Source organism: Sus scrofa, chromosome 2 (genome assembly GCF_000003025.6).
Source record: "Sus scrofa isolate TJ Tabasco breed Duroc chromosome 2, Sscrofa11.1, whole genome shotgun sequence".
NCBI lineage: Eukaryota > Metazoa > Chordata > Mammalia > Artiodactyla > Suidae > Sus > Sus scrofa.
Window position 1 is genome coordinate 9,912,191 of NC_010444.4, and position 139,503 is coordinate 10,051,693.

The following is a 139,503-nucleotide window of genomic DNA, read 5'->3' on the forward strand; positions in this document are numbered from 1 at the left end:
GATGTCTCTGAGGAGCAAGTGGTTCCTCCAGAGGAGTCTGGGGACCAGAGGGCAGCACCTCGTGGTCACCTTTGGTCTGGATCGTTGAGGCCAGAGGCCCTGGGGACAGACACCTCACTTTGAGCCCTCCGACTCCCTCCCTCCCAGGTCCCCTCTCTCAGCCCCCCTGACATCCAGCCCTCACCCTGCCCTGAGCCGCCCCGGCTCAGCACAGTTGCATCTGGCAGCTGAGAGTCAGGGAAACTCCGGGGCCACGTTGTCCAGCAACTCCCTCCCTATGCTATTCTTTGGCCAAAAGACAAAATGTTCAAACGGGTTTCCTTGGAGTTCCCATTGTGGCTCAGCAGTAACGAACCCAACCAGTATCCATGAGGACGCAGGTTCAATCCCTGGCCCCGGTCAGTGGGTTAAGGATCCAGGGTTGCCATGAGCTGTGGTGTAGGTCACAGATGCAGCTCAGATACTGCGTTGCTGTGGCTGTGGTGTAGGCCAGTGGCTACGGCTTCAATTGGACCCCTAGCCTGGGAACCTCCATATGCTGCAAGGGCAGCCCTAAAAAGACAAAAACATGCAAACAAACCCAAAACGGGCTTCCTTGACCTGAAGGTGTGAGGTGAGGGGAAGAGAACGTGCACTCTGGAGCCCACAGGCCCGGGGGCCATCTCCAGTCTCACCACCTGCCAGCCGTGTGGCCCATTCTGGCGTCAGTTTCCACATCTGTAAAACGAGAACCTTTAGGGCTCTGCTTCATAGTGTTGCTGTGAGGATTAAATGAGATAGTGCTTCACACAGAGGGTACAGCAAGTCCTCAGTACGTGGGGTTATAATGATGATGATAACGATTTGACAATTATTATCATGACCTTGTTTAAACTGGATCCTCACTATTCTCTCAGTCGGGCAGTCAACAGGCATGTAACCGTGCCACTAAGCACGGGCTCCAAATATCCTATAGTGGCCTAGAGCAATGGAGACATCCACAGATTCCAATTTGGTCCCGAGTCAAAGAAAACCTCAAAACAGCTGCCTAAACATTCCAGGGCCTCCTCTTCTCACCTAACAAGGAATCTAAAGGTAAGCTGCCCAGGGCTGGTCTCATGATGTCTTCCACCACCCCAAGATGTTGGCTTTCAACCTCATGGTGCTACAGTGGCTGCCACACTTCCAGGCATCATGTCTAGGTTCCTTGCAAGAAAAAGGGAGGTTAGAGTCAAAAAGAGCCTTACCAGCCCCTTATTTTATTTATTTATTTATTTTTTTTTTATTTTTTGTCTTTTTGCCTTTTCTAGGGCTGCTCCCGCAGCACATGGAGGTTCCTAGGCTAGGAGTCCAATCAGAGCTGAAGCCGCCGGCCTACACCAGAGCCACAGCAACGCAGGATCGGAGCCACGTCTGTGACCTACACCACAGCTCATGGCAACACCAGATCCTTAACCCACTGAGCAAGGCCAGGAATAGAACCCACAACCTCATGGTTCCTAGTCAGATTCGTTAACCACTGAGCCACAATGGGAACTCCCCACCAGCCCCTTATTTTAAAAAAGGCAAAAACTGAGATTTCCAGTTGTGGCTCAGTGGAAACAAATCTGACCAGTATCCATGAGGATCCCGGCTCAGTGGTCAGGAATCTGGTGTTGCCGTGAGCTGTGGTGTAGGTCACAGACGTGACTTGGATCCCACGTTGCTGTGGCTGTGGTGTAGGCCAGCAACTGCAGCTCTGATTCGACTCCTAGCCTGGGAACCTCCATATGCCTCAGGGGCAGCCCTGAAAAAGCAAAAAAAAAAAAAAAAAAAAAGCAAAAACTCTCCTGAAACCTGCACGGTCATGCCCATGGGGATGGGGGCAAGGCCACTCTGAACAAAACTGGAGTGTGGTTAGCAAGGGGGGAAGAGTTTAAGGTGGCTGTCAGCAGTGCTTGCCCCAAGTCACACGATGGCAGGGGCTTGAAGCTCATCCTCTCTCATTTGTATATTAGGGCATCAGGACTCAGAGAAGGGAAGTGACTTGCTCAAGGTCACACAGCAAAGCAGGGAAGGACTGGAACCCAGGTCTCCTAAGGCCGACAGGCAAACTTTTCCCCTTGTCTCCCTCCCCCTACCCTAACCTGATATGCCTTGATGGACAAGGCCCCTAGGAAACTCAGGAACTGGGGACTCCAAGGCTCCAACAACCAGAATCCTTCTGGAGGAGGGAAGACATTGGCCATAGGGGGAGGTGAAGGAGGCCTTCCCGGCTGTCATCAGCCCTCAGGGGCAGAGCCGGCTGCTCGGGGTGGCTAGCTGGCAGGCAGTTAATTACCCTTGTCACCCACTCTTTTCTCGGGGAGACAGCTATATAATCTGCCTGTCAGCTGGAGAAGGGGATCCCCCTCCTCCACCCTCTGTTGAGACTCGGGGGTTGGGGGGAGACAGGGAGGGAGGGGGTGATGGGGGGCCGGCTGCTAGACAGATGGACAAGGAAAAGAAACAGTGGGACTAGGGGCGGAGTGAGGAAGCTGGGCACCATAGCACTATCTAGATGGGTAAACTGAGGCAAGACTGAGGTTAGACGCCCACCCCAGGGTTAGAGTAAGCTTATGCATAGGATTTCTCTTATGGCTGGGCATCCCAGCTCCCTGGGAAAGGTCTTTAGGAGGCCCTGGTCAGGGGACCTAACCCCAGGTGGGGGCAGAGGGCAGGGCAGGGAATACTTAAGTTCGGAGGAATCAGGGAGCTCCCATGGTGGTTCAGGGTGTTACAAACTCAGCCAATATCCGTGAGGATTCGAATTCAATCCCAGGCCTCACTCATTGGGTTAAGGATGTGGCTTTGCGGCAAGCTTCGGTGTAAGTGGCAGCCTCGGCTCGGTTTGGCATTGCTGTGGCTGTGGTGTAGGCTGGCAGCTGCAGGTCTGATTGGAAACCTAGTCCAGGAACTTCCATATGCTGCAGGTGCAGCCCTAAAAAAAAGCCTTGGAGTAATCAAAGGAGGACATTCCAGGCAGAGGGAACAGCATGAGCAAAGGCGGGGGGACTGCCAGGCACGGGGTGGGGTGGGGACAATTTATGCAGTACCCGCTGTAAGCAGATGCTTTTCACTAGTTCATGAAGCCCTCCGACATCCACGGGGTCCGCTTCCCATTCCCATTTTGCCGGTGAGGGAGCTGTGGCTCAGAAGCCACACCGTTACTACGAGGCACAACGGAGATTCCAGCTCAGGTCTGCCTCCCTTCCCAGTCTGTGCTCTTAGCCTCCATATGGCTCGGCTGCCTGTAGCTCAAAGGGCAGATCAGGGGCTGCCAGCGGAGCCCGGACTTTGAGAAAGGCGAGCCACTGACAGTCTAAGCCGAAGAAGGGTGATATGGTCCCAGCTGTATTTAAGAGCATCCTTAGTTGTCTTTCTATTTTTTTTTTCTAAAGAGAAAGTGATTTTGTTTATTTGTTTGTTTGTTTATTTCCTTTTTCTCTCTTGATTGCCCTGCAGCATATGGAAGTTCCCAGGCCAGGGCTCAGATCCAAGCCACAGTTGCAACCGACACAGTTGTGGCAACACCGGCTCTTTAATTCCCTGTGCTGGGCCAGAATCGAACTGGGGTCCCAATGCTGCAGAGATGCCCCAGATCCTGTTGCACCACACCGGGAACTCCCTTAGTTGTCCTTCTAAATGCCATCTCTCCCCCCCACATACACACACACCTGTATCCTTTGTTTTCCTTCCCACATCCTTCATGCGGACATAGAGCAGAGGTCCAGAGCTAAACTGCCTGGATTCAAATCCTCTCTCTGCAACACACTAACTCTGTGGTCAGGCAAGCTCTCCACCCTTTCTGTCGATCTGTTTCCTCCTCTGTAAAATGGACATTCTAAGAGTACCTCTTGCATAGTTTTGGTGTGGCGATGAAAAGAGTTGCATAAAAAGTCTTGGAAGAGGGCCAGGCCTGCAGGGGTGCCAGGGAGCGAACACGCAGCAAAGATCAGTGGCTGTTACCAGAGCGGCAGGTCTGATGACACCCTGTTTGTTAGAGGGTCCCGTCTCCCTTCGCTCCACGGTGAGCCCTGGCGGCCTAGGACCGCGTCACTCCTTGTATTCATTTCCTAGCGCTGCTGTAACAAAATACCACAAACTGGGTGCCTTACAACCACAACAAGGCACTGTCTCACAGTGCTGGAGGCCAGAAGTCTGAAGCCAAGGTGTCGGCAGGGCCCTGGTGCCACCAAAACTTGTAGGGGGAAATCCCTTCCCGCCTCTCCCCAGCTTCTGGTAGCCACGGCAAACCCCCGTGTTCTGAGCATCTCCAGCCTTTGCCTCTGACGTCACACAGTGTCCTCTTCTCGTATCTGTGGCTTCCCATAGCTGTCTTCCCTGTCTCTCTCTCTTTTTTTTTTTTCTTTTTGGCTTTTAGGGCCACACCCGAGGCACATGGATGTTCCCAGGCTAGGGTTGAATCAGAGCTATAGCTGCCGGCCTACACCACAGCCACAGCAACGCCAGATCCAGGCTGCATCTGTGACCTACCCCACAGCTCATGGCAACGCCAGATCCTTAACGCACTGAGCGAGGCCAGGGATCGAACCCGCATCCTCATGGATACTAGGCAGGTTTGTTGCCACAGATCGACAACGGGAACTCTGCCGTCTTCTCTCTTCTTATAAGGACACCACGAGGCACACTGGATTAATGGCCACCTTACTTCAGGATGACCTCCTCTTTTTTTTTTTTCTTGTCTCTTTAGGGCAGTACCCGAAGCATATGGAGATTCCCAGGTTAGGGGTCCATTCAGAATTGCAGCTGCCGGCCTATCCCACAGCCACCGAAACGTGAGTTCCGAGCCACGTTTGTGACCTACACCACAGCTCATGGCCATGCCGGATCCTTAACCCACTGAGCAAGGCCAGGGTTCGAACCTGCATCCTCATGGATGCTAGTCAGATTCGTTTTGGCTGAGCCATGACGGGAACTCCAGTATGCCCTCCTCTTGATCACGTCTGCAATGACCCTATTTCCAAATAGGCTCATATTCTGAGGTCTTAGGGGTACACAGTTCAACCCACAACACTCGTCAAAGCATCCCCAGCACGTGGCTCTAGAGAGGTCTGTGGGACAGACAATAAAAATGAATAGATGGGGGAGTTCCCACTGCAGCGCTGCAGTAATGAACCCGACTAATATCCATGAGGATGTGGGTTCAATCACGGGACCTGCTCTGTGGATTAAGTGTCCGGCATTGACATGAGCTTCGGTGTATGTCACAGATGAGGCTCGGATCTGGTGTTGCTGTGGCTGTGGTGTAGGCCGGCAGCTGGAGCTCCAAATCAACCCCCAGCCTGGGAACTTCCATATGCCTTGGGTGCAACCCTAAAAAGAAAAACAAAAAAAAAGAATAAATGTGGTTTTCTAATTGTGAGCCCCCAGGGGCGGGACTCGTCCCCATATTTGTGTTCCTGGGACTCAGGGCAAAGCCTGCTTTCCTGAAGGACCTTAGATGGATTTTAATTTATATGTATCTTGGGAATTTTCCCAGACAACTGGTTGACCAAGTCACCCGTGACAAGAGTCCTCTGGGGATGGAGAGGGGTTTCTGCCCCTTAGAGGGGCAAGCCTGACTGCTGAACCCAGAAAAGCTGACAGTGTGCTCAGCATTGCTGTCACTCAGCACAGCAGGGGCAATCCCCAGGGACTCGACAGCCGGGGGGGCGACGGATGCCTTGGTGACATTGCTCAGGCAGTGACTGGCTGGGGGAGGGGGGCAGCTGATGCTGAGTCAAGGGACATGGGCTCTCTCTGCCTGTAAAGAGGCAAGGCCCACCTCCCAGGCCCCCTGCCCAGTAGCCCCTGGCCCCCTGCCCCTCCCACATCCTACAAGACTCCAGGCTCTGAGGGACGGCCAGCCAGTTTGAGCCCAGAGGCTTGGAAGAGGAAGGAGGACGGAAGCAGCAGCTGTAAAGGTCAGCGGCCCCCGGGGCCAGGAACATCCACGATGCAAATGTGGAATTTACACTCCTGAATGCCCGCTGGCCAGCCTGCCTGCCTGTGTGTATGCCAGCCAGCAGCCTGGGCAGCGAGGGCACAGCAGATGTCCTGGGCCATGCCGGAACTGGGGAGCTCTGGGATTCCCCAGTGCTGCGGGCATCTCCCCAAGGAGGCCTCAGGGAGTGGTGGGGCGGGGGGGGGGGCCACGGGGCCGCGACAGAGCTGCTCTGGCTGGCAGGGTGTGGCCCATCCTGCTGGACCCTGGCTGACCCGCCTGGAATTTCCACCACCAGCTCACCAGCTTTCCTGGCTCCACAGCTAAAAGATCCTAGGGACCAGATGAAAACAGTTGGACACCAACCAATTTTTTTTTTTTTTTTGCTTTTTAAGGCTGCACCCTCCACATAGGGAAGTTCCCAGGCTAGGGGTCGAATCAGAGCTGTAGCTGCCGGCCACATCTACAGCCACAGCCATGCAGGATCTGAGCCACGTCTGTGATCCAGGCTGCCGCTTGTAGCAATGCTGGATCCTTAACCTACTGAGAGAGGCCAGGGATCGAACCTGCATCCTCATGAATACTAGTCCGGTTCTTAACCCCCTGAGCCACCACGGAAACTCCCCAGTCCTCCTTTCTGTCTATCTGGCTTCCCCCAGCCTCTGTCCAGGGCCAATTCCATTCAATGAGACTTTACTGACCTTCCCAAACAGAATCACAGAGCCCTGCTACCGGCCAAGGGTTTTCCTGTCAACCTCCTAACATCTTGTTATTATCACCCTGCTGTCCCAGGAGAGGAAATTGAGGTTCGGAGAAGAAGTCCCCCTGACAAGATGGCACAGCCGCGGAATCCAGGGACTGAGACTCAAACCCCTGCCTCCCTCATCTCCGACGTGAGGGGAGCAGGATTCTATGCTTACTCAGTCCCCCCATTCCTGGTGCCCTTCCCTCGATCTGCTTAGACCTGAAAAGATGTCCCCCCACCAGGCACTGAGAGTCCGTGCATGTGTCCTACTCGGCTGTGCTTTGCCGTGGGCTCTGGGCCAGGAGTCCTGCGCTCAGGACCCGATCTGCACTTGGTTTGCTGAGTGACCTTGAAACCTTTGCCTGGCCTCTCTGGGTCTTGTTCTCAGCAGTGACCCAAGGGCGATTGTCAGGGATCTTTCTAAGTCAGCCCCTGGCCCCCTCCTCTGCCAGTCGGGACCCCCCCCCCGCAGGGAGGAAGCGACCTTCTTCTCTCTTTGCCATTCCAGCCTCCACCTGCCCCCAGCAACCAACACAGAGCCTGGCATCCCTGTGGGTGCCTGATACAGCACATCCCTGCCTGAGTGACAAACACCTGCCACTCTGAGTCCCTTGGGGACGCTGTCCACAGCCTCCTCCGAAGGCTTCCAGGCAGAACGCCTCTCAGGGCTCAATCTTCGTTTGCAAACTTACTCATTCTTTTTCACTTTCCCCATCCTCCTACACACACACACACACACACACACACCCTGGGGAGCCCTTCCCCACCCTCCACTGTGTCACATCACATCATTCTCGGCCACTGACCATCAGAGCCTTTAATCCTATTGACATTCACTTAACATGTTTCTGCGGCTGTTGACAGAACCCCCTGCCCCACTGCTGGAGAGACCGGCCCAGAGTTCAGAGTTGTTGTTGTTGGGCCATCAGGACCTGGGGCGGAGGGGAGCAGGGGGGAAAGGCCTTGGTAGTAGAGGCCTCACAGTCTCCTAGTGGGTGTTACAAAGGGCACCGTCTGGCCTGGGCACCTGGAATCGCCTCGGCCTTCTTTGGAGAGAAGCCAACCTGGAAGAGGGGGCAGTTGATGTTGGCAGGAGGTGTGGGGGAGGTGAAGCCAGGGAGGCAGAGGGACCAGCGGGGGCGGGGGGGGGCACACGGTGAGGTGGACTCATTGCTCTTGGCCCTGGGCCTTCCTTCCCCCGCCTCTGGGCCCCTGGGGCGGGGGGGCGGGAGTAAGAATCCAGAAACACTCTGCAGTTGACTGTTGCTTTCGCCAGAGAGATCCAGTGCCTGGACTCAAAGAACAGAGGGGCCAGGCCCAAGGGACCCAGCACTAAATGTGGATGGGCTGTGGGGGCTGTGGGTTGCCTGGGGAGGGCCAGCAGGGAGGGCTCCGGAAGGGGAGAGGCCTGGGGCAGCCACCTGCGGAAGTTGCTGCTGGGAAACGGACCTCGTGGGTGTCAAGGGAGCTGGCGTTGGCTCTGCCCTCGGGGAACCTGCCTGGAGCTTAGGACCCTGGGAGGGCAGAGCGGGGGCTCTGAGAGTCCTTCTCAGGGAGGCCTCACCCCCAGGCAGGGCTGGAGGGACCAGGTCTTGTCCATCACCCACTCCTGGGGGACAACATCCTCAGAGCCCCGATGGGGTTGGGGAGAGCAAGGATCAGGGCAGGGCTGGGGGGCCTCAGCCTTCAGAATCTGCAGCAGCCCAGTGCTGGACGGCAGCCAGAAAGGAAGAAGGAGCTTGGGCTCCAAGCAGACAATCTGAGTTCAAACCTCCTCTCTGCTCTCCAAGGCTGTGGGATCTCAGGGACTCACCCAACCTCTCTGGGCTTCAGGTTTCTCCCACGTAACATGGGACAACTGCTCTCTGCTGCCAATGGTTCTTTGTGAGAAATGAGCATAACGCCACACGCAGCACGTGCTTGGCCCGGTGCCTTCCGACTCAGTAAACAGCCACCGATATAATTGCTGTTTTAAAATTTCTAACCACAGTGACAAACCATTATTCAACTATCAGATTGGCAGAGCACACGGAGTTTGATAAAACGCCGTGCTGGCAAAACTATGGGAGAACAGGCAAGTGTGGACATGGCTGGTGGCAGGTGGCACGTGTCAGCCTCGGAGGGGAACTTGACCCTCTCTGTTCATTTACGGCTGCACGCAGCCACATTCCACCCAGCCGTTCCACGCGTGGAAATTTCTCTACAGGTCCGCTAGCACGCATGCAAAGTGGCATACACACGTGGGTTTTTTTCTGGGGTTTTTTTTTTTTCGTTGTTTGTCTTTTTGTCTTTTCTGGGGCCGCACCCGTGGCCATGGTATATGGAGGTTCCCAGGCTAGGGGTCGAATCGGAGCTCTAGCCACCGGCCTACACTACAGCCACAGCAACGCCAGCTCTGAGTCAAGTCTTCGACCTACACCACAGCTCGCAGCAACACCAGATCCTTAACCCACTGAGCAAGGCCAGGGATCAAACCCGTGACTTCATGGTTCCTAATGGGATTTGTTAACCACTGAGCCACGACGGGAACTCCCACACATGGTTACTTATTACAATGCTTAATGTAATTGTCTGAGACTGGAAACAAGCTAAACATGCATCCATAGGAGATCAGTTAAATAATTGGTGGTCCTTCCATGCAGTGAAGTAATATGCAGCCATGAAATAAGAATAGGGAACTGTTTTTCAACTGATATACAACAATTACCAAAATATGTTTTTAAGGGAGGAAAGCCACATGTTTTGGTAATAAGAACAGGTCTGAAGGTGACGGTTGATCCATGAACTATTTCTGGAAGAGCACATGAGAGCTAGTACAGAGCTCCTTTCAGGAGAGGGGAACCGGGTAGCCAGGCCACAGTGGAGGAAGGACCTTCCATTCTATGTCCCTTTTGCATTTTGAATCGTGTGAATGCATTACCCATTCAAAATATAAAGGTAAATTATTTTTTGTAAATTTTTTTCTTGGCAGTTCCTGGGCCAAAGATCAAACCCGTATCACAGCAGTGACTCAGGCCACAGCAGTGACGATGCCGGATCCTTAACCACTAGGCCACCAGGGAACACCCACACTTTGTAAATGTTTTTTTCTTTTTTGACCGCCCCACAGCATATGGAGTTCCCAGGCCAGGGATCAGATCTGAGTCACAGTTTTGTTTTGTTTTTTTGTCTTTTTTTTTTTTTTTGCTATTTCTTGGGCCGCTCCTGCTGCATATGGAGGTTCCCAGGCTAGGGGTTGAATTGGAGCTGCAGCCACTGGCCTATGCCAGAGCCACAGCAACGCTGGATCCAAGCCGCGTCTGCAACCTACACCACAGCTCATGGCAACGCCGGATTGTTAACCCACTGAGCAAGGGCAGGGACCGAACCCGCAACCTCATGGTTCCTAGTCGGATTCGTTAACCACTGTGCCACGACGGGAACTCCTGTGTCACCGTTTTGACCTAAGCTGCAGTTGCGGCAACACCAGATTCTTTAATCCACTGTGCCGGGCCAGGAATCACACCCGTGTCCTGGTACCGGAGAGATGCTGCTGATCCCGTTGTGCTATATAGACAGTCCTGTAAATTATTTTTCTAATATCTGTTTTTAAAATTAGGCTCCTGTTTGGAGTTCCCATGATGGCACAGTGGAAGCAAATCTGACTGGGAACCATGAGGTTTCAGGTTCGATCCCTGGCCTCCCTCAGTGGGTTAAGGATCCGGCGTTGCCGTGAGCTGTGGTGTAAGTCACAGACGTAGCTTGGATCCCGTGTTGCTGGGGCTGTGGTGTAGGCCGGCAACTATAGCTCTGATATGACCCCTAGCCTGGGAACCTCCATATGCAGTGGGCGTGGCCCTAAAAAACAAGAAAATAAAAATACAAAATTAGACTCCTGTTTGCGATCGAGCTTCAGATGTGCTTTTCATTCTATGTTTCCAGGGGTGGGAATGGTGACCAGGGAACCTCAGGAGCTGGGCCCAGGGGTCTGGGCAGTGTGGGGGGACCCCAGGAACTGTGTGAGCCAGGTCTGGGACCCCCAATCCAATCCAAAGGTGTGAAAATGTTGGGACCCAGGAGCTGTGTCGGCGGCACCTGCCCAGCCATAGACCCAAAGCCACTGTAAAGTCCTAGAGGCCAGGTTGGCCCTCATTACCTTCTGCCCACGTCCAGCTGAGGCTGGCACAGAACAGGCACACCTAGGGAATATGTGGGTGTGATTGGGTGCAGAAGGATCCTGGGATTAAGCTCACCACTGCCCCTCCTGTGAGGAAGCATTGAACATACTATATCTTCGCAACAGCCATTGTCAATCCCCTCCCCTGGGGATTCTGGTCCCAAAGACACTCAAAGTGTTTAGAATCCCATCGGGGGAAGGTTCTCCCCACTCACAAAGCACCTGCTCTGTACTTGGGCTGGGTACTTTCCCTCGCAATGGAACAGGCCCAGGGCAGCCAAGACTGCCACCTCACCTGCCCTGGCTCCCTGGGAGGGGAGGGTGTGCCCTGCCATCCCCTGCCCCCTGGCAAGTGGGCACCTGGGGCTGGCCCTCTCTCCAGCCTCCCTGGCCCCACACCCAGGGTCTCTCGTCAGCCCTGATGCCGGAGCGCCTGCGGCCCCCGGGACGTGACAGCATCACAGACACCGATGCAGGGCGAGCGGCAGAAGCTGTGCTGCCAGGAGACCGTCTCCCTGGATTCTGACTCTTTGAGGCGGCAGTGCTGCGGAGGAGGGAGGGTGCCGCCCACCCCTCCCAGCGAGGGGGAGGGTTGGTGTTGGGCTCCCAGAGATGGGGGAGGGCCCTCTGCCAGGACTGGTCACTGGGAGCTGCTTGGCATACAGATCGCCCTCCCCAGCCCTGCTGTTAGTGGTGGGACCAGAGCAGAAGGATGGAGGGTAGATGGCTCCCTAGGGACAAGGGCCCCAGTGATGACTCTTCCTGCCTTGCCGACACCGGAGGGTCTTCGCTGGACTCCACCAATGGAAGAGGGATCACTCTGCACCTGTCACAACAGTAGGTTATGGATCTACTGTGTCGGGACCTTTCTGAACATCTTCCTTCAACTTCATGAGATGCTGGGATGAATATTCCCATTTTGCAGAAACTGAAGCTCAGAGAGATGGCGACTCACCCTGAAGTCACATACCTGTCCCCAAAGCTCCTGATCTCTTTTCTGCCCCCCTGCCCCTCACTGCCTCCTCTCATCATGCCTCTGGCGGGGCTCGTAGGTCCTGAGTCAGCTGAGATACACAGGCCAGGGGCGTTGGAGCCTGGATAAAACTCCCAGAATGAGCATCTTAGGGGAGTTCTCATTTTGACTCAGCAGGTTACAAACCCCACTAGCATTCATGAGTCTGTGGGTTCAATCCCTGGCCTCACTCAGTGGGTTAAGGATATGGTGTTGCATGGTACAGGTCACAGCCAAGGCTCAGATCCCACTTTGCTGTGGCTGTGGCTGTGGCGTAGGCTGGTGGCTACAGTTCTGATTTGCCCCCTAGCCTGGGAACTTCCATAAGCCACAACGCAGCCTTAAAAAGCAGAAAGAAAGAAAGAGAAAAGAAAGAAAAAGAAAAGAAAGTAAAAAGAATGAGCATCCTGGGAAGAGGGCACAGCCCACCCCAAATCATGTAGCGGTGGGACCATTCAGAAGGGGACAAAATGTGAGATGTGAGCTTGGTCTCAACTGCGTGCTCATCATGGGGGATGGAGGATGAGCTGGGAGGCTCGTCAGGAAGGATGGGGTTCGCCTGCCAGCATCATTGGGGCACCACCAGAGGTTTCTAACTGGGGGACAGGCATGATGAGAAGTATCTTTCTAGAAGATGATTCCTAGGGAGATGACCTGGGCAGCAGTGGGGACACCAACTCGGGAAGGGAGGCCTTGGGACGGCACAGTGACAAGCACAACATGGCAGTTGAAAGAGAGGCTTCTGGAGTAAGGATGCTGGGACTGAAGCCCAGCGCTGCTGCTCACCAGCTGTGTGACCTTGGACCAGTGACTTAACCCCTCTGGGCCTAAGTCAGCCCATCCGTAAAATGGAGATGATGAGAATCCACCTCGTCAGGATGCTGCGAAGATAGAGTGATTAAAACCTGTCCCGTACTCAGAGCAGAGCCTGTTAGAACCTAGTAGGCCCTCGGTCTCAGCAGGTATTTTTTACCGCTGTCACCCTAGCACTCAGTCCTAAGCTACGTGACATGTTGGTTCTATGTTCCTGCTCTGGGGGGAAGCAGATAGCAGGACAAGAAGCCCAGTGGGAAAGGAGGAGCTGCCCTCACTGCAGGCCATGGTGTCCCCAACCCAGATCTAGTGGCCCCCACGCTTTGCAGATGCATCGTCAAGACGACCAGACAGACAAGGACTGGCCCTGGTGGCCACATCCTGTCCTCTTCCCAGTTCCAAATGGATGGAGAGACTTGATCCCAGATTCCCTGGACAGGGACTCTTGTGTCCACTTGCCAGGGCTCCAGGGCAGGCTCCAGTGTCCCGCTTGCCAAGCCTGGGAAAGGGGAGGGGGGAAGGGTCATGTCTGGGCATTGGGCCGGCGGGCACACCCAGGAGGCTCTAATGAGGCATGCCAAGGCCACAGAGGCTGCCTCGGAGTCGCAGGCAGTGGGAGGGCAGGACGAGGCGGGCCTGGTGTGACGGCAGTGGCAGCCACAGTGATCAGCCTTGCGCTGGCGGTTGCTGGGGTGAGCAAGCACGCTCCGAGTCATCCGGCTATAATAACTCTAATCTGCTCATTACCCCTCGCGGGCTGCCAAGGGTCCCTGCCTCCCTCACCCCCATTCCATCCTCCCTCCACCCCTCACATCTGTGCAACAGCTGGGCTCCGGGACAGCGGGTTCTCAGCAGGCCCGGCACCATCTGCTTCCCCTGGGGGCGTAGGCTCTGCGGAGGGTGTGGCCAGGGAGGAGGTACTGCTGGCAGGTGGGGAGGATCTCAGGGCCCCCGGCCTGGTGTTAGGGCCTCTGAGCCTCACTCTGCGCCCCACAGATGGGCCGAGGGTCTGGGTTGGGGACTCAGGTGGTTGGGGTCTTTCTCTGACCCCGAGGGACGATCCAGGACCTGTTTCCCTAACCCTTCAACCTCGGACTCTCCATCTGCACAATGGAACAGCTGTCCAGCTTCGTCTCAGCTTCTCCAGCCACCTGGACCCAGTGTGTGAAGGTGTTTTTCCTGGGGCACCTGTGTGTGTTGGGGTCCAGCAGAGGACACTGTATTGCTGACTTCACTGGGATGTAGATGGGGTGCAGTGGAGAGGGATGGGGGGCAGAGGCACCCTTTAGCTCCACACAACCCCAGGCTGCTCATAAACTTTGGGGTCCCCAAGCCCCTCTGTCCCTCCCCCGCCTGGATCATGAGGCTTGTTCTGCACAGCAGCCTTGTCCCAGAACCGGTAGGAGCCATCAGAACCCTCAGAAATAATAATAGCAACTGCGGCTTATAGAGCACCAACCCTGCACCCTTTGAAGAAGGCTTTACGCCACGTGATCTCACAGGTGGGGTGTTCTCCTCATCCACAGGTGAGCAGCCTGAGGCGCCAAGGGCCCCAGAAGGTCACGTGGCTAGCAAGTGGCAGCCCTGGGATGTGACCCATGGTTGATATGACTCTGGAAACTCCTCACTGAGCCCTAGGGCCACTCGTGGCCCCCCTGTAGGCTCTGGGAGTGGGGGCTCCCCTTCTCAAGCAGGAACTCAGAGAGGCTTGAGACTTGACGCCTACCTGCCAAGGGAGGGGGGGCACTGCCGTACCCATTCGGCGCAGGCAGGAATCCTCAGGCAAAGGGCTGAAAGCAGAACTGCTCTGGCCAAAGCAAAGACGGGCGTCTTGTTGGAAAGTTGCCACTCTCAATTTCAGAGAGAAAACTGAAGTTGGGAGAGAGGGAAGGGACTGAGCAGGGGCGACCCATCAAACTGGTGGCAGAGGAATCCCCTCTGTGGTGCAGGGGGAAAAATCCGACTAGGAACCATGAGGTTGCGGGTTCGATCCCTGGCCTCGCTCAGTGGGTTAACGATCCAGCGATGCCATGAGCTGTGGTGTAGGTCACAGACACGGCTCTGATCTGGTATTGCTGTGGCTGTGGCATAGGCTGGCTGCTGTAGCTCTGATTCCACTCCTAGCCTGGGAATCTCCATATGCCTCAGGCGTGGCCCTAAAAAAAGAAGAAAAAAAAAATTGGTGGCAGAGTCAATACTAGACCTGGGTGCTGAGACTTCCCCAGCAGAGTGAGGCGTGGACTCAGAGCACTCTCAGTGCCCAGAGGGGGATGGCCTCACTCCCAGGCCCTGCCTTCCTCTGGCTGAGCCAGAGCCCGGAAAGAGGACTGGGCCGTGTTCTCAGAGCCCCTCCATTAGCAGGTGTATCAGGTTCTTTCAACCCACGCCCTGCGTGGTGCCTTCCATGACTCGCTCCAGGGACAGCCCTGGACAGGGACAGTGTGTGTGTATGCAGTGCAGGGCCACCGCATTCCCCACTGTTGACACACCCGACTCCCTTATTCCATCAGCAAACACTAGGCCTGGAGAGACCGTCTAATTGGCTGGCAGTGTCCTACTCTGAGCTCCCCTCCTTGCCCAAACACACAGCCCTGTTTGTCCTGTCTACCCAGCCACTAGGACCTCACTGTCGCCCAGATCCCTGCCCCATCCTAGAAATCACACCCTCTCGCTCCACAGAATCCTCGCCAGAGCAGACAAGACCCACAGAAAACTCCTGGGACAACCTCAAACTGCCGCCCCAAGAAACATCACCTCCACTTTTACAGATGAAACAACCCGAGAGGGAAGGGAGTGGCCTGAGGTCACCGGGCAGGAAGGCAGGGCCAGCTTCCCACCGCTCCCTGTCGTTTGAGCACTGCCTCTGTGTCTTTGCAAGCGCTGTTCCTTTTCCCAGGGAAGCCCTTCCTGCATGTGGCCTCCGCCCACTGAATGAACGACAGTCTCACCGGCGCCCCCATATCACCCCACAGCAGCACCATCACAGTCAGTAATACCCATGGCCTTTTATATCACCCAGCAGGCTCCCGAAGCCCAGAGAGGGGTGATTCATCTCAGGACCCCCCGTCCCAGCCCGGGGCGCCAGAGGGAAGCCCTGATAAAGGATTAGCTGTGAGAGAATCCATGGGCTTGAGCCAGAACAGATTCTTACTCCTGCTCCAGTCAGGCCCATCCTTGGCCCCCACACGCCTGTGCCTGCTCGCCCCCCCCGCCGGGGCTATGCCAGGGCTATTTGAACCCTTGTTCCAGGATCCCGTGGGCTTTTCAGACCCCGTCTCCCTGGCTTCCCCAAGCCTGGGCCCAGCCTGGGCAGAGCCTTCTCTGGGCTGTTGTGGGTGAGTCACGGGCAGACTGTAAACAACTCCACCGAGCACTGGCTGTACCACCAAGGCCCTGGCACCCGTCCTAGCCGTGCCGGGGGGATCTAAAAGAAGACATGGCCGGCTCCCACGCACCCACTATGGAAAGGAGAAGGTGGAACAGAAACAGGGGGGAATTTCAGATTTGCACCTCAACCCGTGCACCTCAGTCGGCAAAGCAGCCCCACCCAGGAGGGGGCTGAACAGAACCTGGGAATGGGAGGGGAGGAAAGGACCTGTCTGCTGGGAGTTTGAGTGTTCTGAGCACCCGTGGTGTGACAGGTACAGCTGCAGAGCTGGGGATACCGTAGCCCACAAAACAAGACCCCGTGCTTTGGAGAACAGAAAAAGCAGAGCAGGGGAAGAGGAGGGATGGGCTGGTTGCCTTACTCATCATTTGAAAGGTATTGTAGCAAAATGAGACTTTGGAGTGCTTTCCAGCCATTTGATGGATGGGGAAACGGAGCCCCAGGAGGGCTAAGAATTGCCTAAGGCTGCCCAGGAAGATAGGGAAGAGGCAGGCGCCTTGGACACGCTGTGGGGCTCAGAGGTGAGGTTGACTCCAATGCGGTCCGTGTGGAGCCTCATTTTTTTCTTTCTCTTTTTTTCTCAGGGCCACACCTGCCGCATATGGAAGTTCCCAGGCTAGGGGTCCAATCAGAGCTATAGCCACTAGCCTACACCACAGCCCCAGCAATACCAGATCCAAGCCATGTCTTTGACCTACACTGACCGCAGCCCATGGCAATGCTGGATCCTTAACCCACTGAGTGGGGCCGGGATGGAACCCCTGTCCTCATGGACACTAGTCAGGTTCATTACCACTGAGCCACAACAGGAATTCCATGGCCTTATTTCTATGGTCCTGGGGCAAAGGGGGGTGAGTGAGCCCAGGAGCCCTCTCTCCTGCCCCTTGGTGAGGACCTTCAGGGCACTCAGCAGCAGCAGAGGCTCATGGGTAAAACCACCCCTGAAGTCACTCAGTGGTGGCTTCCCATGGCCAGCCTCCATTTCCCCATCTGTAAATGGGCAGCTCTGACTCCGTGCTCATGAATGGCCCTTTCCTGGACCAAAAAAGATACTTCTTGACTCCCAGGGCACAGTTGGCTAAGGCTGCCAGGATGGTTTGGCGTCTGAAAACTCTCCCACCTACGCCGCAACCCGGGCATGGAGCTCTAGGAACCTGAGTGACTCCGCTTCCTGGGCTTCAACAGCCTTGGCTGCTGCAGGGTCAGACCGCGAGCACTGACATTTCGGAGGCTCACGCTCTGCTAAGTGAACATTAGACACAGATTACTTAGCCGCTGAAATCTGTGGCTGCCTCCTACATGCTGTTTGATAAGCTTTTATTGTCACTTCCCTCTGGGGCTGCATCCCTGGGGCCTGGGGCAGCTTGTTTGCCCAGAGCCAGGAGGCTGCCACGTGGGGGGGGGTGGGGGGGAGGGGGCAAGGCCATGGATGGTGCGGAGCCCAGGCTGGGAGCTGCTGCCCAGCTGTGTTACGTGGAGCACAATGCTTGCCCTTTCTGGTCTTATTTGGAAATGGCTCACTGCAATGTGACCCGGCTTCTCTGTCTAGCAGCTCTTTCACCTGTCCACTCCGGGGCCCACCCATCCAAACTTGGGACAAAACCCCCTATTCTTGGGTGACTAAACCAGCCCCCCACCCCCCAGCCTTAACCCCTGACCCAGACTCTTTGTCATTCCAGGGCCCTGGCCTCTCTTCCAGGGGGAGCCCCCAGGACCCCTTCTCCAAGGCAGCCCCTCCCTTCTCTGAGCTCCCAGCACGCCCTGCCCAGGCTCACTCTGGACAGTGTCCTTCACCACCATGCATGTGGGTGCTCCCGGGGTGGGGGGCTGTGTCTTATTAACCCCTGGACCCCCTGCACGGTTGATCAACACACTTGATCTCTGTAGGTGTCCATTCAGCCATTCAACAAACGGCTCTCAGGGCAAACTGTGTACCCTACCCCATGCTGGGTAGCGGAATACAAACATTCGAGACTAATAAGGCACCGTCTTACCCTCCAAAAACTTCCAGTCTGCCGAGGAGAAACACCAACTACCTAGCAGGTGACTCATGCCCCAGTGGGGGAGGCTCAGGGAGCAGTGGGAGACATACCTCAGGGCTACTTGTCCCCAGGAAAACCACGGAAGGCTCCCTGGAGGAGGCAGCATCTAAACTATGGCTTGAAGGATCTGTAGAGTTAGCCGGGTGGAGGGAAGAGTTCCGGGAAGAGGGAATAGCCCAGACAGAGGCTGGAGTGTAGAGGAAGCAGGGTGCATTCTGGGAACTCCCCGTAGATGGGCTAACCTCTTAATTCTCCGCATCGTCTGGCTCTCTCCCACCCCTCTAACAAAGAAAGGGAGACCACTCTCATCCATTGGGTGAGCCTCCCAAAGTCCTATCCCTGCCCAAACAGACCAGAGGACTCCCGGAGGCTGGCCATTTGCCCCAGGCCCCCTGATCTGCCCATCGTATCTTCACGCTGAGCCTCAGCCGCCTCCTCTGTTAAATGGGGCGAGGCACCCAGGCCCATGTGGTTCACATAACAAGAGACCCAAAGGAGAGAGAGCAATCTCAGTCCTGCCCCAGCCTGGCCCAGGGGTACCGCCTGAATTGGGGGCAGACGTGGGGGAGGGGTGTCCACCAGTCTGAGCCCAGGCTGGGGACCGGTGTCTCAGGAGCCTCTCTTCCTGGGCCCCCCTCCCTTCCAGCCCCTTTGGATGGGGCTAAAAAAAGCAAAGAAAGAATTGGTCCTCCCACCACCTGGCAGGCATGCCCACGATGCAAAATGCCTTTCTGTGGAGCCCTCGCTACCACCCAGCCCTACCTGTCGTGATCTGCGGCTGCCCGCCCCCTGACTGCCTGGGGGAGGAGGTGGAAAAGACATCCCTCAAGGCAGCAGCGGGCTGGGGACTCAGCGCCTCAGTGTGGGGGCAAGGAGGACAGAGGGGTGAGAGGGGAGCCTTGGACCCGGCTGACACAGGTCATTCTTCCCTTCGTGGTTCATAGGGAGGCCGTGGGGAGGGAGTACTGCCCATGAGCAGCAGGCACCCTGGGCCTGGCTTAATTCCCGGAAAGCCTGCATCCCCACCACGGGCTTAACAAGCTTATGGCATCAGACTGGCCGAGCTGGAGTTCCCGCTGTGGCTCAGCAGGTTAAGAACCCAACATAGTCTCTGTGAGGATGCAGGTTTGATCCCTGGCCTCACGCAGTGGGTGAAGGATCCAGTGTTGCCAAAAGCTGTGGCATAGGTTGCAGAGGCAGCTTGAGTCCAGTGTGGCTGTGGCTGTAGCGTCGGCTGGCAGCCGTAGCTCTGATTTGACCCCCAGCTCAGGAACTTCCATATGAAGCAGGTGCAGCCCTAAACGTTTAAAAAAAAAAAAGAAGGAAAAACGTTTGGCAGAGTCAGGGTGGGGGTGCTTCAGAAACAGTCTCATCCAATAAATGGGAGAACTGAGGCCCAGAGAGGGGCCTGGGCTTCTCCAAGGTAACACAGCAAGTTAAAGGAAGCAGGTTCAGGACTGGAACTCGGGCTTTCTGAGTCCAGTGCCAGAGCTGGGACGAAGGGCAGGGACAGAAATCAGGGTCACCATGAGGAGTGTGGCAAAGCCAGGCCAGGCTACCTGTGGGGTTAGGATCCTATGGGATCCAAGCCTGGCCATGGTTTCCTGACTCCTCTATGCTGAAAAGTTTTGTCCACAGGCGGGCTGGCTTCCTGTCCCACCAAGTGGGGTGCCATGGCATGGAGAAAAAGAATTCCTGCATGGTTCTCCTGGAAGCCAGACTTGCAGATTTCTTTGATAGTCCAGAATCACAGAAATGCTGGAAGGAACCTTCTGGATCATCTATGGATGAGGGAAGTGAGACCCAGGGAGGGGAAGACAGTCCCGAAGCCCAGACCCCAATGAATGACCACTGCATGTGTTCTGACTCCCAGTCCAGCCTCTCCCGGTATATGAGTGGTTAAAGGCTGGGCTGTGGATGGCATCTGACAGATTGGGCTCGAACGCCTGCTCTGCTACACACCAGCTACGGGACCTCACCCCACTCCTAGTCTGGCTGAGCCTCAGTCTCTCCATCTATAAACAGGGGGTGGCAAAACTGACCACATGGGATGTTACGAGAATTTAATACCAGAGTTCCCGTCGTGGCGCAGTGGTTAACGAATCCGACTAGAAACCATGAGGATTGGGTTCGATCTCTGGCCTTGCTCAATGGGTTAAGGATCCAGCGTTGCCGTGAGCTGTGGTGTAGGTTGCAGACGCGGCTTGGATCCTGTATTGCTGTGGCTCTGGTGTAGGCGGGCGGCTGCAGCTCCAATTCAACCCCTAGCCTGGGAACCTCCATATGCCGCGAGAGCGGCCCTAGAAAAGGCAAAAGAAAAAAAAAAAGAATTTCATACCATCACACGAGCCCCACAGGGGTAGACTCGGCTTCCTTCACACTGTATTTCCACCACTCAGAGCAATGCCTGACACACAGCAGGCCCTCAAGAAAAGGGGCCCGTTGCCATCCCTCTATGCCATGCCGCTCCTGGCTTGACGTCGCTAGTGGAAGAAGAAAGGGGAAATGTCCTCAACTGCCAAGGGCCCCCAAGGGAATTGGAGGAGAGGGAAGCAGCCAGTATCCTGGAAAGAAATGCTGTGCATCCTTAGGAAGTCCTGTGCCCTTTATGTTTGGTTTCTCCCCACAGGACAGGGAGGGCATTGCTAAGGGATGACTGAAGCCCTCCAGCTCCGGGAACTGTTCCTGGACCCTGGGATATGGCCTTGCCTGTGGGCACGACTTTACCCTCTGAGGTACCCAGAGGGGGTGCCAAGGGGAAGATCTGGACACTAGGGATGGGGACAGGACCACAGCCATGCTGTGAGGCTCCCGGCAGCCTGGGTTCTGTTAGGCGGTCTGCTCCCTGGACACATGAGTGATCAGAGCAGCCAGGCGCCAGCCAGGCCTGAGAACCAAGCTGATGGTGGATACTTCCTTGGTTCGTGAGGGCAGTGAGGGGCAGGGCTGGGACCTTGCCGGGCACTTCATCCTCACCAGCACCTGGCACTTAGCAGCTCCCTCCCCACTGGACATGTGGGAACATTAAGAAACGCTATGGATCTCATAACAGCCTACAGAGCCCATTCTGGCCATTAGCTTTCCATCCTGTGTCTACCTCCAGGTTATGGGGGAGGGGTGCTTGGGGAGGGTTGGGAGGGGGAGGAGGTGGGGGGGGAGTGAAATTCCAGGAGCAAGAGGCCCCAGCTGGCAGGGCAGAGCGAGTCCCCATGCCAGGGCTGTGAGCCCCCTCCTAGTGATGCAGCGCCCAGCCCAAGGTCTTTCCATGCTGTGCGCCCCGTGAATCCTGCTGTCCCCTTCCTACACACACACACACACACACCACACTCTCACAGGACATACCCTCAGCAGAGCCCCCTGCATCCCAGCTTCAGAGGAGGGGCTAGCCGGTGGCCTATTTTCTAGGGGGTCCCAAAGGCCCAGATCTAGAAGTCAGCACGTCTAGAAAGCTCTAGGCTCTGGGGAGAGAAAGCAACTTTCTGTTCTGACACCTTGGCGGAAATGGCCTCCAGGGCCGGGGAGGGAAAACGGGAAGGGCTGGGCGGGGCAGGAAGTCGAGGGTGGGGCCAGGCCAGAGGAAGACGCCAGCTCCAGCCCCCCCCCCCTTAAACAGTGGGCTCTGCCCAGGGAGGGCTGAGTTGGGGACTGTTCTGGCTTGTGCTGGGCAGTCTGTCCCCAGTTGGGCGCTGCCCACCTGAGAGCTATGCCAGGGCCCCCAGCTCACATGGTGGGAGCTGGGCATAGACGTGGGGGACAGTGTCCTCTTCAGGGGCCCGATCTGACCCCAGCCCTCTTCTCCCAGGGGCCCAGACCACACCCCCCTCCCCTCACTCACGCCTTCACTCTTCAGCTACTGAGACCCTTTCTGTACCAGCAACAACCCTTACTATTGCCCCTAATTCGCAGATGAGAAAACTGAGGCAGGGGGACTTTAAAATACGTGTCCAAGGCTACACAGCAAGGGAGTCGTGGAAAAGAATTCAAAGCCTGGCTGCCAGACTGCACAGCCCTTGCTGGTAACTGGAAAGCTAAGGAAGAGACCCTCTCCTGGAGGAAACAGAGCAACAAGCACCTAAACTTCAGCAGAGCCCTGGGAGCAGGGAGGTGGGGAACCCAGGCCCTGGGGCAGGAAGACTTGCTGCTGCAGATTCCTTCAGACCTGCCGCCCCTGCTCAGGGGGGGGGGGGGCTGTATTTCTCACCATCGCCTCTTCTCACCCCCCACCCCCGCCTCCCCCACCTTCGCTCTCGCTGTGACCCTGCTTCCCACTCCCTGAAGATAATCCAGCCTCTCAGAAGTGCTTCCAGATTCGCAGGGGCACAGTCGCCCCCTTCAGCCTCGGGGCCCACTCGATCCGCCTGCCTCCTCCTAGAGACACGACTACCCACGCTCCCACTAACACGGGCACCAGAGCCCAGCCTCTGCGCCGCTCAAGGACATGGTTCCAGCAAGACTCCCCACCTCAAAAGCTTACCCTCCCTCGCACATCATCCATTCTGCCCTCTCCACCAGATCCTCGCCATGCGTGAACAAACTCGCTGTTCTTCCTCCCACCCTAAATAAACCCGTCTCCATCCCACGTCCTCGCCAGCTACCGCCATGCCCCTGCTCCCCTCTGCGGGGGAACGCCTCAGTGGTCTGCACCTGCGAACCCTGGTACCTTTCTTCCTGTTTCTCTCAAAGCCACCCCAATCTGTCCTCCCACCCCACCCCACGCCATCAGAAGCGCTCCTGTCCGGATCTCCAGTGGCCTCCGCATGGCTTAACCCAGCGGTCAGTATAGCTGGCTGCACCTGCCCTCCCCGCAGCATCTAAGAGCTGCTCCCCACTGTTGTGCTTCCTTGGTTTCCTCCATCTTCTCTAGATGGTCGCTCTTCTCTGCTGGTTCTTGCTCTTCTCCCAGACCTTGGGGTGCCCCAAGCCCACTCTCCCATCCTGGTCTCTCTCTATACTCACTCCCCTGGGCCATCTCCTCATTCTCGCTGCTTTAAGCGGAAACCCTCTGTACGCTGATGGCTCCTGAATGGCTCCTCCAGCCTGGACCTCACATGCCCGCCTGTCTCTTGGGCTGCCCTCCCCTGCACCGACTTGGACAGCTCAGGTCCATCAGGTGTCAGTCCTGTTCTCACCCACTTGCTCTAACACATGCATTTTCCACTGGGGGCGCCATCTCCCCCAAGAGAGTGAAAACTGGACAAAAACTCGTGCAATGGTTTGTGACCTTCCAAAGAGCCAAAGTATGTACATACACATCCGTACATTTCAGCTGTGAAATTACAGCCTCATGGGGAGGGGGCGATGAGAGGAAAAAGTCTAAAAAGGCTCTTGGGTGTGTGTGTGTGTGTGTGTGTGTGTGTGTGTGTGACAGTTTTTAAAAAGGCGGAGACACAGCGTTGTTCCAACGCGGTTTCCCCATTCCCTGTCCTGATGGATGACGAGCCCATCCTTCCACGGCCACCCACAGACACTTCCCACCACCCAGAGTTCTCACCATGCCCTCCCTCCCCACTCCCCCTTCCTCTTCTGGCCCCATCTGCTGCTCCTCTCTCTCATTCACGTTGCTCCAGCCCCCGAAAGCCTCCTGGCTGTTCCTTGAACCCTCCAGGTACAGTCCCACCTCAGGGCCTTTGCACTGGCTGGTCCCTATCCCTGGTATGCTGTTACCCAGACAGTCACAGGGCTGAATCCCTCAATCCCTCAAATCTTTGCTCAGATGTTACTTTGCCAACGAGGCCTGCCCTGACCACCCCGTCTTTTTCTTTTCTTTTCTTTTTTAGGGCCGTACCCACGGCATAAGGAGGTTCCCAGCCTAGGGGTCGAATCAGAGCTGTAGCTACCGATCTACGCCACAGTCACAGCAATGCCGGATCTGAGCCGCATCTGTGACCTACACCACAACTCATGGTAATGCTGGAGCCTTTAACCCACTGAGTGAGGCCAGGGATTGAACCTGCATCCTCATGGATACCAGTCAGGTTCGTTACCACTGAGCCACGATGCGAACTCCATTTTTTTTTTCTGATCCCCCTGTCTTAACGTTGCAATCTGTCCCCAGCATTCCAGATCACCCTTACATCTCTGCACCCTGCATTCTTCCACAACCCACATCACCTTATACTAGGACATTGACTTACTCTGCTTATTGCCAGAGCAGTAAGCATCTCCTCCTGCTAGATGCCAGCACCCCAAGGGGCTCTCTGTTTGGTGGCTGCTGTCCCCTCAGCATGAGGAGGGTGCTGGCACACAGTAGGAGTGTCCGCTCCCCCTGCCACCCGCACTGGACACCCACTCCAGGCAGGTTGCAGACTTTTCCCCCAGCAGGCTCCATCACACCTCCCACCTCTGCACTTGTCATACGCCCTTCCCCTCCCCCCCCACACACCCAGACACCATCCATCACTCAAACCCTCTCAAAGAACACGTCCCCTTTCTCGTTAGGTAGGGAGGCCCACGAGCAATAGGAATTGGTGGAAGGGATCTGAGCTGGAGAGCAACATGGGATCCATTTGTGCTTTGATGCCCATGGTTAGTGGGGGGAGGAGAGGACCCAGGGAGGAAGCTGGTGAGGGGTGAGAGGACCAGGGCTAGGGCAGTAGATGAGGGGCAGGGGGAGGAAGGCTGAGGAGGGTAGCCAGGAGGGGCAAAAGGCCAGGCCCTGCCACCAACTCAGTGTGGCAGGTAAGGAAAACAGGGGAGGGTGGAACACGGCCCAGGTGTCTGATTTACAGGGTTGGATGGATGAAGAGTTAGCCAAGCACAGGGAATGGGAGGGCTCGCACTGCGGAGGGGAAAGGCAGTTTCTAGAACAAGCTGGTCTCTCCCCCAGCTACAGCCTCCATCCTTTTTCACCGGGGCATCTTGTACCCCAGCACTTCTGGCCATCAAGGGGGCAATGCATGTGGATTTGGAAAAGGATGAGGTTTCCCCAGAGAAAAAGAGACGTTGGGTCTGGGATGGTGGGGGCGGGGGCGGGGGTGGGTGGGTCACAGAGGAGGCATTTTCAGGACTCAGGTCAAAAGCCTGTGCCCCCAAATTTACAGAACTTCCGGCAGGAAAGTCCACAGTGCCTTCCTTTCTGCTCCACTTTGTTTGACCAGCAAGACAAACAGGACAGGGAGTGGCCTTTGTGATGTCACGGGGACGTCTGAGCTCAACCCAGGGGTGAGCAGGAAAGGACAGAGGGCATCCTGGTCAGACACGGCTGTCCCACAGAGCATCTTCTTGGAGGAGGCCACCACCCTGGACCATCTTCTTCCACGTGCAAATCCATCACGTTGCAGATGGGGCAACTGAGCCCTCAGAGAGAGGCGCGTGGTCCCTGGGTTTTCCTAGGGGGAAACAGAGGCTTCTTGGCTAGAAGCACTTACTGCTCTGACGAGGATAGACTAATAATATCCTGTACATAACACGTTTCTTCCCGGGAGTTGCTGGCTGCCCAGGATCTCATTCGTCCACAAGCCATCCCACTGGGATGCGTGGCAGGACCACTTCATGCAGATGTTGTAAAAATGCTCAGTCATTGCTTTCCCCTCCCTAACCTTCCTTTTCTTTTTCAGTCTCTATCATTTCCCCTTTCTTCTCCCATCCAACTTAATTCAGCAAAGGTTCAGGAGGCCCCCACTTGGCACAAGGACTGGGCATTTGGGAAGCTCCCAGATTTCCCCAGGGCCAAAGTCACTGTTCTGTCATCTGTGGTCTCAAAGCACTTTGTTCATACCCACAACTGTGCACCTGTCCTCTTCTTTCTACAGATCTACAGTCCTGGAGGAAGGACCTGGTCTTATTCATGCTTGTCTTCTCCCACAGTGCCTAGGCCAGGGCCTGGCAATCAGGCGCCCAGAGCCGCGCTTGCCCAGGGCATCCATGAATGTCCTTGTCCCACGATAGGCCAATGACCCCGAGGGGTGAGCCCAGATGGGGGCTGTGTATGTGCAGTGCCAAGCACAGAGGGGCACAATGTCTGCAGAACAGATCAATTAAAAAATGAAGGAAGGGGAGTTCCCTTGTGGTACAGCAGGCTAAGGATCCAACGTTGTCACTGCAGCAGCTCAGGTCACTACCGTGGTGTGGGCTCCGGCCCTGGCCCGGGAATTTCTACGTGCCTCTGGCGCGACAAAATAAAAATAAAAATGAGGATGAGGATAGATAGGAATGAGCTATTCTTGCCTTTAAAGAGCTCCCAATCCATTGCATGGGTGGGGGGAAGTGGGCAGAGAGAGGATGGAGAGGTGTGCAAAGAGTATTTTTTTTTTTCTTGTCTTTTGTCTTTTTAGGGCCGTACCCGCGGCACATGGAGGTTCCCAGGCCAGGGGTCTAATTGGAGCTGTTGCCGCCAGCCTGTGCCAGAGCCACAGCAGCGTGGGATCCAAGCGGCATCTGCAACCTACACCACAGCTCACGGCAACGCCGGATCCTTAACCCACTGAGGCAACCTCAGAGTTCTCGTTGGACTCTTTTCCGCTGCGCCAAGATGGGAACTCCAAACCACTCTTTTCTTTAATTTTTAGAAATTAAAGTAATATGTATAACGTTGTGCCATCCAAACACTATTAAAGTAGGCAATTTCATCACAGTAGTGCTGAGGAAGTCCCAGGGGCCAACAGGTGGATTCTCTTGAAAGAATCAGGGAAGGCTCCCTGGAGGAAGTGGGATTTGAGACTGGCTTTGAAGAATAGAACACAGAGCAGAAACTCAGGAACGGTTCTTCTTCGAAGCAGGTAAGGCATTGGGCAAGACAGGAGGGCAAAGTCCTCAGACTGCGGGCGCGGGGGGGTGGAGGGGATGTTTGTGTCAGGCAAAGTTGCTCATACCTGACTCCACAGGCAGTGGGGAGCCATCAAGGGTGTGGGTGGCCTGAGAGCTGGGTTTGATCAGATTACTAGAAAAACCTGAGAGGAGGATCTTGGACTGGAATGGGGGAGGCAGGCAGCTGCTCAGGAGCCACTGCTGAGATGGGGGAGTGGGGGCAGGGGACGAGGGTCTGACTTAGGGAGGCAGCAGCCAAGTTGGCAATGAGGGTGTGAGAGGTTCCGCCCAGAAAGGTCTGAAGGGACTGGAAACCCCATTAGATGTGCGAGCGGAGCAGCGGAGGCTCTGGGGAACCGATCTGGCATTTGGGAGAGGGATGGGGCCTTAATGGGCATGGTGTGGTCCTGGGGAGGGGCTGCTTCCCAAGTCAGGTAATGAGTTCACTCCACCTGGGTGGAGACACGTCTTGGGAGGAAGGGCCTGAGAGACAGAGTTGGGAGTTGGGCTGAAGCAAGAGCTGAGGCCCTGGGAGTGGATGAGCTCATGCAGGAGGGAGTGTGGGATGAGGAAGAAAATGGGAGTGAAGTCAGAGCCGTGGGGGATGACAACAGTTGTGAGGGGACAGGGCCAGGAAGAGAGGGGATCCAGGAGGAAATGGAACAGTCAGAGAGGCGGGGCTGGTTCCTCCACCTCCCTCTTTTCCAGTAAGGCCCCAGTTCTGCTCCCCCCTCACCTCTCAAGAGCAGAGCCAGGGAGTTCCCATTGTGGTTCGGCGAAAACGAATCCCACTAGGAACCATGAGGTTGTGGGTTCGATCCCTGGCCTCGCTCAGTGGGTTAAGCATCCAGCATTGCAGTGAGCTGTGGTGTAGGTCAAAGATGCGACTCGGATCTGGTGTGGCTGTGGCTGTGGCTGTGGCGGTGACTGTAGCTCCAATTCAACCCCTGGCCTGGGAACCTACATATGCCATGGGTGCGGCCCTACAAAAAGAAAGAAAGAAAAAGAAAAAGCCTAGCCAGAGGGAGCCTGGAGCCACCCCCACCCCCACTCCCCATCCCCCCCCACCTCCCAGACTCTGGAAGGCTCCAAGATGAAAGGTAGCAAAGCTAGGGGTCGGATTGCCCCGGGTCTAAAACCAGTCGAGGCCAAGGAAGGGGGTGGGGATTGACTGACCTCAACCTTCCTGGTTGACAGATCTCAGACGTGCCACACCCCCTCTGATACTCAGCCTCGCCACACCCCCCTCTGATCCTCAGCCTCTTCGCCTTCCCAAGGGTACCACAACAGAACTTCTTCATCGGGCTGCTGTGACTATTAAGCGGGATAATGTGTGTTATGCACTTGGCACTTGGGCCTGGCAAGCCCTCAGAGCGCAATAAATGGTGGCTGCTGCTATTATGATTATTGCAGGGCCGGGACCGGATTCCGGCTCTCGGTCTGGTCGGGCCAAGGAGCCCAGCAGCCCCCAAGAGCCCTTAGAGAGGAAGGGGGCCTCGTAACCTGAACTTGCCCTTCCTGCTACCCTCCCAAGCGCAGAGCCAGACATTGTGGAACTGGGGCAATCACAGCTCTCTGGGCGCGGACAACCCTTTCACCTGCTGAGAAGGGGGACTCCACCCTCCACCTCCACTGCAGTCTTCAACTCCAGATGGGGCGCGGGGATGGGGTCTCAGTCCCCGGGCCTGTCACGTCCCCAGGCACCCGCCCCTCCTCCTCTGGGGCAGACCGTTCCTCTCCCGTACTCGGTAATTCACCAGCTCACGCGGGCTCCGCGGCGCCCCCTCCGCGCACGCGCATCCCCGCCTCGGCCCCTGCCCGGCTGGAGACTCCGCTGCCAGTGCAAGGGTGGGTCCGTCCAAGTTGGCGAGAAGGACAGCCGCGCTGGGGGCGCCCGTCGTGGGGGCTGGCGGCCCAGGTCCTGATGTCTCGTCCCCCATCCCCCAGGGTCTCTGCAGCAGGGACCCACCCCAGGCGCGCCTTCTGCGCAGCCCCGGAGGAGGAACGAGAGCGCGGAGGGGCGAGCGGCGCTGGCTGTGCCGAGGGCTTGCGGAACCCGCCAAGGTCTCGAGTCAGTGGGTGTCGGCTCCTGCCCCCTCACATACCGAGACCTCTCCTTGAGACTTTTCAAAGCCTCATTTTACCTTCTCAGCCTCAGGCTAAGGGATCTTGCCCTGGACTTGGAAACAGATTAATGGGTCCCTTGCCCCTCTATGCGGCCCTCAGTTGGGCAGGAAGAAGAGGCGTGTTCCCCCGGAGTCTGGGGGATACTTACTCCGACCCCATCCTTACCTGGACCGGCCGGGGGCTCCCTGGGAGGAGCCGGGCTTCACTGAAGCGGCCCTTCTACCAGCTGGGCTCGGGTCTGGGGTCCCGCCACTGCAGGAGAAAGCCTGTAGCTCTGGGAGGCCCCCATTAACGAGGCCACCGCTGGGGGAGCTGAACGGAGCTCGGGTCTCTGGGGGAGGTAGCCGCAAGGGCCAGGGCTTTGAACAAACCACAGAAGGTTTCTGCAATATCAAAAGAGCTCTTAGTCACTAATATATGGGGGGAGGGGGGCCGTTGGTGAAAGAGCCTCTGCTTGGTTCCCATCAGCGGGAGGATCAAAAAGCATTTGGTCAAAGAACCTTTAAATACCTTGAAAGGCAGGTGAAGCCTGTTCAATAGGCTCCAAGAAGTATTGAAATGCTAGTCTGAGCTGCTGGGAAGCTGGATGCAGCCACAGCGAGTGCTGGGGGAAGGGGCCACTGAGGCAGGAGGGAGAAATGGGACCGCTACTCACCCCCACCATCACCCAAGAACCACTGTGGGGAGGGTGAGTAACACAGAGAACTGGATTCAGACTGTCCAAAGCTAGAAGGGACCTTGAAAATCTCTGGGCCGGGGAATTTTTTTTTATTTTATTTTTTATTTTTTGTCTTTTTAGGGCCGCACCTGTGGCATATGAATGTTCCCAGGCTAGGGGTCGAATGCGAGCTGTAGCTGTCGGCCTGCACCACAGCCACAGCAACATCAGATCCGAGCCTACACCACATCTGCAACCTACACCACAGTTCACGGCAACACTGGAGCCTTTAACCCTCTGAGCGAGGCCAGGGAGCAGCACCCACATCCTCCCAGCAACTAGTCAAGGTTGTTACCACTGAGCCATGACGGGAACTCCTGGGTCAGGGAATTTTATTTAGAACCTGTAGGACCCTCACCCACCCAGTTCTGGACAGAGTGTTGTGTCGGTATTTGAATATGCAAATACAGAACAATGAATATGCATTTTTCTAGGGAAGAGCGGTCCATGGGGTTCATTAGATTCCCAAAGAAGTCAAAGGCCAGGTCAAGATGAAAAACCAACATCCTCGTGCTACAGACTGGTAAACGGAGGACAGAATCACTTGCTTCAGGTCACTCAGCTTGTAATCGGCAAGCCGAGGTGCTTCCACACGCAAAAGGGCATCTCAGAATGTCTCGGGGGCCCAGAGCTGCCCGAGACTGAGGGAGGGGCTGTCTCAAAACAGGGACCTAAGACCAAGATTCTCCCTGAGGCTGGGGCTGTGGCAAGCCGGGCCTGGCAAGGAGAAAGGGCACTAGATTTTACCTTCTGGGATGATGAGGGGTTTGGAGAGCTGAGCCAAGCACACGAGGGTCTCAAGGTGACCGTGGAGAGAGAGAGAGGGGCTCAGGGTCAGAATTTAGATAGAGAGGAGTTCCCGTCGTGGCACAGTGGTTAACGAATCCGACTAAGAACCATGAGGCTGCGGGTTCGGTCCCTGCCCTTGCTCAGTAGGTTAACGATCCGGCGTTGCCGTGAGCTGTGGTGTAGGTTGCAGACGTGGCTCGGATCCCGCGTTGGATGGCTCTGGCGTAGGCCAGTGGCTACAGCTCCGATTCCACCCCTAGCCTGGGTACCTCCATATGCCGCAGCGGCCCAAAGAAATAGCAAAAAGACAAAAAAAAAAAAAAAAAAAAAGAGAATTTAGATGGAGAGAAGGTTACAGGGAGAAAGGATGTGTGTGTGGGGGGTGGCAGTGGGCTAGGGGGTCGAATTGGAGCTACCGCTGTTGGCCACAGCCACAACCACAGCCACAGCAAGCCAGATCCGAGCCACATCTGCGACCTACACCACAGCTCACAGCAATGCTGGATCCTTAACCCACTGAGTGAGGCCAGGGATCGAACCCGCATGGTTCCTGGTTGGATTCGTTTCTGCTGTGCCACGACAGGAACTCCGGCCCTATTTCTGATGAGAAACCTGAGGCCCAGAGATGTCAAGTAAGTGGCCAAGGCCAAACAGCTGGATCGTGGCAGAGGCAGGACCGGTATTCAGGATTCTTCCCTGGATGCTGTGGACCAGCCCCTGCCTCTTTTGTATCAAGCCTCCAAAGCAGGGTCCAGCAGACGTGCGGCAAAGTGGGGCCCAGGTAAGCCTCTGAGATTCAGGGGTGACTGGATCTGTATTGTGATGACGTGAACATAGCAAAGGCTGCCCCTGCCTTCTCGGAGTTTGCTGTTGCATCTTTCTGGGGAGACGACGTCTCTGAACGTTATGCTTTTACCTTCTCCAGACCCTTAATCCTCTGTCAAGGAGGAAGGGGAGCCTGGAGGGGGCGGCTGCGGGGCCGGGGTGGCAGAACAGGTCGCTCCTGGGCTGGCACATGGCAGGCTCTGCGGTTGCCTGCACAGCTGCCTTCCGGCTGGTCTCCGAGGCTGCCTTGCCTGGATCAGAAGGATTATGAGCCAGAGTCTCTTGCTCCCTGGATGGTGGTGAGGAGGGAGGTGTGTTTGTTCTGTCACGTGAGCTGCACAAACAGCTCCCTCAGCATTTTATTAATAATTCAGCCCATGGCCGAGAGGGCGGGGCTGGGGGGACGGGAGCTGTGGGGAGAGAGCAGCGTTGGAGACCATGCCAGGTGGAGGCCAGAGGGGGACCCAGGAGCCGTGGCCTAGCAACAGAGCCAGGCAGCCTCAGGGGCCCTGTTTAGGAGAATACAGGCCTGGCATCTGCTCCTGAGGGGCAGAATGTCCCCCACCCCCACCCCCGCCTCACCTCCCTCCCAAAGCCGGCCCAGGACACCTGGACCCTGAAGACAGCACCAGGTCACAGACGGACCCGAGGGGGCCACAGCCCGCCCTGTGACAGTCCTTGGAGAACCAGATGCCACCAGCATTTCCTGCCACGTCATGGAACCCAGGACACAGGGCCAGCAGCGTCAGAGAATGAGAGTGGGGTGGAAGGGGAGAGGCGGAGCAGCAAATCCCCAGGCCCTTGCCTGCGAGGGGACTGGGCAGAGCAGACGTGATGCCTAGGCTCTGACTTCCTTTCTCAGAGGAACCGCTCCCTCCCCCAGGCTTCATTTCCTGCTTGGGCTCTGCCCCCCACCCCAGACGTTCAGAAGCTCTGGGCTCAGAAGACAGGAACTCCCACTTGGCTTGGCTCTCAACGATGCTCCAGCAGGAGAGAGTAGCCTTCAAATGCAGGCGAGTGGTTCAAGGTTAGACATTTGGAAGAACTTCCCCAACAGGCAAAAACATGGGCATGGGGAATACATGATGTCCTTGCTAAGGATAAACGAGTGATGATAACGACATTCACAAAGCTATCAAGAGGGAGTTCCCATTGTGGCTCAGCAGGTTAAGAACGCTACTAACGTCCCTGGAGATGTGGGTTCGATACCTGGCCTCTCTCAGTGGGTTAAGAATCAGGCCTTGCCACAAGCTGCCACCTAGGTGACCGATGTGGCTCTGATCCCGAGTTGCTGTGGCTGCGCTGTAGGCCTACAGCTGCAGCTCCAATGCAGCCCCTAGCCTGGGACCTTCCAGATGTGCAGATGTGGCCCTAAAAAAAAAGAAAAACAAACAAAACCCAAAATCTATCGAGCAGCAGTTCTGTGCTCCACACATCATATGAAGTGCTTTCATTCTATTATCTCATTTAATCCTTATAGGAGACCTTATTGTTATCTCCATTGTAGGAATGAGGAAACTGAGGCCCAGAGGTGTCAAGAAGTCTGCTCAAGGCCACACACTATGAAAGGCAGAGCTACATAAAACTGTAGTCTTTCTGGGAGTTCCCTTCATGGCTCAGCGGTTAACGAACACGACTAGGATCCATGAGGATGTGGGTTTGATCCCTGGCTTCACTCAGTGGGTTAAGGATCTGGTGTTGCTGGGAGCTATGAGGTAGGTCACAGACGTGGCTCAGGTCCCATGTTACTGCGGCTGTGGCCTAGGCCAGCAGCTATAGCTCTGATTCAACCCCTAGCCTGAGAACTTCTATATTCCATGGGTGTGGCCCTTAAAAAAAAAAAGCTGTACTCTTTCCTCTTTCCAAGGACTCTGTACATCCTAGACAGAGTAACTGTCAGTAACTGAGGCCAGGGAAAGGGTGTCTGCAGAGCTTTTCCTGTGCCAGTGATGCAGGCAGGAAATAAAAACCCACCCGGAATTCCCAGTGCGCCAGAGCCTCAGATTCCACAACTGTTATCTCCTGGGGTTTAGCTAGTGTGTCTGAGGGTCTCTTTGGCTCTAACATTCTGGCACAATGGTTGTCTAATGCCTGCTGGCAATGAATGAGATAGGAGCTTTTATTTCTATAAGCGACAGTCCATAAGCTCTCAGAGGGGTCTTCTTGCGAATCTCGTGGTGCTGGGCAAAAGGCCAGGCGTCAGGACCAAGGATTCTACCCGTGGTTCTCTCACCAGCTCCCTGGGCTGTTAGCTCTGGGCTATTAACTTCCCCTCTAGAGGCCTCATCTTCACCATCTGTCACCTGAGGTGTGGCCTGGGTCATCTCTCAGAGGTCCTCTCTCCACCAACTCTGGAAAAACGCCACCATCCTAGATGCTTAAAAAGGTCTGTTGCGTTGCAGTGACAAAGTCTGCATTCCTCCTTCTGGATTCTCAGGTTGATGGGTAGGGAGACTCCTGAACCGGGAGCCTTTCTAAGTGGTACCCATTGATGACAGGGGTGGGGGCAAGGGGGTGGAAGGGGTGGGGTGGGAAGGGGCGAGCTATTTGCTCTTTACTAGGATGGTGAGAGAGGCAGCCGGGGGATGACAGCCAGAGCAAGCCAAGCCTGGAGATGCTGGAGTCCCAGCCTGTTGGCTTTCTGGGGTCTGCCAAAAAAGGGTGTGTGGATAGTGCCTGAATTCTTGGCCGCAGGTGAGTGAGGATGGCCGCAGAGTGTGTGAAATATAATGGCCCCTGACCGGGGGATGAGGAGCTGAGTTTTCTGGCCACTGAGGAATTATGGGCTGAAACCTACAGATGCCTTTTTTCCTTCCATTTTTAATTAGAACATTCACTCCAAGGAAATCTGTTCTCCACCGGAACAGTCTTCATGGAGGTTTGCTTGGGGGAATTTCCTTGTCTATTTCTCAACCAGAAAAGCTGTGGGTGGAGGTGAATGTGTGTGTGTGTGTGTGTGTGTGTGTGTGTAACAGGCTTCGTGTGAGTTCAAGGGGATGGGGGGGGTGTCAACGTTGAGGAAGGCTTGAGATGGAGGCTTGTCCCTGTGGGTGCTGGCTGCCTGCTGTGCTGTGGGAAGGTGGAGGTGTGGCTGGGCGTGCGCCATGTAGTATAAAGTCCATTTCTGGGGTGAGAATAGGAATCTTTGGTTCACCTGCGAACGGCATTCTCAGCAGAGGGGGGTAGGGGCAGGATGCTGCAGCAGCCCTGGGATTTTGCCCTCCTGTGTATCCCCTTCAGTTCAGGGTAGGAGCAGGCCCTGGATTGTGTGACGCTTCAGTGTCTGTATCTCATTGTGTAGGAGGTGTATTTGCGTGTGTGTGTGTGTGTGTGTGTGTGTGTGTGTGTGTGTGTGTGTTGGGGGGTGCTGTGGAGGAGGTGAAGTAGGTGATTAGGTGTGTAGGTGTGTGTGGGGAGGTCTCTGTACCTGACACCATCAATGGTTCAGTTCCAGGCTTTTAAAAGCCTTGGGAGATGGGCCCCTTCTCCTCCCTGCCCCAGAATCAAACATTCTGCAGAGAAAGGAGAATTAGGGTTCACCTGATTTGGACTGTGCTGAACTGACAGCGGGGCGGAGGAGGCCAAGGGAGCCCACGGATGGAAGGGGAAGGAGGCCTTTCTTACCCACTGAAGTGCTGGGGTCAAGGGAATTGGGGGGGGGGGTGCAGGGGAGGAGAGGTGCAAGAGAAGGATGAGCAGAGGCTGAAAGGGCTCTTTTCTTCTATTGAGCGGCTGGGTTAAGTGGAGAGGGTCACTAAGCCTAGTCCCTCACAGAAGGTGGCGATGCTAGACCTTGGTTCCAGCTGTGGGCAAGATCTGGGGATGGCCAGAGCTTCGGACCAGGCTCAGCGCTGGCAAAAAATCCACTCCTGGTTTTCACACACGCCAGCTCCCCTTCCTGAAACCGCCGCGCTGTCGAGTCCCGAGCTGACGCCCTCCAGCCGCCACCGAGCGAAAAACCCGGAGTGGATCTCCACGCCTTTTGGAATGGAGTCAAAGGGCGCCTCGGAGGAGGTGGCCCGCTCCGCCGCCCTGCCGGGTTCGAAGCCGCGGCCATCAGCGCGGGGCATCCGCCGGGCGGGTCGCGCGGTGCTCCGGGACTCGCAGGCTCGAAGAGCCCAGCCGGCGGGCTCCGTGCCCTCCCCCCAGGGGCTGCGGGCGGGCGGGGCGTGGGGCGGTGGCGGTGCCCTCGGGGCGGCTCCTGGCGGCGGTGGGCGCGGGCTGCAGTGCAGCGCGCGGCCGGCAGCGGGCAGCAGCGGGCACAGGCGGTGGCGGTGGCGGTGGCGGCGGCAGTGGCAGCGGCGCTCGGCAGCGGGCGGGCGGCGCCGGCGGTGCCCCGGGCGCGCTCACACACGCGCTCACACACACACATACACACGGCCTCGTACACACTCACACACGCTCCGGCGCGCACACGCGGCGCGCAGGCCAGAGGGAGGAGGCTCGGCGCGGCTCGGCGGCGGCGGCAGCGTGCTCGGCGGGCGGGCGGGAGGGCTGGCGGGCGGCCCCCGCTCCCCGGCTCCGCGGCTCGGTGCAGCCAGTGCGGCCCCCGCCCTCGGACCCGCCCCCGGGGTCGCCCAGCCCCATGCCCTGCAGCGGCGGCGGAGCAACGCGCGGCCGCGGGCGGCTCTGAAGAGCCCGGAGGGAGCCGGAGACGAGGGGACCATGTACCGGGACCCGGAGGCGGCCAGCCCAGGTAAGCGCGGCCCCGCGCGGGCTGGGGCGCCCCGCACCGGCGGGCAGGACGGCGGCAGCGCCGGGCGCCGTCTCGGAGCCCCAGCCCGGGGCTGCTGTCCACGGAACCGCCGGACTGCCCCCACTCAGGGTCACCCCAGCCCCGGGAGCACGGGCTTGAGCAGCAGCAGCCCGGACCCCGGCCCCCCGCAGTCCGGGCACTGCCAAGCTTGATGCCGGGGCGCCGGCTTCGCAGTGTCCCCACAAGGACCTCCCCCCCCACCCCCAGCAGCCCAAGGACAACGTGTGTGGCGGAGCGAGGAGCCGCTGCCCCCGCAGTGCCCTCAGAGGCACCCCCGGGTCCCCAGCACCCGTACCCCTGGGGTGCCAGTGCTAGGGGGCCACAGGGCAAGGATCCCGAGCAGCTTTCGGCCAAGGTTGTGGGCACCGGGAAGCGGAGTGACACCGGCAGTGCCAACTGTGAATTGAGAGGGTGCCAGGGGGCGAGTGAGAATCTGGTGCAGCAGCAGGAGACGGGGGCTCTGGGGGGAGGGGGTAGCGAGGCGCAGGAGCGTGGAGGAGGGAGGCAGGGGTACCTGAAGGGAAAGAGAGCAGAGACTGGTGAGAATAAGGGTGAATGGGGGGAATGTTCTCCTGGGCTTGGGGAAGGGGTAAGCAAAGAACCCCAAACTCACTCCCGTCCGGGTCGGAGAAGGAGGGGGAGGGGCCGTGCTCCTTTGCATTTCTCCGGAGCCCAAGCCCGGGGAGTGGCCTGGGAGCCCACGGCTGCCTGGCCTCCTGGAAGCCAAGCCGAGGAATCTTTCCACCTTCCTCGGGAAATTGCTCTGCCATTTCCTCCTTGGCTCCTGACGCCTCCTCACACAGTGCCCACCTGTAGGCAGGTCCCCTGCAGCTCCTGCCCAGGCTCAGTCTCGGCTCCCACCTGGGGTGCCCCACCCCAGACCCAGCACCCCCTGCCTGCCAGCTCTGGCAGCAGGGTCTCATGCCTCTGGGTTTCTCTCTGATGCCAAAAGCACGACACGGCAGCCTGAGGACTTGCACCCAGATGAAGAGCCTCCAGGCTTACTGCTGCTGACCTGGGGCGGGGGACCACTAAGGCCCTTTACAGAAGGGGCCTAGAGCCCCAAGGCTTTTGAGGGCAGTCCAGGGGGAGCCGGCTTTGCCTGCTCTTGCCCCGGCCCGCATCTGCTCTTTCCCTCTAGGGGCAGCCTCAGCCTGTCCCTGCCTCCGTTCTCACCCCTATCAAGTCATTGCAGCCCAAGCCCACTGAGGAGGACCTCCTGGGTGCCAGGCGTGGCACACACTCAGCACTTGCGTACATGGGGCAGAACCTCATGCCCATCCACGAATGTCCTCTAGGTGATGGCCGAAGGGACATTGCCTTTGGAGACCCCTCCCCTCATCTCTCTGCACCCGGGTCACCTACCCTGCCATCTTCCCCCAAGAGGCCACCAGCCACCAGCACTTGGACCAAGGACAGAAGCGTTCTCTGGCTTGGATCACCCCCTCCGAAGCCAATGGCTTAGTTCAGAGACCAGCTCTGGGGTCTGCAGATGGGAGGGGGAGATGCAGTGAGGACATTCCCCTCCCCCACCCTGCCAGGCTGGCAGCCTCTCCTTTCCTATCAGGCCAGTGGCCTGGGGCTCTGACCTGGTCCCCTCTCCCTCCCTCCTCTTTCCTCCCACGCCTGGGCACCATGACATCACCACTCCTCCAAGCACCTCTGCCCTCTCCACAGAGGCCAACTTGATGTGCTTGGCATCTTCTGGGCAAAGGGCCTGGAACCCAGTCCCGCCCCTGGCACACTGGCAGCCCCCAGGCTTTGCCCTCTCCCCTTCCAGTGGGCCTCCGTGCCTGGGCTGGAGACCCATCTTGCCCACTGCGGCTGCAGGACAGTGGCAGTCCAGCAGGACAGGGACCGCTCGGACTGGGAAACAGGCTGGCCTGGGGTTTACTTCCTTTTCTCTGATGTGGACGCTTGGCTGGGGGGGGTCAGAAGCTGCCGTCGATCCCAGGCCCCTGGGGAACTGTCAATCTGGCCTCTGAGCCCTTACCCGCCCCTCCACCACCATCTCCGTGCTCCCTACCTACCTCCTGTAATCCGTACAGCTCCAGGTCGGACTTCCCCTCCCCCGCTCACCCTGGGCTCTCCAGGCTCTCCTCCCCCAGGCAGGTGTGTGTCCCCCGAGGCTGGCACGATATGCAAATAAACTCCCACGTGATTCAGGTCCACCCCTCTGGTTCCGCAAAGGCCGGTACCTTGTACATCCCCAACCCTCGTCCCACTGCCCAGAACACCTGCGGCCCAGTCCTTTAGAAAAATCCTAATCACCTGTCCTCTCCTGCGCCCCCACGTCCCAGGCTGGTTTCAGAAGGTCCCTGTGGTACCCACTCCTTCCTCCCAGGCCCTCTGCAAGTCCCCACAGGGCTCAGCCTTCTGCTAAGACCCTTACCCTGACAGGAGACAGGCGCTGTTCCCTCCCGCTGCAGACCCCTGGCCCCCAGGCCGTTCTCTCCCTGATCTATGGTGGCTGAAGCAAAGGACTGTGGGAAAAAGCCAGAGCCCAGTGAAGACTGCCCCCCCCACACACACACCCCCATCGCTTCTGTTCCCGACCTTGCCCCGCCTGCCCCGGCCATGCCTGCCACCTCCTTTGTGCCCCCTGCCATAGGTGTACACCCCTCTCCCTGCCCTCAGTCTCCATCCTCTGTTCCTCCCAAAGCTGGCCTGGCCAGGCAGCTCTGTGTCCCTTTCCCCGGGTAGGGCAGGGCCTCGGCAGGCCCGCAGGGGTCAGCGTTGCAGTGGGCAGGCAGGACGGTAGCAGGGGAGAAAGGGAGGGAGAGGTGACCTTGCAATGAGCGAGTGAGCAAGGCCAGGGAGGGAAAGTCTGGGCCAGTGCAGCAGCGCTGGGGGAGAGTTCAGGTCCTGAGGGCCCCGGGCCCTGCCCCCAGCCCCCTGTGAACTTGTCCTTGGGAGTCGCAGTGCTTGAAGTCTTCCCTGTCTGTCCCACCTGTTCGTCGGCTCTGCCCCCTACAGCAACTCTGCCGGGCATGTCATTCCTAGGGAGTATGGGGGACACTCTGCGTGGGACGGGGTGGGGGGGTGGGCTTGGCACAGTGGGTCTTCTCTCTCAATCAACGAGATTGTCCGGGCCAACCCTCCACCCACTGGGCACAAGTTAGGGGCAGAGGCTGTTGGGAGATGTGGGGGCAGGAATCACAGATCAGCAGTGTGCTATGAGAGCCATCAAGGTTAGGGACAGGGGATGGAGTTGGGACAGTCCAAGGAGGCCTGACTGTCTGACCTCTTGACTGACAAAGTCTCCCCACCCCCCAAATGCCCCATCTGCACAGGCCCAGACCCCCCTGGCCTACCTCCTGGGCTTGGGTCAGAGTCTGGGACCTCCCAAAGGGCCATGGCTGGGAGGGGGACTTGGGGCAGAGCAGGTCTGAAATGCAGGGCTGGAAGTATGACTTTGGTGGGGCTTGGGTCAGGGGAGCCAGTGCCCCCAAGCTGTAGTGCTTCAAGGAAGACAGCACCCCCCGCCTTGGCCTTGGGTCCTGCTGTTCAATGGCCTCGTGGGGACAGCTTGACCGGCAGGCTGGGTGCTCAGGACTGGGGGTTGGAGGGGTGCGAGAGAGCCTCCTTCTGGTTGGGGAAGAGGGGCTAGAGCAGGCTGGATTGGTCTGGGGACACACAGGTCAGCAGGTGACAGGTGAGGGACAGCTGGAAGGCAGAGGAGCAGGTGGGTGTCAGGTGAACAAAGACAGGCCCTAGGCAGCTGGCCTACCCCAGCTGACCCCAAGCTCAGGCCCAAGGGCCACTAAAGGCAGCACTGAGTGGCAGTGGAGGACTGTCCCCTTCTCACCCCCTCCACCCCTGCTGGTGCAGCAAGTCCTTGGGGAACCGGCAGAGGAGGAGTGGGTGGTTCCCCTCTTCCCGCTCCCCCCCCCCGCCCACCACCCCTATTCTCTCTGGGACTTTGAATCCTTATGGAATCTGATGGACCGTTTTCAATAATTGCTTCCTCCGGGGGAGCGAGGCTGGGAACAGCGAGGAGAGGCGTTGGGGGGCGGGGGGCTCGAGGTGTGTGTGTGTGAGATGGGGAGGTGGGAGGCCCAGTTCTGAGCAGAGGACTCTTGGCTGGAAGAGGAGTTGACTGCACAGGCTCCTCCAAGGCGCCGAGGCATCCCAGGTGGGCCCTGCCTGATGCCAATGCCCTGTTCCCTGGGCAGTGCCCTGCAGGTGGCACATGCCGCCGGTGAGGTCAGCACTCTCTGTTGGGGCGGTCACTGGTCTGGCCAGGTGCCGGAGCCAGCCTGTGCCAAGCCCAGCCCGGGTGCCCGCCTGCCTTGCCAGGGAACCCGAGCCAGTGGTACCAGGTAGATCGTGCCAGTTCCGTGGACATGGATGTCCCTGACCTTCCAGGCATCAGGGGCAGCCTTGCTGGGCCCTGTCCAACTTGTGTCAGAAGGGCAGGCCTTCAGTCTCACCCAGCAGAATTCCCCAAGGGTTGGAAGGGAGTTGGCAGACAGCATGGGACCTGTGGAAGGGGCTGGATGGCGCCCAGAGCCTGGGCCTGGAACTCTGGACCCAGTTGGTTGGAAGGTGGGCTGGCACGTTGAGCCTCGAGGGGCAGGGGGGCGCTCTGCAGCTTCTGCCTGGAGGGGCCCCTTGGAAAAAGTGTCGCCTGTGAGGCTGGGCTGGGAGCTGATTGGTGTGGTGAACTGGGATGTTTGGGGACTTGATATACCCAAGCCATCGAGGGGCCACAGCGCCCGCAGAAAGGGAGGGCGGGGCCGGTGGGGAGAAGCGCGGTGCTGTGTGTACCTGTGCGCGTGCGCGGGCGGCAGCTGGACGGCGGTAAGAGCGGCGTTCATCTGAGCGCCAGGCCCGCTGTAAACAGCAGCTAATGAGTGTATTTGTGGCGAGGTGCGTCGAGGTGCACGGGGAGCTGTGACGGAAAGCTTTGGGGGAGGGCGCCTCTCCTGGCCGGGTACCCAGCCAGGCGGGGCCTGTGCCCTCCAGGGGCCCTGCCTGCCCCCTGCCACACCCTCCCACCTGCCGGCTTGGCTGCCTCCGAGGCCTCCATCTGCTGGGAGCCGGGCCTCACCTGGCTGTGTCGCCAGGGGCATAGATGCTCAGGGTGGGGTTGGGGGAGCGGGTTGGAGCTTTGATGTGTCAGATATGGGCACGTCCATGTCAGCCTGCGGGTCTGTCAGCGTGTGTGCTGTGTGTGTGTGCGCACCGCGTGGGCACGTGTGTGTGCACCTCTCCCCCAGGGCCCTAAGATGAGGACTGGCCCCCACCCCCATCTTGGTAATGACCCTGCTCCTTAAATGCCCTTCCTGGGGTTCTCCATCTGGATGGAGGAGAAAGAGGGGGTGACCCGCTCTGCCCATCAGAGGAGACAGAAGAGAGAGGTCTGAACCCCAGCCTGTACGGGGCGTCAGAGAAAGGGGAGAACTTTGGGCCACAGAACCCTGCAGCCCTGCGGTTCTAGAGCCCTCAGGAGCCCCCAGAATGAAAGAGGCAGGGTGCCGTGGGGTCGGTCCTAGCAGGTTGGGGTCTCACAGTGCTGGCTGGTGCAGCACGGACCCCACCTCCAGCCAGGGTAGGGCGGCATGGGGTGGGGGCAGGCCACGAGGGGCGCCTGCGTGAGGCCCTCCACCAGGGGAGCGGAGGAGAGAGCTGTGTGGCTAATGTGTCCAATTAAATTACTTCAAACCCTGCCGCGGCAGCTGCTCCCGGCGGGGCCCTGGGTACAAATTGGATCCGTCTCATTACCACGGGGTGGTGTCAGCGGGGCCCGAAGCGATGGCCAGCTCAGCTGGCACTCGGCAGGCCCTCTCCCGCTCTGCCCAACCTGGGCCCGCCATGCTCACTCCGGCACCCCTTGGGCTCCTCAGGTCCTCTGGGTCCAGAAACTGGGGCTCCCTGTACCTCTCCTTGCCATCCTGACCCCCATCCCCAGCAGCCCGGGGGTCCCTCTGAGCCCTCGCTTTCTTTCTCCAGGAAAATAGGGGTCCCAGGCTTTATAGGGGGTCCAGCCCAAGGACACTGCTCCTGGGTCACCCAGCCTACCCTGTTCCCTCCGCTGATAATAACAACGGGACCATAATAGCAAGTTCTTGCCTGTGGAGCAGTCAGTGGGTGCCGAGCACTTTATGGTTGCATCAGGGGAGGGCTTGCTTCAGCCAGGTCTCCAGGGTCAAACAGCTTCCAGCAGAGACGCTGCAGCTGGGTCTCAGGAGCAAGTTACTCCAGCACTCGGGCCTCAGTTTCCCCCTCCGTTAAATGGGTACGATGGTGATTCTTAGCTCCCATGGGGTTGGAGGATGAGACGAGACAAGGCAGAAAACATCTTTAGCAGAAAGCCCGGCACATAGTAAATACTCAGCCAACGGCAGCTGTTATCAACGTTACCCTACACTGAGTGATTGATGTTTGGGATGAGGGTTCCGGAAGCTCGCGGGAGGATGGGCCTGCCTCAGCCTGGTGGAGGAGGAGCAGGGAGGACTTCCGTGAGGCGGTGTTCCTCAGTTACCATCAGAACAGCCAAGACACGTGGATCGTTCAGCAGGTGCCAGATACTGTCCTAAGCCCAAGACATCCATTAGCCTGTCCATCTTCAGACCACTCTGGGAAGGGGGTCGCTTGCGGTCAGCAGTTGATTTGGGGTTCCAGCCACACTGGAGCTTTGGGTCCAGAGTCTGGGGTCTCAAAGGAAGAATAAGAGCTTGCCGTGTGAGCAGGCAGGGTGGGGCGTTCCGTGTGGCGGGGGGACAGCCCATGCAATGGCCCGGAGCTGTAACAGGTCTCAGCAGTGAGTGTCTAGGCGTGCAAGGCTGGAAGGGAGGCCTTTGGGCTGCAGGGATTGAGACTTGGGAAAGACGGGTTGGGCCCCATGATGAAGGGCCTGGCATTCTGAAATAGGAAAGCTGGATTTTTTTATTTTTATTTTTAACGGGCAATGGAGGATCATGGATGGCTTTCCAGCATACCTCTACAAAGAACCTTAAGGAGTTCCCTGGTGGCTCAGCAGGTCAAGGATCTGGCATTGTCACTGCAGTGGCCCAGTTCCCTGCTGTGGCTTGGGTTCAACCCCTGGCTCCGGGAACTTCCACCTGCTGCAGGTGGAGCCAAAAAGATTAAAAAATTAAAAAATAAAGAACTTTTAACGCCGTGGCAGTGTGGATGGTGGGAAGCCGGAGGCAGGCAAGGATATGAGCTGGAGTCCTAATTGTCAACATCTGTTCCCACCTCTGCCCAGCCCTTCTTCGGTCTCGCACCCGTGCTGGGCTGTATCCCCAGCATCCATAATCAGGAGCCCCGCCCTCACGGTGGGTGATGGGCTGTTAAAGGGATAGCCTGATGCAAGGTGAACATGGATGAACACCCCCAGGGGGGGTTACCTGGGGGGCTGGGTATCAGAGAAAGGCTCCCAGGGAGAGGTGTAGAGCCAAGGTGGGCCGGCCCAGGGCCCAGTGGACACAGTTACGGTTCCTGAGCATCAGTTCTGCTCCCCCAGCCCCCACCATCGGCATCAGAGCTGGGCCCCGGAGGAGCCACCCAGCTTGAGCTCCAGCTGCTAGGCCTGAGCTCCAGAGCCCCAGCAGAGCCAACCCGTCTCCACAGCAACTAGGCAGGCCGCCCCCCACCGCATGCCCACGGCCCCTGGCACAGGGGCCCATTCACAGCAGGGCCTGGGTACGTCTTCCCACTTCCCTAGGAGGGGTCATCCCAGAGCAAACGCCCTCACGCCCAGGCACCAGCAGCCCGCGAGCATGTTGGCATTTGGGTCCGCGCACACACATGATGAGTATGTGCGCCCCACAGCCGGAAGCGGGGAGGTGGGGAGGGTCTACCTTTGCCACCTGCTTTAGCTGGGGATTTGTTTCCCTGGGGGAGAGGGCCAGGTGAGCATCAAAGAGCCAGGATGGGCTGTGGGCTCCTGCCCCTGGGGATTACGGTAAAGGAGGCAGCCCAGGGAAGGAGCGGTCAGAAGGATTTGCCAGTAGGGGAATGCAGCCAAGGAGAACAATCACTGCTGTACACATGAGGAAACTGAGGCCCAGGGACGTGGAGTGTCTCACCACATCACTCAGTCAAGCAGGGATGAGGAGAGTTCCTGCTATGGCTCAGCGGTAACAAACCCCACTAGTATCCATGAGGACGCAGGTTGGATCCCTGGCCTCACTCAGTGGGTTAAGGATCCAGCGTTGCCATGAGCTGTGGTGTAGGTCGAGGATGTGGCTTAGATCTGGTGTTGCTGTGGCTGTGGTGTAGGCCAGCGGCTATAGCTCCCATTCGACCCCTAGCTTGGGAACCTCCATATGCCACTGGTGTGGCCCTAAAAAGACACACACCCAAAAAAGAGCAGGGATGAGATTTCAAGGCAGCCTCACTCCAAAGCTGAGGTCTTAACCACTGGGCTACCCTGCTCAGTGCCCACCCCCCCATCCGGCTAGGATCCGAGCCAGAAGCCAGCCGGGTGTCTGTGCCCCTCCCTCGAAAGGGAGGGCTGGGAATCGGTATTGGCTGCAGGGTGTCCCAGCCCCTCCTTTAGGGCTCAGGTGTCCCCTCAAGCCTTTGTTCTCAGGTCCCTGGAGCAGGCTGGAGCCTTTCCCCCACCCTATCTCCTCTCCCTCTCTCCAGGCACCATGGAAGGATCCTCTTACTCAAGGGGAGGCACCCCTTACACCCTGCTTGGCACCTGCCAGCCCTGGAGAAGCCTGATGAATTGGCTGTGTGTACCCCCCCCCACAACCCCATTCCTCCCTCTCCAGCCCCCGCCTGGTTAGGGAGGTGCGAAGGGAGCGATTTCACAGCCTGTCAGCTGAGGCCTAAAAATACCCAGCACTCCGAGATGCTTGGGCAGGGGGAGGAGAGAGCAGGGACCAGGGATGGGGTGGTGGGGGCTGCAATGGTACCTTGGCCAGAGAAGCCCTCATGCACCCCAGTCCTGCTCGGGAGTGAGGGGCAGACCCTCTGTCCCCTGGTCCCCCATCTGGCCCCATATCTGGCAATGACAAAGGGGAGCTGGCATCTCTAGGGTCTTGAGAGCGCAACTCTGGTGCTCAGACCTAAAAGAGGGCTTGGTCTCAGCTGGGAACCGTGGACCCCGGGCCCCCAGAGCCTCCGGTTGATGCCTTTTTCTCCCTCTCCACCCCCGGCTTGGCTGGCATCGTTGGGCTGTGGGAGCCCGGCTGGGCCTGTGCCTGCTTCCTTCCTGGAGGAGGTGCCGGCTTCTGTTAGGGGAGAGGCGTGAGGAAGGCAGCGTGGATGGGGGTGCCGGCAGGTGCGCCAAGTGACGTGCGAGCCACCCAGGCACTGGAGGGGGGCAGAGGAGAAGGGGTGTGGCGGCCCACGTCACCACCACGTGGCCATGTGCTGAAGCCTGGCACACGGCTCCCAAGAGCCAGCCGGTGCCCAGAAAGGGGGCCGTGTGTGTGCGAGCCGTGGGTCTGCCGGAGCTGGGCCATTCTTGGTGCCGGAATCCCTGTGGAAATGAATGGCCGACTATGGCTGTTCCAGACCGAAATTGGGTGGAAGCACAGGAGTGGGCGTGGAAGCATGAGCAAACGCGTGTTGTGTCAGGCGGACACCTGACAAGTGTGTGCTTCCCAAGTGGAGACATGATGGCATGTGTGCCTGTGCAGGCGGACATAGGCAGGACTTTCTGGGGCACCAGGCGGGGGCTGAGAGAGTCATTAGGGGAATAATGCGGGGTGGCAGCCAGAGCATTGACTCTGGATCAAAAGCAGTGGGGTCCAAATCCCAGATCTGTCATGTATTGATTGTGACCTTGGGCAACTTACTTAACTGTCATCGCTTCATTTCCCCATCTGTAAAATGGAGACAATAGTAGCACCGACTTCAGAGGGCTGCTGGGAGGGCTTGATGAGTTCATGTCCACGTGCTGCCTAAAACTGTGCCCGCCACGGACTTAGCACCTTGTGTACCAGGTCTTATTATCTGGTCCTACCTTTTGATGCCCTAGGTGGGACACCAAGGCCAGAGAGGGCAAATGACCTGCCCAAAGTCACACAGCTTGTTCATGGCAAAGCCAGGACCAGAACCCAGACTCTAGCACCTTAGAACAGGGCTTGTTCAAGTCTAGGACTGCCTTTGGGCCGCAAGAAGCCCCCGCAGCAGAGGACTTTGTAACCCCACTGATGTCTGGGGCCTAGAATCTGCCAGGGCTGGGCTGGGAGCTTGGGAACGCAGGGATCTGAGCATCTTCAGATAATGCCGGCGTGGGGCGGTCCTCAGAGCAGTGGCCAGCCGCTTGAGTTAGAACCATGCCTCAGGTTAGCCTGTGGACTTGGCCAATTACTCAACCCTCCTGGGTCTCAGTGTCTTCTCTATACTGGATAACAGCAATATATACTTTATAGGGTTATCGTGGGGCTTAAAAAAGATCTGCGTGTAGTGTCTTAAGTGGCTGGAACACGGTACCTAGTAAGTGCTCAATAATGTTAGCAGCAATTATAACCCATGCAGAACCCTCCCACCCAGTGCTCCATAAATGGTGACTTCCTTTGCTTCCCTTCCAGCCCCTGGCAACCCTCGCTCCCTTCTGCCTGCCACCCCCCACTCCACAGGGCTTAGACAGATCAGGGCCTGATGTGCTGACAGCTAAGACCTGTCTTTGTCTCCTGTTATTGGCTTCACCCAGGAGGGAACGGGACCCACCGCTGCGACTTAGCCCCTGAGCCCTCTTCATCTGGCCTCATCACTCACCTGCTGTATGACCTTGGACAAGCACTGTTTCCTTGCTGGGCCTTGGTCCTCCCTCAGTTAAGGGAGGGGCTGGACCACACAGCCCCGGAGCCCCTTGGTCCTGTCGCTCTGTGACCCAGGAGGGTCCTGGCTTAGCCCACTGGAGGGGATGGCAGGTTGGCAGGAAGGAAAGTCGGCGGGCTGCCCTGGGTGAGTGGAGCATCTGGGGCCTGAGCCGGCTGGTGCCTTCCATCATGCCCGCCCGCACCTGTGGCTGCGTAGGAGGCCGTGCAGGCCCGACTGGCTGGGCAGTGACATTGGGGGAGGCTCAAGGACAATGACGTAGAGAGAGCCCTTCTTGGGGCCCTGGGAGCTGCCACTCCAGCCGTCCTCCCCCGCTCTCCTCCCCTTCTCCTCGGGGCTTTCCTTCAGCAGTTCCTCCTTCTCTCCTTCCCTTTCCCGGAGTCTCCCAGGATCTCCGGGCCTCTACCTCTTCCACTTCTATAATTTTGACCGTATTCCAGATTGCCTCCTTCCTTCCTCCCCCTCTGCAGAGGGGCAATCTTTGCCCCCCTCCTCCATCTCCCTGCTTCCTGAGATGGCTCCTTTTTCCTTCCTATGACGTGTCCCCACTTCTCTGGATCTTCCTGGCTCCCCCTGCTGCTCCTGAGCCTGGGTCCCTCTCTTACTCAGCACAGCACGTCTAGGCTCCTTCCAGCTTCTTGGCCCCTGTCTCTCTCCCACTTCAGAGTCCCTCTCTCCTTCCTTCTCAGCATCCCCACCTCCCTTCTTCCCGTCCCTGGAGTGCCTTACTCCTCCACTAGTCCCCACCGCCACCCTAAAAGGTTTCCTGGCCTTCTTCTGATGATGGGGCCACCAGTTTCTGTGGCTGGTGCTGCTACCTAGTACCTCACCTCATCAAACCCCCCCCCCGCCGCCCCCGGCACCTGCCGTGAGTTGAGAAAAGGGGTCAGCCCAGGGCCCAGGGACTGGCAGTCTTGCCTCCTAATTAGCAGGAAGTAATTGCCTGGAAAAAAAAAATTTCATTTAGAATGAGACTCGGAGACTCCAAGTTAGAGCTGAGCCAACTGATGGCCTCTAGGGAATAGGAGGAGGGAAGCATCTCAGGTCAAGGCCTCGGGAAGCCCTCAGGACATGAAGACCCTTAAGACACCCCTTCTGGCTTGGTGGCAGGACCCCAACCTTGCAGAAGTGGGGAGAGGGAGCCCTAAACTGGGAGCCTGGACGTCTTCATCTGATTCTGGCTCCACTCCTCACTGTGTAACTTGGGGCAAACCACTCATTCCTTTGAGCCTCAGGATTTTTTTCTCCTGTAAAATCAAAAGAGGGCCTCAGTGTCATGGGGGTTGATTTGGACAGTGGGTATGAGTGCACTTTGGGGGCTGTAAAATGCCGCGGGAGTGTGGGCTGTGGCTCTCAGCTGAGACATGATGCTAAGGGGGCGGGGGGGGTGTCATCTTAGACACACCTAAGGGGAGGTGAGGCTTCCCCGAGAACATGGAGGGATGGTGAGGTAGACCCAGCTGAGCTGCAAGATTAAGGGCAGACAGATGTGGTTTCCCAGGCCAGTCTCAATACTTGCCAATGGCACCACCCTGAGTGGTCACCTCACCTCTCCAATCCCCACTGTCCTCAACTGTAGGATGTTGATTGTGATGCTTCCCTGGGGGAGGGGAGGTTGGTAGGGCTAAATGAGAGGTTGGCAGAGCTCCTAGCACAGTGCTTGGCCTATAGTAAGTGCTCAATAAATGATATTAGCTATAGCTGCTATTGTGGAGGTCCCGCTGTGGCACAGTGGGTTGGAAAGCCAATGGCAGCGGCTCTGATCACTGTGGAGGTGTTTGATCCCCCGCACTTTCGGCATAGGTGGCAGCTGCAGCTTGGATTTGGCCCAAGGCAGCCATAAAAACCAAAACAAAAAAAAAATTTTTACATTAAAAAGTCTATTGTCCTTACTCCCCGTCTGAATCCAGAGAAGCTCATTTGAGGTGTTGTCTTCAGGTTGTTTGATTTTGCTGCTTGTTTTTTGGAAGGACGGGAATTTCTACACCCAGTGAGGCTAATTTCTAGCAGTCCCTGGAAACACCAAGCAGATCTGCTTCTCGAAGAGCCCTCAACTGTGGGGTGGGGGAACAGGAGTGGGCTGCAGCTGTTGGCCTTTTCCCCCAACCCCCACTTCTTCCTAGGGAGGCGCTGTGGGCAAGTTCCTTATTTGGGTGGGTGTGAAGTTGGGAGTCTCTGCCCCAGTGGAGGCGTATTACAGGTCTTTGCAATCATCTGCTTGCCAGCAGGAGAAAAGGTTGTTTGTTTAAACAGGTCTACCCCACCCCCCTTGGAAGAGGGAACAGGAAGTTTCACCTGGCAGGGTACAGCAACGTGAGTTGAGTCTTCGCTGCGCACGGGACAGCATGGCACCCCAAGGCGGCCAGAAAACAGTGGGACAGCCTGGAGCGTTTGGGTGTTGGGCAGTTCTGCAAGCTCAGAGCGCCAGATTGCCCTGGGAGGGGTGAGGGGGTGGCGGGGGCCCAAGCGTCTGCCGCTCCTTCCCCGCACGCCCAGGCGTCACCGCTGGGGACCTTCTGTGTTCCTCCTCTGAGCACAGTACCCGCACCAGCCGCCAGGAGGCATTGCGGCGGGGCTCCCCTTGAGAGAATGGGATGAGGCATTTACATTACAGGGAAGCTCCTTTTGTTTGGAGTAGGACTACTGACTGGGGTCCTTGGCATCTGCGCACCTCATCCAGGACAAGGAGGTTCTTGAAGTCGGCGAGCAGGCTGCTCACCGCCGTGGCTTCTGCTCGGGGCTTATCAGGGAGTAATTAGCAAAGGAAGGTGGGACCGCTACTCTGCAGTCCTGGAAAAGGTTCTGGTTTCCTGAATTCAGCTCACCGGGGACAATGCGCGGGGTGGCCTGGAAGAGGGTTCCGTTTCAGCACCAAGGACAGAGGCGGCGTGCCGATCGCTGTTTCAGCACCGCGGACAGAGTTCAGAGCGCAGCGCTCTATGGATCCATCCAAATATTTGTGGTGCAAATAATATGCCCAGAATATGAAAGGATGGCACTTCTGAGAGGGAGCCTCAGACACCTTATATACTAACGAGGAGACTTAGGGCCAGAGAGTTGAGTTAGTTGCCACAGTGACTGTCGGTGGCAGCACTGGGTTCAGATCCTCAGTGGTCTTTCTATCCTCTTCTCTCCTACCTGGATTCCCACTAATTATAGCCCATCTTCCGGAACATCTCTGGGAGCAGCTCCACATTATGTTGCATCCCTGAAACCCTTGAGCTGATGAAGATCAAGTACACCCCCTCCCCCACCAAAAGCTCAAGTCAAGAATTTGAGGAGTTCCTGTTGTGGTGCAAAGAAGTGAATTCGACCAGTATCCATGAGGACGCGGGTTCAATCCCTGGCCTCCCTCAGTGGCTTAAGGATCTGGCTTTGCCGTGAGCTGCGGCGTGGGTCGCAGATGTGGCTTGGATCCCACATTGCTGTAGCTGTGATGGAGGCTGGCAGCTACAGCTCCGATTCAACCCCTAGCCTGGGGACCTCCATATGCTGCAGGTGTGGCCCTAAAAAGGCCAAAAAAAAAAAAAAAAAAGAAGAAGAATTTGAATCCAAGGATAGAAGAGTCCTAGCCCCCGTGGCTTTGATGGATGGATCCAAGCTTCAGGTGGGAGGGTGTCAGGGCAGGACAGGTGCCCTGTCCTGTAAGGAAACCTGTGACTTGGGGAGGTAGAGTTGAGTCATCAGCTTGAGGAACTCTTAAGTGCTCTGAGATCGTCAAGTAAAATATAGCGCACCGTTCCAGCCCCAGCTTCTTTGCAGCCGTGTATTATTAATAACAATAAGATGCTGATTTAGGCCAAGGCAAAACAATGCATTATTCATAGAAGTAACTAGTGGTCAAGGCCTGCACTTAATCATCACACGCCCCCGATCCTGCCCCGGCTCCACACTCCTGGTGAAGAGGCCCTCCAGCTGAGCTCCTCCTTTTCCTGGGCCCCTGCTGCTCTGATGGACATGGCCATTGTCATGGCTGCCCAGGCAGCTCATCAGCTTTGGGATCAGGTGGGTGGCAGGTTCCGGGCTCACTTCTGGCTGGACACCCTTCAGTCTGGACTCCCTGCTCTCGAGCTGGCACATGGCCCTGTCTGTCCTGAAGGCTTTGACCCCGGTGGTGTCCAGACTCAGCAGTTCTCTGGGGTCTACAGATGGCCCACCCCGCCTCCCCAACTCCTTTTGAGGCTGAAGCCTGAAGCCAACACACCAGGCTCCCCTAAGCCAGGAACTGTAGAAGGTAGGGGGGTGGCTGTGGTGAGGGGAGGTGGTCACCAGGCAGAAGGTACCGCCATCACCTCCTTGAAATAGGACGATGGATGTAAAACCCTCCGTAAGCTCTGAAGCACTTTGTAAACTGTTCTTCACTGAACAAACGTAAGCCGCAAGCTGCTATTACCAAGGCCACGCTCACTCACTCTCTGAAGAGAGAGCAGAGGTAGGGAAGGTGTGGATGAGGCCCTCGTAACTCACCAGGCCCTGCTCCCTGATGAGGCGTTGGAGTGCTTGCGGATCCTGACATGTCCCCGTCCAATTTCTTGCTGGAACAGCTCCTGGCCCATTCGGATAATCCTTCATTCGCTGTTTACTCACTTGGCATCTCCTCTGAATTCTAAACCGTCTGCATCCAGCCGGCCTCTGCGGCCCCTGCCAGCACACTCTCCCTAGCTCACTCACGCATTTCTGTTTTTATTACAGTCAAGGTTGAGGAGGCTGCTCGTGCTAAGCCCCTATTTTCAGCTACTTGTAACTTTCCAAAACAATTCCCCTCAGGCCTCCTCTTTTGCCAGCCTTATTCCCGCCCTGGGTGAGGCCCGAGGCAGTGTGGGTGAAGGACACGCAGAGAGACTGTCCGGAGGGCGTGGGGGGCAGGGCCAAAGCCCAGCTCCCCCGGGAAAGGAGTGCCAAGCTCTCTTCCCTCTCCTTTTTCTTTTTTTCCTTCTACCTGCCCTCTCATTTTCTTTGTCCTACTGCAAGGAACGAGCTGCCCCCGTTCCCCAGGTAGGTGGCCTGGAGTGGGGAGTTTTAGAATGAAGAGAGGGCAGAAAATTCAGCATGACAGGAGGCCTGGAGCTTTGCCTGGCTGTCTAGGGTTCAGAGTTTAGCTCATTGGTTTTCTGTTGCTTTCTCTCCATAGTTTGCCTTTTTTCTGGCTTTCTTGTGTTGAGTCAAGAAGAGGAAGGGAGGTGAACTAGGCCCCCCAAATGCCCCCCCACTTCCTTGCCCAAATAGCCCTGGGGCTGGTAGGCTCTGCACTCGCCCTCCCACCTTCCCCCATTTATTTGCTCTGCGTGCACGTGGGAGGCCCTTCCTATGGAAACCTGTGACTCCAGCTTTCACTGTTTTCCACCTCGAACGTCATCCTGCTGCCACTAAAGGATAGTGGGGGGAGGCACTGGGGCATGATACGTTGTCGTGCAGAATCAGGTGGGAGGAGGCAGGATCAGGATGGGAATGCGATGGCAGATGCAGCCCCAACCACCCCCAACCTCACTGCTTCATCTCTGGAATAGCAGTTGCACCCTCGTCAGTACCAGACAGGGCCCTGGGCAGGCACCCAGGTACCCCACCCACCCTCCTCTTCTTCCTGCTCCCACCTGTCCAGCCCCAGGCACCCAACCCCCAACCTGTTCTGAGACCATTTGGTGGACCGAGCATCTCTCTCATGAGGATGCTTTACTGAGGCCAAGGGCTGGACCGTGGAGGAAGGAGCCATGGTAAAGGTGCAGGGATAAGAGGGTCCCTGAAATGCTTGGAGAATTCCATGGGGGAAGTGGAAGCCCTTCCCCAGCTGCTCTTTATTTTGTGTTTGCTCCGTTTCTTTCTTCCCTTCTGCCGATCCTCAGAGTGACTTGTTTTAAGGCTCAGCTCCCAGGGGGTAGCGGGGGGCCAGGGTTGAGGTCTTCCAAACTCCGGGTCCAATTCTGGCTTTATCTCTCTTCGGCTGTGTGCTCTTGGGCAAGTATGTACCCCCTTCTGAGCTTCGGTTTCCTCCTTTTAAAATGAGGATAAGAGGATTTACCTTCAGAGGGCTGCCGAGGACCAGGAACATGCTTCAGTGCTGGACACACGTTACATACTATGATTAAAGGTGCTCGGTGAGGAGAGCAAGGGCCTGGGATCCGAGGATGCCTCAGGAGGGGGGCAATCTGGGTTAGGAGGGTGTGGGGGTGATGCGACAACTTTAGAAGGGCTGGATGTGGGGAGTGCATGTGTCACCCTCTGAGAGTGTAAGGACAAGAGGTTCTGGGGAAAAAAGCCTACGTGCCTAGATTTCCAGCATTTCTGGGGGCTTCCTGTACCGTGTCCTGGGCTATAGGCTGTGGGAGACCCCAGCAATGAGGAGAACCCCATTGACCCTGCTGGGGGATGGGCCTACTCCCCAGAAAAGGAGGCTGGACAGAAGGCCAGTAATTCAACTTTGGAGAAGGAAGAGGTCACTGTGAGCACTTGTCATCAGGGAGGGCTTCCTGGAGGAGGCAGGCTTGAATGACATCATGCATTTGTTTAGCACTTATTTATCCAGCTTCTCCAATGTACCGGACCTTGGGCTACAGAGATAAGTGATCTGGGGTCTCAGCCCTCCAAGTGTTCCCAGTGGGGAAAGACACAGCAAATGCTACGTATTAATCCACAGTGATGAACTGCCATAGTTACAGAGGAGGCAGAAAGATATGCGGGAGGGAATGAAGGCCATCCTTGCCTGGGGATCTTCAGAATAGAAGGAAGGGCATTCCAGGCAGAGGGAACAGCTTATGTGAAGCCTCAAGGGTGAAAGAGGTCGGCCTTCTTGGAGGAAGAAAGAAAGTAGGGTGTGGCTGGGTCGCACCACGTAGCACGTTCTAGAATGCTGTCACTTGTGTCAGCTCAGCTCAGAGGGAGGCAGCTTCAGCAGGGTCAAGGACAAGTGGAAGTTGCCTTAATTCCCCATGCCTGTTTCTTCCTCTGTGACGTGGGGATAAGAGGGGTACATGGCTGTGGGGATCGCATGGGGTAATACATATAAACTTCCTGGCAGTGTCTGCCACAAAAGACACATGCTCAACGACTGTGAGCTAATACTTGATCCTGACAGTACCCCGGCAGGGGAGGCCAGCGGTTATCATCACCAGTTGAAGCTCAGAGTGGCGCTGCTCTGGGTCCCTGGCTAGAAGCAGAGGTGGAACCGAACCCAGGTCATTTGCCTCCAAGTCTATGGCTTGTCCCTCTGCTCTGCCCCAGAGGACAGTGTGCAGGGAGAGAGAATTCCAGGCCAGAGGAAGTGCATGAACACGTAGACCTCGTGGACGGCAGAGTGGGCTAGGCATCTGCTCGTGCCTGTGACCATGGGAGTGTATGCACATTTGTGTATGCGTGTGGGTGTCCATTCAAGGGGTGAGTCAGCATAGCTTGCGTGTGTGTGTGTGTGTGTGTGCGCGCGCGTGCGTGTGCATGCATACACATGCGTTTATATGGGGGTGGGTGGGCATAGGTGTGCATAGGCTGTGAGCCTCCATGGCTTGTGTTGTATATGTGAGCCATGGGTGTCCATGTCCCTGGCTTGTGGACGTGTGTACCCACTCCCTCTCTGGCTCCCCTCCTGTTCCCCCCTGGGCAGTGGGGAGCTGGCCCTCAGAAGTCCGTTCCCTCTCCGGCAGCTCCCCAGGGCATCCCAGCAGCCAGCGGCCCTGTTTGATTCTCTTCATCTATAAATCATGGCTTGCTGAGCAGATGAGAAGGAGTCGGGAGCCGGGGCAGAGCCCTGGCAGGGGACCGGGTCAGGTCTGCAGTTCACACCTGAAGCCCAGCCTGGCTTCCAGCTCTCGCCCCCTCTCCACACACACACACACACACACACACACACACACACACACCCTCATACCTTAGCCCTCCCTGGTCCTTGCCATAGGCATTCACTGATGTTTGCTGTTGGTTAAGCGCTGGCCAGTTCCTGGGGCAGAGATCAGGGGTGCACAGAATTGAGTCAGACCCCTGGCCTCTGTTGTCCTGTGGGAAAAACTCAATGTGTATTCAGGATTTCTTTCAACACTCACCAAGGGCCAACTCTGTGCCCCAGATGTCTTTAATGGAGGGCTCGACACGGTAATGCTCAGATAATAGCTAGCATTTATTGCCTACTTATTCTGTGTCAGGCACTGTGCTAAGTGCATTATATGTGCTAATTTCTTTAAACCTCACAATAGTCCTGTGAGGCCTGTACGGTACCAGCCCCTGTTTACAGATAGGAAGACCAAGGCACGCAGAGATTAGGCCACACAGCTTGGAAGAATCAGAATCAGAATTTGAGCCTGACAGTCTGGACCCAGAACCCTGGCACTTAATCACTGCACCAGAAAGGGAAGGTGCAGGCACAGTGTGGTGGGAGCTCAGAGGCAGGAGAAGATAATTCCCACTGGGGAGATTGTGGAAGGCTTCCTGGAGGAGGTGCTTTCCATCCGAGTCTAGGAGAATCAGGACTTGTCGGGCAAAGATGGGCGTGGGGGAAGACCGGAAGGGGTCCTGATGTGTCTTTGTGTGCGTGTAAATGAGAGGCTCTCAAACTCTGTCACTGCAGCCTCTCCATCTCTTCTCTCTCATCTTGTTTGGGTGACAAGTGAGAAAATACATGCAAGCATTGGGCATCCAACTGATATTTACTGAGCACTTCCTGTGGGTGAGCATGTCACAGGGGTTATCGGAATGAACAAAGTGGATGTAGCCCCTGCCTTCATGGTCTGGTACACAGTAGGTGCTTAATAAATGGTAGCCTCTATTAGTATCATTATTGCTCGAGAGTCTGCCTCACGCTTGCGTTCAATTATCATTTATCTATATGCCCAACTCTGTCCTTGGTGCCCAGCTCTGTCCTTGGTGCTGGGAGACGGCAGTGAACTTGAGAGTGAGCCTTGCCTGCATGGAGCTGACATTCTACAGGGAAAGACCATTTGGCATCTTGTCCACCTTCAGAAGGGACCATCTCCTCGAGCACCCAGGCTTCATTTACCCTGAGAGCTGCTGGTGGGGTGGCATGGTCAGGACCATGGGCTCTGTCCACAGGACTCCGCCAGCTCGTCATTCCTCCTAGGATCTAATTAGCTGACACGCCCGCCACAGGCCTGGGCAGAGGGGCAGGGACATGCCTGATTTCCTATCTCGTGCCCTGGCCCCCTTGGGATGGGACCCTGGAGGCTCTCCTCACTTCCAGGTCTCCCGATGTCCTGTCTGCCCTTGTCTGTGTTTAACCCTGGGGGCCCAGAGGGCTCCTCTTCCCAAGGGTAAGTCATGGAACTCAGCTCCGTCAAAAGGCTGACTCTGGCTGCAATGTTTTCTCTCCGCAAATGTTAATATGCTGACGCTAAGGGGACTTGAAACCATGTATGTCATTGGAGGAAGGGTTAGAAGGGCTGGGGCAGCTTTGCCTGGAGAAGACTGGAAGGGGACATGAGAGCTGTTGGCAAGGATTTGGAGACCTGTCATGTGGCAGAGGGAGCCGGCTTGTTCCCGACAGCTCCAGGGGGCAAGCTTAGGACCAAGGGGGAAAGTTCTAGGGAGACAGATTCAGCTCAGCTCGAGGGACAGCAGCCCTAGCTATCAATGCCCATTCACGGTGAGGGGGGTGTGTGTGTCTGCCTCTTACAGAAGCAGCTTCTTGTCACTGCCAGGGCTGCCCAGGGGGTGCGTGCAGGGATGGGGCCTGACTCCATGACTTCTGAGGTCCCTTGCAGCCTGGGACACAGTGATTTTCTGCTCTGGGAATGGTTTCATTCCGGCTGGCAGGCATGAACACGCTTGCACCCCTTGATGGCAATATCGCGTGCTGGCTGAGGACATCGTGTCACTTTTGTTCACAGCATCGATGCAATTTGCAATGGCAAGCATTTGTTTCACCCTGGATTCAAGGGCTGTCTAAGGGATGCCGGGGGCGGGGGGTGGGGGAAGGTGGGCAGAGGATCTTGGGGGGAGGGATAAGCTGCCTGGAAGATGACGGCATCCATTCATGCTGCAGAGGCTCCTATGGTCACGGATCCCGGGGGTTCAGCTTTCCTTAGTAATATATCCTTTCTTCAAATGGAACGTTCTGCAGGAACCCAAGATGTGAAACAAAGAAACAGAGCTGCTTTGGTTGAACAGGGCTTTGAGGGCACACAGCATCCATCTCTGTGCCCCTGAGAAATTCCTGGGAACTGCAAAGTTTCCAAAATGTTCTTTGGGGATTCCTGCTGTGGCGCAGTAGGTTAAGAATCCACCTACAGGAGTTCCCGTCATGGCTCAGTGGACACCAATCCAACTAGGAAACATGAGGTTGCCAGTTCAATCCCTGGCCTCGCTCAGTGGGTTAAGGATCCGGCATTGCCGTGAGCTGAGGCGTAGATCACAGATGCAGGTCAGATCTGCGTAGGCCGGCGGCTACAGCTCTGATTCGACCTCTAGCCTGGGAACCTCCATATGCCGCCGGCTCAGCTCAAAAAAGCAAAAACAAAACAAAACAAAAAGAATCCAACTGCAGTGGCTCAGATTGCTGTGGAGTCACGGGTTGGATCCCAGGCCTGGAGAAGTGGGTTAAGATACACCAGTTGCCGCAGCTGCGGAGAAGCTCACAACTGCGGCTTGGATTCAATCCCTGGCCCAGGAACTCCATGTGCCACAGGTCAGCCATTAGAAACAAACCACACACTTTGGAGACCCCTGACCACCCGCCTCTGCAGTGGGTGTGATGTCAAGGGAGAGAGTGTAGACCCCGAGCCAGGCTGCCTGGGTTCGAACCCGGGCTTCAGCACCTCCTAGCTGAATGATCTTGGACAAGGCACTTGACCCCTCTGTGCCTCAGTTTCCCCATCTGTAAGATGGGGTCAGTCTTCTTGCTTGTCTCAGTTGTTGCGAAGACCAAGTCGTTGCTGTGGGTGGAACACCAGAACTCCCGAGCACCTAGCTCATGGCCATACAGCGGGTAGTGGCCAGAAGAGGGCCTCAGCCTCATTCTCCTAGACTCCAAGCCACTGCTCAGGCTGCATGCCCACAGAATGCTCACTGCTTAAGATGGGCGTTCCCTGGGTCTCTGAGAACCTCTTAGAGGGACCACTGGCTTCTGGGATTGACAAGCTCTGTCCTTAGGGGTTCTCCCAACCTCCAGCAGAGGTCGAGGAGTGTTTTTTTTTTTTTTTTTTTTTTTTGTGCTTTTTAGGGCCCCACCCCTGGCATATGGAAGTTCACAGCTGCTGGCCACAGCCACAGCCACAGCCACTCAGGATCCGAGCCACATCTGCGATATACACCACAGCTCACAGCAACGGCAGATCCCTGACCTACTGAGCAAGGCCAGGGATCGAACCTGCATCCTCATGGATACTAGTTGGATTCACTTCCACTGCACCACAATGGGAACTCCAAGGAGCAGTTTGTTTGTTTGTTTGTCCTTTTTAGGGCCGCATCCGGCATATGGAGATTCCCAGGCCAGGGATCTAATCAGAGCTGTTGTTGCCGGCCTGTGCCAGAGCCACAGCAACACCAGATCCGACCTGCGTCTGTGACCTACACCACAGCTCAAGGCAACGCCGGATCCTTAATCCACTGAGCAAGGCCAGGGATCGAACCCACAACCTCATGGTTCCTAGTCGGATTCATTTCTGTTGTGCCATGACAGGAACTCCCCGAGGGGCAGTTTTTGATAAGGACCTTGCTTGGCAAAGAAAGGAGGGAGCTCTGGGGAGGTGAGCCCTCGGAGAATTGCCCCATGGCCAAGAGATACACGGGGAGGGTTCACATAGAGAGGTCACCAGGCCAGAGGAATCCATCCAGAGCAGGACCTCCTACCACAGCTCCGGGTCATGAGTTTGCTGACACCCACTCTGCTCCTGCCCCTCCCCTGCTCAAAAACCTTCCATGGCTCCCATGGCCTACAAACACAGGAAACCCCTCAGCCTGATAGACGGCCCCCCCACCCCCGCCTTAAGGCCCTACTCTCATTCCCAGCCTGGTCTCCGCTCTTCCCTCCCCACAACCTAGACCAGCTGCTCAAACACGCTGACCCTTCTTCCCCTCTTATGCCTTTGCTCTTCTGTTCTTCTGCCCCTCACATCCAACGCCCAGACCACATCAGATGCCACCTCCTCAGGGAAGCCTTCCCAGATAGCTCCCTAGTCCAGCAGTCACTTCTTCACCTGTGCTGCCAGAGCTCTCTGTACCCCCGAGAGAAAACTAACACCAACACCCTAATAATAATCATATCTATTGAATACTAACACAACCCCACGGGGGGGGGGGCGGTGCTCTAATTATCTTAGTTTATAAAGGAGAAATGGAAACATGGAGTGGTTAAGACACTTGTTCAAGACCGCACCGCTATTAAGAGGCAGAAGCTGTCCTCACACTTGGGTCTTTTCTCGGGTGTTTTGGAGTCTCAAGCTTCAGGCTGGGTGACCTACCACTCCCTGGTTCTAGGACACGCGGCCATGCTAAGAAATAATTAGCTGAATTCTTGGTTCTTAATAGACAGTGGTTGAAGAAAGATCAGCCCAAAATGGAATTGACTGTATTGAAAAGTGTGTTCAAGGAGTTCCCTGGTGGCTCAATGAGTTAAGGATCCGGCATTGTCACTACTCTGGCGCCGGTTCTATCCCTGGCCTGAGAACCTCCATATGCAGCGGGTGTGGGCCAAAAACACACAAAAAAAATAAAAACGAAAGTGAGCTCATCAAAGGAAAGGCTCTTCTCCAGCCCACATAGTGCCCCACACCCTAGACCTTCCCGTGGGGCAGGGGCTACTCCCATAGAGAGAGCTGGAAAAAGTGCTGGCCCCATTCTTAGAAGGTACATTCAAACATCTCTTTACCCCAGGCCTGAGTCTGAGGGCCCCAGTGGTGATCCCTGGGTGGTATCATGCCTCCCCGCTTCCACAAGGTTAAAGATGGAGGCCTGGAGTTCCCGCTGTGGCTCAGCAGAAACAAACTCAACTAGTATCCATGAGGATGCAGGTTTGATCCCTGGCCTCGCTCCATGGGTTAAGGATCCGACGTTGCCGTAAGGTGTGGTATAGGTGACAGATGCGGCTTGGATCTGGCGTTGCTGTGGCTATGGTGTAGGCTGACGCCTATAGCTCTGATTTGACCCCAGGCCTGGGAACCTCCCTATGCTGCAGGTGCAGCCCTTAAAAAAAATAGATAAATAAAAGGCCTTTGATTTGGCCTGTGACATACACGGCCCCTCCAGCCTTGCAGAGCTGTGCTTCTCCACCCGAGTGAGGGAAGGGCAGGACCAGTTCTTTGGCTTTTGCATCTTGTCCAGGTCCAAGCTGCCAGGGGCTATGGGCCCCAAGGCAAACAGTGAACTGGGTACAGTGGCTTCCTGGGGGCTGAGGCTGTGCAGTCAGGACAGGAAGAAGCCTTGTTGGCCTGGCAGGTGGATAAGGAGGGACCGGGCAAGGCTGGCCTTTTCTCACAGCTTGGAGGCTCAGCAAGTTGGGGAGGGAGAGGTGGGGCCCAAGCAAGATTCTAGGGAGAAGGGGCAGCGGACAAGCTGCCCAGAGCGCTGGAGCAGTGGTGGGAGGGAGCCCGAGGGGCCCTGAGAGCTGGGGCGGACCGCTGGGCCCGGCTCCATGAGGCCCCACAGCGAAGCCAGAGAGCGTGGATGCCCAGAAGCTAAAACCGCAGGAACCCGGACCAGACAGATATTGTCAACTCTTAATTACCACCATCACTGAAGCCGAGAAGCCCACGCAGGCTCCTCTGTAAATAAACAGCGTCTCCTTGACTTTGACGCATCCCTGTGCACACATATTTACAGTGCACGTGTGATCTGTGCTGGTCTCTGTCGACTCACTCCCCCACATGATCATTTCTGGTCAAGTTTTGCCTTCCTTACGTTTGGTTTGGACTGGTGTTTACAACCACCTGCCAGGAGGGAGGGAGGAGGCTTCATCCGTGCTTACAGGGCGGGCGAGAAAACAGAGCGGTTAGCTAGCAAGTGGGGGGATTTGCACAGCAACCTGGGGGTCCATCAAGGTTCCCACTCCTGAAGCACAGGACCCCTGAACTCTCAGAAGGGAAGCTGGGGGGCAGCCCCTGGGAACACATAGGACTCTGCCAGCAACGAAGGCGGGGCTGGAGCTGATGGAGTGGGCGCACCGGAGGTGGGCTCAGGGGTAGGGCATGGGAGGAAGGGGTGTGCAGAGGCCGGCTGAGTGGGCCTCCAGCCCAGGAAAGGCTGAGCTGAAGGGGATGAGGGCTGGTCTGAGGGGTCCAGAGATTGGTGACACATGTAGCTCTTGAGTCTCGGGCAACACTTCAAAGGATCTGTTAGTGCCCATGGGACAGATGTGTTCAGAAGGACTGTGGGAATGAATAGTAACCCTTTGGGCTGATTCAGCTGGAGTTGTGGCTCAGAGCATGTGCAGGGGGGCAAGGAAAGGAAGCCTGCCATGCCGAAGCAGTGGCTCTTTTAGAGGCATTTGAAAGCCCGGTGAGGCCTGGCCAGGCCAGGGGCACATGTGGTTTCTCCCTTCAAGGCTGTGAAGTTTGGGGGGATGGTGTGGACCCCATGCAGGGCCCCTGCAGTGAGGGACTGGGGCAGACTGGAGACTCCCATTTTACAGATGAGGGAAATGAGCTGCAGAGTGAGGAAGTCGCAAGGTCAGCCAGCCAGGCAGAACCGGGCAGAGAACTTGGGGCTCCGAGCCCCCGGTGTGGCTGGGGTGGTTCTTCTGGGGGTCTCTGGGCTGAGGGAGGGTGGCTGGCCCTGGCCAATGAGGGTCTGACCTCTACATGTCCTCCCCAGGGGCGCCCACCCGCGATGTCCTGCTGGTCTCTGCCATCATCACCGTCAGCCTTAGCGTCACTGTCGTCCTCTGCAGCCTCTGCCACTGGTGTCAGCGCAAACTGGTGAGGCTCCTAAGGGCCCCGAGGGCGGGGCCTGGCCCTGCACCCCGCCCGCCCCCTCAATTACAGGCTCGTGAGCGCTCCCTAGGGCAGGTGACACACCTGCTCACCCAGTCAGACACACCTCCGTAGAAATTCACGCCTCATGCAGGCACGCAGGCACCGCATATGTCTCTGTGTGCACGCAGAGTCACACACCTAGGGACACATTCGTGGACAGAAAGGGGTCTCACACGCATTCGGACGCTTGTAACGACACGCACACAGGCCCCACCTCCCGCAGAAAGAGCCGCAGGCACACACGCGCAGACTGGGAATAGAGGCCCCCTCCCACCTAGGGCCGCGCGCCCCCTCCTCTCCTCCCGCGCGCCCGCCCCCAACCTCCGGTCCCCAAGGGCTGGGCGTGGCCGAGTCGGGCCTTCTGTCCAATGGGGAGGTGCCGCCTGCCCCGCCCCGCCCCGCCCCACCCCCAGCGCCCGCACATCCATCCTGGTTCTCCCGGTTTGTACAAGCACAAACGGCTCCTTTTCATTTTTAACGAGGGCTGGGAAATTAACGAGCAGGATTAGGCTATCAATAAGTAACGAGGCCGTCAGGAAGGACATTCATCACCGGAAGGCGCCGGCAGGGGGAGCCGGGCCGAGCCGCCCTTCCTGCCCGCCCGCAGCTAGCTCCTCGAGAGCCCCACTCAGCCCCAGTCCTGCCGCCCCAGCTTAGAAGTGTGATGGGGAATTTGGGGTCTGTAGGGCCACCTCGAGATGGGTCCAGAGGTGTCTCAGGTGTGGGGCCTTTCCGCGCCATAGGCGAAGGGTCCCTGGCAGGCACTTTCTGGGCCCCACATTGGGAATGGGGGGAGTGGGGGCAGGGTGCCATATCGGGGAGCCCCTTTTTCTCCCTGCCCAGCCGCAGAGGGGCCGGAGGGGAGGCGGGGGCTATGGCCATGGGTACTGTGCAGGTGGGGCCTGCATGCCTCAGTCCTTGGGAGGAGAAGGAGCAGATGCCCCTGCGGAGGGCCCAGAGGGCGGGTACCCAAGCAGGCTTCCTTCGGGAAAGACAAACGGGAGTGTGATTCTCTGTCCTGGGATGTTCAGCTTCAGGCAGCATCTTTCCCTGGGCAGGAGCCAGGGAGGAGGCCAGCCCTGGCCCACGTGTGAATGTGTGCCAGTGTGTGTGTGTGTGTGTGAATGTGTGTGTGACTCAGGCCCATCTCCTTGCGTGCAGGTGCCAGGCTGGCTGCCCTGCATTGTTCCTGAATTTCCTGCCTCTGTGTCTGTCTCAGAATTTCAGGGGAAGTGGAGGAGGGGGCTTGGCCACGTGCCTGTATGTGTCCTCAGAGGCCTGGGGAGTGGCTGAGCCTGCACTGCAGCCCTGTGCATCTCATTCCAGGGCCCCTGGCCCTTAGGCTGTCTGTCTGTCTGTACTTGAGGACAGAGGGAGGTTGTATGAACAGGTGATGCTGGTGACCTTGAGTGGGGGTCTTTTGTGCTAAGTGTGTTGACTTGGAGGGCATGGGTACAGTGTGTGTGTGTGTGTCTGTGCGTGTGTGTCCGCCCCACGTGGTGGGATATGGATCATCTCATCAGATCCCCATGTGAGCTGACACTTATGTCTGCCTCCACTGCTCCTTCGGTAAGTGCTGCAGGGTGTGTATCTGTGTGTGTGTGTGTGTATCTGTGTGTGTGTTTGCTGAGAGCCCCACCCCCACTCACCTGGGGACAGGAGCTCAGAGATGGCAGTTTTTGTAGCAGGTGGGGGACTGTCAGTGCAGGAAGTGCCTTGGGAAGCTGAGAGCTGCAGAACCTTCCCTGGCCCGGCCTCCTCCCGGCTTCCAGCCGGGAACTTCCCCAGAGGGTTCTGCCCCTGAACTGCTGATAGAACGTGACTTGGCCTGGGACCCCCCCAATCCTGCCACCCACTTCCGACTCCCTCGTCTCAGACTCCAGGGAGCTTTTTGTCCTGGCTGTGTCTGTGTGCTCCATGGAAGGGGCTTTAAAATCCCCCTGCCACCCCCCCACCAGTCACCGCACAGTTACTCGGCTCTCCCTGCCCGCTTGTCCCCTCAGCAGCAGTGACGTGATACCTGACAGCCCAGATCCCATTTCCAAACATTAATAACTTCCTTAATCTTCATCTGGATTTTTCCGGATCAGCCCGGCCAACCTCCTCCCTGGTAAGCAGTCTGGGGGTACTGGGCTCCTTTGGAGCCACCTCATGTCTCCTAGACCCCACCGGGGGTGCCTGTCATTGCCCCATTAGCTTCCCCGAGACCCCCAAAGTAATTCCTACCCCGGTTCCTGCCCCCCATACCCTGGCTCCTTGGCTCCTCGTTGCAGCTGGAAGGGACGCTGCTCTGAGATGCGGAAGGAAGAAGGGCAGGAAGAATGCCCTGGATGGACCAGGTGCTGGCCCTGGGGGAGGAGCAGATGACCAGCCTGAATATTAGGAAGAAAGAGAAGAGGGGACGGGCGCCCTTCCAGGGGGCGCTCCCTTCCCTGAGCTGCCTGAAATGCTGGAAATGGTGGGGGGCAGAGCTTCTGCCCAAGAAGGGAATTCGCCACCGTGGAAGGGCCCCAGGCCCCTGATCTTCCCAGTCGGAACTGGGAATTTGAACCTGTGGGTAATGATGGGAGGGACCAGGGCTGAACGGAGAGAGGGCAGCTTTTTGCAGACCCAGGGGCTCCAGCAGCTCTGTTTGTTAAAGTTCTAGCTCAGAGGCATCGGCCTGAGGCTCGGACCCAGGCTGGGGGTGATTGATGGGTTTGGGGAACTGCTGGGTATCAAATTCCACACCAAGTACTAGAGCCCACACAGTCCCTGCCACTGGGGGCTACGTTCCCAGGAGTGGGAGCCGAAGTGAGGAGAGAAATGATACCTGGGGTGAGAATGGGAGGGTGAGAGCCCCGGGGCTGGTGAGGGATGCCACACCCACTCAGAAAGGAGGAAAGGGAGGCGGAGAGGGCCAGGGACTTGAGAAGGGTGACGCAGAGAATGCGGGCCATTGCTGGGACAGGACCCTGGCACCCCTGAGACCGAGGGGTCCTGGATGTGGCCTGAGGGCCCTCCCCCAAACCCTTCCTGGGAGCTCCACTGTTCTCCCTGAAGAGGTGGCTCCCGTGCCGGGCAGGGGCTGCAGCTGGCAGGCGCGTCGGGGAACGCGGCTGTGCAGCTTTTATTTTGCTTTGGGGAGGATGGAATAATTGACTGTTGTGGCTGTGGATTTGGCGCACATGACGGGGTGTTGGGGAATGTGTGCCCGAGAGGGCGTGCGGGTGCGTGTGCGTGTGTCCCTGTCCTTCCCTAGCTGGACAGGGCGGACCAGTGCCCAGTGGGGGGACAGCCCCCAGCCGCCCACCGCCTGCATCAGCCCTGGGCCTGGCCCAGGCCTGTGGCCCCTGGGTGCGCGTGAGGACGCTTGGTGGCAGCCAGGAATGTTAATGGTGCCTGGCTCTGCATGAGCTAAATTTAGAAACCCAAACCGAGAAGGTGAATGGTGCTCACCTTCCGGCAGCCGGCCCAGTCACCGCGGCAGCCGTGGCCCTTCCTCCAGCCAGGGGACCCGGTGTGCCCACTCCATTGACCTGCCCTGCCCTGCCCCTGCCTCCACTTGCGCGGGTGTGAGGAACTCTCGAGGGGGGCTGGCCCGCCTGCCCTCCTGCCCGGCCCAGAGTCAGTGGACAGCCTCGCTTCCCAAGGCCACCTTCCTACAAAGGAGAGTGCTCAGGCCTGGGTCTCGTGGGCCCAGGGCAGGAGGACCCCAGGCACTCCCGCCTCCAGCCTGCGTCCCCAGATAGTGAAGGACACAGCCTGGCAGGACTGGGCACAAACCCTCTCCCCGCCCCCGCCACTCTCATCACTGGCCACTGCCAACCTTGCCTTGCAGGAGGCCACCCCCACCATCTGGGGGCAGTGACGTGGCCAGTGTGACGTGGCCAGGCGCCTGAGAGCCGTCTGTCCATGGCAGAGGGAGATAGGTTTCTGGGAGCCGAGCCAGAGCCCCGGGAGACAGGTGGACCAGAGGGGCCTCCTCCCTGAGGGTCAGGGATGGGGTGCAGGTCAGGGGGGTAGGGCAGATCCCGGAGCCCAGTGGGGCCCAGGAGCTGCCCCCCGGGGAGCAAGGATCAGTGGGGCTGGGACCCCAAGGTGGTGACACCCTCCCACACCCTCCCCAGACCTTGATGCTGAGGCTGGGCTGCAGTCCACTCGCCTTCCCCGGGGGCCCTGTTCTCCAAGAGTGACCTGGTGCTATCTCCACAGGGCAAACGCTACAAGAACTCCCTGGAGACGGTGGGCACGCCAGACTCAGGGCGTGGGCGCAGTGAGAAGAAGGCCATCAAGTAGGTGCCCGGCTCTGAGTTGGGGGTGGGACACGCAGATCGCCCAAGTGGGAGGAGCCCCTGCCCCCCTCCCCAGATCTGGCCACACACACGCTCAGTTTCCCCCTCCTGCCCTGGTACCATGCTCTCCACCCAGCCCCTTACACGTGCTCCCAGCACCTCAGGGTGGCCCCAGGCTCTGCCTTTTCTGCCCGTGCCTCCCTGGTGCTCAGGGTGTCCCAGGGCCCCCAGCCCCACTTTCTGGCGGTTCTCACTGTCTGCCTCCTCCCTCAACCCCGGCTGCTGATTCCTCCATCCGACCCTCACATCACATACTCTGTCCCCAACCCTGTCTAACTGCCCTGCATCCCCCAAGCTCCTCCCGAGCCCCAGGGCCAGGGAGCCCTCCTCTGGGTGGGGCGGGGTCCGGGGGACTCAGATTCTCTTCTCAGACCTCACCCGTGTTCTGAGAGTAAGCTGGAAGGGGCACAGACCAAACCCGTGTGGACCCCAGCAGAACCCCATGCTCAGCTACTTAGGGGAGCGGGGTGGGGTGGGGGGGCAGGGGGGTGCTCCAGTCCCCACTGCCTGTCTTGCTGCCTCCGACTCACCCCACTTTCTCCATTTTGCGCTCTGAGGACCCGCTTCAAGTAGCCAGGTCTGGTTTGCCCTGCAGACACCGCTGAGGGTCACTGGGAGACTGGGAGACGCTGGGAGAAGTTCCCCTGCCCCACATGGTGGATGGGGGTGTGGATGGGGGGAACCGTTCTCTAGAAGGCTCTGTGCCCTCCAGCCAATGGCCCAGGCCCTTCCTCTGCCCAGCCCAGGCCTTCACTGGGCGGCCACCGGGCCCCCCTCCATCCTAGGTTGCCAGCCAAGGGCTCTTCGGGGAAGTGGGGGCTCCCCTACCGCCCTGCCCCACTGCTGCCTTCAACTCAAGGCCCCCACTGCGCCTGCCCACACCCTCCGTTGTCTGCCTCTCCCCCTCTCTCTGTCTCCACGCCCCTCCTTCCTCTCTCCTGCTCCTGAGTGCTCCTTCCTCGGACCCCCGCCTCTTTTTCCATCTCTTGTTCTGACCCTGTTTAGGGCCCTCGCACACGCTGCGGGCGTGTGTCTGTCTGCGGGGGGGGGGGGGGGTAAGTGGAGGGGTGGGCGGGCTGAGGTGGGAGGCGGGAGGAGGCTGGGAGGAGGCTGCGGGGAGCCTTTGAAGCTGGGCTTGGTTGCACACTCTCCAGTCTTCAAAGCCGAGGGCTGGCAGGTCTCAGGGGCTGTTGCAGAAACCAGGCCCCAGGCTTTCTGAGGAGGAGGGACCACATGGGGGGAGCGCGGGGCGGGGGGGTGCAGCTCAGCATCTGTGCTGCCTCCAGGCCAGGACTCTAACCAAGTCTGCAGCCCCAGTCTGGGCCAGGAGGCCGGTCACTGCCAGGTGACCGTAACCTCCCCGGATGAGGAGGTGCGTGTCCTAGGTGGGCCTAGAGAGGAAAAGGGACTCCCGCAAAGGGGAGGCTGGGCGGCAGGGCAGGCAGTGGGCTCGCCAGGGAGGGTTCTTGAGGGTTCGCTAAGACAAAGTGAGGGCAACCGTGGGTGGGCCCTCGCTCTCCGTGGCCTGCAGTCCCCGCCCCCTCCCACCCTGCTGAACTCTCAGACCCTCTGCCCCAGGGGACAAAAGCCACCTTTCCTGTCTGCATGCCCCCAGTTCCTGGGCCTTGGCCTGTTGCCAGGGCCCAAAGCCAGGCGAGTGCTGGGAAGCAAGGTTTATCAGCCGCGCCGTCTCCCCAGGGTTCAGGACCCCCTCCAAAAGATCCTGTTATCGAGGATTCTGGGAAACAGTGTTTCCCAAACTGGGTTCCTCAGCGCACTCGTGCCCCATCATCCCATTCCTAGTCATCCCAGGAATCAAGGGTTCTCAGACCAGCTAAGTTTGGGTAACACGGCACACCCCCTCCCTCTCTCGACGATACTGATAGTCATTGGCCCATTAAAGGCTCTGAGAAGTCTTGCAGTAGAGGGATTGGTGTTTCACAAACTTCTTTAATTAAAGATCCTCTTTTCGGGGGAGTAGTTCCCGTCGTGGCGCAGTGGTTAACGAATCCAACTAGGAACCATGAGGTTGTGGGTTCGATCCCTGGCCTTGCTCAGTGGGTTAAGGATCTGGCGTTGCCGTGAGCTGTGGTGTAGGTCGCAGACGCGGTTCGAATCCCACTTTGCTGTGGCTCTGGCGTAGGCCAGCGGCTACAGCTCTGATTCGGCCCCTAGCCTGGGAACCTCCATATGCCGCAGGAGCGGCCCTAGAAAAGGACAAAAAAAGACAAAAAAAAAAAAAATTAATTAAATTTAAAAAAAAAAAGATCCTCTTTTCAGAGTTCCCTGGTGGTGCAACAGGGTAAGGATCTGTCATGGTCACTGTAGCGGCCTGGGTCATTGCGGTGGCATGGGTTCGATCCTTGGCCCCCGGGAACTCCCACATGCTGCAGGCATGGCCAAAAAAAGAAAAAAAGAAAAAAGATGCTCCTTTCTGGTACTTACTGCCGCGCACAGCCTGAGGGCCCCTGGAGCTCCTTGCAACACAGGGTGGGAGACCAGCCTGGCGGGGATGACCCTGGGCGGCTCTTTCTCTCTAGGACCTAGGGTCAGAAGGCCCTCGATTTGGAGATCTGGAGGGGCAGAGGGGGGAGGCCTCCCAAGTGCTTCATCTCTCTGTTACACTGGGAGGGGGGAACCAAAGGGGGTGTCTGCTGAGAATAGAATCTCCTGTGGAGGGAGCCTCCCAGGGAGCACCCTTCCCCCCTCCAGGGGCCTGTCCCTGTGGCCCATCCTACCTCCCCCACCCCGGGCCCTCACTGCCCCTGTGAGCTGGCTCAGGGCTTTGGCCTTGGATCCTGTGCACGGAGACAGCTCTAAGACATCCCCAAGGTGCTCTCTGGATTAGCCAAGACTGTCCACACCAGGGAGTTCCGAGGCGGCCCATGTCCACCCTCAGGCCAGAGCCGCCGTCTCCTCCTGGCCTGTAGGTGCAGCTTAGCTTCTCTCCCTGGTTTTCTCCTTTGTTCCTGAGTCTGAGGCTGAAAACCAGGGTCCAGGTCAAATGCTGGGGGTGGTGTGGGAGAAGCAGGTCAGCCAAGGACATGTTTGCTCCAGGCTCAGGGGCTGTGCCTCCCGACAGCGCCCTCCCTCCTTGCCCTCACCTTGGCCTTGAGCAGCGGCACGGTCTCAGCACATGCCAGGCCCACCCTTGACACGCCTCTCTGTGCCCCTTCCTGTAGCCACGTTCCTGAGGGCTCAGGCCTGGCTCCTTTCTGGAATGTTCCTTGGGCCTAGGAGTTGCACGCCTCTCCCTGTGTGCCCGAGTTCTGCTCCTTGGGGTCCCAGGAGCCTGATGAGCTGGTGGAGTCCCTTGCCCTTGGCTCCCGGGATTTCGAGGCCATGTCTTCTGCCAGCCGAGGCTTCTGCCAACTACCCCAGCGAAGGTGTCCACATTCTCTGTGCTTCTAGCATATCTGCTTCTTGGGTAGGACATGTCGCAGGAGGAGCAGGGTGGGGTGGGAAGACTGGGACACACGGTCCCTTACCAGTCCCAGCAGCTCCTCTTTGGAAAGGAACAGGGCAGGCCAGGTACATGCCACAGGCTTGAGGCTGAGCCTTGCCCTTCGTCCGCCCAGAGAAGGGCAGGCTCCCTCCATGCCTGCCCCAGGCCTCCTCCACCCGAAGGGCTCCTGGTGCCACTGCTCATGCCCGCCCTCAGCCAGGTCAGAGGCCTGGAGACACTTCCCTTTTCCGGGGGTGACCCAGCCACCACTTTTGGCCACCAGCAGAGAGTGTCTTCAGTTCAGCTGAGATCCAGCCAATCTCATGCGAGGGTGGCACCCCAGCCTCTCCCAAGGCGGGGAGAGAGCAGAGGAGGCCAGGAGGACCTCAGACTGGTGAGAGGAGGAGAAGGGCAGGCGGGGAGTTGAGCCTGTCCCCAGAGCAGCCCTGTGAGGTAGCTGGAGGAGGGGAGAACCTCAGGTCTTCCAGAACGGGGCCTCGGCAAGAGAGGGGGCCCAGCCAGCGGGCAGCGGGGTCTGATCGACCTTTCAGCAATTTCCAGCCAGAAACCAGCACCCTGTCCTCCTCCCCGCGTTTCCCCCCCCCCCCGCCCCGTCATCACCATCCCACCCCCGGCGGTGACCCCGGCCCCTCTCCTTCTCCCTTCCTCTCTCACCATCTTTCTCTCTCCCACCAGCTTCCCGGGTGCGAGGCTCCGGTCTGCCCGCCTGCAGCGTGCCTCCCTTCGCGTGCCTTCTCCCGCCCTCGAGTGTGTGCGGACGTGTGTGCGAGTGTGCGTGTGCCGCCCGCCTCTCTTCCTCCCGCAGGAGCCGACCGGCCCGCCCCTCCCGCTGCGCCCCGGGCCCCTCTGCCTGCCCAGGACTTGTGGTTCTTGTTTCTTCTTGCATCTCCCTGTTTTCTCCCCTCTCTCTCTGCCCCTCCAGCGATCTAGACAGAGACTTTTGGAATAACAATGAGAGCACAGTGCAGCAGAAATGGAGCTCCTACCCTCCCAAGGAGTTTATTCTAAACATTTCACCCTACGCCCCTTATGGCGACCCACGACTGTCCCTCAAGTGAGTGACTTTACCTGGTTTGATCATACGTACGAGTATCCGCGCACACCCTCCTTCCCCCCTCCCGGCCCCTCATTCCTCCTGCCCCCCCCCTCCCCGTGCACCCCATGGGCAGGCTGACCATGGAGACGAGCAACCCCTCCTGCCCCCCCTCTCGCCTGCCTGCCCCTCTCCTGTCCCCTCCCCCAGGGCCAGCCACCAGGAGCGCCCCTCCCCCTCCTCAGCCACACCCGGCCCCCCCAGCTGGTCCCCGTGGCCCCCCCACCCCCCTCTGTGCAGTCAGGATGGGGTTGCCCGTTTTGGTTTTTTTTTTGGTTTTTTCTTTGGTCCCCTCCTCTCGGTGTGGCTCGCTTCTTCCTCCCTGCTGTGTGCTGCTGCCCTGGCTGCTCTGGTGGTGGTCGGTGGTCCTGGCGGTGGTGGCGGTGATTGGCGGTGGTGGTGATGAACTCTGACTAACACGGCTTTCTCTCTCTCCCTGCCTTGGGGGCCTCCTGGCCTGGACAGCCCGCTCTTCCTCCGTCGTTAACCCTTCGTTGTCCTGTGGGATAGAGTTGGAGGTGGCTGCCCTCCCCCCACCCCCGCCGCCCCTGCCCCAGGCGGTGGGGAGGGGGGTCCCCCTCCGTTGTCGTGGTGCGTTGTTCTCCGACCCCCCCCGCCCCCTCCGGCCCGCCCAGTCCCCTCTCTCCTCTCTGCAGGCTCTGCTGGTGACCCATTTGCAGTGCTCATGTCTCTCTCTCTCTCTCTGTCTGTCTCTTGTCCGTCTGTCTCTCTCCTCCTCCTCTCTCTGTCTCTTTCTTCCTTTTATCTGTCATTGTTTTTCCTCCTCTTACCCCTCCACCCCCACCCCCACGTGTGGCCTGCCCTCTCTCCCCCACCGCCACCCCCGGTGCCCCTCTGGCCCGGCTGCCTCGTGGTGCCTCCAGTGGCACCCTCCTGGCGAGCGCCAAAGTGGCCGCCGCGGCAGGGCTGGCGGTGGAGCGGGAAGGCCGGCTGGGGGAGAAGCCGGCGTCGGTGCCGCCACCCGGAGAGGACGCCTTGAGAAGCGGCGGGGCTGCCCCCAGCGAGCCGGGCAGCGGTGGCAAGGCGGGGAGAGGCCGCTGGCGGACGGTGCAGAGCCACCTGGCCGCCGGGAAGCTCAACTTGTCCAAGTGAGTGATGGCCCCACGGCCGCCGGAGCCGTGAGCTCGGGCCTGCCCCCGCCAGTGTGGACAGAGGGACCCCTGGCATGCCCACTGCTGCCCCCAGAGGTGCCGTCCTCGGCCCCTGGCTCATCCCATCCCTTCATGAGACTCCCATCGTCCTTGCCAGCCGTGCACTGTGCATCTCCGCCTCCGGCCGCTGCCCCATCACTTTCTTTCTTTGCCAGTGACCAGGTCATTCCATTTTCTGCCCCCAGGGCAGCTTCATTTCAGTCCTTGGGTCATCCCATCCTCTTTGATTGGCCGCCCCATCTCAGCCTCCAAGGGCAGCAGGCCGTGGTTATTAGCCATCGGACCATCCATTCCTGGGGAGCCGACCCACTCTCAGCCTGTTCCCTCTTACAGCCAGCAGAGGGCTCTAGACCCAGACGTTGAGCCATTTCATTTCGACCATCAGGTGACTCCATTGGCTTGTCCCAGTCTTGCTTGCACCATGACACCATCTGTTCCACAAGCCCACCATGAGCAGCCAGGAAGGCCCCATTGGCTCATCCTCATCTCAGCCATCCCCATGGGCTGTCCCCATCTTGGTCAGTGAGCTGTCCCACCGTCACCTGTTGGGATTGTGTGTTCTTGGAGGTTGGGTTGCTGAGCCTCCGCTAACTTCTCTTTTCTGATGAGGGTGGTCTGGACATCAGCCAGAAGAGCCGTTTCCTTTGTAATAGCTGTCTGAGCTGGCCAAACAGTCAGTCCCTTCCCCAGAGCAACAGGCATAGGGTCTGCCCCTTTTCTTAACAGATAGCATGTTCCTTATCCCCGATGAGGCAGCCTGATTCTCATCTTGGCTCTTAGAACCTTCCATTTCTGTACAGCGGAGGCTTCCAGGCTCTAAATCCTTTGAACTATGACCGTTCTCACCCACTGGGACGTAGGTTCCATTTTCAGCCTTTAGAACTGCCTCGTTCCTGGCTAATGGAGCAGCCTCTCACTCAGAAGGCCAGCATCCCTGACCCCTTCTTCGCGGTTGGGCTGGTTCTCTTCGGAAAGCCTGTGGTTCCCGCCGTCGGGACCAGCATGGGCCACCTGGCTGAGACCCCATCTGCTTGGTGGCCCGAGGGAGCACCAGCCGATTTCTCCACTGACCTTGAGCCTCAGGAGGGCCCCCGAGGGAAGCGCCACACCCCTTCAGAGAGCCAGGCCCAGGGCCCCGCCCTCGCCAGGTTGCCCCAGCCACAGACTCCAGGCTGGCTCAGGCCTCCATGCCATCCGCTGGCTCCAGGCCTGGAGGAACCAATTTTAGTTTCCTGTGACTGAGAGGTTGTAAATTGGACTAATTTGGGATGTGATAGAAAACCAAAATGAGGTCAGCAAGGAGAAGGAGGAGGCTGCCACCCAAGGGCCGTCCTCCCCCTTCCGTGGCTGGCCCCCGGGGGAGCTGTGGGCCTACCTGGCCAGCCAGGCCTGGGCCTGCCCCTGATGGTCACCCCGATTCCAGGCCTGAGCCAGGCAAGGCCGCTGCCCGTCCCAAGACCCCAGCTAAAGCCATGTTTTGCTTTTCTTTCTTTTCTTTCTTTTCTTTCTTTCTTTCTTTCTTTCTTTCTTTCTTTCTTTCTTTCTTTCTTTCTTTCTTTCTTTCTTTCTTTCTTCCTCCCCCCCTTCCTTCCTCTTCTTTCTTCACTTGCTTTCTTTCTTTTCTCTTTCCTATCCTCTGTCTCTCCCTCTTTTGCTCCCATTCTTCTCTCTTTCTCTCCGCCCACAGGGGCAGCCTAACTGTTGTCCTTTTGGTTCCCAGGGTAGGCTCAGGGGGTGAGTCGGGCTGAGGTCTGGCTGCAGTGGTGAAAGTGGCTCCAAGGGTCCTGGGGGCCCCCTCAAGCAGCTCAGGGGTACTGGCTGCCCTGTGGCCCTAGACCAGGAGGTGGCCTGCGATCTCCATAAAGGGCCGGAAAGGAAATACAAGTCGCATTGTCTCTTTTTATCATGACTCAACCTGGCCCCTGGAGCCCCTTAGCAGCCGCAGACAAGATGTAAATTAGTGACAATGGCCGTGTTCCAGTGAATTTTTATTTACAAAAGCAGGTGGCAGCCCATATTTGACCCACAGGCCACAGTTTGCCGACTCCTGCCCTCGACCCCTGGAATGGGAGATGGAGGGAAGGAACCGAAAAAGAGGAGGTTGGGGACCTCTGAGTCCCTGACCCTGCCTGCAGCTGAAGTCTGGGGCCAGGAGACAAAGCAGGCAGATTGCCCCCGGGAAGGCCAGGGGTCTCTGACTCCTTCTGCCTCCACCTCCTGAGACCCTGGCAGCATCCGCAAGGGAGAATTGACCAATAGCACACTTCCCTGGGCCTGACCTCATTAGGTCCCCATGGCAACCCCGTGATGGAGGCAGCTCAGGAATTTTTTATCCCACTTTACAGATTCGACTCCCTTTTCCAAAGTCCCACAATTAGGAAGCTGCAGAGGTGGGGTTGGAACTGGGTCTCTCTGACTCCATACGGCCTCCTGTCTGTCCTTGCCCTGCTCCCAGCATGGTTCAGAGATGCTGGTGGCCCACGAGGCAGGAAAATGCCTAGAGGACAGGATAATGACCCGTTCTTCATCAGAACCGTGGCAAAGTGGCCCAGCGGTTGCCGGGTCCCCTCCTCCGACCGGGAGTCTGTCCTTCCCCAGATACCAGGAGAGGTCATTAAGGCTCAGAAACAAGGAACCCCAGAGGGAGGGCAAAGATCGTGCCACAGCCCGAACCCCGCGAGGCAGCACCAGCCACAGGGCGGAGGTCAGGGGGCCTGAGGACATGCCCCAGCCTCTGAGGACAAAGCCTCACAAATCCCCGGACTCACACGCGTTACTAGGCCAGCTCTGCGCTGGCCTGGATTTCCTCGCGTCTCCAAAGGCCAGTAGGACTGAGAACACAGAGGCAGACTTTCCTGGGGTCCCCCAGTGAGACGGCAGGAGGGGGTGGCCCAGCTCCCTCCACCCCCTCCCACTCCAGCATGACAGGCAGCCGCAGGGCCCCGGGACCCGCCTTCACCACGCAGCCTTGGCAGCTCCCACCGCCCACTCAGACCAGCAGAGAGGTCGGCTCAGATCAGACAGGAGGTACCTGGGCCCTAGCTGAGCGAGGGCCGGGGTGGGGGGCCAGGCGGGGCCGACCTGGGGCCTCAGGGTGGGCGCAGGGCTCTGTGGCCTCCTGGGTGTGGTGGTGGTGGCGGCGGCGGCGGTGGCAGCGGCGACAATTGCGATGGAGGTCCGGCGAGGTCCGGCAGAGCGCGCCCTGCACTGGGGCCTCCTGGTCCTGGCCCTAGGCTTCTTGCTCCTCCACTGTGATCCCTTCACCTGCTTCTCCTTTCTCTCCTCTCCTCCACCCGCCCCAAGTTTCGAGGACTCCACCCTGTCCACGGCCACTACCCTTGAGTCTATCCCCAGCTCCACGGGAGAGCCGAAATGCCAGCGACCCCGCACCCTGATGCGGCAGCAGAGCCTGCAGCAGCCGCTGAGCCAGCACCAGCGGGGCCGGCAGCCCAGCCAGCCCACCACCAGCCAGAGCCTGGGCCAGCTGCAGGCCCACGCGGCCTCGGGGCCAGGCCCCAACCCCCGGGCCTATGGCCGGGGCCAGGCTCGGCAGGGCTCCTCGGCCGGCTCCAAGTACCGGCCGGCCGGCGGCCGCAGCCGCTCCAACCCGGGCAGCTGGGACCACGTGGTGGGGCAGATTCGAAACCGAGGCTTGGACATGAAATCCTTCCTGTAAGTCCCCCCCTTGAGCGGCCCGGCCCCCACCTCCCCGACCCAGCCTCTTTCCTCCCCGTCTCCTTGGAAGCGGCTGGCCCTGATGGACTCCGAACCTTCCGTCTTCCGAGGCAGGGTGCCCTGCAGACTTGGCCGCCCCTTCCCCCGTCTCTCGTGGCTCGTGCCTGAAGTAGTGCCCCCACCCCGCCCCCCCACGAAGGACTTGTACCTGAGCCACCCTTCTGAGGAGCCCAGTCCCCTCAGTCCCCGGGGCTTGGAGACGTTTCCCCCTAAAAGTCAGTGGAGACAGTAGAGGATGTTACTGAGGCCCTCGGGTCTGTCTCTCAGCTTCGCGGCCAGTCCCAGGCTGCTCCCGGCCTCCCTGCGCTCCCGTGACTTCTCTCCTCTCCTCCCTCACCTGGCCTCCTTCACCCCATCGCCCAGGCTTTGCCTCCTCCCCTCCAGTTTAAAGTCTTCCCTGTAACCAGACTCTGCTCATCGCCCTGCCCCGCACTTCCTCCCTCCCCCCCCACTTCCCCTGTCCCTTCCTCGGGGCCCTGTCCTCCACGCTGCTCCGACCTTCTAAAGCCACCTGCCCTCCAGCGCCTGCCGGGCTCTAGCCATGACCCATTCCCTGAGGACAAACCTCAGAGGTTGCCCCCAAAGCTTAAGAAAATGTGCCCGAATCAGAGCTTTCTTTCACGTGGACAGGTCAGAGTAGTGACAACACACCCGGTAGGAGCCTGGCCTTAGCCCGTCCCTCTGCTGTGCGTGTCCCCTCCACCCCCCACCGTGTGCCCCCTTGCCCCGCCCCCACTGGCAGGGCCCCGCCCTGGTGTCCCCCTGGGCATCTACACTCACTCTCAGAGCCCAGGACAGGCCTGGGCTCTAGTCCCTGACGTTACTGGCCTAACATGACCTTCCTTCCAGGCTCTGGGGATTATTCCCATCGCCTAGGTCTTTCCTGGGAGCACTTTTCACGGAGCAGGAGACCACCAGCACACTAAGCCTGGGACAGGAGAAAGGGAGGAGGAAGGGAGAGGCCAAGGTCAAGGCCCAGCTCCCTGGCCAGATGTGGGCATTCGGAAGGCAAGCAAGTCCCTCGGAGCATCCTGCCTCTCGGGCTGGAACACCGAGAGGGCGGTCAGGAGTGCTGCCCCTGGGAGCGTCGCCCGAAAGGAAGACACTTTTCCACGCCAGCTTCCCATCACCATGCAAGAGGCCTGTGGCCCTGGACAGACAGGACATGCTGCCTGTGACTCTACCTGGCAAAAGCGGGCATCGCATCTACTGGGGCTTTCCCCACCCAAGGACCCCCAGGAATCCAGCCGGATGCCAGCATGAGACAAGGTGGCCAGCAGAGCCTCCTGGCTTCCAGGCGGTGGTTTGTTCCGGGACGGATGCTGTGGTCCTGGCATGGACAAGGAAAGTGGTGGGGATTGGTTCTGCTGTGGCTTGAACAGAACCGAGAGCCAGCTGGAACCCTGCACCCCTCTGCGCCTCCTGACCTCAGGCTGCTCTCGGCAGAGCCACCCCCCTGCATCTCAGTCCAGCAGCCATCACACAGGGCAGGGGCTGTGCCCAGGCTCTGGGAAGAAAGGAGCCAGCGGCAGGAAAGCCCTTGGGTACCATCTCTTCCCCACCCGCAGCCTCTAGCCAGCGGGATTTGATGAGCATCGCTGCCCTTCTGCCCACTCCAGCTTTCACATCCCTCCCTTACTGGCCGCCTCCAGGGCTCACCCCAAGCCCCCACCTCCTCCTCCACTTGCAGCCCCTCACAGCAGGGGTCTGCAAACTTTTTCTGTAAAGGGCCAGATTATAAATAATTCAGGCTTTGAGACATGTGCTCTCAATCACATTTTTTTTTAAACAACCCTTTAAAAATGTACAAACCATTCTTAGCTTGTGGGCTGTGCAAAAACAGGCCACCAGCTGCAGTTGCCATCGGCCCCTGACCCCTGCCTGATGGTTTAGCTGGCATGTTTCTGACACCCTTCTCTTGCCCCAAACGCTGGGAGCTCAGGTAGAGAGTCAGGGTGAGAGGTGCCCCCCAACATCCCCCCCTCAGAGGGAGAAGGCATTCCTTGCCTCGGGATGTGACCCCCCGCCCCCAACGCCGCCAGCTTCTCCCCTCTGTCCTCCTCTTGCCCCTCCCTCTCGCCCCTGTGGCTGGTCAACGCCAGGGAGGATGACAAATCAGGAACTTAGGCAGAAGAGCCAGTTCGATTTTAAGAGCAAAAGGAGTATCTGAAAGATGCATTAACCAGGGAAAAACATGTTTTCGTTGGCTTTGCCTTCCCCCAGCACAACCAGCTCCCAAATAGCCAAATGGAATTTTCCCAACTCTGAAACGGTACCGGTGGGCAGGGACTACAAAGAAAATGAAGATGCGGTCCTGAGGGAAGTGGGGGGGCGTTGTTTCCCGAAAGTTCGATGCCAGTGGGAGTGTCGGTCTGGAGTGACCACACCAGGACAATGATGCAAAGACAAAGCAGACGCTGTCTCCGAGGTCTGGACCCCATGGCCACGCCCATTTTCCAAGAGCCCGGCGCCCCACCCCTCCCCTCGGACATCATGGCTCACTGGTCGGGTTCCCTTTTTGACCACCTCTCTGGGAAGTAGCCATGGCCAGGAGTTCCTCTCTGAACCTTGCCCTCCTGCATGGCGGTTGAAGTGCCCGACTTCCTGACCTGGGACCTCCCACCTTCCAGAACATTCCATCGGGCTTATCATCTTTTTTCGAGGCCCTTCTTGGGACATGTTTTCCCACCTGCCCCATCCAAGAATTCCTGTCTCTTTGTTCAGATGAGAACCCATTGCTGGAGGAGCTTTGCAAAGCACCCAGAAGACGCCCGCAAACTCAGCCGACGGTTTTGAGGGGCCCTTTCCCCCTGAAAAGGGCAGGCAGCCCCGCAGTTGCCCAGCGGTTCTCTGAGAAAGCTCCACACTAAAGATGTCATGCCTTGAGTTCTGGCCCCACGCTGCCACCCGCATGTCAACTCCTGGTCCACCTGGACGGTGCCTCCCGCAGAGCAGGGTCCCTCTGGACGGTCCTCGCTGTGGACACAGGCTCCCTCGAGTCCTGCCAGGACTGCTCCAGACCTTGCTTGCTTCCTGCACTTTCTCTCCCTCCTGAACCACTTCTCCAAGGAAAGATCCCTCAACTGGACCCCAAAGCCTTAGTGGTTTCCAAGATCCAGGAAGGGAGCATCCCCATCACCAGGAAGGGGACCGTGGAGAAGGCCTGTGATGGCCAGCACGCCGCATGCCGGAAGAGGCTTACCTCCTCCAACGGGCCCTGTGTCCACAGACCTGGGGGAGGGCGCGCCTGAGACCCGCTCCTGGCATCAAGCATCCCTGGCTAACCATGACCCCGAGATGCCCTTCGGAGGGGCTTCCCCGGGTGCAGTGCCCACTGGATTGCCACACTTTCCGAGAACCTCCCGCCGGCAGCCCAAACCTGCCCGCGCATCCTACAGCGAGACGGCCACAGAGCCCTCCCTCTCCTCCCAGGGGCCCAGGTGGTCTGAGCCAATAGCCTCTGGCCTTGGTTCAGCCGGAGGTGAACCAGCCTTTGGAAATGGACCACATCCCAGGGCCCGGGCTCCGCTCCCCACAGCCCCCAGCCTTCCCCACGTGTTTCCTCGGGACGTCCCCCATCCCAGGCCATCTCCCAGGCCTCTGCCCAGCCCCTTCCCTGTGGCGAGCTGGGGTCTCAGGCTGCGGATGCCTCCCCTCCGTCCCTGCCTCCCGCCTCCCCCTCTGCTCTCCAGCTATCCGCAGTGCTAAAGTTTGGTTTCTCTTCCGCAGGGCCAGTTTCTTACGCTTTTTTCTTCTCTCTCTTTGTCTCTGTCTCTCTCTCTCTCTCTCTCTCCTTCCCCTCCCCGCCCCCGCCCGTGGGGCCTCCTCCTTTCACCCCGGCTGGTGGGCTGCCCACCCCCGGGCAGGGAAGGCCGGATGGTGGTGCTATCCTTGGTCTTAGGGCTTTCGGAACAGGATGACTTTGCCAATATCCCTGATCTGCAAAACCCAGGAACCCAGCAGAACCAGAACGCTCAGGGGGACAAGAGGTACGAGCACAGGCGAGGGCCTGCGGCGGCGGCGGCAGCAGCGGCAGACACGGAGGCGCGGAGAGGCTGCCGGCCTCAACCGGCCAGCTGCTGGATGAGGCGGAGGCGCCTTCAGCGGATGCTGGAGCAGGAGGACGGCCCCCTCCCCAGCCGGTGCCCTCACACATGCCACCTCGGGGGTGTCCCTTGGGTCTGAGGCCAGTGTGACTGTCCTGGGACCATTCTGGATCAAGCCTGCTCCCTGGGCATGCCCGCCCTTGCCCGGAGCAAGCCAGCCTCTCTGGCCCATCCTCCTGCTTGGCTCCCCTCTGCTATGCCCTCATCTTTCATCTCTGCCCCACCCCACCCAGAAATCCCAGTTTCTCCGGCGGTTGGTGGGCGGTGGGGATGTTAGGGAGGGGCCCCCGGCCCGTTCTCCCTCATCCCCACCACCTCAACCTCCCTCTTGCCTGGCGGTCCCGCCGGGGTGATGGTCACACACCCCACCCCACCCCCCTGCAGAGATGTGACCTGGCTGCTCTCGGCTGATATGGGGGAGGAGCCCCGGGTGGGGAGGGTCAGAGACATGGGAGAGGCCTGGTGACCAGAGAGAAGCAGAAAGACAGCCCCTGAGCCCAAGGGACCAGGAGAGGGAACGGGGTGGGGGTGGGAGGTGAGAGGAGCGGGCAGATGCTCCTGTCGCAGGGAGCCCTCCCCCAGGGAGTACCCCGTGTGGCCACAGCAGAGGGCCGGACATTCAGCCATCCATTGCCCCACCATCAGGAACACAGGGAAGCACCTTCTGAGACCCCCCGTCTCGGGGAGGGAGTGGCGCTCTCTCGTGGGGAAGGGGACGTGGCACCGTCAGAGGTCCCAGGGTTCAGGCAGCATCGCTAGCTAAGGCCAGGTGTTCCTGCACCTGGTTTGGCCGCCTCCTCTCACCTGGCCTTGGGCTGAGCCAGCCACACACCTGCGATCATGGGAGGAGGGCTCACTGTCTTGGTCAGGTGTACTTTTCATCAGACCAAAGGCCCACAGAAGAACACGCGGGCTGGCGGTCAGACCATCTCCTTCTAGCTGTGGCTTTGCCAGCGCCTCGTTCTGCAACCTTGGGCAAGTCACAGCCCTTCTCTGGGCCTCTGCTTCCTCATCTGTCAGATGAAGGATTGGCCAGGGTGACCCCTTCTAGCTCGGACATGCTAAGCCTCTAACGAGGGAGCAAGCCCTCAGGCTGGGGCACTTGTCAGAGCCTGTCAGCCAGGCAGGGACCCTGACACTCGCTCATTTAGAGGCCCGAAGGTGCAGGAAGGGACCGTCCCAGGCTGCTGCCAGGGGCCTGTGGGGTTGGGGGGGAAGGACAGGCCAAGTTAGCTGACCTGCCTATCCCTCCAAGTGGCTTCTGACAACCAAATCTCTTATTTCTCCCCATCCCAAGTTCACAGTTGCATGCCAGGGCTGGGCCAGGCCAGAAGTCCGCAGAGAGTGGGAAGGGAGAGTGAGACCGACTCTTTCCCTTGGTGACACAAATGGGGGGTCACACCCTGAGCCATGGGATGTGGGAGGAATGGCGCCCAGAGTTCCCGCTTCTTGGGCCAGGGGCTCAGAGCTGGGCCCCAGGCAGGACAGAGGGCCACGGGGAGAGAGCCGAGGGGCCACGGGCCCGAGGCTGCAGGAGGGGACTCGAACCCTCCGAAAGCCCGCTAAGAACCCCAGCCCCTTGCCGAGAAAGGTGCGAAGCGTGAGGGAGCAGGTGCAGGCTGGAAACGAGATTTCGCATCACCCACATGTTAATTAACCGGCACCATTTTCACCCACGGCCTATTTTTACCTCCTTGCCACTTGGGTCTCACTCCATAGTTTAACACTTTCATCCTGTCCAATCATTACATCCGTGGTCCTCTGCCTTCCTGGGAAAGATGGGTGGGGAGGTGGAGGCCCCTGGCCCTCTCCTCCACACAGCCTGACTTTCCGAGTAGACACAGGCCATTGCCACCTGGTCACACCCACCCCATCCTGGAAGCTCATTTCTCATGGCTGTTGAAGGGTTTCCCAGGCGACTGGTCACTGCCAGGGTGCTTCCTGCCCAGCACTTTCTCCATCCCCAGCCTTGGCATTGGTACCACCTACCAGGCACCAGGCAGTTTAGGCGCCACTCTGCGGGGTCTTGGCTGCATAGACCTTGGAATGTGGGATTGGGTCAGCTTCCTCCTCAGCTTCTGCCTCCAGACCCAGGGGTCTGCCCTTCGACCAGTGCCCTCTTCTCCACCCAGCTGACCCCTTGGTCCAATGTCTCCGGGGTAACGGGTGGGTGGCCCGTGGCCATTGTTGGGAAGGACATTCTGTCCCTGAGATCTGTCAGCAGCAGGCTCCTGGGAGACAGGAGGGTCCTGGACCACATGGCCACTCCAGGTCCCAAGCAAGGTGGGGGTGCATCTAGCAAGTCACTGCCCCCTATTCCCTGGGTCCTTGGTGGCCCTGGAGCCCGCCACCCCTATCCAGGATTCTGCTGTGCCCCAAGAACTTGAGCATGTTCCTGGTCCCGGGAGGGAGGGCGAGAAACCCAAGCTGCCCCTGGCTCCCATGCCTGCTGTGCCCCTTCTGTGCCATGCTGTGTCCGCCTCACCCCTTTGGCCCTGCACCCATGCACATCGTGCTCTCAGCCATTCCCCTCCTCCCTGCTCCTTGGGATCCAAATGGTTTCCACCGTGGGCCCCCCCGCCCCCCCCCCGCCCCCCCCCGCCACTGGAGTGGGGGGCGAGGCAGGGCTGGACCTGGCCACCCCATTGCTCCCCTCGCTCCAAAGCCACCATGTTTCTTCCGTCCCGGTGTGTGTCCCCCGCCTCCTCTCTGCCTCTCCTCTCGGCCGCCTTGCTCCTCCTTGTCCCCTTGTCCACGCTGCAGCCTCTTCACTCGTCTCCAACTAACCTTTCTCGGCCTCTCTCTTCCTCCCCCTCCTTCCTCCCACCTGCTTCTCACAGGGATGTCCCTGGGCCAGCGACGGGGCCCCTCCGTGTGTCTCTCACTCTCTGCCTCTGAGCTCCTGTCTCTCTGTCTCTCTCTGTCCTGTGACCTCCGAGAGCTCCCGTGGCGCTGACCATCTTTTCCCAGGCTGCTTTGCAGCTGTGCTGACGCTGTGGTGTGGCCAAAATAACTCCGACTTTCTCATACCTTCGGCAGTCAATCTCGGCTCTCTCCTCCTCTCCCACTCTATTTTTAACCTGACTTTACCTCTCCAGCTATTTCAGTCTCCTTTTCCTCCCCGTGCCTGTCTGCGTGAGCACGTGTCCGCGTGATTGTGTGTGCGCGTGCTCTGCTGTGGCCACGCCTCAGGGAGGGGGCCCTACGTGTCCCAGGTGGGGTGGGACGTTTCGGTGTCATCCGGGCAAGGCCAGGTCCTCACAGCAGGTGCACCGCGCATCTATTCTCAGGGTGTCTGTCCCTGAAACCGCTCCCTGCTTTTTCTGTTTCAGTGTGTCCCAATTCACATGCCCACCTTGGCATGCCCGCCCCCCCCACCAAATGTGTTTCCTCTCAGGACCTAAGTGTGCACATCGCTGTGTGTGTGTGTCATCTCGCTGCTCTGGTTGACCTGCCTGGTTGCCCCACCACCGCCCCCATTCTCTCTCTGTTGCCCTGGGGTGTCTGTGGGGCTTGCGTGCATCCGTGTGTGTGTTTGCGTGTATGTGTGTGTGTATGTGCACGCACACTCTGCTGTTGGGTCCTGGCGTCTCCCCTCCAGGGTCTGGCATATTACGTGCATGTCTGTCTGCCTGCCGAAGCCAGCTGTGTGCTGGCGGCTGGTCCGTGCCGAGGGCCATGGCTTGTGTCCAGCCTGCGTGTGTTTTCTGAGTCTGTGTCTGTAGTTATCTCAAAGCTATTCTGTTGTAGCTTGTCCTGAGCCCCATGCTCCCCATTCCCCGTCTCTTCCTCACTGCCTGTCCCCACCTCTCCTCCTCATGGGCTGTTCCAGCCTGGTCCCCCCGGGCAGGCTTTTAGTGCCAACTTCCTGAGCCCCAGCTAGATGGGGCCTGGGCTCACCACTCAGCCCCTGAGCCAGAGAGCCCAGTTTTCTGGGGATGCATAAGTTGGGGTGCCGATGGGGCCTGGATTCCTGGATTGGAACTGTCAGATCTGGGGCTTTTCGGTGGTACCCCGTCTTTCTCTGACCCTGGGTGAGAGCTTTATCCAATGTATAGTTCTCAGGGCTGAAGGAGTGTGGGGATTGGGGAGCGAGGGGGAATCGACTTGCCCTATGGGATAGGTGGCTGTTTAAATTAGTTTAAGTCAAACCAAAGTAACGATTCAGCTCTCAGTTGTACTGGCCACATTGCCAATGCTCAATAGTCACATGTGGACATAGAAAGTTCTACCGGACAGAGCTGTGTACACAGTGGTCCTGGCCTCATCCGATCAGACTCGTGTCCGAAGGGCACCTGTGTGTCCTGCTGAGCCTGAACAAACAGGTGGGGCCTCTGGGAGACGGGCTCTGGGCGTGTTTACCGAGGATAATGACGCGGTAGTGACCTGGACACGCCATCTCAGGAGCCTCCCTCCCAGGCTGGGACAAGCAGGGGCTGGAGGAGGCTGGGTTCTGGGAAACAGGAAGAGTGGGAGCCCTGCCCCAAAAAGCACCCACGGGGAAGTCAGGCGGGCAAGTCAGGCGGCTGCTTCCACGGACAAAGTCTCCCGCTGGCCTGTAGGAAGGGGCAGCTGCTTGGGTCTCAGAAGGTCTTGCCGCCACCGAGGCCCGTGGCGCCCAGCCCAGCCCACCTCTGTGTCCATCCTCATTCGGGCTTCGTCTGCCCCCAGGTTGCCCGCAGGAGGGAAGGCAGTGAACACAGCCCCGGTGCCGGGCCAGACGCCCCACGATGAGTCTGACCGCCGGACCGAGCCTCGCTCCTCCGTCTCGGACCTCGTCAACTCCCTCACCAGTGAGATGCTCATGGTGAGAAGGGCTGGAGGGCCGGGTGGCAGGGGGGCATGTGGAGCCTGGGGACAGCGTAGGAGTCGTGCAGGGGAGCCCGCGTGGTGGCTGAGTGAGCCCGGCCTGGGGTCTTTTCCAGCTCTTTCACCCAAACAGCCTTTCTGTGCCTCAGTTTCCTCTTCTGTCAAGGGAAGCAAAGAATCCCCACTCTCCTCCAGTCCCCTTCTGAGTTGAGCCAGGGGCTGAGAAAACCTGCATGATCCTGGAAGGAAAGGCTAATGGACCAAGGACTTGGGGTGAAGAGTGTCCCCTTTCTTGGAGCGGAGGGGAGTTCTCAGGTGGCGCTCCCAGTGGAGCTGGTCCTATATTCCCATTGCTGGGGGTTCAGCTGAGATCCAAGGAGATCAGGAGAGGCGTTCCTGTTGTGGCTCAGCGGTAACAAACCCGCCTAGTATCCACAAGGACGCGGGTTTGATCCCTGGCCTCGCTCAGTGGGTTAAAGATCCGGCATTGCTGGGAGTTGTGGTGTAGGTCGCAGATGTGGCTCAGACCTGGTGTTGTTGTGGCTGTGGTATAGGCTGGCAGCTACGGCTCCAATTCGACCCCTAGCCTGGGAACCCCCTACGCCGCACCTGTGGCCCTAAAAAAGACAAAAAGAGAGAGAGAGAGATCAGGAGAGCAGAACCCCTCTGGTCCTGGTCCCTGTGGGGGAGCAGCTGGCTGGGGTTCTCTTGTCCACACCCCACCCTCCCAAGATCCCAGCTGGGTCTGAGGTGTTTTCACTAAGGCAGATTGTGGTTTCATGTGGCGCCCCCTGGTGGCAGTAGTGAGTCACGGCCTTTTGCCCCACCTGTGCTTTCCAAAGAGCTCCTGGGTGTGGTCGCCAGGGCCCCAAGCCAAGACTGCTGAGTTTGGGCAGCCGGAGGTGTCAGGCAGGAGTCAGTCAGAGGTTTGGCAGCTCAAAAGTTCCAGGAAGGCTTGGAGAAGACATGAGGGGGGAAGCTGGTGCCTGCTAGTTCCTAAGGGGAAAAGGCCTTTCCTCTCCCTGGACCTGGGCCCCCTTCCTCCTCCTCCATCCCTCCTCCCGGTCTCCCCCTCCCTCCCACAGAGACAGAGAGAGGGAAGGGGGCTTGGTGGGCTCTCAGGCCTTCACTAGTCCTAACATCATTCAATTCAGAGTTCCCTTGTCCACTGCTCAGACACTGCAGCCCCCACCCTCCCTGAGGCCCCTGGAGCCCCAGGCCCCACCCTCCTGCCATTTGGGTTCTGGCCGCTCTGACCACCAGTCCCCACTGCTCTGGTCTAGCCCAGCTCCTCCTAAATTGTGACAGCACCCGAATCACCAGAGGATCTTGTTAAAATGCAGATTCCTAGAGTTCCCTGGTGGATGAGTGGGTTAAGGATCTGGCGTTGTCGCTGCTGTGGCACGGGTTTGATCCTTGGACTGGGAGCTTCTGCATGCTGGAGGCACAGCCACGAAATGCAGATTCCCAGTCAGCAGGCCCACTCTGGGCCCCAAAGTCTGCATTTCTCTTGGAAGCAGCTTAGAGCGTCAGATTTTCCCTGTGCCAGATCTGGTCTCCCTTGGGCCTCCCACCTCCCTCCTTCTCGCTGCCCCCTAGGCCCTGCGTGCCTGGTCCTCCTCCATCTTCCTGTCTGTCCTTCCCCACCCGGGGAGATGAGCCCAGCCAGCCCAGCCAGCCTCTCCTCTGGATGCGCCATCACCACCGTCCATCCAGCCTCCCTGCGCAGCCTCTTAATTGGTTACAGCTTCCCGGTAGCCAGGTTCCCAGAAGGGACGGCCCTTTCCCAGCCAGCTTGCCTGCACCCTTGCTGCCCCCAGGGAGGAACCAACTGCTGCCGCCACTGTTGCCACTGGCGGAGGGAGGAAGTGCCAGCCCCCCCACCCTCTCACCCGCTCAGCGGACGCTCAGAGGTGGGCAGGCGGGATCTAATGGCCTCGCCCTTGGCCAAAGCTGGTTCATTGGCATTAGCAGCGATGATCAGGACAAACTGGGCCAAGTAAACCATCAGCTGATCTGCAGGCCCCAGGCTGGCAGAAGCTGGCGGCAGGGGGGAGGTGTTAGGAAACAGGGGTCAGGCACCCATGGCCTCACAGGGACGGAGGGGAGGGCGCTGGAGAGGAGGCCTGGCCATACCCCCATCCGAGCTGCTTCTGCCCTGCTGGCTTCTACCAGAGCTGGGGCTCAGGCAGCACCTCCCCCAGCCCATAGTGGGGGTGGCTGGCCTGGTTGCCACGGAAACAGATCCAGGAGCTGCCCCAGCTGGTTAATTAGGGCCCAGGGCTCTGGTTTGGGAAGGCTGGCAGTGGGCACAGGGCCGCTGCCCCCTTTGGAGGCGAAGTCCACTGGCCCAGCTCGGGCCTCCCACCCTAGACTACCTTGTTTGGGAAGCAAGAGCCAAGAGACCCGAGGAACCTCAGGTGGGGCTGGGGCCACCGGGGCTCCAGTTGCAAGGGTCTCCCTGCCTTTATTTATTTATTTATTTACCTTGGCTGCACTCATGGCATGTGGAAGTTCCCGGGCCAGGGATCGAACCCAAGCTGCTGCCGTGACAACGCAGGATCTTTAACCTGCTGCACCACCGAAGAACCCCAAGGGTCTCCCCAACTCTGGAAGGAATGGCGAGGGGCAAGTGGTCTTGGCAGGCACTGCCTATTCACGCATGTCCCAGGCTTTCGGTCCATTGCCAGAAGGGGCCAGGCTGCACAGCAGGACCACAGAAGACATGTGGACCCCCTTAACCTTCCCTGGAACCCCATAACATAGGTCTGTCTTGTGGTGCTATTCTACAGATGCAGAAACAGAGGCTCAAAGGGAGTGGGGCTGCTTGGAGAAGAGAGAAGGAGCATGAGAGGGAAACTGGAGCTGGGTAGGAAAGCCAGATGCTCAGTGGGCCTGGGTGGAGCTAGCAGGGTTGCCTGGATCTGGCCAAGGGGCGGGGCTGGAAGGACCCTCTTCCACCGTGAGAAGAGCAGGGGAGGCAGCTCAGCCCCCCTCCGATGTCCTGGCGGGCCCAGGTGTGTGGCCGGAGCTGAGTGTGAGACATTGGATCTGAGGGTGAGAGTGAGGGCAGCTGGAAGGGCACCTTTGATCACAGCCTCAGCCACAGCAATGCCAGATCCAAGCCACATCTTCGACCTACAAATCGGCTCAAGGCCATGCCAGATCCTTAACACACCCCACTGAGCCAGGCCAGGGATCGAACCTGCATCCTCACAGACACTAGGTCAGGTTCCTAACCCACTGAGCCGCAATGGGAACTCCACTTCGGGAGCTTTTAGAGACAGGAGTGCCTGGGCCATGTGGACCCCTGTGTCTGGGGAGGGATCTGGGATGGAACCTGGAGCAGGACCCATGCCGCTGGGGGATGGGCAGAATGCCAAAACCTAGAACCGGGTGTCGCAGATGAGCAGCCACAGCTGAGAACATACTGGAATACTCCCCCCCCGCCGCAAATACTTCCTATTATTTCAACATCATCCTGGGAATGTGACGCCCATGCCACTCCCCATGACTGACAGGTCTGGGTCAGCCCCTAGGGCCAAAGGGCCACCGCCCAGAGGACGGGGACTGAATGCAAGTGTAGCCTCCCTTCCAGGAGTCCTCAGCCCAGGGGCAGTACCGTCATTTGAGGCTCCCATGAAACACTTCTGATAAAAAGAGAGACAGAGTTCCCGTGTGGCTCAGCAGTAAGGAACCCAACTCGCATCCATGAGGATGCAGGCAAGAAAACGTGCCTCTCTGGTTTTGTAAATCACATCATCCCCAGAACTCCGGAGAGTCGCTTTCCAAAGAAATAGCATGGTAAACTCTTTCGAGATGAGAAATCCCCCTCATCTGTTTTGTAGCCCGGGTTGTGTGTGTTGGTGTACTTCACAGCAGGGGTCCCCAGGGTCCTTCCCCCTGGTGGAAGGGTGGGAGGGCGGAGGAGGGGGCTCAGAGAGGCAAAGCAGCCAGTGGTGGTGGAGCCAGGGGTCGGGGAGGGGCAGACCCCGGATTTGAAGGACAGAGAGGCTGGGAACAGGGGCACACCCTGCTCTGGGGGTCAGGAAACAGGTGGTCCTGGCTCTGCCCCGCCCTCACTGTGAAACCCTGGGTGAGGCCCTTGCCCTCCACGTCAGCATCCTCAGCCAGATGCCAAAGCGCCATGTGCCCCCATCAGCCCCACACGGTGACCGGTGGGGGAGAAGGAAGCTCTCGGTGGCTGGACTGGCCTTGGGCATGGAGGGGGCTTCAAGGAAGCAGAATCCGCCTCAACCCTGCCTGTCCCCCCCCCCGACCCCCCGTGCCCCCAGCTCTCCCCAGGCTCCGAGGAGGACGAGGCGCACGAGGGCTGCAGCCGAGAGAACCTGGGCCGGATCCAGTTCAGCGTCGGCTACAACTTCCAGGAGTCCACGCTCACCGTGAAAATCATGAAGGCCCAGGAGCTGCCGGCCAAGGACTTCAGTGGCACCAGCGACCCCTTTGTCAAGATCTACCTGCTGCCAGACAAGAAGCACAAGCTGGAGACCAAGGTGAAGCGGAAGAACCTGAACCCCCACTGGAACGAGACCTTCCTCTTCGAAGGTGAGGCTGTGCCGCCCCTGTCCCCAGAGTCCCCTGTCCCCCTCTGCTGCACACCCGCACACATGTAAGCCACAGGCACGCGCACACACACACACGAACAGACACACCTGCACCCACACAGGAGAGTATCTCAACCTGAGGCATTTTGTGTCCAGCTGGGATGAGCTTACATCCAGCTGAGCGAAGGCAGCATCACAGCCAGAGGCCCAGGAGGAAAGCTGGGCCCCTGCCCACATACAGGCCCATCCTCAGGTGGGCAGGAAGGAGGGGAGGTAGCCACAGCGTCTCCTGCAGCGACCATAGTATAGTGGGTAAGAGCCCCGGCTGTGACCCAGGCTGCTTGAGTTTGCGTCTCAGCTCTGCCACTTCACTAGCTGTGTGACCTGGGACGAGTTCCCAACCTCTCTGTGCCATGGTTTCCCCATCAGTAAAAGAAAGATAATAGGGAGGGTCAAGGGAGTTCCTGCGGTGGCGCAGCACAAACAAACCTGACTGGTATCCATGAGGACACGGGTTCAATCCCTGACCTCACTCAGTGAGTTAAGGATCTGGTGTTGCCATGAGCTATGGTGTAGGTCACAGATGCAGCTCGGATCCCGTGTTACTGTGGCTGTGGTGTAGGCCAGCAGCTGCAGCTCTGATTTGACCCCTAGCCTGGGAACGTCCATACGGCACAGGTGCAGCCCTAAAAAGACAAAAAAAAAAAAAAAAAAAAAAAAGTAAGGGTCAAACAGATCAGTAAAAGCACTAACAACACCCAGAAAACACTTTATACCCGATTGATAAACACACTCCATCTGCTCCCATTTTCCGACCCCTCCCCCACATGGACAGCCCCCGCAGAGGCCCAGGACAGGAGCTCGGAACCACAGCCCAGGGTCCCAAGGCCACGGATGTAGACATCCTCCCTCTCTCCTGCAGGCCCAGCTTATCTCTTATCTCTGAGGCTTCCAGGTAACCAGGAAACTGGGCGCGCGATCAGGGAGCAGTTTCTGTCCCAGGCTCTTTGGGTGCCTAGACCCCGCTTAGAGAAGCCATTAGGCTTTCTTGACAGCCCTGTTCAAGCAGTGAGAATAAATGCCCACTGTGCCAACTGCCTGGTGCCCTGGCTCTCCAGAACCTGCAGTGTGTGCCCCAGGAAATCAGCAAACTTCTCCATCTGGTGTCCCAGCCACTTGACGCCCCACCCCTTCGGCAAGGTGACAGCCAGCTCATTCACGAAATAAATCATTGAGGGTAAGCTAGTGGGTGCCTGTGTGTTTCTCCCCTCCTCGGTTCCGCAAGGGGAGCAGTTTAGAAATGGCACAACCAGTGAGAGGCTTGGCTATCTGCAGGGGTAAGTAGCCAGCCACTGGGGTGAAGTTTATGGGCAGAGCCCCAATCCACTGATCCCTCTGGAAGCATTTACCCGGCATCAGCTATGGGCAGGGCACTGTCCTTGGTACTGGGGGCACAGAAAAGAGGCACCATTACGACCCTGAGGGCCTTCCTTGGAGGACACAGATGTGTAAGTCATTAAGCCATACCCTGTGTGGCAGATGCTGCAAGAACCCAATATAAACTCTCCTTGGTGATGCTAAAAAACATTTCCCAGAAGAGCGGTCATTCAAGACAGATTCTTTTTTTTTTTTTTTTTTTAATGGCTCCACCCATGGCATATGGAGGTTCCTGGCCAGCGATTGAATCCAAGCTGGAGCTGCGACCTATAATGCAGCTGCCACAGTACCGGGTCCTTTAATCCACTGCACTGGGCTGGGGATCGAACCTGTGCCTCCACAGCGACCAGAACTGCTGCAGTTGGATTCTTAACCCACTGCACTACAGAGGGAACTCCCAAGATGGGTACTGATGGATCAATAGGAGTTTGCCTGATAAAAGCCTGCCTCTTTTGGTGTTGAAAAGAACTGGCTTAGGTGCAGGGACCTCTTGGAATCATCAGTATTTCCAGAACACTTGTCCTTGCCCATGTCACCTGAATAGATGCCAAAGGTCATTTGGATAGGTCCCTGGGGTACTCCAGGGTGAGCAAGGCACAGCCCCCTCAGTGTGAGGCTAGGCCTTGAAGAAATTTAGAGGCTGGAGGCTCGGGGAACGTAGGATTTCCCCTTCCAGCACTCCAGCTTCAGACAGAGGCAACTCCATGTTTCTAGTGTCTCTGGCCGAAGGCACTAGAATCCTCCAGAACACTTCCTCTCCTTTCATCTTCCCCACCGGTTGAGCTAAAGTATTCAGTCTCCTCTCTCCTTCTTGCTCACATCCCGGTCCAGGATCTCACCACCTCAGGCCTCCAGGCTGGCCTGTTGCCCCTGCACCTCCCAGGCCAGCCTCTCCTCCAACTAAGTCTCCCAAGGCCCGGGAATTGGGCTTCAGACCCTCCCCTGGCTCCCTGGGATTTTCCATCCATCCAAGCTCCTCCTGAGGGCTCTGCGCTCTGGCCTCACCTCCCGCTCCAGCCTGGCACACTCCAGCTGCTCCATCAGGCCCTTTCATGGGTATTTATTCATTTGTTCCATCACTGACTCACTTAACAAATATTTAATCGAATGCCTACTGCGTGCCAGAAACAGTGTTAGATGCTGGGATCCGGTGGTTGAGGACAGAGGCGTCTTCCTGGAAATCCTAGCCTGGTGGGAGAATCAGGCTCAAGGAAACAGATCAATCTCTACTATAGCCTGGAATACGTGCTGAAAGCAAAGGACTAGTGTGAAGTTCCCGTCATGGCTCAGCGGTTAACGAACCCGACTAGTATCCAGGAGGACTTGGGTTTGATCCCTGGCCTTGATCAGTGGGTTACGGATCCAGCATTGCCATGAGCTGTCGTGTAGGTCACAGACGCGGCTCGGATCCTGTGTGGCTGTGATGTAGGCTGGCTGCTGTAGCTCCCATTTGACCCCTAGCCTGGGAACCTCCATACACTGAGGGTGCAGCCTTAAAAAGACAAAAAAAAAAAAAAAAAAATGAAAGTGCTAGTGTTTCAAACAGGGGATCTGACCCCGTCCGAGGACATCAGGAAACAAAGCTGAAACCTGATGGAAGAGGAGAGGCCAGGACAGGGTGTGATGGGACTGAGGCAGGAAAAGCTGGGGTGGCCAGAGCCCAGCCATTGAGGGAAGAGTGGTCGCAAGATGAGCGGGGAGAGGACAGTGGGCCAAGTTGTGGAAAGACTTGAAGCCAAGGCAGGGCACGCGGCTTTTATTCTAAGTGCACCGGGAGCCATTGAAAGGCTCTAAGCCGGAGAATATCGATGCAATTTCTATTTTTAAAAGCTCACTCTGGCTGCTGCATTGAGAAGGGGCTGTAGGAGAAAGCAGACACGTGGGGAGAGCGGTTTGGAAACTCTTGCAACTGTCTAGGCGAGAGGTGCCGGCGGCTTGGAATGGGAGGTGGCAGTGGAGCCCACGGACAGCGGCAGATCTATTAAGGAAGGGCGGAAGGACAGGCTGATGCGTTGGCAGCAGACGAAGGGGAAGCAGAGCCCTAGGACAGGTGTCTACCGCTCTTTCTTTGCCTTTGCCATTTCCCTCTGTCCTGAGTCGTCCTGGGGCTGCTTTCTGGCAGCTGTGATGCTCTCAGGCAGGGCCACTCGCCCAGACTTGTTTTGGCATGATTGGCAGTGGCAGCACTGCCTGGAGAGCGAGGGGGCCGCTGCCTGGCCACCGAGACAGACACGCAATGAATGAATGGATGAATGGTCCCGGTCTGCTCTGTATTACCTGTGGGACTTTGGGCAGGTAATATAAGCCATCTGAGCCTCAGTCTTCTCATCAGTAAAATGGGCAAGATAACAGCCATCCCACAGGATGGTCAAGGGAGACATGAGACTGTGACAGCCCTTGCTAAGCCTTCAGAAAAGTGTGAATGTGGGTGCTGCCTGCTGTGCCCAAGGAGGGCGGCAGCAGGGAGGCACAGGGCCAGCCCTCCTCCTCCTCCTCCTCCTGCGATCTTCCTGCTCAAGAGCCGTGCCCTGCGCAGGCTCCGTGTGGCTGTTCCGTCTTGCTCTTCACCTGCGCTGTCTGTCCCCCAGGTTTCCCCTACGAGAAGGTGGTGCAGAGGGTCCTCTACCTCCAGGTCCTGGACTATGACCGCTTCAGCCGCAACGACCCCATCGGGGAGGTGTCCATCCCCCTCAACAAGGTGGACCTGACCCAGATGCAGACCTTCTGGAAGGATCTGAAGCCATGCAGCGATGGGAGTGTAAGGCCCCACCTGGAGCCCTTGGCTGACAGATCCTGTTCTGTTCCCTCCTCAACCTGACAAACGCGGCAGAGAGGGAGGGCAGGGAACGGCCGGACCTGACAGGGCAGCGTTTCCACCAGCTGGCACAGCGTCAGCGCTCTGCCTTTGGGAGCCTGATCTGTGACAAAGAGCCTGGGGAGCAGGGCACAGACCTGCCAGATGAAGGAAGACCTTCATCTTCATGCGTGTGCAGCCGCGACAGGCACAGGGGGTGGCTAAGCACCCAGGCCTGAGTAGAGGGGTCCTGGTGCAGGGGGGCCTGACCTAGCCCCGAAGCCCTCTTGTTCTCCCTCCCAGGGGAGCCGAGGGGCGTGGCCCGGTCTCAGCCCGCCTTTTGCCCTTCCCAGGGGATGTCAAGGGGCGTGGCCCGGCCTCACCCCGCCTCTTGTCCCTCCCAGGGGAGCTGAGGGGCGTGGCCCGGTCTCACCCCGCCTCTTGTCCCTCCCAGGGGAGCTGAGAGGCGTGGCCCTAACTCACCCCGCCTCTTATCCTTCCCAGGGGAGCCGCGGGGAGCTGCTCCTGTCTCTCTGCTACAACCCCTCTGCCAACTCCATCATCGTGAATATCATCAAAGCCCGAAACCTCAAAGCCATGGACATCGGGGGCACGTCAGGTACTGGCGCTTCTCACCCACAGAGGGCGGACAAGCCGGCTGGGGAGGTTCTGGTGACATGGGAGTCACGCCGGATGTGGACAGCAGGGTCTGGGCTGTGCCCTCACCCCCACACCCCACCTCCAGTCTCAACACCTCTACCTTAGAGCTCTGGTGGCCATGTTTGGCGCACCCTCAGGGTCACCATCACCTTAGACTCCGTCCTTTCCAGAATGGGGAAGAAAGGGCACAGGATGGTGGGCAGACCTGGGTTCTAGCCCCAGCTCTGACACGCCTAGTCTGTGACCTCAGGTGAGACCTGGCCCCTCAGAGTCCTCATTTGTGGAGGTGATGGCTAAATTCCTTGCAGATCTTCCTTCCTCACGGCTTTCTTCACCCTCTGGGGACAGCACACACAGCCTCTCCTGCCCCCGCTCCCCCCGCCCCGCCCCGCTGCTCCTCTGACCCTTCCCCCACCTGTCCGCCAGACCCCTACGTGAAGGTGTGGCTGATGTACAAGGACAAGCGGGTGGAGAAGAAGAAGACGGTGACGATGAAGAGGAACCTGAACCCCATCTTCAATGAGTCCTTTGCCTTCGACATCCCCACGGAGAAGCTGAGGGAGACGACCATCATCATCACGGTCATGGACAAGGACAAGCTCAGCCGCAATGACGTCATCGGCAAGGTAGGGGGCGCCAGGCAAGGGTCTGGCCTAAAAGAAGCAACAGGGGCAGTGGGTGAACACGAGGCTGGATGGCAGGAGAGAGAGGCAATCCTTTCCCCGTCAGGGCCTCCGTCTCATCTGAACATAAGAGGATTGGACAAGCTCTTCCCTCAATGTCCTACCGTGGATCCGTCCGTTCAGGATAGACCTGGAAGAGCAAGGAAGGAGGAGGTGGTAGGATTAAGTGCCCTGGATCCTCAAAAGATGGTTTTCTGGACAGGACCCTCTGACAGGGTAAAGACCTCAGAGCAATGTCATCAGGGTCCTATCTGCAGAGGGTGAGCTGCGCGGGCCTAGAGTTGAGAGCTGTAGTCAGGCTCCAAAGAGCTGGCCTCAGGAGTTCCCGTCATGGCCCAGTGGTTATTGAACCCGACTAGCATCCATGAGGACACTGTGGGTTAAGGATCTGGCGTTGCTGTGAGCTGTGGTGTAGGTCGCAGATGTGGCTTGGATGCTGCATCACTATGGCTCTGGTGCAGGCCAGCAGCTATAGCTCCGATTGGACCCCTGGCCTGGGAACCTCCATATGCCATGGGTGCAGCCCTAAAAGACAAAAAAAAGGAGCTGGCTTCCGTTCCCATCTCATCTGCTGTTAAACAGCTGTATGACCCTGGACAAGTCCATGGCCTCTCTGAGCTTCAGTGTTCTCATTTGTAAAATAGAGCTACTAATACCAACCCTACAGCACTTCACAGGCTGGTATAAGAATTGCCTGAGACACGTGGGCATTCTCCTTATAGAAAGTGATCTCTTTTCATCATATATTAACCAAAAATCCCTGCCTGGCCTTGAGTTTTCCCAGGATGTGATTTTGTGACCTAAATCCATTCGCTTTTCTGCTTTGAAATGTCTATTCTTGTGTTTGTTCATGGCTTAGCATTGAAAGTGTGGGCTTGAGAGTCATGCTGCCTGGATCCAGGTCCCAGTTCCACCTCTTAACAATCATAACCTTTAAGAGCTTCATTTCCTCCTCTTGAAATGAGAGTAAGACAATCCTAACCTCACAGTGTGCTGGGAGGAGTAAATAAGATAACCCGGGAGAGACGCTTAGCCCAGTACTTGGAACATATATGTTAGCTACTATTATAATGAAAGTTACTTTGGAAAAGTTCCTAGCAAGGGCATGTGTGTCCATTCTGGCATCGAGGTTTGACTAGGAACAGGCTGTAATCCAGTGATCAGGGCAGGTGGAGGGGAAGGATGGATGCCTAGCCTTTTGAAGCTGGATGTTCTTTGGATACCACTTATAGCTCCTTTAGAAAAAGCCCTACTATGGGAGTTCCTGTTGTAGCTCAGCAGAAATGCACCCAACTAGTATCCACGCGGATGTGGGTTCAATCCCTGGCCTCACTCAATGGGTTAAGGATCTGGCATTGCCATGAGCTGTGCTGTAGGTCACAGACACGGCTTGGATCTGGCGTTGCTGTGGCTGTGGCGTAGGCTGGCGGCTACAGCTCCGATTGGACCCCTAGGCTGAGAACCTCCACGTGTCATGAGTGTGGCCCTAAAAAGACAAAAAGACAAAAAAAAAGAATGAAAGAAAAAGCCCTACCTTCTGTTGACTAAACCAAGGGGAAGGTGGATTTGTTCTCACTTTGGACTGGGTAGCTGAGGGCTTTTGGCTTAGCTGTATGACCCCACAAGGCTGGGGTCAGCTGGGGGATCATGCCCACAGCCCCCTGTGTGAGACCCCTAACACAGAGGCAGGTAGGATTGAGCCAATGGTACAGAGCCCAAAAGACCTCGATTTAAATCCCTCTACACCGCTCATAAGTTCTGTGACTGTGGGTCAGTCTCTTAACCTCTGCACCTTAGTTTCTCCATCTGTCAAATGGGGATAATAACATACCTGCCTCACAGCTAAGGATTTGATGATCTAGGTAAAGTCCCTAGCTCAGTGCTCAGGACTAAGTGCCCAGGAGGTGGGATCGATTGTCAGTAAGGGGGAGATAGACGGTGGCCAACAGGTGGGGCAGGGAAGGGCATGGGAGAGACCTGCCTCCATCCCATCAGCCCCCCCAGCACAGGAGTTCCCGCTGTGGTGCAACAGATCGGTGGCAACTCGGGACGCTGGGACACAGGTTCGATCCCCAGCCAGGCACAGTGGGTTAGGGATCCAGATCTGGCGTGGCCACAGCTGCATCATAGATCACAACGACGGCTCGGATCTGATCCCTGGCCTGGGAACAGCCAAAAAAAAAAAAAAATCCCCCAGCACAAAATACATCGGGAGTCTCATCTGGAGGGACCAGCCGTGCCTAGACTCCCGAGCAGAGGCCCAACAAGGAAAAGAGGTCAGGCTGGTAGGAGACATAGGAGGGGCCTTGTGGGGTAGGTTGTCGCTGCAGGCAGAGTCCCCCCCTCCGCGCCCCTGGTCCCCATGATCCCAGGCTGGGGCACCACTGGGGAAATGCAGTGTCACCAAGCGGTGAGGGCAAGAGGCCATGCCTCAGCGAGTGCCACTAATGCTGTCCTCTTCCCTTTCTCCCCAGATCTACCTGTCCTGGAAGAGTGGGCCCGGGGAGGTGAAACACTGGAAGGACATGATAGCCCGTCCCCGGCAGCCTGTGGCCCAGTGGCACCAGCTGAAGGCCTGAGTGGGGCCAAGGGAGGCCCAAGGGGCCAAGGGCCCGGGTCCCCATCATGCCCTCACCACTTTATGCACAACGCCCGGCCTGGCCCCCCTGCCATGGGTCAGGGGAGGATCCTGAGGGCTCAGCCAGGGAGGGGACCCAGGAACCAGTCGGGCCCCATGGCTAGGGAGAACCAGCCCCATCCCCCACCGGCCCAGCCCTGGGGGAGGGGCTCTGGGAGCCATTTTCCTGCTTTGCCCCTTTCCTTCCTGACCCACCGATGCTAAAGAAGTGGGGGGCGGGAAGCACGAGAGCCAGACAGGCAGACGGGCAGATCCCTCCAGAGGCCCGCCAGGTGGGCACCGTCCCCCGTTTTCTTTAAGGCAGTGCCTGGAGTGGAGAAAGGCCGCCCCCTCCCCAGCCCCAGGGTGGGCCCAGGAGGGGGGAGGTCGAGGCGTTTGGCCCCGGCTTGGCCAAGAGAGGCCCGTTCCAGGGCAGTTTCAGGGGCCGGCTGGGCCCTGAATGCCGAGGATAGTATATAGCCCGCTCCAGGGTCTTGGAGCCGCAGCCCTGTGTACTTGTGTTGTGTCCACAGTGTGTGTGTATACGTGTGCGTGCGTGCGTGTGTGGGGGTGAGGGTACTCGCTCCCTGTTTCCCTGGGCCGGCAGTGCTGAGAAGGATGCAGAGAGGGCAGGGTTTCTGAGGTGAGGTCCGGCTGGAGGCTGGGAAGTCAATACACAAAGCCAGCAGGTGGAGAGGAGAGGCAGCTGAGGGCTGAGCGGGGCCGGGATGGAGGAAAGGTAGGCTCGACCCTGGAGGCGGGCTGAGAACTGGGCTGCCTCCTTCTGTCCCCACCCCGCCACCAGCATCCCTCTCTGTGCTGAGAGCTCCCCACGAGCTCCTTCCCCAGCAATTTCATCTCTTGAACATTGTTTCGCACCATTTAGGCACCTACTTTGTGTATCAGATTCCACCAAGGACTCCCCTGCTCCCTTCCGTCTCAGGGGTCCCAAGCCCCCCTAGCTCTCTTTCCTAATCCCCTCAACCTTCCCACACATCCGGATCCCAGCCACGCTGGCAACCTTCTCCATCCTTTCCAGCTCCCTCCCCTTCCTCCTCTCTCCGTGTCTGGACAGACCACCCCTCCCTCCCCACCCCACACATCCCACACCCCTCCTTCCCCTCGTTCCTTGACCTTCCCCTCATCCCATCATGGTCTCTGATCTTCCATCACTTGACCTCTTCTGGGGCTGTCCTCTGATCCCCCCGCCCCGCTCCTGGTCCCTTAGAGCAGCTCCTTCTGCCCCCTCAGTTCAGGTAGAGGAGGAAGCCAAGGAAGATTCCAGAATTCCATGAGTCCTGAGGTTGCCCCACACGAAGAAGCTGCGGTTTCTCTGCCTCAGCTGCTACAGAGACTAGAACTGGCATCCCCTTGGAGACAGACGATTTGGGGATGATCCCTGCTTAAGCCCCATCATCCCCACGCGGGTACTTGTATTGATACAAGACAGCTGGCGACCGTCTCGAATCCAGGGGTCCCCAAGCCTGGGCCTGACATTCCCGGCACGCACCGCCAGGTGGCGTCCGGACACTACAGTCTGTGGACCAGATCCGGAACCACAGTTCCATTCCCGATGGGCCTGACACCCCGATAAAGAGACTCTGGAAAGGGTCCCCACTTAGGGGACACGGCAAAAGCTTAAGCCATTTGGAGCCCTTTCCCTTTGGTAGGCTTCCGCTGAGCTGAGCATTCTGCTCTGTGCAGTAAGACGCTCACATTTTTGCCCGTATCAAAAGTTTCTGACATAGAATCTCACACCCTCACCCCTACCCCCTACCCCAAGGATCTGGAGGAATATACAAAGTAGGTGAGTCATTTTGCAGAGTGAAGAGTGCTAACGTAAAGCAAATAGTCACCCACATTCTTGTAAATCCCCATTTTTCTATATGGTCGCTTTGCTTAAAATCGGGGTCTGCCCCAACGAACAGCACGGTCATTATCTGGCAGGCTGGGGAACCAGCTCCCAACGGGGATGGGAGGGCAGTGACTGCTTAGTGTGTGGAAGCGAAGAAAGGGTGCTGTTGGAAGCTTTGAGAAGCGGAGGGAATCTGCCATCCTGCATTCCGCCCTCGAATCCTGTGCCGCTCCACCCGGAGGCTGGTGACGGATCGAGCCCCGCCCCAGGCGCCTGGGCATGCGGCCGCACCTTCCGGGATAGAACCGACTTGCATTGAATGGGTGGGGCAACTGCATCCAAGTTTTCCGAGCCCCGCCCACGAAGCTCTTAGCCAATCATAAACTGAGAGCCTCTCCAAGCAGTGCCTGCTCCAAATCCGACCCTACCCAGGCCCATCTATGAATCCGGCCTCGGGTTCTCCAACACCTGACTCGCAGCCTGAGCTCCGGGACGCGGGGTAGGGGTGGCGAGTGGTGGACCAAGGGCTGGGTGGGCTGGCAAGGAAGGAGGCTGGTGGTATGGGGCGGGGGCGGGGGCGGGGGCGGGGAGGGGGGCGTCTAAGGCCAAAGGAAAACACGGAAATGGGGAATTTGAGGGTGGGGGGAGGGCACTGGAGCCCTGTCACCATCCTAGGACCTTGGACAAATCACCCACACTCCTGGGGCCTCAGTTTCCCCATCTGTAAAAAGATGGTAATAATACTTCACCTACCTCATAGGGGAGGTTGTAAGGCCGCCGTCACCTGGGGGTCGAGGCAGGATTCTGAAGGTGCTACCGGTGAGCAAAGTATTATTACCGCAGCCTGAGAGCAAGGCCCACCTGCCCCTCCCCTCACAGGGCCTCCAGGGATAGCCGAGGCCAGCCTGGGCCCATCTATCTCTTCTCCACTGTGTCCCCGGTCCCTTCATGAGCGCCATCTGCCATCTTTGTGGGCACCCTAGACTTAGTCGTCATCTTGTTCAGGTATCCTTTCTTGTGACATCTCCTCTTGTAACTGCTGTACAAATTCCACCTGCCCCAGGACCCCGCACCTGCCCACCGGCGCCAGACGCCAGGGAAGGGACAAGGAAAACAGCCACACACACAAAAAAAAAAAAAAGCCAAGGGGGGCCCTCAGAGTCCCCAGTCCCGCTGGGGCCCCAGGGGTGGGGATTGGTGGTCACTGTTTGTATTGTGTTTTGAGTCCTTGAGCGCAAGTGTTTTATAAAAAACAAAAACCCACCATCACCAAAAAAAAAAAAAAAAAAAAAAGAATTGCAGCAAAGAGTAATGAAGACAAACTGAAGAAAAAAAAAAGGGAAAAAAAACCATACAAAAATTTTCCACTACACGCACCCTCTAAGCCAGCAAGATTTCCTCTTTGCAAAATCATATTTTTGTGGGAATGGGCCCCGCTTTTTGTGGCAAGGCCCGTTCTAATTAATAAAGGATCGTGAAAAAGTAGGGCCTTGGCTGTGTTCCTCCGTGGGTCCTAGCTCTCCCTTACCCCCCAGGGGAGAGGCAGTGGGATGAGGGGGTGGGAAGTGGGGGGCGGGGGGGGCTGAGTCTCCCCTCACCTGTCACCTTTGGGATTTGGCTTCACCGGCGACGAGGCCCTTCCAGCCCAACCTCAGGTTGAGAATATGACTGCCAGCTACCCTGAAAGCAGAGGAGAGGCCGCACCCCCTGGATCAAGCTGAAGCAAGTCTTATTGGGAATGGAGTCTCCTTGGGGCTTGAGGGGTGCCCCTCTAGCTCACCCAGCCTGACCTCCCCTCCCTCAGTTCCCTGGGGAACCTCATTCCCCTCCAAGGCAATTCAGACCAATCAAAAGAGGACCCTCCGCCTTCCCCGGCATCCCCTGAACTCATGGGACCCCTGTGCTTTCAGGCCAGCATCTCCTCTTCCTTCTGTTCCCTGCGGAATTCTGGGCCTGTTGGCTGGACCTGTGGCTTCTCTCCATCCTGTTCTGGTTTCATCCTTTAGGACTGGAAAAGTCTCTCCAACTCAAAAGAGCCCATCGCCAGTCCCAGCCTGAGAGCCTGGGAAGCTGGGCCCCAGTGTCTTTCTTCTCTGGACACAGTGGCCCCGAGGCGAGCTGTTTCCTCCCTCCTGGTCTCCCTTCCCTCCACCGGCAAAAGAGCAACAACCATCCCAACCCTTCCCCTTCCCTCCCACACAGCCTAGGGGAGGCCCAGGCCTGGCCCATCTCTGGCTGCTTCAGCATGAGGGGCTACATCTGTAATAGGCACACAGGACAGGAGTCTGTGGTCCTGCATCCACCTGCCACCCGCCCTGCCCACGCTCCAGAGTGAATGCCCCTGCCCCCAGCACCTCCTGCTCCCCAGCACCTGGGGCCAGCAGCCGCTTCCCGCACTGCACCAAGTACGCCCACTTGAAGCTGCCCGCCCTCTCCCTTAAAGCCCCATTAATTTCTGACTGCTTGGTTTAAAGGTTCTGATCTCTGTCTTAGAGATTGGAGGGCGCCCCAGGGTCAGGTAAGTAGCCTCAAGAGCACTCCTTGCCAGGACTTCTGTTCAGGCTCACTCTGGAAAAACTAGGCTTGAAAGCAGGACAGCTGGGCCTGGCCGTGGGCTCAAGGCCTCACTTTGGACTTTGTTGCCTTTCTCCGTGGGGTCTGTCTTCACCCACGGCTGTGGAGACCCACCCATCCCTCCCTGTGCCTGGGACCACTGCCCTCTGGTATTCTGGCTCTCCTATAAGTCCCTCCTGCATTCCACTGCTTTCTGGAAGGCCATCTCGGGCCATGTCCTGCTCTCCTCTCCTTCCTCCGCAAAGACCACCAGAAGGGCAATGCTTGAATGCACTGTACGTCCCAGCCTGTGGCTCCCCTGACCACCTGTGTCCCTGGGAGATGGATGCCCTGCTCCCTGTGTCTCTGTCTTGCGTGTATGCGTTGTGTCTCATTTAGATTGTGAGCCCCGCTGGGCAGGGATCCCTGTCCAAATCCATGTTCTGTGTGGCACACCTGGGTGTGCTAATAAATGTCCATCCTCAGAACAAGAGTGCTGAGTGTCTTAAGGAAGCTTTGGGGAGTTCCTGCGGTGCAGCGGTCGTGAACCTGACTAGTATCCATGAGGAATCGGGTTCGATCCCTGGCCTGGCTCAGTGAGTTAAGGATCTGGCATGGCCATGAGCTGCAGTGCAGCTCACAGGTATGGCTCAGATCAGGCCAGAAGCTACAGCTCCGATTGGACCCCTAGTCTGGGAACTTCCATATGCCACGGTGCAGCCCTAAAAAAATGGGGGGAGGAAGTTTGGGGGCAGATGGCCAAGCAAGCCCATGTGGTGGCAGTGGGAGCAAGTGAGGTGCTCCTGGGCAAGGCCGCCAGCTCCCGAACAGCCCTGTTCTCCTGTTTTCTGAAGCCCTGCAGCCTGGAGTTCTGGCTGCCAAAATGTTCCAGGAGGAAGACGGGCTACAATTCCCACTTATTCCATCCACACCCAGTCCTGATCACCAGCCACATCAATGGTTCCGGGGGTGGGGGACAGTCAGGGGCGGGTGGGCCAAAGGGGAACAGGGAAGGGTTAAGTGTGCCAGGCACTCAGGGCAGAGGCCAAAGGAGACAGGGGACCAGAGAAGGCAAGGCAGGCTGTGGGGACGGTGAGGTGACAAGAGCAGAGGTTGCGAAAGGGCAAGGAACAGACCCAGGGAAGTAAATGACTTGCCCATAAATAGGTGTTAGGCCCCCTAACCCAGGGCTCGACCCACGCTGGGAGGGACAAGGTCTGTAGCCAAGCCTCAGACTCCTCTTGTTCCTTGAGAAGTCAGCCTTCAATCTTCCCCACCCTTCGAGCTCTTTGTGCCCATTGGAGCCCGTCACTCTTGCAAGCTGACGCCTCCAGATCCATCCCCAGCCTCCCCCACCCCCGGGCACAGCACAGAGGCCAGAGAGCTGCTGGGCCAGGCCTGACCTTTGGGCTTCGTATGACATCAGCCCTGTTGCCATGGTGATAGTGGCCCGGCAGCAACTTCCCATGGGAGAAGACGGGCCTCTAGGCTTGAGGTTTTACCATTTTCAATTTTTAAACTTTTTTTTTTTTTGGTCTTTTTGTCTTTTAGGGCCGCACCAGAGGCATATGGAGGGTCCCAAGCGAGAAGCCATGAAGGTAACGCCTAAATTTTTTTTTCTTCTGAATAATGAGGGAAGAAAGTAATGACTGAGTTAAGGAAAAAAAAAAAAAAAAAAAGGAGAGACAGAGAAAGAAAAAAAAAGAAAGGAGCCAGGGAGAAGTTCCCGTTGTGGCGCAGTGGTTAACGAATCCGACTAGGAACCATGAGGTTGCGGGTTCGATCCCTAGCCTTGCTCAGTGGGTTAAGGACCTGGCATTGCCGTGACCTGTGGTGTAGGTTGCAGACGCTGCTCGGATCCCACGTTGCTGTGGCTCTGGCATAGGGCGGCGGCTACGGCTCCGATTCGACCCCTAGCCTGGGAACCTCCATAAGCCACGGGAGCAGCCCTAGAAAAGGCAAAAAACAAACAAACAAAAAAAAAACAACGGAGGCAGGGAAATGGATAGAGGGAAGAAGAGAGTCACAGATGGGGAGGAGGGTGGATCAGTTCCAGCGAAAGAAGAGATAGACGTCAGCCCAGCTTGAGCTTCAAAAACATACTAAGAGTTCGAGAATCTGAGAATGAAGCTGGAAGAGACCAAGCAAGGAGGCCTGGGGGTAGAGGGGTAGGGTGACGGGCCTGCAGAAAGATCCAGCCAGAGGAGACAGCAGTCTTGAGCCCCGAAGCCATTTGTGACTGAAGACAAGCCCTCGTTCCCCAGACGGGACACAACAGTTGGCCAGGGTCACTCTGACGCAGAGCTGGGGCACATGGACTGAGGGCAGTGCCAGAGGGAGCCCACGGTCCCCACAGCTCTGGGACCCAGTTCTCCCAGGGCTTATAAATAAACAGGCATGTGGGAAACGCACATTCTTTCTCCAAGAAATATAATTTATGTTTACAGCCAGTTTTTTTTTTTTTTTCTTCTTCTTCTTCCTAAAGAAAACACTACCATGTGGGGGCCCCTGCCCCGACAGTGTCCCTGAGTGTCCCTGGCCCTGGGCCCTCCTTCCATTATTGCTTGGATGGGAAAGATCTGGCCCTGGGAATTGCAGAGCGAGGCCCCCACTCCTCACCCCCGGAAGGCTGTCCCTGGTGACGGAGTGGAGACACACAGTGCTCGTCCCATGCCCCATGCTGTGCCAGCCACCCTGATGGTGCCCATTTAAGGGAATGGAGAATGCAGGCGGGGAGGGAGACGCTGGAGCAGCCTCCCAGAGCAGAGAGCCTCTCTCTCCGGTGCAGGAGGCCCTGGAGGCACAGTGGCTTCTTTTCAAACTTGACAGCTGGAAGGTTCGTGCTGTGGGGAAGGGAGGGAGAGCTCCCAGCAAGATTCCAGGTACAAGCTGGGAGAAGAGAATAAAAGGCGGGGGTAGAGACCTTGCCTTCGGAGTCTCCTCTTCCCCACACAAAATTGAGGGGGCTTGGGGAGGGAGGTATGTACCATGAGCCCCGGTGGAAGGGCAAGGGCGGCTACGGTGTTAGGGGCCCCATCCCAGTTCCGCACACCTGTCTGTCCTGCGCAGCAGCCCTAACTCCAAGCCCCTGCCCCGGGGCCAGGCCTTCCTCTGGGGGCAGTTCTGCCTCACACCGGCATGTGGTCCACCCCGGAGGTAGTGGCTCCAGCACCGGAAAGGGTGGACCCCGAAGATCCAAACTCCAGAAGGAGGGAGGTTGGTGGGCGCCCTGGGCATCCAGACAGCCAGGGTGATGATTCCATGGTCACTGGTGACCCTGGTCCCAGGAGGAAGCTGGTACCTTGATTGTGCAGTGAGTGACCCCATGAGGGACCAGACTCAGCCACAGGAACTGGACGGGGCTGGGACTTCTTGGCCCGCCGGCCACCCAGAGACCAGCCAGGAGGCAGTCTTCTGGCTACCCTGGAATGTCTGAAGATGGCCCCCAGGGCTGCCTGGCCCCGGCAGCTCGACCAAAGTGACCCCTCCTCTGGCCCTAGTAGGGGCCCAGAGTTCCCACAAACCTTCCCTGAGCCCCTCCTCCCAGAGTGGCCAAAGCCCATCACCCCCGGAGCACAGGCTCAGGTGCCCAGTCCTGGAGCTGCTTCCAGGGCGTGGAGGCTGCCCGGGGGGGGCCCAGAGCCCGAGAGCCACCGCCCCCTATGAGCAGGTCTTCTTCCTCCTCATCCTCAAAGGTCCGCACGGGGCGCCGTGGCGGCGGCCGGGGCGTGGGCTCGTCGCGCTCGGCCATGCGCTCGACAGCGCCCTCGCCCACAAGGAAGACGGTGTCGGCGACGCGCGGGGGCCCAGTGACCGGGTTGTGATCGTAGGAGAAGACGCGCAGGGCGCGCAGAGGATGCAGGTCCGGGAAGCCGCCCAGGCGGTTACGGTCCAGGTCGAGGATGTGCAGGCGGCCCATGCGTAGCAAGGCGGGCGGGAACTCCTCGAAGCGGTTACCGTAGAGCCAGAGGCCGCGCAAGCCAGTCATGCGCGGCAGCTCCGCGGGCAGCGCGCGCAACCGGTTGTCGCCCATTTGCAGCGACTGCAGCGCCACCAGGCGCAGCAGCGGCCGCGGGAATCGCCTCAGGAAGTTGCCCTCGATCCAGAGGCAGCGCAGGCTTTGCAGCTGCGCGAAGTCGGCGGGCAGCGCCAGCAGCCGGTTGCCGCCCAGGTAGAGGCGCGTGAGGCGCGGCAGGCGACACAGGCCGTCGGGCAGACGCTCGAGTTTGTTGAAGTCGAGCGCCAGGATGCGCAGCTCGCGCAGCTCCTCGATCTCCTCGGGCAGCTCGCGCAGCCCGGTGCCGCTCACGTACAGTTTCTGCAGGCGGCTCAAAGCGCACACAGCACTAGGCAGCCGCCTCAGCCGCCTCCCGCTCAGCTCCAACTGTTGCTCGCCGTTGCGCAGCTGCTCCTCCGCGTCCGACGGCAGCTCGTCCGGCGTGGACTCGGCAATGCCCATGGTCACGGGCCCCGGCTGGGGCCGCCGCCGCCGCCCGGCATCGCCCCGCCCTGGCGGCTCCCCGGCCTCCTCGACGGGACCGAGGCCGCGCGGGCGCCGGGGCCCCCCGCCCCGGCCTGCCCCTGCGCCGGGAGGGGGGCCGTTCCGGGCCGGGAGGAGGCGCCCGCCCGGGGCCCCGCCGCCGCCGCTCTCCGCTCCCGGCCGCCCGCCCTCGAGCTTCCCCCTCTCCCTCCGCCGGAGGCCGACTGGCTTGGGTTAGCGCTGACTCGCAGCTTGGAGACCCGTCGCCCTGGCAACCCCCGACGCGCGGGCGGCTGCCAATGAGGTGGCGGGAAGGCGGGGCGGGGCGGAGCCAAGGTGCCTCCAGAGCAGGGTCCCTGCGCCCAGTTCCCTTGTCCCGCGTTCGCAACCGACCAGCCCCAGAGCCCGCGCTCGCCAGGGAAACCTAAGATCCCTCCCTGCAAACCTGGCGCGGTGTCAACACAGACCCGACGACCGACGCTGTCTACACTTCCAGCCGCAGCAAGCTCTTCGGTGTACGGTTGTGTGGGTCCAGAGCTGCAAGTCTAAGAAGGAACTGAGGACCAAAGAAACGCCGGCCCGCGACCCAGGACTCTGGACAGTGGCTCTGGTGGAGGGACTGAGAGGCGTGGTCATTGCCGGCCGTTTGTGCCCAGCGTCGTGCGCCCAGGCTTCCCGCCGCGCTCAGTTTAGGATAGTAACTCAGAAGTGTTCCTTTATGGGTCACAAGAGAGGATCTGCGGAGACCGGGTTTGGCTCTGCCGCGCCCCTCCCCGCCCCGGACACCCTCAGTGCACAGCAGGTTCCGGGTTAGTGCACTCTCACCCGGCTCTCCTGCCATGCCCCACAAAGCTCGAGGTCTGTGTGTCGCTGCGGTGGGAGACTGGAGCGCCTGAGTGCCTTTGAACGCCACTGACGGTGACCCCTCTCTTTCATAATTCTTCCTCTTGCACATGTTCCCCAACAGCCTTTTGGCCCCCTCCTTCTCCGCTTGAGGACCCTCAGAACTCCCCTGCCAGAGCTGCTGACAAAAACACTCCCTCTGGTTTATTGCCATCCTGCCATGTGCCCAGCACTGTGCTGAAAGCTTTGCATTGACTCCTTGCCACAGCCTATGAAGTGGGTAGACTGAGGCTCCAATTTTAAAGATGGAGAAACTGAGGCTCTGAGAGGTTTGACATAGCGGAGTGACTTGCCCAAGGTCACCCCACGGGCTAGTGGCTGGGATTGGAAACCAGGCAGTCTGATTCTCCAGCTGGTGCTCTGAACCAGGTATCACGCCAATAAATGGAAACAAGCATGACTCTACCTGTGACCGTGAATTTTCTCACAGCAGAGCCTCTAATTCATGACAAAGGCGTTATTAATGCCATATGAAAGATGAGGAAGGAAAGTGACCCCAGAGGGATTAGGCAACTTGCTTAAGGTCACACAATGAGTAGAGGATCCAGCCAGGGAGTCAGGTCTGCAGGCTCCATGCTTCCACCATCCTGCCTTCCCACCTCCCCTTGAACCCCAGCTGGTGGGACCATGTAATTGGCTGAAGGGACAGTCCTCTGGACAGCACCTCACCCTTTGACTCCCCCCCAATCCCACTCGCTGCAGGGAAGGAAGAAGGCCAGCTCAAGGGCGGACTGCAGCAGCCAATGCAAGGAGAGGGTGAAAACCACACACCCCCCAAATGTAAGCTGCCAGGGCAGGCAAGCTTGTCTCCTTCCTGCTGGTGCCATGTCTGGCATATAGTGGGGATTTAGTGAAAATTATTTTAAAGTACAGAGGCAACTTCACATGCAGGGACATGCATAGGTTTATAAGTATACAGTTTGGTAAGTTGTTTTTGTTGTTTTGCTTTTTTTCAGAGCCGCACCCACGGCATATGGAAGTTCCCAGGCTAGGGGTCGAAGTTGAGCTACAGCTGCTGGCCTATTCCAGAGCCACAGCAACACAGGATCCGAGCTGCTTCTGTGACCTACACCACAGCTCACGGCAACACCAGATCCTTAACCCACTGAGGGAGGTCAGGAATCGAACCCACAACCTCGTGGATCCTAGTCGGGTGCGTTAACCGATGGGAATTCCTGTTGAGTTTTGATAAATGTATACACTGTGTGACAGTTCCTTCACTCCGAGTCCCCTGAGCCTGCCTCTTCCAGGCAACCCCCAACTCCCAGAGGCAACCAGGATCCTGATTTCTACCCTCATGGATCAGTTTCGCCTGCTCTTGAATTTTGTATAAATGGAATTATTCAGTGTGTATTTTGGGGGGGGGTATCCTGGCTTCTTTACTCAGATGTTATATATTATATATTATATATGTGTTGGCTAAAGGAATGAAGAGGCAGAGCAACAGCAGTTGTGATCTGGCAAAGGGTGCCATGGGGTGAATAGGTGGACGAGGGACACAGAGACAGAGGTTTTGCTCTGAGCCAGGAACTAGCCTCGGACCCCTGTCCTGGAATGAAGACTAACCGGATGCAAGCTGAGGCAGAGGACCCAGGCAGAGAATAAATGGAGCCCAGATACCAGATCTGGGGTGTAGGAGGACTCTGAGCCCCAGCCAGAGGGGCTTCCAGTTCCTTCCAGACCTTGACTAAGCCCCAATCCAACTCTCTCCCTTCCACCCATTCAGGAGAACTTCTGGGATGAAGCGAGACCTCAGTGCCCAGGAAGCAGAGGAAAGCGCAGCCAAGTGGCCGGAACAAGAATGAGCACCTCCCCACCCCCACCCCCACCCATTGCTGCGTCCCCTCCCCCAGCAGCTTCCCCGAGGGAACATTTGCTGTGGAGGAGGAAGCCCAGGCAGCCCCCCTCACCACATGCTCCGAGCTGGCACTCCAGCACCAGGCAGCCCTCTTGGGCTCCGCCGGCACAGGCAGGAGCCACACGAGAGCCCCCACCACCCCAGCGCCAGCCATGGCAGAGCTTCCTGGGTTCAAGGGTACAGGGGACCAGCCCTCTTCTTTCTCTAAGTCTTTTTCTTGCTCTCGGTAGAAGCTGTACCTTCGCCTCCCACCAGGCCCTTCTCAGTGGGTAAAGGTAAAATGCGCTGGCGTTCTGGGCCCACGCAGGCTGGCAGCGGGGCAATCGTGTTGATGAATCATGCTGGCACCGCGGGTGCCCAGTCCTTGTCAAGGCGTCACTAATGAATTAGCTTCGCCCCCAGCACGGGGCCTCTCAGCCGCTCGCCACTCCTGGGGAAGGGAGGAAACTGAAACCTGGGAGGGGGAACGGGGAGCAGGGGGCCGGGAGGGGTTCCAACAGCTCCAGGATCCACCCCGGACCCCAGGCAGCCCCTATGCCTACACACACTGGGAAAACCATCCAAAAACTGGGCCCCTCGGACCCCAGAAACAGCCTCTCCATTCCTAACCATGAGCTGTAACTAACTGTCCTGCCCACCTCCAAATCTGTGTTTTTGATTTTTTTTCTTTTTTTTTTTTTTGTCTTTTGTCTTTTGTCTTTGTCCTTTTAGGGCCGCATCCGCAGCATATGGAGGTTTTCCAGGCTAGGGGTCTAATCGGAGCTACAGCTGCCAGCCTACAGCACAGCCACAGCAACACCAGGGCCAGGTCAGAGCCGCATCTGTGACCTACACCACAGCTCATGGCAACGCTGGATCCTTCACCTACTGGGAGAGGTCAGGGGTCGAACCTGCAACCTCATGGTTCCTAGTCGGATTCATTTCCCATGCACCATGACGGGAACTCCAAAAGAAATTTTTGAAATACAGAAAAAGTTCAAAGTTCTCAGGTGTGACAAATACCCCTGGGCCCAGAATCCAGTGCTGAGAGTTGCTCGCATTTTGTCATACTTGCTTCCGATCTATTTTCTTAAATAAAAGGAAGAAAACAGCAGTTGTAATACAGAAGTCTCCTTTGTCACCCCTCCTGTGGCCCCACAGGTACCCCTGCCAAGGCCCCTCTGTTTCCCAGTTTCCCCCCCCCCCAGCCCCCGCATCTGGGGACCCAGGACCACTGTGGCTGCTGAGATTTGAATGAGATCATGGCCTGTTAGCATCATAGGTTCTTAGGAAGCAAGGATTTGAGGGCGTTCCCCTCGTGGCTCAGCAGTAATGAATCTGACTAGTATCCATGAGGACACAGGTTCAATCCCTGGCCTCGATCATTGGGCTAAGGATCTGGTGCTGCTGTGAGCTGTGCTGTAGGTCACAGACGCAGCTTGGATTTGGTGTTGCTGTGGCTGTGGCGTAGGCCAGCGGCTACAGCTCCGATTTCACCCCTAGCCTGGGAACTTCCATATGACGCAGGTGTGGGCCTAAAAAGACAAAAGCAAACAAAGAAAGCAAGGATTTGAGCCCATTAGAGCCAAGCACAAAACGTCAACACTCAGAGGGTGCTTGCCCCTGGGAAATCACAGGGGCTGTTAATCGTCTGTAAGGCGCCAGGGACCCTGTCCCAGAAAAGTGCATAGAAGCAGGAACTCACTCAATGTCCAGTGTCGCACACAGTGCCCAAGGTCTTCGATCTCCTGAAGAACTAGTCCACCTCCCTCATTTGGCCAAAAAGGAAAGTGACAATGTCCTTCACGCCATGGCCCATTCCCTTTACCTTCATCAGCCAAAACTTGAGTCCTCACATTCATTCAAGTATTCATTCAATGAACAGTAAGCCCCTATTTGTACGCCTAGGCGGTGGAGATTGCGATGAACGTGAACATAATAGACAAAAACAAAAAACAAACAAAACTCTCTTTGTAGAACTCGTAGTCCTATAAATAGAGATAATCCACAAAATGCTTTTCCGTGTGTCAGCCAATCAACCTGGCTACAGAGGAGAAAAAGCAAGGGAGAGAGGAGGAGCTCTGAGGCTCCCATTTAAAATGGAGTGGCTGAGGAGTTCCCTCGTGGTGCAGGGGAAATGAATCCAACTAGGCACCATGAGGTCACGGGTTCAATCCCTGGCCTTGCTCAGTAGGTTAAGGATCCGGTGTTGCCGTGAGCTGTGGTACAGGTGGCAGACACGACTCAGATCTAACATTGCTGTGGCTGTGGTACAGGCCGGCCACTGTAGCTCCGATTTGACCCCTAGCCTGGGAACCTCCATACACCATGGGTGCAGCCCCAAAAAGCACAAAATTAATTAATTAATTAATTAATTAAAATAAAATGGAGTGGCATAGCAGCTAAAAGACCTCGGTTAAAAACCTGGTACAGGTTGTCACTGCTGTGGCACAGGTGTCTTGATCTCTGACCTGAAAACTTCTGCATACGGTAGGAGCAGCAAAATAAATAAAATAAAATAAAACAGGAGTTCCCATTGTGACTCAGTGGGTTAAGAACCTGACTCGTATCCATGAGGACATGGGTTCGATCCCTGGCCTTGCTCAGTGGGTTAAGGATCTGGCGTTTCCGTGAGCTGTGGTATAGGTTGCTGAGGCAACTCAGATCTGGAGTTGCTGTGGCTGTAGTGTAGGCTGGCAACCACAGCTCTGATTTGACCCCAAGCCTGGGAAATTCCATATGCCTCGTCTGTGGCCCTGAAAAGAAAATAATAATCATAATAATAAAATAAAATAAAATAGAGTGGCCAGGAAGCTCTCATGGACAGGATGGCATTTGAGCAAAGATGGGAAGGAGGGGGAGTAAGCCAAGCAGACAGATGTCTGGGGAAGATGCGTTCCAGGCAGAGGGGATGGCAAAGCCAAGACCCCGCGCAGGAGTGTGCCTGGGCCTTCTGGAGCTGCAAAAAGCCCGGGGAGCAAGAGGAGCTTGGCAGCAGGTGAGGACAGAGAAAGGGAGGAGGGTGTGGACCCTGGAGGGCCTCTCTGAAGGTTTGACTTTGATTCTGGATGAGACATCACTGGGGGACTTTGAGCAGAGGCGTGGCACATGATTTGACACAATGTTTTAACAGGATCCCTTTGGCTGCAGCTGCCGGAAAGGTGTGTGCGTGTGTCAGGAGGAGAGCAGGGCTAGTTTGTGCAGTCTGTACCCCTCCCATCTTGGTTCTCTGCTTATCACACCTACAGGTCATCTAATTTATCTTCCTCCACAGCTCTGCCAGGCTGCACTACATCCGCCTCCCCTACAGATGAAGAAATAGATTCAGAGAAGTTAAATAGTTTGGTCAAGGTCATGCAACTGGTTAGAGCCAAAGGCACGATTCCAACCCAGTCCATCTTACTGCAAAGCCAGGCCTTCTCCTACCATGTCTCATTGCTTCTTTCAGCTGGGGGAACACCAGCGAAACCTCCTACGATGCCCCAGTGCTTGTCCCCAACCTGCAGAGAGCTGGAAGATTTCCAGGACTTCCCGCTTTGCAGATCTCGATGTCTGGTCCTAGGAAGGACCAACTGGAGGTGTCCTAGGACCCACAGGGCAAACCTGGGGACCCCGGGCTCAAGAGGGCAGAGCAAAGAGGTCCCTGTGATCTGGGCTCAGGGTTTGCCCTTGCACAAATTCCAGGCAGTCTCTGGGTCCCCATGGGTCCAGAGCCCTTTGCTGGACAACCAAGCTGACAAGGTTAGCTCGGCCTCTGCACATATGCTCCCCAGACTCTCTAGAAACTGGAGCCTAGATATACCCTGGGGTTCACATTCCTCTGAAACCTGAGCTCTGTCAGTGACCTTCCTGGTCCTTTGAAAGCTGAGGGTGTCATTTTCCATTCAGTCCTCCCCAAAACCCCTCATCCCTCCTGAGGACACCGGAGCTGAAGTAACAAGGCCAAAGGAGCGAGGCTGACTTGACACCCGGGGCCCCGCCTCCATGCCCTGAAAGGGAACCTGACCCTCCTGATGGGTTCTGATGGGCTTCCACGTTCCAAAGTGGCTTCTGAGCATCCTGGCTCCTTCCTTTTGGAAGAAGCCACAGTGGTCATGGCTCGCAGCTGTCCATAAGTTTTGGGGTTTGGGGGAGGAGTGTTTGGTTTTTGGTTTTTTTAATGGCCAGGTGCATAGGGACCTTCCCAGTCTAGGGGTTGAATTGGAGAGGCAGCTGCCGGCCTACACCACAGCCACAGCAATGCCAGATCTAAGCAGTATCTTCAACCTACACCACAGCTCATGGCAACACCAGATCCTTAACCCACTGAGCGAGGTCAAGGATTGAACCTGCACCCTCATGGATACCAGCCAGGCTCTTAACCTTCTGAGCCACCATTGGGAAGTCCTGCCAATGTATTTCTACTGTGTTATAGACCTGTGACCAATCTTCTGCTCCAAGACCACAGACCCAGGTCCCAAACATGGCCGCCAAGGACGTCCCTGCCCTGTCCCCTCCCTGTGGCAAGGGCTGCTTTTATTTTCCCTTTCTTCTTCCTGAGCACTCAGGCTGATGGGGTGGGGCCCTGGGATGAGCTTTGGGCAATGGATGTGGGCAGAAGACATAGATGCCACATCCCTGCATGTTTTCCACTCTCTTTTATTTCCCGCAGTGTTAAAGGCAGAAAGAAACTGGATCCCTGAGTCACCACATGGAGATGAGCTATCTGACCCACATGATGTGGGATTTCAAGGCCTCTCCAAGGAGCTAAAACGCAAAAAGCCTCCCAGCTGAGATAAGAATTACCAGGCCCTTATTGTCCCACCTGTTGCCCTGTAATTGTTAGAATGTCCCTAAGGACCTCCCCACCCCAGCAACCTGGCCTACTCCTTCCTGCCCCCTACTAGGAAAGGTATGTGGCCCACTCTTTATTACCCCACCTCTCCAGGGGCAATATATACCTCCAACCAACCAGCAAGTGTACCCTAAGACCCTATCCTTCCCAACCAGCCAGGAATTGTATCAGAAGAGCCCATTCTTCCCCAACCTATCAGCAGGTCAACAGGTGAATGGCAAGACCTCTCCTCCTACTCCTCTGTCTCTGGGCTATAAACACAGACACACCCAGAGTCCCCATCACAGCTCAGTGGTTAGCAAATCCATAAGGACGCAGGTTCGACTCCTAGCCTTGATCAGTGGGTTAAGGATCTGGTGTTGCGTCAGCTGTGGTGTAGGTGTGAGCTGTGGTGTAGGTCGCAGACACGGCTCGGAGTCTGCATTGCTGTGGCTGTGGTGTAGGCTGGCAGCTGTAGCTCTGATTCAACCCCTAGCCTGGGAACCTCCATATGCTGGGGGTACTGCCCTAAAAAGACAAAAACAAACTAAAACAAACCAAAACCAACCAACCAACCATGGGCCCAGGATCTGCTCTCCTTGTGTTAACAGGCTCTTGCGTCAATAAACTTGTCTACACCTTGATTTGAATGTGGGAAAACTCTTTTTCCACGCACGTGCAGAGACCACAACATACTAGACTGCGAAGCAAATGAGAAATACGTTTTAATATGTTGAGCTATTTATTTATTTTATTTTATTTGCTTTTCAGGGCTGAACTTGTGGCATATGGAAATACCCAGGGGTCGAATTGGAGGGGCCTACACCACAGTCACAACAACATGGGATCCGAGCCATGACTGCAACCTACACCACAGCTCACTGCAATGCCAGATCAGATCTTTAACCCACTGAGCAAGGCCAGGTATCAAACCCACATCCTCATGAACGTGGATTGGTTTCCACGAAGTTGGATTCGTTTCCGCTGCACCTCAACAGGAACTCCTGTTGAGCCATTTAGACTTAAGGGCTGCTTGTTACAGAACTGACCTGATCTAACACTTCCTCTCAGTTTTTCAACTGCACCCACTTCTTTCCACCCCAGGACCTTTGCACGCATTGGTCCCTCTTCTTCCCATTCTACTTGGCTCACATTGCTTATGATTAAGATTTCAGGAGTTCCTGTCATGGCACAGTGGTTAACAAATCCGACTAAGAACCACAAGGTTGCGGGTTCGATCCCTGGCCTTGCTCAGTGGGTTAACGATCCGGCATTGCTGTGAGCTGTGGTGTAGGTTGCAGACACGGCTCGGATCTGGCATTGCTGTGGCTCTGGCGTAGACTGGTGGCTACAGCTCTGATTAGACCCCTAGCCTGGGAACCTCCATATGCCGCGCCAGCGGCCCAAGAAATGGCAAAAAAAAAAAAAAAAAAAAAAAAAAAAAAGATTTCAGCTGAAACCTCTCTCTCAGGGAATGCTTCCAGATCCTCAAGAGCACATCAAGGCCCCCATGTTAATGAGTTCTTAAACTCCCACATTTCTCCTTCAAAGTACTTATTCCAATTATCACTAAATAATTACCTGTGAGTTATTTGAAGTCTGTTTCCTCTGTACTCAGATAGAAGCTCCATGAGGGTAGCGACCTGGTTCACTGCTGTTCCTTAGCACTCAGCCCTGTGCCCGGTGCCCGCTGCATTGTACCTACTCAAGGAACAGGTTGTGCTGAATAAATGAACAGGAAGTGTTTCTCCCACAGATTCCCTGGGACCATCTGTTTCACTTGAGCTGCTCACCCTGTCTGAATCTCAAGTCTCACATTTGGAGAAAGAGTCCGAACAGCAGTGGACGAGGGGGGTTGGGGGCAGCTAGGGTGAAGTGAATAAGGGGGTGCCCCCCAAACTCAGTTATCAAGAAAAATAATAGTTTAAGGCAAAAAAAAAAATAGTTTAAAGCAATAAAGGAAGCAGGATTGTACCAGTGCCGTGTGCTGCGATGAGCCATATTGGAGCCTGTGGCAAAAGAAAAACTCAGTGGTACAGATCCTGTCTTTCTTTTAAATTTTGATATTTCGTTCATCATGAGTTTTTGTGCATTAATTTTGATTTTTAAAACTATTATAATTTTTTTTTTTTAGGGCCATACCGGCAGCATATGGAAGTTCCCAGGCTAGGGGTTGAATCAGAGCTACAGCTGCCGGCCAACAGCAACATGGGATCTGAGCCATGTCTGCGACCTACACCACAGCTCCCAACAAAGCCAGATCTTTAACCCACTGAGCTGGGCCAGGGATTGAACTCGCATCCTCATGGATACTAGTCAGGTTTGTTACCACTGAGTCACGAGGGGAACTCCATAATGATTTTTTAAAAATCTTTTTGGCCACACCTGAGGCATGCAGAAGTTCCCAGGCCAGGAATTGAACTTGCGCCACAGCAGCAACCCAAGCTGTAGCAGTGGCAATGCTGATCCTTAACTCCCTATGCCTCCTAGGAACTTCCGAGTTTTTTAAATTATTGCATTAAACTAGTATTTATCTGCATTCTTTGGTTTGGGGGCACTTTAAATTTTGTGCCAGGAAATTGCCTCCCTCTCCTCACCCTCGTCCCAGCCCAGGAATGGTTGCAATCTTCTTTTCCCCAAAGGATTATAGCCTCCTTGAGATAACAGGGAGCTGGGCATTATCATTTTGAGATATTAATGGATGCCCCTCTGTAGGCAATTTCCTTATATTGCTTCCCCTCCATTCAGATGCTAAATTGGCTTCCTATATTCCACTCTCCAAAGGAAATTCAGAACAAAGAGTCAAATCCTTGGCTTTGAGTTGCAGAAGAGCCTTTGAAACACAGAGCAAGCTTTAAGAGGGAAATAGTGTTTGTAAGTAGAGAAGCTGGGCTTTGAACTTGGAGAGCTGGAAGCTGACAACGTAAGCCCTGGAGTGGGGATGCGTGCATACTCACGGACGCCAAGAACCCACCCAAATGGAGAAAAAGCCTCAACCAGCAAGTAGAAGAGAAGGGGCAGCTTTCCTCGAAGTGGCTGCTGACCTGCAAAGGTGTCCCCACTTACCTTAACAGGTGTGTCCTGAAGATGCACCAATCGTCCCACAAACCCCCGCTGGCTGTATGGAGAAGCCTCAGTAAAGCAGAAAGGGAGGTGAGCTGGCCCCTCCCAGGAATCCTCTATACACCCTGTGTCATGAGGGGGAGCATCCAGACGGTGGACTTGTACAGTGGTTAATGGGTTAAGGATCTGGCATTGCCACAAGCTGTGGTGTAGGCTGCAGACATGGCTCTGATCTGGTGTTGCTGTGGCTGTGATGTAAGCTGGCAGCTCTAGCTTGGATTCAACCGCTAGCCTGGGAGCTTCCACATGCCACAGGTATGGCCCTTAGAAGACAATCAATCAATCAATCAATCAATCAATCAAAGAGGACAGAATTGGACTGGTAACCAAGTGATGGATGTCTAAGTTCAGTTACAGAGACACCAAGGAGCACGTCTTAGCTCTCGAGTATGTGCCTGCGAAACCCACACCTGTGTGCGCGGCTGAGAGGTGATGCTTCGCCCGCTGGAGCCACATCCTAGGGGCCCCGCCTGCATCAGGAAAACCTCATAGATTGGTCCACTGTTAGGGCAGCAGAGGAAGTCTTCTTCCATGTCTCCCAAAGGGTCCTTAAGGGCCAGCAGCATCCCTGCCAGGTGAGGAAGGCACCCAGCTCATGGGAGGTGCCCCACGAATGCTTATTCCCTCCCCCCCTTTTTTGTTTTTTAAATTTTGGGGGGGGTTTTTTTGGTTTGTTTTTTGTTGTTGTTTGTTTTTTAGGACCATACCTGCGGCATATGGAGGTGCCCAGGCTAGGGGTCGAATCAGAGCTACAACTGCTGGCCTACATCACAGCCACAGCAATGCCAGATCAGAGCTGCGTCCGCCGGCTACACCACAGAGACAGCATGATTAGTGAGAGAGTGAAGGAGAGCCAATCAGAGAGAGAAAGAGTGTCTGTGTGTGAGAGAGAGGTAGGAAGAGCCAGGCCAGGGATCAAACCTGCAACCTCATGGTTCCTAGTCAGATCTGTTTCCCCTGCACCACGATGGGAACTCCCTAGGGGTTTTTTGGTTTTGTTTTGTTTTTATTGTAGTTGATCTACAAAGCTATGTTAATTTCTACTGTAGAGCAAAGTGATTCAGTTATACATATATATATATACATATATATTCTTTTTGTTTGTTTGTTTTTTCGGGCCACACCCAAGGCACATGGAAGTTCCCAGGCTAGGGGTCTAATCGGAGTTGCAGCTGCCGGGCTACACCACAGCAATGCAGGATCCTCAACGCACTGAGCGAGGCCAGGGATCGATCCCTTAACCTCCTGGTTCCTAGTCGGATTCGCTAACCACTGAGCCAGGACACAAACTCCTATACGTATATATTCTTTTTCCTCCTCCCTTCCTCCCTTTCTTTCTTTTGATTTTTTATGGCCATACATATGGCATAAGGAAGTTCCCAAATCAGGGGTTGAATAGGAGCTGCAGCTGCTGGCCTAAGAAGAGCCACAGCACCACCAGATCGGAGCCACACCTGCAACCTACACTGCAACTTTGGGCAATGCTGGATCCTTACCTCACTGAACAAGCCCAGGGATCGAACCGTATCCTCAGGGAGACTATGTCAGGTTCTTTTTTTTTTTTTTTTTTTTTGTCTTTTTGCCTTTTCCAGGGCTGCTCCCGTGGCATATTGAGGTTCCCAGGCTAGGGGTCGAATTGGAGCTACAGCCACAGGCCCACACCAGAGCCACAGCAACTCGGGATCCGAGCCACACCTGCAACCTACACCACAGCTCACGGCAATGCCGGATCCTTAACCCACTGAGCAAGGCCAGGGATCGAACCAGCAACCTCATGGTTCCTAGTCAGATTCGTTAATCACTGCGTCACAATGGGAACTCCAGGTTCTTAACACACAATGGGAACTCCTACGTTCTTTTTTAAAATATTATTTTCCAGGGAGTTCCCATTGTGGCTCAGTGGGTCACAAACCTGGCTAGTATGCATAAGGATGCTGGTTCGATCCCCGGTCTCGTAAGTGGGTTAAGGGTCCAGCGTTGCCTTAAGCTGTGGTATAGGTCACAGATGCGGCTCGGACAATGTGTGGCATTGCAGTGATTGTCACTGTGGTGTAGGCCAGCAGCTGCAGCTCAGATTCAACCCCTAGCCTGGGAACATCCATGTGCTACATGTGCAGCCCTAAAAAAAAAAAAAAAAAAGCCAAAAAAACCCAACCTTTTCCATTATGGTCTATCATAGGATGTTCCCTTCCTGATGGTAACCCACATGTGAGGGACATTTGACTTCTTTGGGCTTCCCAGCATCCTCCTAGGTTGGAGAATCCCAACTGCTTTACAAAATAGAACTCCCAGCTTCCCTTACAAGCTAGATGGTGACCTGGGAGCTACCCAACAGAAACACCCATCCCAGATTTTGGAAATGAGAGATACAGAGCAGAGGGCAGTGTGTAGAATCCCTCCTGGGGACAGGTGGGGGGCAGTGGCAGCAGGAGGAGCAGTATCCAGTGGCCCACGGATCCACCTGAAGATGCTATGAGGTCCAAAATCCTTTTGATAAATTCCTTTTCTGCTTCAATGAGCTGAAGTTGCTTTCTGTTGCTTGCGAAAGCTCTGACTGCTACCCCACGTGGTCAGAGCACTAACAGAGTCACGTGATCACAGTGGCATGACCACGGCCCCATGTCCTCACGGCCCCATCATAGCCAGGAGGCCCCACACTGTCAGATGCCTTGTAGATGCTCAGGAATAAGTTTGCCTGTGTTTTTCATGCCAGCATCCTGCCACTGGCGCCAGAGCCCACCGGGAGAACATGGACCTGATACAAGGCTGTCCTCCCAGAGGGACATAGGGACCACACCTTGCTGCTGGGCCCAGAGCCTCCTCAAGTCTTTCCTGAGCACAGCTTTTTCAGGATCTCACCCAATCTCTCTCGGAGGTGCCTCTCGTAGATGCCTTTCTGGCCTGTCTCTAGACCTGGGGACCTCACACACACACATACACACACACACACACTTTTTCAGCAAATGAAAACAAATCCCCATGCTTTTCACTGGTCACAAATGTGATGCCTGGCTCTTTGGGGAGCTTCCAGGCCCCCACTTGAGACCTTCCCAGCCCAGCAATGTGAAGGGCAAGGCCTTGTACTCCCAGCAGAGACTCAAGCTCTTGCACACTAAGCCGAGGCTTTAGGAGCTGCTGGCTCAGGCTGACCTGGTTTTCACCAAGGTCCTTCCAGGGGTGAAGTTTTATGACTCAGAACTTTCTTGGCAAACTCTGTCTGCAGCAGCATCTCGAGAAGCAAGGAGGGTCAGTAGGCCTAGCAGACCCCAACAGGCCTGCCTCTGACCTTGAACAGAGGCCCTATGTGGGGGTGTCCTGGGTCAGATCCCTCCTCTAAAATATTTGCGGTTCAGGGAACCTTTCCGTGGGAATGGGTGACCCTCCAGATGGTGAGAGAGGAAAGTGGGGATTGGAGTCTGACTTTCCGGCCTTCCATCTGTCCTCGTGCAGCAGACCCACTGTCCTCAGCCTCCAGTTCCCACGGGCAGATGCCTTTTCCCAGCTGGCCAGCCCTCAAGCCTGTGAACTGGTGGCTCGGCCGGTCACCATGTGACCCGGGCCAGATGGTGCTCATCAAATCAGCCGTCATGGTGCCATGTCAGGCACCAGCCTCACTCGCATCCACGTGCGTCACAAGTAGGGCCCCAAAGGCGTGGCACCCAGCGTCTGTCCCCATCCTGCCTTCCCAGCAGCCCCCGGGCTCCACACCCCCACACCAGTGCCGTCAGCGCAGCACCCACCTGTGTCCCCAAACTTCCCCCAGAGGGAGGCCTCTCTGTGTTCTTGCTGCAAAGATGAATATTCCAGCACCCAGCAGGCTGTGGGGGCTTAATAAAGGTTAATCATCATTATTGTAGTTCTCAGAACTGTTTCTAGAATATCCGGGGGGTGGGGGTGGGGGGGCAGGCAGGAAGCTTTTTGTAGCAGATTCAAAAGGCAACTGTTAGAAGGAGAGACCTTCCAGAAGAATCGCCAGAAAGAGAGACCCTGTCTGAACACCTGAAGCCTGGTTACAGGTGAGTGGGGAGGCAGGCAGATTCCAGGAGGTCCTGGCAGAATTGGCCTCAGAAACAGAGCCCCCCTAGAGGGGCAGCCTAGGCCTTCAGGTGAGACCGTGCAGGTGGCTCACCCACCCCAACTCTCCCAGACCAGAAACCTGCTCCCAGGGAGGAATTGCCAGGGGCTGGTCTAGAGCCAAGCAGGAGGAAACAAAGGCCCGACCCTGGGACCATTTGAAGTCCCCACTTCTATCTGGGACTCCTGTATCCTCTGCTCCAGCATCAGTGCAGCATCCATGCAGCTCTTTGCATGCCAAGCACTTGACATGCGTCATCTCATTAGCCCACAGGGTGGGCAGTGCTATTGGCTGTGATTCAGATGGTCGAATGGAGGCAGGAGGCATCCTCCAGGTAGGGAGAGCTGAGATTTGGACCCAGCCAGTCTGACTGCAGCGCTCAGGGCAGGACAGCTACTCTCTGCAAACAGACCAGGCCCTGGGCAGACCAGGCCCTGCTGAGCTGATGCTGGCTGGGACAGGCTGAAAGCTGAAAGCTCAAGCTTCAGAAGGGTCCTAAAAATGAAGCCATACTTCCAGCCCCCACCCTCCCTTGCCAGCATGGAGGAGAGTGACAAAGGCCAGTCCCTCCCAGAGAGTTTCAGTAACCACAAGTAGCCGCAGGGCCGGATGTGTCTACTTCCCTGGCCCTTGTGACACAGAGAGGATTGATGGACACTGATTGCCGTGGTCTCGGGATCTGCTAGGGAGTCCAAGTTGGCATGTGGGGCCCTCAGGCCACTGCTGGGAAGCCTGTGGTGTCAGAGGCTGGGCCAGAGGGGAGTGCAATGGGGCGCATGCAGAGAGAGAAGGGGCAGCCTGGAAGGACACAGGCTGGACGAAACACAGGGGACAGCATCCAGGCAGGGGGGTGAGGCCGCAGCTGGGTCTTAGCCACTAGGCTGCGCGGAGGCAGGGAGCCTGGGCAACTGACATCCTGGCGTCAGGGCAGGTGGTGTCAGAACCCACATCCGATGCCCCTACTGGCAGGCAGAGTTCATTCATTCATTCACTCCATTATTTAATATTTACTGAGCACCTGCAAGGTGCCAGGCACCACTCTGGGCTTTAGAATGCCAGTGTGAATCAGAGAGACATGGAGTTTCCTGGTGGCTCAGCGGGTTAAGGATCCAACGTTGTCACTGATGTGGCTCAGGTCACTGCTGTGGCATGAGTTTGATCCTTGAACCCAGGAACTTCACATGCCACGGGCCAGCCAAAAAAAGAAGCAAAAAGACATGGGCTGTGCCCTTTTTGAGCCTCCTATTGGAGAAGGAGGACAGAGAAGGGCTCCCTGGCATGGCCATCAAGTCCCATGACGTTTCCCCATGGGGAAGCCTGTCCCTCAGTCTCACTCGCTCCCTGCCCCCTGATGAAGCCTTGGACTGGCCCCGCCCGTGGGGCCCACAGCCTTGGCTCCTTCAGTGCCTACAACTGGCCACTCTGCCCGTTTAAGTCAAGGTTCCCTCCTCCAAGGGGCCTGCACTGAGTGAGTCGGCGGGGAGGGCAAAGGTCAGGAGATTGGGTATGACTTGGAGTGTGTACACGCCCCCACCAGGCTACTGCCACTCTGGGTTCCCAGCCCAACCCTTATCAGCAGGTCCCCCCCCCCACAGTCCTCACTGGCTAAGTGACCCGGGCAAGTCGCTCCTCCTCTGTGTCTACGACCTCGAGAGATGGGGAAATCCGAGTCCTGCACCAGCCAGGGGCTCTGGAACCGCCTAGGTCTGCCCTCGGACCCCCTTCCTGCCACCCCACGCCCTGGGCCACCCCATCCTCATACAACCTCTGGGGCTGGAGCCTGGGACACAAACAGGGAGGCCAGGATGGCTGGCAAGACACTGCAGGGGAGAGGTAGGAGCTAAGAGGCGCACAGGGCGGGGTCCACAGCGCCAGCTCAGAAAACTTCGAAGGGTGGCTTCCAGGTCACGTGGCTTGGAAACTGGATGCGGGAAAACGGGACGGGGGTGGTGACAGAGAGAGGGTGCGATCCACCTCCGGTTTCCCCGACACCGACACCGTATCTCCTGTTGAGCCAGCAGAGGTAGAGTGAGCAAGAAACGCGAGCTGTAACAGGACACTGGTGGGGAAGGACATGGAGAGGTGAAACGGGGTGGGGTGGGGGGGTGCACGATCGTGTGTGTGCGTGTGTGCGCACACCTGTCCCGAAAGTCTCTGTACATCTGGTTTTGTGTGTCTGTGTGTCCAGGTCCGTGGTGTGTCTGTAGGTCTGCGTGTGTGTGTGTGTGTGTGTGTGTGTGTGTGTGTGTGTGTCTGCGTGTACAAGAGTCTTGGGTGTTTATGTGGACATCTTCACTTGTTTGTCTGTGTTTTGTGTTTCCATATGTTCCTATGTGTGGTTGTGTTAGTGAGTCTATGCATGCTTGTCTGTTGGCATTTCTCTGTCTGGATATGTTTCTGTATGTCTTCAGGGGTCCGTGTGTGGTTTTTTATTTTTGTTTTTGTTTTTTTTGATCAATCTGTGACCGACACCACAGCTCACGGCAACACTGGATCCCCAAGCCAGTGATCAAGACCAGGGATCGAACCCACATCCTCCTGGATACAAGTTGGATTCGTTTCCGCTGCACCACAACAGGAACTCCCTGTTTGCGTGTGCTTCTGCATGTGTGAGACTGTGGCTGGGGCTGGCTGACCCCCGTTATGCTCTCCCCCACCTCACTAGGGCCAGACCACTGCTGCAGCCCAGCCCCTGCGGGCAAGTCTCTGATTTGGTAACTTACCCCTAAGGCTGGCTGGGGGCCATGGACCAGCAAGCCCCACCCGTAGTCTGGGTCCTGAATCTGCTGGGTCTGCAGTTGAAATACTGCATGTCCCCTCGTCCCTCCTCCAATGCTGGGGCCAGCTGGAGCCGCCCACACCCCACATGCAGCCCCTGCCAGGCCGTGGACAGCCCCCAACCTGCTGCTCAAGACTGCTGGGTACAGCCAGGCCCCGGGGCAGGCAGAGCTGTTCCACAGGCTCCCACTAAGGGGCAGGGGTGGAGGTGGGGGGAAGGGACACCAGTGGCTGGACTGCTGAGTCTGTCCCTCTGCAGGTTGGGCTGGGCTGCAAGGTGCAGGGCCATCCCTAGCCTGGGGCTGCTGCTACCTTTCTGTCCTTTGAGCAGCTCATGCACCCTCTCTGGGTCCAGTTTCCTCATTTATAAAATAAGGGACTGGGGCTAGCAGGTGTACGGTTGTATAGTTGCTCACTGCACAAGAGCACTGGCCCTGGTGGAGGTGACAGAGGGCTCTGAGAGGCAGCCCAGATTCTGCCTTACAGGCTGAAGGCCCTGGTCCTAGGCTACACGACCTGGAGAAAGGGAGGCTTTTTTCTTCCCATAAGATTTTTGCTCTTTAGGTCCTGTGCTCATGTGTGCTGTGCTGTCCCCTAGAGGGTGCACTAAGGCCCCAGCCTTTGGGACCAATCCCGCCCCAACCCCCGGCAGTGTCACTGTCCCGGGATCCATCCATCGTGGATCCTCCTTCATCCTTCTCTGGACTGAGATCTCTGCAACTCTTCCTCCCCAGCTAACCTCTCCTCTCGGTTTTTTTGTTTTCTTTTCTTTTCTTTTCTTTTCTTTTTCTTTTTAGGGCCACACCCGAGGCATATGGAGGTTCCCAGGCTAGGGATTGAATCAGAGCTATAGCTGCTAGCTTTCACCAGAGCCACAGCAACTCCAGATCTGAGCCACTTCTGTGAACTACAACACAGCTCACAGCAACGCCGGATCCTTTAACCCACTGAGCGAGGCCAGGGATCAAACCCACAACCTCATCGTTCCTATTCATATGTGTTTCTGCTGCGCCAAGAAGGGAACTCCGCCTCTCGGGTTTGTTTGTTTGTTTGTTTATTTATTTATTTATTTATTTTAGGGCAGCACCTGTAGCATATAGCAGTTCCCAAGCTAGTGGTCCTATCAGAGCTGCAGCTCTTGGCCTACACCACAGCAACGCCAGATCCGAGCCACATCTGCGACCTATACCACAAGCTCATGGCAATGCTAGATCCTTAACCCATTGAGGGGACCAGGGATTGAACCCATGTTCTCATGGATCCTAGTCGGGTTTGTTACCTCTGAGCCACGAACTCCCTCCCCTTTCCTTTAAACCATCCAGTACGGGACCCAGAAGCGCCCAGATGTCCTGCTATGATCTCCTGCCCCATTTTATAGACCCACCTCCTGCCCACCTCTGCCTCCCTACTCTGGCCGCCTGTCCTTCCCTGGGGCCTCCTCCTTTCTGCACTTGACCGACGACAGGCCGTAGGAGACCCCTTCACAAGAGAGGAAACTGAGTCTTCTTTTTTTTTTTTTTTTTTTTTTGCCTTTTGTCTTTTTAGGGCCGCACTTGCGGCATATGGAGGTTCCCAGGCTAGGGGTCAAATCTGAGCTGTAGCTGCTGGCCTACACCACGGCCACAGCAACACCAGATCTGAGCTGTGTCTTTGACCTACACCACAGCTCACGGCAACGCTGGATCCTTAACCCACTGATTGAGGCTGGGGGGTCGAACCTGCAACCTCATGGTTCCTGGGCGGATTTGTTTCCACTGCGCCATGATGCAAACTCCGGAAACTGAGTTTTGAGAGCAAAGTGCCTTATCTGTAGCATAATGGTGAATCCAGCCAGGCCTCCCTGACTCCAGACCTGGCCGGATCCAGCCCTGCACCCCCACCCCACCCTCACCCTTCACTTCCAGCTGCCTCTGATGCTGCTGACACACTGCTCGGCCTCATTGCTCTTTATTTCATTAGGAAAGTAACCTGGGAGGCCCCCGGGGTTATGTGGGAATAGGGACAGTCACCAGCTCCTGTCCTCTGGGGTCGGCAAACCTGTGGGAACAGAGATGAGGCCTGAGGGGCTCCGTGATCTGTGCATCAACCCCCCACACCCCTGCCCTGAGACGCCCTCATCTCCCACTCCTGACACTGGGGGCCTGGAGTCCCCGGGGCAGGGCTGGCCAGACCCAGGGCTTTGGATATGGGGCTGTCCTGTAATGGTCACCTCTGCATGGGAGCAGCTGTGGGCTGGGGTCCCCCGTCCCTTACCCAGGTCTCAGGCTCAGTTGGGTGCAGTGAAGCGGCTGCCGTGGCTGCTGTGAGGTGAGGCTCGGTAGAGGGGATCGGCCGAGATCAGGGATCTAAAGGTAGGAGGGGGGTGCGGGTGAGGGAGGGGTGGGAGCAGCGAGCCGGGAACCTTCTCTTCTGCCTGCCCCTGCCCGCGGGGCCAGCGCTCCGCCAAGCCACAAATAGCCTTTGCCTGCCAACTCCGGGCCATTGTTGGTATAAATATAATTTTGGAGGAATTGAATGGAGCAGAAAGGAATCAGAGTGAGGCAGAACCACAGTCATTCAGCTTTGTCCCCCCAACACCCCACCGCCAACAGCCTGGCAGGGAGCAGGTGGGAGCAATGGGGGGGGACGCACGGGGAGCAGCTATGCAGAGGGAGGGGTCTCTGAGAGAAAAACGGCCTCTCAGAGGGACAGCAGGAGGAAAAAGGACTGGATGCAGCAAAGGACTGAGTGGGGGGCGTGTTACCTGCCCACATGGGGGTGCAAGCGCCGCAGGCTCTCCGTGGGGCTGGGCACAGCTTCTGTGCAGGTGACCGGCTGGTTGAGGGCACGGCTGCCGGGCTTCTGGGGCTGGATGCCACCTCGAGTCCAGCCTTCTCGATCTAGACACTTGGGGATGTTCTCGAAGTATCTGTGGCACAGGGAGAGTTTGGGGGGGTGAGCTGGCCTCTGTACACCAAGGCAGCCCGTCTGTCTTTCTCCAGCAGGAATCTTGGCTCCAGCGGAGCACAAACGGCCCAGATCTTCCAGCCTCCTTGCCTTTGCCCACGCTGTTCCCTCTGCCAGGCCCTCCCAAAGGCCCTGTCCACTCAAGCTTACCCTGGACACCTGCCCTAGCTCTGCCCTGAGCTGGACACCCCAACTTTGCATCGCCCCTGATGCTTATTTTTTTTAGGGCCACACCTGCAGCATATGGAAGTACCAGGCTAGGGGTCGAATCAGAGCTGCAGCTGCCAGTCAACACCACAGCCCCAGCAATGCCAGATCCAAGCTGCATCTGCGACCAATGCTGCACCCTGAGGCCACGCCAGATCCTTAACCCACTGAGCGAGGGCAGGGATCAAAGCCGCATCCTCATGGATACCAGTTGGGTTCTTAACCTGCTGAGCCACAATGGGAACTTCTGTGCCGCTCCTGATGCTGAGACAGTGCTTTGGAGTGTAGGGACTTTCAAGAGCTGCCTCCCTCTCTGGCCTGTGAACATCTAAGGGGCTGGGAGAGGATGGGGGCAGGCACTGAGCGAGGCCAGGGGTCGAACCCACATCCTGCCTCATACATTTCTCTCTAGGCATTCAAATTTTCTTCTATTTTGCCAGTTTTCACAGAGTGCTGGGCCAGGTTCTGAAGGTGCCAAAATGAGTAAGATGTGGGCCCAGCCCTTGAGCTTACAAAGAGGGGGTGCAGGTAGGTACAAGAGAAAACCAGTGATCTCAACCTCTGGGGCTCTGGGCACACCAGAAGGAACAGGGTGCCTGACGCTTGGCCAGAGCTGGGGACACCAGACAGGTGGGTGGGAAGGACCCAGCAGAGATGTGTGTGGGCCTGAGGGTCTGCCAGGGTCACAGGAGTAGGGCATGTGCCTAAGGAGGGGCACGGACACAGGTGTCCCCCAGTGTGCCGGAGGGAGGCTCTGCCCCTCCCCTCCCCCATGTGGGAACTGGAGCAGCCACATGCGTCAAGGATCTGCCGTGAGGCTCAGGCACCACTGCTCCCCTCTGAGCTTCAGGGTCTCTATCCAAAACAGGGGGCGTTTATCTCCAAGGATCAGAGGGGTGGGGAGAGCACCCTGGGCGGTGGAGGAGCTTGGTGGGCAGTGTGGACACGGATGACATGTGCTTACACGCCGATGACAGATGCCACGAGGTGGGAGTGCTTTTGCCTAGAAATTACACCCCCTTTATCCAACTCCTGCAATGTCCTCCTCACTCAGTCCTGGCCCAGGTGGCCTCCCCTGTGGCTCTAGGGCCACTTCCTCCTGGAAGCCCTCCCTGATGCCCTGGACACTCACTCCTTGCCAAGCACTCAGAAGACAGAGCTTCCCTTCTGAGGGCACATGGAACCCATCTGTCACGGACTGGATGCAGTGTCTTAGACGCCCTATTGCTCCACCTAGACCCCGCTATGCCCCCTTATTCCTCCCTGTACTGCATCTCCAGGAAGCTGCCCTTGCAGGTTGTTGGGGCCTGCTTTGCCTGAGCAAGTAGGTACCTGGGTTTTCATATTGCTCTTGGGGACAGTCCTTAACCAAGGACTGATGGATAATGCTGTATGAATCCCACAGCTCTCTGGCTCTTTGGCTGGGATCTTTTTTTTTTTTCTTGCCAAACCCGCAGCATATGGAAGTTCCCAGGCCTGAGATGGAATCTGAGCTGCAGCTGTGACCTACGCCATAGCTGCAACAATACTGGATTCTTCTTCGGGGGGTGTGTGTCTTTTTAAGGCTGCAGGTGCAGCATATGGAAGTTCCTAGGCTAGGGGTCTAATAGGAGCTACCGCTGCTGGCCTACACCACAGCCACAGCAACGCAGGAGCCAAGCTGTATCTACAACTTATACCACAGCTCACGGCAACGCCAGATCCTTAACCCACTGAGCGAGGCCAGGGGTCGAACCCACAGCCTTGTGGATACTTGTTGGATTCATTACCGCGGAGCCGCAATGGGAACTTCAACATGAGTCTTAACCTCTTGCGCCAGCCCGGGGGACCAAATTGGTGCCTCCAGAGACAAGTCAGATCATTAACCCACTGAGCCACAGCAGAACTCCTGGGATCATTCTGAGTTGGGTATTTTGCACTGTTTTCTAGAGTCTCCCCTTGGGATAGCTGGTTTAATAACACGCTCTCGTTGGCTGCCATCCCTTCGCCATCCCACTTCCCCGCTCCCTGATACCCTGACACCCTCAATAAAGGGCTCGCACCCAACTCCCTGGCTCAGGGTCTGCTTCTGGGGGACCCACGTTAATCTAGTGTTGATCCTCTTCGCTCGTTACTGTGAGCTCATTGTTGTCCCAACCTCAGTCTCCCTGTCTGTAAAATGGGTACCAGCTTCAGAGCCCCAGACGTGGGTAGGGAAGGGGGACTCACCCTTGGTTGTAGGTGGTCAGGTAGCGATTATCCAGCTCAGGGTCATAGGGGCTCCGGACGTAGCTGGGGTTGTTCAGGCTGAACCCTGTGGGCTCCTGGACGAGAGGGATAGAGAGGGGTCTTGTCAGGTCAGGAGGGGGTGGGGATTTGGTGGTGGGGGGTGTTGCTGGGAACCTCAGGCCTTACCTTGTTCCCCACAGTCTCCCGGCCAAGCAGGGCCACGTTTGTCTGTTGCACCCGCTTCGGGGGCTGGAACTGTCGGTGGCTCATGCTGCTGGGTTCTGGGCCACTGGGTGGGGGCACCTGCAAGGGACAGAGCCACAAGGGAGGTGGCCAGGTGGCCAGGGTGAGGCAGCAGGATGGAAAGAGGGCAGGCAGAGGCACGTGCAGCCCCAGAACGGCCTCCCCCTCCAGCCCAACAGGGATCCAAGTCACTGTTTTGAACCCCCCATCACTTTTCAGCCCCTAAGCTTTGCTCCCTCCACCCAGGGGTCTTTCTTCCACATCACCAAATATCCTGATTGAATCTTCCCATCCTGCAATGCCCGGATCAAGTGCCACCAGGTCCAAGAAACCTCCCTGTCTCTCCCCCTCTCTGAGGGAGCCCCCAGGCCACTCACTCTGGGGTTCAGAGTCCTCTCATTCCCTCGGCTGAAGCCCGTCTCCCGCTCAGAGCCTCTGGCCATCACAGGCAGGAACTCACTCCCCTAAAGCAACAGGGAAGCCCCTGGCACCAGAGCACGGCTGCCCCTGGCTCTCCAGCACCCTCCTGATGCCCCACAGGAGGACCTCAGCCTGTGGGACAGGCATCCCGCCCTCCCACCCGGGCAACTCTGGCTCAGCTTACGTGAGGGTGGGTCACGGGGGTAAAGTCCGATTTGGTGACACTCCGGCTGGGGAGGAGGACCTGGAAAGAGGCCACAGAGGGGCATCAGGCCCACAGAGGCAGCTGCTCCTTTGTCTGAGCGCAGAGGAGGGCTCAGCACAAATGCGGGTAATTGGACCAACCGAGGAAAGGGGAGAGTTTGGGAAGAAGGGAGGGGAGGGCAATAGGCTGACTGGGCTCCAGCAGGCCAGGGTCCCTGTTGGAACGCTGAGTGACCTTGGCTATGCTGCTTTTCCACTTTGGACCTCAGCCTTCTCATCCCTAAAATGGGCAAGTTGGAGCAAAGGGGTGGTTTTCACCCAAGCTTTCATCTTGGGTTTGAACAAAGTTTTCTGCAGCTCAAACATGTATTTTTTTTAAGCTAGAAATCCCCAGACTGGAGGGCTGCAATCATCTTGAGGTTCTAGTGCGGCCCAGCCTGACTTACTGGGTCCCCAGGAGGGCCTGGGAAGGCGGCTGGAAGACGATGGGGTTCTTGTTGGACTCTTCCGTGAAACCAGTCTCCTCCCTGGCCCCGATGATTTCTTCTGCAAGAGATCTGCAAAAGACACCCCCCTGTGCTGGTGGAAGACCAGCTGGCCCCACCCACGCGGCCACCAGCAGCTCAATGTCCCAAGTAGGTGGGGAGGGAGCCAGCTCCAAGGATCTGGAGGTCTGAGCCACCAGCACCCTGGGCACCAGGAGGAGCCCAGAGACCAGGGCAGAAAGCAAGACAGGTGAGCAGAAGGCAGGGCAGGGGCCGGCAGGGGCCGGCAGGCTCGGGCAGCCCTCCTAAGCCAGCAGGTTGTCCTTTGGAGATCGGCAGCCTAAAGCACAGAAGTCAGCCCAAGGAAGACGTTTCTCCAAGCTGCCTGTATGTCCTTTTGTCCGCTGGTGCCTTTTCGTCCTGGGCCAGCTCTGGGGTCCTGAGGTCTCTTGCCGGGGCCGGGGGTAGGGAGGCATAGTGGAAAGAGGCCTGAGCTTTGTGTGACCCGCGCCTGCCTACCTGGCTGGTTTGAAGGCTCCTTGAGATACTTGGAATTATACTCGGAAGTCATGAAGCGGGGGCCCTGGAACACAGACGGTGGAGCAATGGGATGCGCCAGGCAGACCAGGGTCAGAAGGCGGTGGGGGCGGCGCTGGCCCTTGGGGCACCTGTGCTCTGAGCAGACCCATATGGTATGTTCTGAGATGGGAGGGCCAGGCAACACCGCCCCAAAGCCCCCGAGCCCGCACACAGATCTCTCTCTGATCAGGTAGATCAGAAATTCCACAGAGAGATGGAGTTCCCGTTGTGGCGCCGTGGTTAACAAATCCGACTAGAAACCACGAGGTTGCGGGTTCGGTCCCTAGCCTTGCTCAGTGGGTTAAGGATCCAGCGTTGCTGTGAGCTGTGGTGTAGGTCACAGACATGGCTCAGATCCTACGTTGCTGTGGCTCTGGTGTAGGCCATCAGCTACAGCTCTGATTGACCCCTAGCCTGGGAACCTCCACATGCTGTGGGTGTGGCCCTAAAAAGACAAAAAAAAAAAAAAAAAGAAAAGAAAAGAAATTCCACTGAGAGCGCACAATGCCCCTGTGTCAATGAAAACTAAGTCACATCCATGTATATATACATATGACTGGGTCACTTTGCTGTACAGCAGAAATTGGCAGAACATTGTAAATCACCTCTAATAAGATTTTTTTTTTAATAAAATAAAAAGGGAGTCCCCACTGTGGCACAGCGGAAATAAAACTGACTAGTATCCATGAGGACACAGGTTCAGTCCCTGGCCTCGTTCAGTGGGTTAAGGATCTGGTGTTGCCATGAGCTGCAGTGTAGGTCGCAGACACAGCTTGGATCTGCCATTGCTGTGCCTGTGGGATGGGCCAGCAGCTACAGACGATTTGACCCCTGGCCTGGGAACTTCCATATGCCGCGAGTGCGGCCCTAAAAAGAATAAATAAATAAATATAAATGAAGAAGTCACATCCCACACTGAACAACAGGGCCCAGAGTCCCTAGGACCCAGACCAGGAGGGGCCCAAAGAGGGGAGAGAGGCTGATGGAAGGAGATGGGTGCTCACTCCGCAGTGCACCACGTGCGGCTCAGGGCACCTCGGTGCGCTGTAGAGAGAAGGGAGCTAGGGCATTAAATCCTCAGATGCGTGTAAGGAAGCCCCGAAGGACCGCTTTGTTGCTGTCTTGGAAATACCAAATATCAAATCTGTTGCTCTCCCCAGGTTTTGTCTTTTGCTGCCCCGGGCCCACCTTTGGGCTTCTCAGGTGAGCCAGCACAGAACCTGTCTAGAGTTAGGAGAGGAGGAGGTGGGTCTGGTCCCTCTGCCCAGCCCCAGGCCCCGTCGGGGCGCCCACTCACGTGCCGGAAGTTTTCCCACTCCAGCGAGCCCTTGTTCTGCTGCTGGTGGAGCAGGGGCACATCCTTGGGCTCTAGCCCAGTGATGGCCTGGGGCCCATAGTCCTGGGTGTCAAAATGGACCTTCCTGACCTGGGAAGAGGGAGCAGTCAATTACTCTCCAGGTGAGGGGACGGCAGTCACTTCCTGACTCTGATTCTGCCCTTGACCCTGTAGCGTATCTGCACAGCAGCCTGAGGGTCCCTTTACAATGAAGCCAGACCATGTCTCTCCTCTGCTCAGAGCTCTGCAGTCTTCCCATCATACACCAGGGAGGATCCCAGGTCCTTACAGGGGCCCACAAGGACCTCTGCTCCTTGCTTCACTCTAGCCACCTGCCTCCTTGCTCCTGCTGTCCCTCCTCCATTCGATGCTCCAGCCTCAGGGCCTTTGCACTGGCTTCTGCCCTGCCTGGAATGTGCTTCCTTCACACAGATGCATCCGGAGGAACACAGACCTCCCTCACGTTTCTGTCTAATGTCTCCACAGCAAGTTCTCTCCTGATGCGCCTGACTTGCAGGTGCAAACCTTTCACTTCTGCTTCACTCCCTGCCCCTGCCGTTATATTCTTCCCAGCACTTAGCACTTTCAAATATAGAAGAGGTGTCTAGAACATATTGGTTGGATGAATGAATGAATGACAGCATCCGTTCTGGTGGTGTGATGATAAGGATGATGGTCATACGACAACAGAAATGAAGAAGAGGGGGACGGTGATGACAAAAGGGCAGGTGACAATGGCCGTGACGATGGTGAGGTGGGCTTGGAGATGTGGGTGGGATGGTGGCGATTGTGGGGATGGGGTTGGGGTTGGGATGGGGAGGGAGCTGGGCTGGAGGTGGGGGTAAGAGAGCTGATGGTGGTGACAGGAGTGGGGGTGGAAGTGGAGGGGGAGGTGACAAAGGTGTAAAGATGAGTGGATCCCAGCCCACACTCTGGCCCCTCCATGCCCAGTCATCTCAGCCTTGACCAACTCTTGGCAGTGCAGCCCCACCCTCTCGCCAGCCTGTCTAACGTCCAGCCCTTCCTCCCCCCCCAGCCAGAGTTTCCCCTCTCTGCTGGCCCAGGCCCAGTACTGACCTCTTTGGTGGGGGCCACCGTGCTAGGCTTCTCCCGGGAGTAGCCAGAGTTGGTCTGGTGCACGTTCCAGGACAGTGGGTATTTACCATCAGGCACCTCCAGGGGGCGATAACTCTGACTGGTCACAGTCTGGAAATTGTTGCGGACTTGGTCCTGGAGGTGGGACAGAAGCAGGTGCTATTACCCCAGGGCTACCTGTCTTTGTCCTCTGGAGGCTGCAAGGCTTATTTCCAAAACTTCCCACCTCCCTCAAATCTCCCACAGCTGCCTCAGGAGTCTGCTTGCCTTTGGGCGCTAGGCTGAGCCCCACAACCTGAGTTCCCCGGGGCCTCAGACCCCATTCCTGGAGCCTGGAGTGGGTCTGATGAAGTCCGATGGCCCTGAGGGCTCAGGCCCCGGAGGGCGGGGGATGAGCAGGAGTCGGACAGACCGTACCCCATGGCTGGGTTGTCCAGGGCATCGAGACTGGGTTGGTATGAGACCACGGGCCGGTAATTTGATTTGTAGCCTGTGCCTTCGTGACTGCCCACACGGGGCCTGAAATCCTCCCGACCTGCCAGAGGGGAAGCGGGCAGACAGGACTGAGAGTCAGCAGAGTAGGAGAGCAGTGGCCAGGGCTTCCCAGGCAGGGGGCCAACACTCCCCCTCCAGGAGTCTAGGAGGGCACCCCCACTCCTGCCCTGTGTCCCGAGGGTGGCTCCCACAAAGAGGTGCCCTCACCATAGGCTGTGCAGTAGCTGGTGGCGTAGAATTTCAGGGGGTCTGCGCAGCCCCCCGAACTCATCTTCACATACGGGGAGACAACCCCCAGGGGGAGTTTCCCCATCATGACGCTGTGGGGCAGGGCCCCGGGGGGCCTAGGAAGGAAGCACAGGGAGCCCTGTAGGTCGGGCAGCCCAAGGTCCCTGCCTGCCCCAGGAGTGGGCTGCAAGAACACAGAGGAGGTGGCAGAAGCCCACGGGTGGCCCTTCCCCCACGTCTGTCCCCCTCCACCGACACCCACACCCCAAAGTGAAGAACTAGTCATGGTCCACGAGTACCTCATGCACCCTGCGTCCCACCTCACCTTCCCCACACCTTGTCATCACCCGTCCCCCATTTTACAGCTGGGAAACAGGTTCCAAGAGGTGAAGGACACGCTCATAAGAGGTGCAGAGCCAGGATTCAGACCCAGGGTATCTGACTCCTCAGACCCTGGGCTTAACCCCCATGCGACCTCTTCTGGGGACTGAAGGGCCAGACAACCTCCCACCCTGAGAATTCTTGGCTCCCCCCAGCTTGGAAACTCACTCCCAGCCCCAGGCTCCTTGTCCCTCCCTGCGCTCCCTCAGCCTTGCCCGCCTCTCACTAGCAGCTGGCTCGCCTCTCCAGGGGCCCAACCGCAGCTGGCCCCACCCTCACCTGCCCTCCGCAGGGGCTCTGAGCTCGGGCCAGAGGCTGCAAGGAGGCAGGAGCTGCTCCAGAGAAGCCTGAGCCCTCGGGGAGGTGGCCAGGCCAGGAGAAACAGAGCGTCGCCTAGCAACGGGTGCCTAGCAACAGCGTCCCCGCCTCGGAAGCCCTGCTAGGGCCAGGGCCCACTGAGGGGCTGACCTGGCCAGGAGGGGAGGCCAGACGCTGCCCAGGCAAGGTCCTGCCCCCATGGCTCCAGCCCCGGACGTGGCGAGCCTCACCAGGGCCAGGGGGCAAGACCGTCTGAGGGACATGGAATAAGAGAGAATCCCGAACAATCACGGCCATTTATTGAGTACCCACTTCTCACCAGACACTTTACATCTTTTATCTCCAAGCTTCCGAGTAGCTCTTTCAGGTAGCTATTATTATCCCTCTTTGCACATGGGGAAAATGAAGTTTAGACAAGGAAAGTGATGTGACTGGCCGGAGAGCTCACGATCAGAAAATAGCCGAGTTGAGATTCAAACATGGGTGGGTCCAGATTCTGCTCTTAAGCCTCTCGGTAAATTAATGTTTACGTTGTGCGCCTAGGGCCAAAGCTGTGCCAAGCTCTTTTACACACTTTTTCTCGTAGAAGTCCCCCAAACCACACCATGAATTGGGTACTATTATGTAAGGGCCAAGAAAAACCACAGCAGTGACGAGTATGGTTCAAGCCTGATCTGTCACCTTTGATAAGTACTTACCTGCATTTCCTCATCTTCACCAAGGGTCGTAGCTGGACCGGCCTCCTAGGGCTGTTGGAAGATTTAATTAGAATGTGGATTCAACACCTGGCAGATAGTTAAGGATAGGTTTTTATCTGTTGATTGATTGATTGATCTTTTTTAACCCGCCCACGGCATAAGGAAGTTCTCAGGCTAGGGGTAGAATCAGAGCTACAGCTGCTGGCCTACACCACAGCCACAGCCACACCAGGTCTGAGCCAACTCTCGTATACACTACGAGAGAAAGTGTGTAAAAGAGCTTGGCACAGCTTTGGCCCTAGGTGAACAACGTAAACATTAACTTACCAGAGGCTTAAGAGCAGGATCTGGACCCACCCATGTTTGAATCTCACCTCGGCTATTTTCTGATCGTCAGCCAACTCGTGACCTGCCACAGCTCACGGCAACGCTGGATCCCTGACCCACTGAGCAAGGCCAGGGATTGAACCTGCATCCTCATGGATGCTCGTCGGATTTGTTTCTGCTGAGCCATGACGGAAACTCTGAGGCTCAGTTTTTAAAAGCCCTTCTTCTTAGCTTTTTTTTGCAGATAAGAAAGGTGAGGCTCAGGCCTCACAGTTGGCAGAGGCAGAGCCTGGCTTAAAAGGGAGTGAGAGGGAGTGAGAGGGAGTGAGCTGGACTTCCCTGGTGGCCTAGCTGTTAACTGGCATTGTCACTACTGTGGCTCAAGTCACTGCTGTAGCGTGAGTTCAACCCCTGGCCCTGGGAACTTATGTATGCTGTAGGACCTGGCCAAAAATAAACAAACAAACAAACAAAAAACAACAAAAAAAGGAGAGGGCCAAATCCCCAGGCTCTGCCCCTTCCGTGAGGACCCATTTGCCTGACCTTGGCTCTAAGGCTTGGGAATGTTTAACAGTCGGATCTCTGGGGTGGGGGCTGGGCGGTGGGTGGGGGAAGAGTCCTGATTTGCAGCCTTTGTCAATTTCTTTGGTGTAAGTGCTCCCATCATAGCTGCTTTCAAACTACCATCGCACCGTTACTCAAAAGGAATTGAGAAGAGGGCCAGCGGCTCACCACTGGTATTTCTACCCTACCAATACAGATACGGTAGACAGAGGTAACCCCAAGAGCATAAATGGCAGAAAAATGTAAGAACATAATGAGGGAGGTGATGTATTTACTTTTTTTTTTTTTTGTCTCTTTGTTGTTGTTGTTGTTGCTATTTCTTGGGCCGCTCCGGCGGCATATGGAGGTTCCCAGGCTAGGGGTTGAATCGGAGCTGTAGCCACCGGCCTATGCCAGAGCCACAGCAACGCGGGATCCGAGCCGCGTCTGCGACCTACACCACAGCTCACGGCAACGCCGGATCGTTAACCCACTGAGCAAGGGCAGGGACCGAACCCGCAACCTCGTGGTTCCTAGTCGGATTCGTTAACCACTGCACCACGACGGGAACTCCCTGTATTTACTTTGAAGTATTTAGTAGCTTTGTTTTTAATATAATTGATCAAATCGTTAGTTTATAGAACTGAATTTCTAACAATGGCTGCATTCAAAAATCAGCTGATGGGAGTTCCCCGTTGTGGCTCAGTGGTTAACAAATCTGACTAGGAACCATGAGGTTGCGGGTTCGACCCCTGGCCTTGCTCAGTGGGTTAACGATCCGGCGTTGCCGTGAGCTGTGGTGTAGGTTGCAGACGCGGCTCGGATCCCACGTTGCTGTGGCTCTGGCGTAGGCTGGCCGGCTACGGCTCCGATTCAACCCCTAGCCTGGGAACCTCCATATGCCGCAGGGGCGGCCCTAGAAAAGGCAAAACAAACAAATAAACAAATCAGCTGATACATTTCCGGAAGTTTCACCTTTGGCTGTCGGAAGCCCTGTGAGCTGGCTCCAGTGCACCCCTGCTCTTAGCGGGGAGTAAGGAATGAATGAAGGGGAGGCCGAGGGAAAAGAGGCTGCCCTCACCCAGAAGGGGCCCTTGTCCCCTTAGCCTGCCAGGGTGGGGGCTTGTGTCTTACATCTGACCCCACAGAGACGCCCTGGACTCAGAGGTGACCAGGGCCTGGCAGAAGTGTGGCAGGTACCCACCTTCCAGAGGAATGATTCTATTTGGGGATCAGAAGCTGCAAGGACAGAAGTGAATATGCAGTCCAGCCCTCCAGCCAGGAGCTCCCAGTCTAAAGACAGACTCCCCTGAGCACCGCACCCAAAACACAAGATAGGGTACCAGAGGTGGGGGCTCACCCAGGGCAGTAGGAGGGAGAGGCTCTCCTCAAAATGTTTCTAGGGGAATTCCTATTGTGGTTCAGCAGATTAAGAACCTGACTAGTATCCAAGAGGAGGCAGGTTCGATCCCTGGCCTTGCTCAGTGGGTTAAAGGATCTGGCATTGCTGTGAGCTGCAGCATAGGTCACAGTTGTGGCTTGGATCCTGTGTTGCTGTGACTGTGGTATAGGCTGGCAGCTGCAGCTCCAATTCGACCCCTATCCTGAGAACTTCCATATGTTGTGTGTAGCCTTAAAAAAAATTTTTTCCCCTACGGAAGGCATTACAAGAGCTCAGACTCTGAAGCCCGATGGCATGGGCCCCGGTTCTGACACTTAATACCTAAAAGCCTGGGTGCATGTTATTTGTCTCTCTGTTTCCCCTCCTGCAAAACGGGGATAATAACAGTAGCTACCTGTGGGGCTGCAGCTGGCACACTGAGGTACTAAATGCCATCTGAGAGTTAGGGAAAGGTCTTGGCAAAGGATTGGGCTCAAGGGTTAAAAACAGGAACCCCCACATGGCCCCGCCCTCAGGGAGCCCACAGTCTACAGGGGTCTCAGAACGCCCAGTGTGGTGTAGCCAAGAAAGCTCAATTCATGAGCCCATGAGGACGGAGCTCAAAAGCTTCTCTGGGAGTTCCCGTTGTGGTTCAGCAGTAACAAAGCTAATAAGTATCCATGAGGACTCAGGTTCAATCCCCAGCCCCACTCAGTGAGTGAAGGATCTAGCACTGCTGAGAGCTTCAGTGTAGGTCGCAAATGTGGCTCGATCCCACATTGCTGTGGCTGTGGCAGCTACAGGTCTGATTCCACCCCTAGCCTGGGAACTTCCATATGCTGCGGGTAAAGCCCTGAAAAAGACCAAAAAACAATAACCAAAAAAACCCTGCTTCAGCCACTCCCTGGCTGTGCAGCCATGTTGCAGGGTTGCTGGAGGATTTGAAATACCCTTTGCACAGTGTCTAGTAGGCAAAAGGCCTGAACCAGACAGGAGGGAGGGCACTCCAGGTGGAGGCCCAGCGGGGCAAAAGTGGTCCCATGAGGCTGGAGCATAGGATGGAGGGAGGTTGCTGGCTCAGCCAGGGAAGACTGGGGCCAGGTTTTCCTTTATGCAGTTGATGAGGGCCAAATCGGGTGGTGAAAGCCTTGAAATCATCCCTTTACACTGTGAAGGGAGCTCTTGGTGTTGAGCGGATTTGAAAGACTGGGAGGAATTTGGGTGGCCCCCCCCCCGCGGTGTTCCGCCTAGTGGCTCGTGGTTTTTTTGCCATATGGCGACACCACGCGGCCACCACTCAGAACTGCAGGTGATCTACCGGTGCTGCCCTCTCACCTCAGACTGTGGGGCTCCAGGCAGAACATAATGACAGGGCAGAGCTCCTAGATGGCCCCAGTCACAGGCCACCCCTGGATGCTCCAGGACAGAGGGGCCAGCCTGAGCAAGGAGTGCTAGCTAGGACGGGCCCGGAGCCCACAAGGAGCAGAAGCCCACCTGGTGCTGGTCCCAGGGCTTAACTCAATCGCGCCACGACTTTTGGACCTCTCAGCCCGGGGCCCCAGTTTCTCTAACTCCCCATTCTCCCCCTGCCATCCCCTGCCAACCGCTAGGCGACTTTCTGTCTCTATGAATTTGCTGTAGGAACCTCATATAAGAGCAATCAGGGAGGAGTTCCTGTCATGGCGCAGTGGTTAATGAATCCGACTAGGAACCATGAGGTTTCAGGTTTGATCCCTGGCCTCGCTCAGTGGGTTAAGGATCTGGCGTTGCTGTGAGCTGTGGTTAGGTTGCAGACTCGGCTCGGATTCC

General features: G+C 57.3%; 3 protein-coding genes across 7 annotated transcripts; 1 reads left to right on the forward strand and 2 right to left on the reverse strand.

Annotated features, from left to right (window-relative positions):
• SYT7 (synaptotagmin 7) lies at positions 35,772–100,523 on the forward strand. Of its 5 annotated transcripts, XM_021082925.1 has the most exons (12): positions 62,975–63,281; positions 65,907–65,986; positions 70,435–70,566; positions 71,490–71,714; positions 75,081–75,449; positions 79,379–79,501; positions 84,290–84,425; positions 88,723–88,993; positions 93,018–93,187; positions 93,728–93,842; positions 94,310–94,509; positions 97,041–100,523. In XM_021082925.1, the coding sequence occupies exons 1-12, from the start codon at positions 63,219–63,221 to the stop codon at positions 97,143–97,145; spliced, it is 1,989 nt and encodes a 662-aa protein (XP_020938584.1). In that variant the 5' UTR covers positions 62,975–63,218; the 3' UTR covers positions 97,146–100,523. The 5 variants fall into 5 exon arrangements, with proteins under 5 accessions (XP_020938585.1, XP_020938587.1, XP_020938586.1 ...); XM_021082926.1 differs by lacking the exons at positions 62,975–63,281; positions 70,435–70,566; positions 71,490–71,714 and adding exons at positions 35,772–36,000; positions 61,552–61,655; XM_021082928.1 differs by lacking the exons at positions 62,975–63,281; positions 71,490–71,714; positions 75,081–75,449; positions 79,379–79,501 and adding exons at positions 35,772–36,000; positions 61,552–61,655.
• Positions 104,005–107,383, reverse strand: LRRC10B (leucine rich repeat containing 10B). The gene is given in 2 exon segments (XM_013994237.2): positions 104,005–105,219; positions 105,222–107,383. Coding segments are annotated over 2 exon segments (876 nt in total). The 5' UTR covers positions 106,051–107,383; the 3' UTR covers positions 104,005–105,172.
• PPP1R32 (protein phosphatase 1 regulatory subunit 32) lies at positions 125,532–134,134 on the reverse strand. Its single transcript, XM_021082930.1, is given in 15 exon segments — positions 125,532–125,637; positions 125,854–125,945; positions 126,344–126,508; positions 128,962–129,056; positions 129,148–129,264; positions 129,582–129,668; positions 129,809–129,868; positions 130,275–130,288; positions 130,291–130,368; positions 130,371–130,385; positions 130,833–130,896; positions 132,190–132,318; positions 133,306–133,464; positions 133,746–133,858; positions 134,026–134,134. Coding segments are annotated over 14 exon segments (1,284 nt in total). The 3' UTR covers positions 125,532–125,637; positions 125,854–125,866.

Bases quoted from the DNA above. Each gene is read 5' to 3' on its own strand.
- SYT7 (XM_021082925.1), top strand. From the start codon at position 63,219: ATGGATCATCTCATCAGATCCCCATGTGAGCTGACACTTATGTCTGCC. The intron at 63,282-65,906 runs GTAAGTGCTGCA...CTATCTCCACAG, and splicing joins CTGCCTCCACTGCTCCTTCG to GGCAAACGCTACAAGAACTC. The intron at 70,567-71,489 runs GTGAGTGACTTT...TGGTGCCTCCAG, and splicing joins GACCCACGACTGTCCCTCAA to TGGCACCCTCCTGGCGAGCG.